Source organism: Pan paniscus, chromosome 18, assembly GCF_029289425.2.
Source record: "Pan paniscus chromosome 18, NHGRI_mPanPan1-v2.0_pri, whole genome shotgun sequence".
NCBI classification, from domain to species: domain Eukaryota; kingdom Metazoa; phylum Chordata; class Mammalia; order Primates; family Hominidae; genus Pan; species Pan paniscus.
Window position 1 is genome coordinate 63,994,011 of NC_073267.2, and position 144,179 is coordinate 64,138,189.

Here is a 144,179-nt window from a genome sequence, read left to right on the forward strand (position 1 = left end):
AGGAAGCATAAACAGCCCTTCAGTGCTTAGGGTTGACCCAGCACAGTGAGACATCATGTCCAACCTGGAGCACCATGGCCAAGGACATGGTCAAGGTGAAGAGGTCTGCTTGCCCACAGCCGGCACAATGGGGATCCCAAAATTCCCACATGTCCACATAAAGAGATGAAGAAGTCATGGGAAACAGTGAGGCAGGAGTTAAGGTCATGCAACCCCAGAGAGTGGGCTTTATGAAAAGAGGCCATGGCAGAGACCAAGAGCCTTAGCAGTGGACTCAAGCCTGATGTCTCCCAGACCAGAAGGAGTGGTCCACACCAACAGGTGTCAATACCAGATGCACAATCACCACGCACCAGGATGTAGGACCCCTCAGCAAGGTCCCAGAGAACAACCGAAGGGTCATCAGTGTCTTCTCTTGGCTGCCATGAGGCTGTGTAACCTTCCTTTGTACTCAGGCACCATATTGGAAATGACTGGGAAGGAGAGATCATTGGAGAGTGAAGAAACAGCTCTGCAGGAACCTTGAATAGGTTTCATATTTACCCAGAAGAGACTATCTTAAACCAGAAGTCACGGCAATCAATGAGAATAGAAACCCTAGGGAAAGATGAAGTCAGTTATAGAAAATACATCAAGTGACATCTGTTAATACATCTGAGTTCTAGTGTGTACATTTTAATGACGCTATTTAAGGTCACAGAGGAGCATAAAATACTTGCAGTTTGCTGATCTTAAACAAAGCTCCAGGTGTGTATTTCCTAGTTTCCTATTGACCTGATGTAATAATAGTGACTTAACAAAGATCTATGGTATTCTGAGCAGAGAAGACTATATGGTTGCTGTTACTACTCTTTGTGCAGGTAGAAACATCAGATGAGATAAGGTCACTTGTCTTAAAACATCCGAATTAAGGTCCAAAGGGTTTTCTTCCTCTTATGGGGACCCCAGAGCCATGGGGAATGATTATTGGTGGGATTTTCCCAAATGATGCTTTCTCAAAGGAATCTTTCTTGTGCACTCTCTCCCTCCCATCTGTGCCTTGCATTAGGGATGTCAAAGGGAAGAAAAATCATGTCTGGATGAAAAGCAAGAAAGAAAGATGCTGGGGAAAGAGCTATTTTTAAATGAGCTTACTTTTAATGTAAACACATTTAAATCAGAGACAGGGAGGGCCAAAGAGTGGACCTGAAGCCCAGAAAACCCGATTTCAGAGGAGAAGATATTAAGATTACCATTTCTCTCTCTCCTTCACATTTCCACCAGCTCATCACCCCTCAGAGGCAAGCCACCAAGCACTCCGGGCCACAAATCAGAAGTGCCACAGAAGACAGACCCCAGGGAATTGTAATGCCATAGCAGGGCTGTGTTGGGGAGCAGCAGCTCTAATTAACCAGAGCTGGCTTGCAAAGGTGCCAGGGCTGACTGGCCACTCAGCCCAAAGAGACAGAGAGTGGCAGGAGGGTTATTTAGAATTGAGCAAAGCCCCCTTCAATCAGGCTTTCAACGTAATTAGGAAGCAGAAGAACAATTCATCAGTGGCCTAAGTGGATGTAGCACCAGCCTCGCCTGACAGTTTTTGCCTCTACTTTTATTTGCTCTTTCATTTCTGGACAAAGGGATTAAAGTTCTTTTCAAACTTTGTGATCGTGGCTCACAGTAAGAAATGCATTTTACATTGCAGTGTAGCATGCGCGCATACACACACACACACACACACACACACAGAAACAAAAGTTACACATTTGTACTGACCATTCTATGTGCAATGGACTCTGATACTTTCTATTCTTTTTAGAGATGGGGTCTCGCTTTGTCACCCGAACTGGAGTACAGTACCACGATTACAGCTCACCCCTGCCTGGAATTCCTGGACTCAAGCAATCCTCCTGCTTTAGCCTCTCAAGTGGTTGGAACTACAGACATGTGCCACGCCCAGCTAATTTTTTTATTTTTATTTATTTATTTATTTATTTATTTATTTTAGAGACAGGGTCTTGCCATTTTGCCCAGGCTGGTCTCGAACTCCTGGGCTCAAGCAATCCTCCCACTTCGGCCTCTCAAAGTGCTGGAATTATCTCAAAGGCACACGAGCCCCTGTGCCTGGCCAATACTTTCTTTTCTATACTATTTTATTCCATATTTTTAAATGCTGGTCATGGTCCCCTAAATTGAATTTGCCACCCACTAATGGACTGCAACTGAAAAATAGTGGTCTATAACTCTGTGAGCAGTACCTGCTTGTCTTGATATTTCATTTCTATCCAGAGAGTTTTCAGGTAGGCAATTTGTTTGGGATCTTACACTTTGATTATTTTGAGCCTCCTATATCTAAGATCCAAGACACATAGCTATTTTGTTGGACTATTGGGATTGAGTTATTGCTATTATTACTAGTAGTAGTGTTTCAGTTATAAATAGGCCCATGAGAGATTTCTGATTACAAAGTCAATGGGGATACAAAGACAGTTTCTTGTCAGCTGAATGGAACTCCTGGAATTTCTAAAGAGAAAGTTCTTTCTCTGGGTTCTTTAGAGAGTTCTGCCTGTCTGGAAATGCAATCATTACAAAAAGCTTGACATATCTTAGTAAAATTAGATCAGAGCTAGATATCACAACACTTGAGTCCTAGACTGGCTCTGATTACTTATTTGATCTCGAGCAAGGCCTTTATTCACTGTGATGGGCACTATTGGTTGCCTAATTCAGTATTAATGCCCACGCTTTCTTCTTTGTCATCTCCCGTGATACAGCTGGAAAGCAGATTACCCGCTCTCCCATCATCCTTTGCAGCCAGCGGTGGCCATGTGGCCCAGCTCTGACCAATGAGGTGTCAGCAGAAGTTTGAAAGGAAGAGGGTAGACAGGGAGAGCTTTTGGTTGCCTGATTAAGGTAAGGCTTAGCTGGGGCCAACTCTTCTCTTCATTCTTCCTGCTTTGAGAGGACATGATTCGGGGAGCTGCGGAAACCCTCTTACAAACCATGTGACACACATGGAGATGAAACCAGCCTAGAAGGGATGACACAGAAGAAAAATAGGGCCAAGGTTTCTGGCGGCATCACAGAGAACACAAGTATCAGCAACGGCCAGCCCTCAGATTTTTGGTTACTTGAGAAAAAGAAATGTCCGTTTTAGGCATTGTTGGTTGGATTTTCTGTTTCTTGGAGCCAAATGGCTTCCTAGGTAATATACCCTCTCTGGGCAATGTCCAATAAGGACACCATGTCATCAGTCCCCCTACTTTCCCCACAGAAATATTGTGAGGGTCAAAAATAGGGCTTCTCAGATTTGACACTTTTGACATTTGAGGCCATATAATCCTTTGCTGGAGGACCTTTCCTGTGCCCTGTAGGATGCTTAGCAGCTGCCCTGTCCTCTATACACCAGATGCCATGGGCAGCCATCCCCAGTTGTGACAACCAAACATGTCTTCAGACATTGCCAAATGTCCTCTGGGGGACAAAATTGTCTCCAGTTGAGACCCACTGGCCTCAAGTAATGATGAATATGACTGCACTTTAACACTTAAGATTTCCAGGAGAAGGGAAAGCATTATTGTCAAGTGTATGGTATTTCCGTTTAGATTTTTTTGGTTGTTAAAACTACACTTAAAAAAATACATTGTATAGCTCAGATAAAGGTTTTCTTGCTAAGTAAAGAAAAAGCAACAAAGTCTCCTGAAATCAAAGGAAAAATCCAGCAATATGTTGGACTTGACCCATTTCTCCCAGGAAGAGGAGTTGGTGGCTCTGGTATCTAATAGGGATGTTCTAGACAGACATTTTGGATACTGATTAAAAATGACTGCTGGGTGAGGTGACTCATGCCTGTAATCCCAGCACTTTGGGAGGCCAAGGCGGGCGGATCACCTGAGGTCAAGAGTTCAAGACCAGCCTGGCCAACATGGTGAAACGTGGTCTCTACTAAAAATACAAAATTAGTCCAGTGTGGTGGCACATGCCTATAATCCCAGCTACCTGGGAGACTGAGGCAGGAGGATTGCTTGAACCTGGGAGGTGGAGGTTGCAGTGAGCCAAGATCACGCCACTGCACTCCAGCCTGTGCGACAAAAAAAAAAAAAAAAAAAAGACATTGGAGTAAGGCTGTCTTTGCTTGCTCCAGAGTGACTGCAAGAGAAGAGTCTGGAAAACTTTTTCCTTCAGCAATGCTCTATCTGTTCAGTACCAGGCATGTTAAGACCAAGTGCATTATTAGCAAGTTATTGTAAAGGAGTTACCTTACGATGCCGCCAGATGTTTGGAAGGAAGAGGTTATCCTTGGGCAATGATTCTCCTTCTTTTGAACATAAAAATCTGAATGTCTTTTGAGGATCTCCTTAGCCCAAATTCTCCATCCATGTGATTTGGGAGGAACCATCCCCACTCTAGGTGCCAGGTATAAGATGTGACCCGGAGCCAAGACAGTTAGCACATCCCAGCATCTGGCCACAACATTTGGTTCACAGACACGTGACCCAATCTGAGCCACAGACCAGTTCTGACTTTTGGAAGAAGTACAGACGTGGGTGCAGGGCACATAAGCTAGGGTCACTGAAAGCCACTGTACCAATGAGCAGGTGCCCTGCCTGAAGACAGTAACAAAGAGGAAAGAAGAGGAGAGAGACCAGGCCCTGTAAACATCCTTAGATGTTGGTTTCAGCCTGAAGCTGGGGCTACCCAGGACTTCTTACTGCGTGAGCCAATAAATAAATTCTGGGGTTTTTGACTCTCACAAACAAAGCCACGCTTGGCTATTAAAAGACAGAATGGCCTCATTGAAGGTGGTCTGTCTTATAGAGTAGCCCTCCAGACAGGGAGGGAGGTGCTGATGTATTGGGATGATATATTTCACTTTATAATAAGAAACCTAGCAACATACTTAAAATATTGAAGAAAAAGAAGAAGAGGAGGAGGAGAAGAAAAACAGGAGGGGAGGAGGAGAGAGAAAGAAGAAGGAAGAGGAGGTGGAGAAGGGAGAAGGAGAAGGAGGAAAGAAAGAGGGAGGAGGAGAAGGAGGAGGAAAGAAGAATCCAAACAATAAAACAAATGGAAACAAACCCAGGAGTCTGTGTGCCTGTGAATCCCTCCTCTCCCGGCAGAATATATCAGAGAGATGTGGGAAACTTGACTCTACGAAGCCACACTCTGGAGCCGGACATTAATAAAGATGTCTTTGGGGGACTCAGAAACTCATAAAATAGAGTCTGGCTGAGCCCCGAGGTATGGGGTGGCAGCTTGCCCAGAACACTGTCAGGAGCCACTAAAGCTTCTGAAACTCCAGAAATATGGATTCTCTCTCTCTTTTTTTTCTCCCTCTCTCTCTCAGAGGAAAACTTGACCCACATAAATATTGTCTGATGACACATGTTGAGCTTGCTGGCAGAAGTTCCAGGCACTCCCACCTGCTGTATTTTTGCCACCATGACAAATGAAAAACAACAAGGCCAGGGCTAGGATGGCACCTGTTCCAGGGCACAGCAGCCTTGCTCCTTCTTGGAAGCCCTGAAGGTCTGCACAGGTCCAGACAATCATAGCTCAGGCCCATTTTCAGACACACTGGTTTCTCCTGGAGTGGACACACACGTGGACACAGCATGATCACATTAGGGTTTACTCTTGGTGTTGTACATTCTATGGGTTTGGACAGATGCAAATCTTCCTGATTCTATGGTTCCTTTGGCTCCTGAGAGGGTTGCATGTCCTCTTAAGTTGACACTGATTTTGTGACTTAGGCCAAAATCATTAAAAATGATATCACACAGACTAAGGGGGCATGTGGCTCTCTGGGCAGTGAGGCTGAAAAATGTCCTCTTTGTCCAAAGGAAAATGATTTGGGGGCAAACAAAACAAAACAAAATCATCTCACTCATGACAACTACATGCCAGAACACCTTTCTTTCATATCGACTCAGGCTCAAACATTCACTCTGAGACCCTCAGCAAGTGAACTGGCTTCTTGGCTATCCACTTCTTTATCAGAGAAAAGTGGCTGATAATCTCCCTCATCCCTCACGTATTGTGAGAAATGTGTGCCTGGCATAGAAACATACAATAGTTGCCGTCATCATAATCATCACTATTGTCGTTGTAGCCACAGAGCAAAGTTCTGGGTTCAGCCATTTGCCAACCTCACTGCAGAGCAGAGCTGAGAAGACAGCCCAGTGCCTTCTCGTGGTGCCTACTTCCTGAGGGCTGCCAAGCAAAATGAAATTTGGGTTGGTGCTAGTTGGAAATATATAAGAGTTTCTTCCAAATAATAACCCCAGGATTATAAGAGATTACTTATTTTTTGGTATCTGTCATCATACTTTCCACACAACAGGTGCTCAACTGAACTTAGCAATCAAAAATTGTTGATTGATTAGAAATTACCTGTGTGAACCACAGAGTCTCCCTTTGCTGGGAGTGGGCAGTGGTGGCATTTGAGTATTTCTCAGAGCCCCCAATTGTGAAGTGCTCATTCCCTTCTCCAACTAATGTCGGGCCACAGATGCCAAAACAGCCCCATCCAGAGCTCTGCTTCATAAATAATCGGTCAGACACAAATTTGACTTAATCAAGGAAGGCTATGTAAAGCAGATTAATGACATTTTGATGAACTTTTCAACTCAATTTGAAAAGCCATGCTACGTTAACCACCAATTCCAATTACCCTCCAGGAAAAACTCTGGAGAAAGTTGAGACCCCTCTAAAGTACAAAATGTACTTGTAGAGAGATGGTGATCTATACAACAGTCATCTTCTAAGATCCCTTCCACATGAATGGTCAAGGAAAAAAACAACAACTGAACCAACCAAACAAAATGAGTTCTCTTTCTTCAGGGGAATATTCCAACATTTTCAAACAAAAGATGGAATTTAGCACCATTTGATTTGTGTCTAAAAGGTACTTAAATGTGGGCAAATCAGGGCAAAGACTGAGGCAAATCCTTCTACTGGACATGCCTCAGTTTCCCCTCTTTAAAGGCACTAGTAGTGGAGTGGTTGCCTTTAAGGTCTCTCTCCTGGTATGGTAACAGGCACTGGGGGAGTGATTGGTTGACCAGCCTCCCCCTACTAAAGCCTAAAGCTCCCTGAGGAGAGGGACTTTTGACTATTTTGTTCACTGCTGTGAAACCATTGAGCAGGGATAGGATTTGACCTGATATATATATATATACACACACACACACACACACACACACATGTATATATATACACACACAGACATATATATATAGAGAGAGAGGGTCTAAACTCCAGGCTGGAGTGGCACAATCACTGCTCACTGCAGCCTTGAACTCCCGGGTTCAAGAGATTCTCCCGCTCCAGCCTCTTGTGTAGCTGGGACTTGTGTAGCTGGGACTACAGGCATGTGCCACCTCGCTGGGCTAATTTTTAAACTACTTATAGAGTTTTAAATATAGGGGTTTTAAACTATAGGGGTTTTGCTATGTTGCCCGGGCTGGTCTCAAACTCCTGGCGTCCAGCAATCCTCCCACCTTGACCTCCCAAAGTGCTGGGATTACAGGTGTGAGCCACCACATCCGGTCTAATTTGTATTTTTAAATGGTCTGTTTAAATAGTAAGTAAATTTGCTTTTAACTTCTAGCAAAAACAATGAAGGAATAATCAGGATCTTTTTTCTTTCTTTCTTTCCAATTTTGGCCCCAGGGGAAATGGTTAACAGAGTATTTCACTGTGTTTGTGGGTCCTGGTGACTTGTCTGGTTGAGATAATTCCGGTCACCCTTTGGCATCTCGACCTGTCCCAATTCATGTGGCAGAGCAAAGACAGGACTGGGCTTCAGCCTTTGGATGGTGGTGGTTGCATGGCACTGCCTCTGTCGTTGTGGTTGCTAAACTCAAGACCCAGTGTATGGGCTGCTGCAGAATCATCTAAAGTTGCCTTCCCCACAACCTGTGGCCCAAAATGAGCTTCAGTAGGTACAGGCAGGACCACAGGAAGAACACATTGCGTGTTTTTTATGACTACTTTTTTTTTTTTTTTGAGATGGAGTCTCCCTCTGTCGCCTTGGCTGGGGTGCAATGGTGTGATCCTGGTTCACTGCAACCTCCACCTCCCGGGTTCAAGCGATTCTCCTGCCACAGCCTTCTGAGTAGCTGGGTGTACAGGCATGCACCATCATGCCTGGTTAATTTTTTTTTTTTTTTTAAGTAGAGATGGGATTTTACATGTTGGTCAGACTGATCTCGAACTCCTGACCTCAGGTTATCTGCCCACCTCAGCCATCCAAAGTGCTGTAATGTTCAAAGTGCTGGGATTACAGGTGTGAGCCACTGTGCCTGGCCCAGATTACTTTTTTAGAGAAGTTTTAGGTTGACAGCAAAACTTAGAGGAAGGTACAGAGATTCTCTATATGTCCTTACCCCCACACGTGTGTAACCTTCCCCATCATCAACATGGTTCACCAGACTGGTACATTTGTTACAATGATGAACCCACGTGGACACAGCATGATCACCCAAAGTCTGTAGTTTATTTATGTGAGGGTTTACTCTTGGTGTTGTACATTCTATGGGTTTGGACAAACGCATAATGACAAGGTTCCACCATTATAGTATCACACAGAGTGGTTTCACAGCCCTAAAAATCCTCTGTTCCCCACTTATTCATCCCTCTCCTAAGGCCTATCCTTGGAAAGCACTGATCTTTTTACTGTCTCCATAGTTTTGCCTTTTCCAGAATGTCATAGAGTTGGACTGATACCATATGTAGGCTTTTCAGATTGGCTTCTTTCACTTAGCCATGTGCATTTCAGGTTTCTCCATGCAACCTTGACAGCTCATTCTTTATTAGTGCACCCTGCATTTTTTTTTACTCTGAAGAATTTTCTGAATTATGTTTCCCTTTCTGCCAAATTTTTTTTAAAGAAAATCTGTTTCTTTAAACTTTTTGCCAGCAAAGGTCACCCTGAAATATATCCAACACACTCCTGAATCTAAACCTTTGTGCCTAGAAATCCTCCCCCTGACTCCTCACACCATCCTCCACACTTGACCTGTTAAAGCAGAAGTTAACAAGTCAAATGTCTGCTGGTGCCGGATCAGAGCACAGTTGAATGAAGCACGCGTATTGTAAGACAGGACCCACTCCTTGCCTGAAGTTCCTCAATCCAAAAGGTTCTGGGCACTGCAGGTTTGCTGAAAATGATTTGTGGCAAAACCTGTTCTGATCTGATCTATTTGGCAGCAAAACCTGCCCAGAACAGATGAGAGTCTATTTAAAGCCTCTATTTATCCCCCTCAATGTGAGTATTTATACATTGTAGTATACAGATATTAGTGTGATTGATTAGGGGGGTACTGCCCTAGACCCACTTGGGGATAGAATATAATAGAATATGTGCACTGTATTACATCTCTAAAATATAAAAAATTGTGAATCTGAAGACATTGAACCCCGGAAGTTGGGATGAGGAATCAGGGACCTGCACAATAGGGAGTGGTGGGGACTGTGGAAAAGTGAATAGAATCCCTACAAAGTGCCAGGCAGCTAGGTGTCGATGCTCAGGAAGATGGGCCTGGTGTTGCCAGATCTTTTAATGCTTCCCAAAAGACAATAAAAACGCAGATATTGACATGCTGTCTCTTCCTGTTTTAAAAATACTGTGCAGACCACACAAAACCAGCCTGTTCATAGTTTCTTTGTCAGAATAACTCATTCTTGGCCTGAATCAAATGCTACCACTTTCAAAAGTGTTCCCACATTCCCCATTTGCTATGGATTGACTGTGACCCTCCCACCCCAAATATTCATAGGCTTCAGCCCTAACCTCCAATGTGACTATATTTGGAGACAGGATCTTTAAGGAGGTAATTAAGATTAAATGAGATCACAGGGGTGGGGCCGTAATCCAACTGGTGTCTTTTTTTTTTTTTTTTTTTTTTTTTTGAGACTGAGTCTTGCTCTGTTGCCCAGGCTGGAGTGCAGCGGCGTGATCTCAACTCACTGCAACTGCTGCCTCCCAGGTTCAAGAGATTATCCTGCCTCAGCCTCCCAAGTAGCTGGGATTACAGGCACTCACCACCACACCTGGTTAATTTTTGTATTTTTAGTAGAGACGGGGTTTTGCCATGTTGGCCAGGCTGGTATCAAACTCCTGACTTCAGGTGATCCACCCACCTCGGCTGCCCAAAGTGCTGGGCTTATAGGCATGAGCCACCGTGTCCAGCTGCAACTGGTGTCCTTCTAAGAGGAGACACTGGAGTGCACACTCTTTCTGTGCAAGCACACAGTGAAAAGCCATGTGTGGACACAGCTGAAAGCCAAAAAGAGAGGCCACATCAAAAAACCAACCCCAGTGGTACTTTGATTTTGGACTACCAGCCTCTAGAACTGTGAGAAAAGAAATCTTTATTGTTTAAGCCAACCAGTCTGTGGTATTTTGTTATGGCAACACAAGTGGGCTAATGTAGCATTCATCATTGATTTTCCCCTACCCCTATCCTAAGCAATAATGGCTTAATTTTATTCCATATTTACAGTATTATTATTCTTTTCTGTTGTTTTATCTATGGTTATTGGGTAATTCACATACAGCCCTTAGCACAATGCCTGGGGCATGGTAAGGCATCTCTAATCAGTACTTATTAATATTCTTACCAGTTTTTAATTATTATTTCTTTGAGACAGTTCTGTCACCCAGGCTGGAGTGTAGTGGCATGATCACAGCTCATCGCAGCCTTGACCTCCTGGGCTCAAGGGATCCTCCCACCTCAGTCTCCTGAGTAGCTGAGACCACAAGGGCATGCCACCACACTTGGCTAATTTTTATTTTTATTTCTATTTGTATTTTTGTAGAGACAAGGTCTCACTCTGTTGCCCAGGCTGGTCTTGAACTCCTGGCTCAAGCCATTCTCCTGCGTTGGCCTCCCAAAGTGCTGGGATTACAGGCATGAGCCACCGTGTCCAGCCTGTTGTCATTATTATTGTTATAATATTATCATTATATATTCTTCAGAACATAGACATGTCTTACCCATTTGTTATTTGATTATTTTTGGCAACAAACCCTTAGGCTCCAAAGTCACAGAAGGAGAATATCTCTTGTCTGGGGGTGTCTTGGAGGGAGGGGTCCACCCAGATCCAGAACTCTGGGCAAGTTCTTTGTGTCTTGGTTTCTCAGTTTTTCTAAAGGTAAATCATCCTGTTTCTTCTCTACTTCCCCCTACACCATCATCTACACCCATATACACAGACACATAGACACACACACACACACACACACACACACACACACACAGAAATGCCAGGTAATAATGTAATTAACCAAAAACACTGTTACAGAAAGAGATAAAGAACAGAGATGCAAGAAAAGAAATGGGACTGAAATTGGCTTTTGGTGCAAAGAAGGTCAATTATTGAGGAGGGTGGTGATTTCAGAGCATCTCAAGGGAAAACGCAGCCATCCCAAACCCAGGGTGGCTGGAACATCTGGACTGCATGTAGCCAAGTGGATGAGGGTTGATTCAGAGATCTCGAGTTCAAATCTCAGCATCTTGACCCTGGACCTCTGTGTCCTCAGCTATAAAATGAAAATAATCAGCCTACCTTCTTCACAGCGTAGGCATGAGGAATGAGTGGACACACTCAGTAAATAAATGAGTAAATATGGGTAAATAGAAAATGCTAGCTATTACTGTTAATGATAGCACACAATCTGTCACCTCTCGCTAAGTCATGGAACTGATCTTCAATTTATAATGTAATGTCTCAGTGTCTTCAACTTAAGGGCGGTCATGAGATTCAGCTCTATATGCAATTATAGTGCTATGTATATAAGAGAACACTGCTATTAAAGTGGTATTCTTGTTTGAAATATTTTTATAAATACAAATTTATGATATAACTTTGTTGAGGAGGAGAGAAGACTTTATAGGGGCTAATTGGACACATATCCTCAAGCAGGTCAGCCTGCCCAGCTCAAGGGGAAAAAGAAAGGAGGGCAGATTGTTTATTTATTTATTTATTAAGAGCAGATTGTTTTGAGAAGTCTTTTCGTGGCCAGGCGCAGTGGTTCATGCTTGTAATCTCAGCACTTTGGGAGGTGCAGGAGGATTGCCTGAGCCCAGGAATTCTAGAAGAGCCTAGGTAACACGGTGAAACTCCATCTCTACAAAAAATACAAAAATTAGCCAGGCATGGTGGTGCACACCTGTAGTCCCAGCTACTTGGGAGGCTGAGGTGGGAGGATTGCCAGGAGCCTAGGAGGCAGACATTGCAGTGAGCTGAGCTCTCGCCACTGCACTCCAGGCTGGGAGTGGACAAAGGGAGACCTTGTCTCAAAAAAAAAAAAAAGAGAGAGAAAGAAAACTCTTCTTGGGGTGATTTCCACTTCCCAGTGGTTAGTTAATGTGTCCACAGGCAGATTTTTCCCTGGAGGGCTTAGTAATTTCTTAGTGCCTACACATATTGCTGAATCCCACTCCTCATTTTTCTCATCTGTAGAATGGGGATATGAATAGTAGCTACTTCCTGGGATAGTTGTGAAAATTAAGTGAGCCCATATGTGGAAAAGGCTGAGAAGTGAGCACAAATGCCTGGCTCCTTTTGGCGCCACAGCAATGTTAGCTAGCATTCTGTTATCCTGCCTGGGGCAGAGGTTCCAGGAACTTGGCTGTCTTTGGGATCTTCGAAAACTCTGCAGCTGCTATTATGGGGACTCCAAGAGTTGATCCAGGCTGATTGGAAATAGTCTTGAGAATTGGTTATTTTCATTTTTTAAAAATTCGCCTTCACTGGCCTTTGCCAGCCTTACCAATACCACTGAAATCTGCCCGGTGATTATCATAGGATAAAAGCTTTTATCATGAAAAGTTTTGTTTGAGAAAGCACGAACTGTGCTTCTCACTGTCGGCTTCCCTGCACGCAGGGATTCTGTCCACACTCCTACAAAGGCTGAGATTATCTCTCTCTGTTAAGGGTTTAAAATCCTACAAGCCAGCCATGCAAGTGACCAGTATCAGATTATGATAACAAGATCATGTTCAGTTATAAAAACAAGTGTCTAAACTTTTCTCATGTCACTTTCTCCCGGGGTCCCTTCTGAGAGGGAAGCTCAGCTCATTTTGAAGGCAGCGCTTTGAACTGAATTCATGGGGTATTTGCATAAGAAGATTTGAGGTTGAAGAATGGCTGCTATTGCATCTGCCCATTAATATGCCTGCTAATTCAGCACATTGTAAGCCTATTGACAGCTCACAAAGGGCTCAAATTCAAGGACAGTTATCCTATGGCCATTGTGAGGGCTTCAATTCAAGGAATATGTTCGCTCGAGGAATACAGTTGTTACAATTAGATATTTTTCATGAAACATTATAAAGAACTAATGACAACTAGAAGCACAATACTGCAACAACCACCAAAAAACATTCGGAACTCCATGAGCTTGACTCTGGTTCTCTCTCTCTCCCTGTCACATAATCTCCCCCACACTTATTTTCCTAGATGCAGTCGGCGGGTGATGGATAGGGATCTCCAAATTCGAAAGCGCATTTATCTTGCTCCCTAAATTTAAATAAAAAGCAAAATGAAATAAACAGATCTCGGCAGAAGGGGAGAAACCCACATCGCCGGCATAAATAGTGGTTAATTTAATCCCGTTTATGAAAAACGTCACACTGTCACCTCCGAGGAATATACAAAGCAATATTCGAGAGCAGAGATGAATTATTTGAGGGGGAGAAAGCTTATCTCTTTTCAGAGGCGGAGAAAAGATGTTTATGTAGATCTAGGACAATTCAAAAACCAGGCAGAAAACGGTGCTCACGGTGGCCGTGTTCAGGCGGCTGGGGGCATTTTAAGTGAGAAAGTCGCCTCTCTCAGGAGGGAACTTGCAAAGGGCTGGGTCTGGAAGGCGGGCAGTTTAGCTGGGCTAGGGAGGCCGGCAGGAACTTTCTAAGAAACTCGGCTGAAATGCGGTTTCCAGCGGGGTGTTTGTGAGTGGCGTGCCCAGGGACGCCTGGGATTGGGGACATTGTCTCTGCATTGTGCTCAGCTCCCACTTGGCTGGCCATTGTCACAGGGGCCCATCAAGCCCCTGGCCTGAGCACCGGTTGTATTTTTCTCACTCTACATCCCTCAGAAAAGACATCAAAGACCAGAGAGATGTGCTTTTCGCTTTGTTTGGTGTCTGATTCTCAACATGTGGTTTCCCGGGCCAAACTTCGGCACCTTTTAACCTATTCTGTTCAGCTTAGGCCTGAGCTGTATTTGAGCATTAGGGAAACTATAGTAACCGATAATCTGCCTGTTGCTGAAAAGAAACTATGTATCTTGTCACACAAGAGCTGTGGGACGATCATCGTCCTAGACGAGACCCTTTAGGGGCTCCCAGCTTTCTTTCCTGGGGCTCAGCCTGTGCCACTGAAAAGGCGTCAAAACCCTTTGCCTTTCTGGCACTGAAGACCCGTGTTCATGTTCATTTATATTTAACAAATAAGGCATTGTCCTTTGCAACATACCAGCATTTGATTATGTATTACAAATGTTTTCATCAAGTCAGAAATGAGGCCTCTTAACAAAAGGTGGGGGGGAAACTTTGGTGCAGCCCAGGGGTGGAGCAGAGACTGAGATTTTCTCGGTGGGATTTTTGGGTTCTTCGGCAAGTAAGGCTGGACCTATTGTACACAGTACCAACTGAAATTTTTAAGAAGTGCCAGGGGACCCCAATGCCGGATAGTTGAAGATGTGATTTAAAGGACAAATCCAGACTGAGTGGCGTAGTGTGGGGTACCTGTTGAAAGTTCAGGCTCTGGAATCTCACTATGAGGGTGCAAATCCCACCTCTGGCTCTTTCTCGCTGTGCAACCCTGAGCAAGTCTCTTGGGGTCTCTGAACTTCCTGTTTCCTGGTCTTAAAAGAGGGATAATAACGGACCCTACATGGAAGGCCTGTTAGGAGGATTAGCTGAGCTAATCCCTGTGACAGCACAGGGCCTGGCACACAGCAAGAGCTCAACAAGGGCTGACTGCCAGTGTTATTTCATAGAGTACATTAATGAGTGCAGGAGCGGGGACAGGCAACACCATGGCCAGGATCCAAATGGGTAAATAATTGCAGTAACAGTTATTATTATCACATTACATCTTTATTGATACTTTGCTCTATTAAAGAAATTTGTGTTAATTGTCAAAATAACTAAAATGATGCAGAAATGTAGAGCCTAGTAAACGAAAGTTTATAGGATCTCACCCTTCTGAGCAGGCAGAAAATTGGAGTGGGGCAATTGATGCACACTGGGTGCAAAATTTTAGGAGACGTTGACTCTCAGAGTTTGCAAGTGAACCTTTTTGCCCTAGGTACCTTGCTTGCCTCAACTAGTCCCCGTTCAGCTTCAGAGATAAGCACTGGGAGAAGTTTCATCTGTTGGCTTGCAGAGGTTTTACATACCATATACCAATACTGCATTATTATTGGCAACATGAGCTCACACCATGTGGACTGTTAGAGAGCTCACCCTTTCACTTACCCAACAGATTCTGGGCATCTTTCCTTGCTAAAAGGATATAAGGCCTGCCCCCATCTTTGTGTTGTTTTTCCTTCTTAAAAAGAAAAAGAAGAGAAGAAGAGGAAGAAGAAGAAGAAAAAGAAGAGGAGGAGGAGGAAGAGGAAGAGGAAGAAGAAGAAGAGGAGGAGGAAGAGGAAGAAGAAGAAGAGGAGAAGGAGGAGGAAGAGGAAGAAGAAGAGGAGGAGGAGGAGGAAGAGGAAGAGGAAGAAGAAGAAGAGGAGGAGGAGGAAGAGGAAGAAGAAGAAGAGGAGGAGGAAGAGGAAGAAGAAGAAGAGGAGGAGGAGGAAGAGGAAGAAGAAGAAGGAGAAGAAGAAGAAGGAGGAGAAGAAGTCATCCTACCTCTTGTTTCTTTGTTTTGCAATTATGCAATACAGAAATGAGAGGTGACCATGGTTATTATTTGGTCTCTAGGCTGCCTGAAACTTTTTTCTTTTTTTCTTTTTTGAGACAGAGTTTTGATCTTGTTGCCCAGGCTGGAGTGCAATGGCACGATCTTGGCTCACTGCAACCTCTGCCTCCCGGGTTCAATAGATTCTCCTGCCTCAGTTTGCCGAGTAGCTGGGATTACAGGCATGCACCACCACGCCCAGCTAATTTTTGTATTTTTAGTAGAGATGGGGTTTCTCCATGTTGGTCAGGCTAGTCTCGAACTCCCAACCTCAGGTGATCCGCCCGCCTCGGCCTCCCAAAGTGCTGGGATTACAGGTGTGAGCCACCACGCCTGCCTGAACATTTTTTTTTTAATGCTTCTATGGAATGAATAATAGCTTACGTTTTCTTGGATGGCTATTATGAGCTTGTGCTAAGAATCTTACACTGTATTGACTTATTTAATCTTTATAACAATCATATGGGGCTAGTAGGCATCACTTCATCCCCATCTTACAGATAAGGAAACAGAAGTTAAGTAACTAGCCCATATCATTAAGTTATTAAGTGACAGAGTCCAGATGAGAACTTAGCCCACTTCCCAGAGCTCAAACATGAACACATGTGTGTGCGTACATATACACATACATTTTCAAACCAGCATCGTGCCCTGTCCATTGTTTTGGGACATCTTTCAGTTAGTTCAATGTAATATTTAAGCACTATCCTGTTGCCTGGAATGGGGAGAGACAGCAGTTTCATTTTAGTCTCACCCCACCCCACTCTCCCCACCTCAGTCTTTGTCTAAAGGTGGAATCCCACAGTCTCTGAGGCCCCAGGAATCATCCAGTCCAACCCAATGTGTTACAGATGGAGAGGCTGAGGCACAGAGAGGGAGGGCAATCTACTTGCCCAAGATCACTGAGCATATTAAGTGGCCGTTCTGGGATAAGAAAAGGCCCAGGGCTCCATCAGAGAAATGCAAATCAAAACCACAATGAGATACCATCTCACACCAGTTAGAATGGCAATCATTAAAAAGTCAGGAAACAACAGGTGCTGGAGAGGATGTGGAGAAATAGGAACACTTTTACACTGTTGGTGGGACTGGAAACTAGTTCAACCATTGTGGAAGTCAGTGTGGCGATTACTCAGGGATCTAGAACTAGAAATACCATTTGACCCAGCCATCCCATTACTGGGTATATACCCAAAGGACTATAAATCATGCTGCTATAAAGACACATGCACACATATGTTTATTGCGGCATTATTCACAATAGCAAAGACTTGGAACCAACCCAAATGTCCAACAATGATAGACTGGATTAAGAAAATGTGGCACATATACACCATGGAATACTATGCAGCCATAAAAAATGATGAGTTCATGTCCTTTGTAGGGACATGGATGAAATTGGAAATCATCATTCTCAGCAAACTATCGCAAGGACAAAAAACCACACACTGCATGTTCTCACTCATAGGTGGGAATTGAACAATGAGAACACATGGACACGGGAAGGGGAACATCACACTCTGGGGACTGTTGTGGGGTGGGGGGAGGGGGGAGGGATAGCATTAGGAGATATACCTAATGTTAAATGACGAGTCAGTGGGTGCAGCACACCAGCATGGCACATGTATACATATGTAACTAACCTGCACACTGTGCACATGTACCCTAAAACCTAAAGTATAATAATAATAAAAAAATAAAATAAATACATAAAAGTTATTACAATGGGGGGGGGGGGAAGAAAAGGCCCAGGGCTCTTTTGCCATGTGCAATTGTGTCCACCCATTTGTATGTTTAACAAGCACTTATTGAGCATCCACGGTATTCCAGGCACTGTGCTAAGCCCTGGTATACAAAGCCAATAAATCATGGGATCTACTCTAAAGAAGTTAGAGTCTCATTGAGGAGGTGGACACATAAATAAACAAGAATAGAGCACTCTGATAGGTTGATGTATTAACCAGTTTGGGCTGCCATAAAAAAATGCCATAGACTGGATACTTAGCAGAAATTTATTTCTCACGGTTCTGGAGACTGGCAAGTCCAAGGTCAAGGTGCCAGCTGATTGGTTTTCTGGTGAGGGCTCTCTTACTCTCTTACAGACTGCTGCCTTCTCACTGTCCTCATGTGGCCTTTTCTCCATGAACATGCATGGAGAGGGAGACTTTTTTCTCTCTCTCTTCCTTTACTTATAAGGCCACAAATTCTATTGAATTAGGACCCCACCTTCATGACCTCATTTAACTACCTCCTTAGAGGCCGTACCTCCAAATACAATCATATTAGGGGTTAGGGCTTCAACATACGTATTTTGCGGAGTATGATATTCAGTCCATAGCAAAATAAAAATCGTAATAATAATAATAGCTTGCATTTGATAATAACTTCTTATGTGCTAGGCATGATGCTAAGCACTTTGTATACATGATGTCATTCAACCTGCACAGCAACCAATGAGGTCAGAACTATAGTCATCCCCATTTTGCAGAGGAGTTCATTGAGCCCCCATAGAGAGATTAGGTAAATTGCCTAAAGACACACGGCGTAACTCCAGAAACCCCCACTGTTGGCCAGTCCTTGGGTAAGGGTGGAAAAGTTTCAAGAAGGAGGCGATTCCTGAGAGAAATTTTGAAAGACTGGTAGGAACAAGTGTCCTCAAGCTGAGGCCAGCCTGCATTCCTTCCCTTTGGACTGCAACTACAAAGCATGATGTTTATCCCCCCAACCCACCTTTGCCTTTAAAAAGTTCATAACTGCAGCCCCGTTGGGGGAAATGCTGCATTTGCAACAAAGTCCCTGGGCCCCAAACTTTAAGTTTGCCTGCATTAAGTGCTTTCCCAGTGGCCCGCCACCCCCTGGCAACTGGCCGCCTTCTGCTTTTGACAGCTTGGCATATTTGGTCATTTACCGGGTGCATGTGAAGATCAAATGGGTTAAGATTCTTCTCTTTAAACAGCAGGGAAAAGAACATCAAAAAGGTGTACATTTCATTTCCCCAGTTTTGATTAAGTCAAGCATGAAATGAAATGTAATACCCTCAAGTGGCCGGGGTTTATACCATTGAAGTCGTTACTTCTGCTTCAGGAGGTCCAATCAGCCCTGGGCAAGGGGAACAAGCTAACAGAGTTTTAGGGTGGCCAGATGGACGGAGTTTACCATGGTTGAAAAGGCAGCTTAGTGCTTGCCTCTTCAAGCCAACTGTGTGAAATCCTGGTGTGGGCCCTTCCCCTCCCGGCTCGCCCTCCCGCAGCGCCCGCCCCCTTGCCTCCCTCTCCGTCCATTCGGGGCCAGCGGCCCAGAGGCTGGAGCGGCCACCTCCTGGATGCCACACCATCCATGGCTGCTCTGCCTGTGATCCTCCTGCTGCAACAGGCCGCAGGGTGCCCCTGGAATGTCTGCTGGGACAGAGTTGGCCCAAGAAGGAATTGGAATTCTAGGCAAGATAAAAAGACTTGATTCTTGGATGACTCTTTCTAGAACTCATGAACAAATTATTATTGCATGGGAGGAGGGATGGGTACCCCTGTGTGCCTGGTCTGGTGCTAGGCCCTAAAAATGTAAACTTAGCTACCTGGCTTTATTTGGGCTAGCAAAATCCTATGAAGTCAGACTGGAGTGTTAAATAAAGATATAAAGGCTGCCCCCAGGGCTCACCAACTGACTCAAAGAATCAGAGAAACTCTTTGCAGGTAGAAGCCATTTTATCTATTGGCCCCAGGCCCACTTTTTGATGGCCCATGGAATGATTGTCCATCTGAAAACAAAATTACAGTATTGGGTTAAGAACATACAAAGAAAAACAACAAGATTAAATTTATGAAATGGTTAATTAAATATCTAAAGAGGTAGGACTGTGTCTGTGTTACAGGAAAGTGGTCTCAATCCAGACCCCAAGAGAGGGTTCTTGGATCTCCGGCAAGAAAGAATACAAGGCAAGTCTGCAGTGCAAAGTAAACGCAAGTTTATCAAGAAAGGAAAGTGGTGGGCTGGGTGCGGTGGCTCATGCCTGTAATCCCAGCACTTTGGGAGGCCGAGGCGGGCAGATCACGAGGTCAGGAGATCGAGACCATCCTGGCTAACACAGTGAAACCTGGTCTCTACTAAAATTCCAAAAATTAGCCTGGCGTGGTGGCGGGTGCCTGTAGTCCCAGCTACTCGGGAGGCTGAGGCAGGAGAATGGAGTGAACCCAGAGGCGGAGCTTGCAGTGAGCGGAGATTGTGCCACTGCACTCCAGCCTGGGAGACAGGGCGAGACTCTGTCTCCAAAAAAAAAAAAAAAAAAAGAAAGGAAGTGGTGAAAGAAAAGCTACTCCATAGACACAGTGGGATATTCCCTAAAGTAAGAGGAGGAACGCGTCCACCCTAGGTAAAATGCTCATATATAAACAGGATAAAAAAGATCATGGGGAGATGTGTTCTGCTACAAGCATTTGTGATAAAGAATTAATTTTCTTAATTACTATATTTTGCAAGAATCAACATCATTATCTTTAAAGCAAAATTAGGAATGCCTTTCTTCTCAAGATATCGAGATATTAGGACATTCCCAAGTCCGGGTCTGTTTAGTAAACATGATCAATTTGTTTTCTTAAGTGTAAACATCTAGAGGCTAGGAATACCTAACTTTCTGGAATGCAGCCCAGCAAGTACCAACCTCATTTTCTAGCCTTCACCCAAGATGGAGTCACTCTGGTTCGAATGCCTCTGACATCTGAACCCTAACCCTTGGCTGATGACATCTAAATAAGGAAGAATCAACCAGAAGAACAAAATGAATCATTTATTCTCACTAAAGCAGAACTGGAAATGACTGAAATATTCTTAAAATGGCCAGGTGCAGAGGCTCACACCTATAATCCCAGCACTTTGGGAGGCTGAGGCAGGAGGATCACTTGAGCCCAGAAGTTCAAGACCAGCCTAGGCAACATAGCAAGACCCTATCTCTACAAAAAATAAGAAATTAGCCGGGTGTGGTGACATATGCCTGTGGCGACATATGCCTGTAGTCCCAGCTACTTGGGAGGCTGAGGTGGGAGGATCACTTGAGCACAGGAGGTAGAGGCTGCAGTGAGCCATGATCATGCCACTAGACTCTAGCCTGGGCAATAGAATAAGGCTCTGTCTCAAAAAAAAAAAAAAAAAAAAAAAAAAAAAAAAAAAAAAAACCCACACACACAAACACACATACACATTCACCTTCTTAAAATGCTTATAGAAAAAATTTTGGAGTAAAGAAGGTTATATTTAATGTGAGATACGGAAGCATTTTATATATTTAATAGACTCTGAGAGGGAGCTCCCAGATTTAAAGTTTGGGGATCTGCTGGGATTTGAACACAACTCCACTAATTATCAGCAGGCCATTTCTGAGCAGGGTGCTGCAGTCCCAGGGCTGAAATAATCAACTAGGGTCTTTCTTAGGCTGGAACAGACCCATTTTCCAGAGGTGCCTTCGGGAGGTTCTACTCCATGCCCAGCTGAAATCTCCAGGCTCTCAACAGCTGGAGGAGAATAGCAGGGCTTTGGGAAGAACTTAATAGAATCCTTAATGCCGCTAACAATCCACTGCTATTGAACTGCATTAAGTAGATATTATGGAAAGACAAAGAGCTAAATAGCTCGACATCACCCTCATTCGGCATGCGGCCCCCGGCCGAGACCATTTTAAGGGCAGTGCCATTGTTGCTGCACTCCCCAGGTTAGCTTTAAATTGCAAATGATACCCTGAAAAGGAAAGAGAAGTGGTTTTCTTTTCTTCTGTCCTCGCTGTCTCCCTCTTTCTCTCTCACTCTGTCCCCACTCTCTCTCTCTCAAAATGGCCCTTGCAGAAAGAAAATCATTTTAGGCCATAAGAAAGTGAAAGGCATTGTTAACATGGCTCGGACCGTGGCAAATGAAATACATCATGAGCTCGGGAGCTGAAAGCTACACTCGAGCTGTTTTATTTTGATGCTTTGGAATGTGGTCCACATGAGAACATAAACAATGCCAAATCTGTATGAATTAATAGGCCGGGCTTGACATATTTCCCTTTGTTTGAGGCCAAACAGGCGGGAGTTGGGGGTGCGGGAGGAGGAGGAGAAGAAGGGAGAGGAGAATCTTATTTGATTAAAAAAAAATCCAATATTCTAGCTGATAGGAGGAGTGTGTGCCGCAACCCTTCTTAAGACGGGCCTTTCAGAATCAATGGCCAAGCAGCCGGCCACCACTTGAAGTTTCATCGCTAGCTATGATCAAAATGCTTTAAAAAAAAAAAGTCTCCATAGAATTGTTTGCAAACTGCAAAGTGCTTCAGCGACTGACATGAAAATGCTGGAAGCTGGAAACCTATTCCCAGGCAGAGGCCTTCTCTGTCACCTTGGTGGGTGAATAATTGTGCCTTTTGCATACGCCTTGTCATCAGCAGCAGGAATGAGGGGGCCCCAAGGACCGCCCTGGCAGCACGGGCGTTGCACCAGCAGAGTAAATTAAAACACGGATTAGAGCAAGTATGATTGGGGATGACAAGCGGGGCGGGTGTAGCCGCGGAATGAGCCGTGTTGCCCATATGGTCCTCGGGAAGCCCACGCAGCGCAGCTCTCTCCCCAGCCTGCTCCAGCTGCCTGTCTGAAGGGGGCACTTAGGAGGCCTCAAGCCATTTTCTGGAACTGGGAAAATTAGTTTCCCTTCTTTACGAGTTCAGAAATACCACCAGCTGCTACCAGGTACTTGGAGATTTCAGTGGATTCAGGCTCTCAGTGGAAGGAAGTGGGGGGTGGTTAGTGGGGTATTCTGATGTGCAGGGCTACCCCTTTGTGTTTACCTTGTTTGAATTCAGAGAAGAAACTTCCTGGGGGCCTCAGGCCACTGGAAGTTGAGTAAAGGTGGCACCCTGGCCAATCTCGCTGCCATGATGATGGGGAAAGAGCCAGGACTGCCTTGGCGACAACACTTAGTGATACTGGCTAACATTTATTAGGCACAGACCGTGTTCCTAAAAATGCTATAGTTGTATTTCCAGGGATCATGTGATGGTTTGAGCAGATAATACCCTGCCAAAGGCACTGGCTCAGGAGGGGCCAAATGGCACTAAAGTTGAATCCACATTCTGCTCACCAAGCCATTGCTCCTGTGCAGAGTAGTGTCCCCTGGGGAAGTGGTCCCTTTTCTACTTTCCACAAATGCATTATATAGACCAGCAGGGCCCCCATATTTATCACAGCCTTACTACAAAACTATCCTATGGATCTGACCATCAGCATCCCCATTTTACAGATGAGAAAACAGAGGCTCAGAGAAGGTCAACAATTTGCCTGAAGTCACACAGTTAAGAAGTGGGGAGCTAGGATTCCAGAGTCTTCTGAGTCCAGAGCCCACCCCTTTTAACCACTGTGTGGGAAGAAGGAGTGGGTGAGGCTAGGAGAACTGGATAGCTACCCCTTCCCCGGATGCCTTATCAGTACAGGGGCCTAGAAGCACAAAAGGATACGGTGACAGTCCCAGGAATCGTTCTGGGAGTTGAAAATCCCACAAGGAGACAAAGCAAGATAAACTCTCCAAGGGCAACTGATGGAGGGTCAGTTTCAGCAAAACCCATGCGTTTCTTCTCACCCTCAGTGGTTTTCCCCACAGCCCACAGCAAAGTCCTGCAGTTCCCCAATTGGCCTAAACACACACCAAAACCAGAACACATCTGAAACAAGTACAAGTAAACAGCATGCTAGTCTGCCCCTCCACTGAGAAGAAATTGCTACTCACATTCTCAGTGACAAGGGACCGTCTCAGGGCAGCTCACCCTCCAGTGTCTCCCGCTAAACTTATTGCCTGCAATACATTTTATCCTATGATGTTTCATGTGGACAAGACACAACTAGATTTCTTTCTATATGTCAAAAAGCATGAACCCGTATGTGAACTGAAGCACCAAAGAGTCTCAAGTTATACCTCATGGACTTGATTCCTCCATGATCCAAAACATGCAACAGGCCAACAAGAAAATTCCTCATAGGAAATTTGCTTTAAAGAGGACAAGGATGCTAAGGGTGGAAAATAGAGTATTTGACTTCAAAATACTCTAATGTCAGAATCTAGGAGGAAGACTCATCTCTCTCACCACTAGGATGTCTGATAAGGGTTTCACAGTGTTCAGAGATTAACTTCTGGTGTTCACTCCCATCTCCTCCTCTCACCAAAACCATCTCTGGCACATTCCCAATCTCTGTAAATGACAAGTTCTTCCTCCCAGTTGCTCAGGACTAAAACTGTAGAGCTATATTTGACTCTTCTCTTTCCCCCACACCACATCTCCAATCCGTCAGCAATTCATGGCAGTTCTCCCTTTGAAACTTAGCCACCCCCACTGCTACTGGTCCAAACCACCATTGTTTCTCACCTGGATTGTTGTAGTATCCTTCTAACTAGCTTCCTGGTTTCTGTCTGCTTCTACATCACATCCTGTAAAAGAATTCACTTCCTGGAGCCCTGCAATAGCCTCGTGTTACTCGGAGTAAAAGTCAGTGTATTCCCCATGACCTACAATTCCCCATGCACCGTCTGTTCCCTGGCCGCCTCCTTTATTTCCTCTCCCATCCTCTCCCTCTTGGATCACTGTGCTCCACCCATGGTGAACTCCACACAGTGCCTGACACACACCCAGCACGCTCCTGCCATGGGGCCTCCTTTGCACATTGCGGATGACACCTCTCCCTGGCTGTTCTTCCCTCAGATATCCACAGGATATCCATCATTTCCCATCTTCAGATCTCTTTTCAAATGGTACCTCATCAGAGAGATCTTCCCTGACCTCCTAAGGGAAGTAGCCATGCCAACCCCATATTTGTGTCACTTTCTCACCCCTACTGTTTTTTATTTTCTTCCTTAGCATTTATCACCTACACCTTGTCTGTTTCATACGCTCCTGTATCCTAGGACTTAAATCCACGTCCATGCTTCAAAAATACACGTGGAAGGAATGAATGTGCAATAACAGCTTGCTCTGGTTATCAGCATGGCTGTGATTCCCTCTCTCTCACTTTCTCCCTCCCTCCCTCCTCCTTTCCCTCTTTCCACAAAGACATCTTGAATGCCTCCTGGGCCTACACACCTGAGGGCCTTCTCTGACCCAATGCTGCCCAGCTTGAAATGGGGCCATTCTTCTGCTCACACAGCAGGCATTCAAGGTGCACATGCTCTTCAAGCCCTTAGCTCTTTCTTTTCTTTCTTTCATTCATTCATTCTTTTTTTCTTTTTTTTTTTGAGGCAGGGTCTTACTCTGTTGCCCAGGCTGGAGTGCAATGGTGCAATCATGGCTCACTGCAGTGTCCACCTCCCAGACCCAATCCATCCTCCCACCTCAGCCTCTGGAGTAGCTGGGACTACAGTTGTGCATCATCATGTCCGCCTTTTTCTTTTTTCAAATTTTTTTGTAGAGACAGGAGTCTCACTATGTTGCCCAGGCTGGTCTTGAACTCCTGGGCTCAAGAGATCCTCCTGTCTTAGCCTCCCTCTTCCAACCTACTTCTCCTTTTAGCCGCCTATCACGTTAGCCTTGTGAGTCATCTCTGAATCTGTCTGGATGTTCCCCTTTCTGATGGCCCAGGTATTTTTCTTGTTCTAAAACATACTTCTCTGTCCTTTCCCCAATCTCTCCCCTTCCTGCCCACTCCTTTCTATCTGGTGAATTTCCACTATGCTTAGGTTGATGCTGAATAAATCCCAGTTAGCCAGGGTCTGAATTCCATTCCCACACTGCTCTCTTCCCCCTCCCCCAACCAGCTGCAATTTCCAAAGCCTTTTCCAAAGCACATCATCCCATTGGTGATAGAGAAATGATGATCACCACCTTCCATTGAAGTCAAGGCACTTCATACTTCTACAAGCCTCCCCACCTGTGCAGGGTGCTCACTGCCTCAACCTGGGAATGCACTGCAAATTCATGGAGCTGGGAAAGGGCTGGTGGACACATGTGCGTGAGCTGTCCTCTGTGTACCCAAAGCGAAAGGTTCATGCGTGCAGCAACAGGCTGCTGGGGCAGGGTGGGGCAGGGCGGGGTGGGGCCATAACCCCTTCAAGGTGGAGATAAAGACCGGGAGTGTGGAGCCTGCTTTATGCCTGGCACACAGCAAGGGATCAATAAAGCTTTATCATTATGGTTGTTGTTATTCTCTGATTCTTGGGTTCCATATACACCAATTACAAACGTTGGCAAAAACGTGAACTGTGGGTGGCTACATTAAGCATGGTATTATTTCAATATAATCATGTGTTTTTTTTTAACTAAAAACATCCAAATGCTTACAACTCATATATCTTTAAAAACATTGTTCAACTCCTCCCCCGCCAAAAAAGCCATGACCACCAGATGTACATCTGATACTAGACCAGATCTTGTACTGCACGGGGGGAAATTCTATAAAGAACATTATTGGGTCAGTTGACAAAATGGAAACACAAATTATAGATTAGGTGGAATGCATCAAGGTTAATTTTACTAAAGTTAATGACTGTATTATGGCTGTGTAAGAGTATATCTCTGTTATTAGGAAATCCCCATGGAAGTATTCAGGGGTATGTAATTAATTTGACTTATGTAACTTACCACCAAATGGTTTAAGAAGCAAATTTGGGGTGTGTGTGTGTGTGACAGGCACAAATAATAAAGCAAAGCAATGGGATAAAATGTTAACAGCAGATAAATCTAGGTAAAGAGGACAGGGTGATCTTTGTACTATTCTTAACCTTTATAACTTTTCTGTAAATTTGAAGTTATTTCAAAACAGAAAGTGTAAAAAACCAAAATACTGCTTCTTGTTTAGAATTACAATTTTTGTGTTAATTTAAAAAGAGGAGTATAGGGAACGTGATCAAATTTGAAGAAAAAAATAGGAAATACATTCAACAACCTAAAACTAACAGAAATAGAATAATTCTGGCCTGTAACAAGCAAGGGTGTTCTGTTGTTTGTTTGATGGTAGCTTTTGTTTTGTTTTATTTTCGAGTATTTGCACGGCTCTCAAGATTCTCTCTGAAAAGTGAGATTTCATCTTAAAGTATCACAAAAGTTTGGAAGATTATTAAATGCAGCATGCTTGATAACTCTACATGCTTCTGAACAAGGAGGCTTCTTTGAAGTAGTTTAGCATTTCAGAGCATCACATGTTAATTGTATGCAAAGAAATAAAACACTTAAGCAAACTTCAATCTAAGGAGATTTGCATAAAGGATTAAGACTCATTGGCCCTCCAAAATACTCCTCCAACAGAAAATGGGTGCGCTGCGCTCTCAGATCCCCCCAATTTCTTTGTGCTCTCATTGAAGTCCGATTTAATCCTGCTTTCTTCATTCGCACCTTCTCTCTAAACCTCCCAGGCCTGTGCTTTGAGAGCCAGGAATCATTCTCCTCCCAAATTGAAGGGGGTTTTCCTTTCATTAATTTCTCTAAGAAGATTACCCCGTGCTTGTTTGTTGTTGTTGAAGCAACTAATTTCCCTAAAGCTCTTTGTTTTTTCAACTGGTTTACACTTTAATGCCCTTGATTGAATTTCAACAACAAGGGATCAACTTGACCAACAAACTCTCTTTAGGAAGAAAACAAAAAGCGAGAACTTAGTGCAAACTATTTTAACTGCAGGCCTGCTTTAAAAATATATATATTCAGCCATTTAGACAGTTTTCAAAGAGATGAGTCCTAATTAGCATATCATTCAGGCCTTGTTTCATTCCTAAAGTCAAGGTGACCCTCACTGAAACTGAATTCCTCTAATTACTATAGCTGAAGTCACGGGAAAAGTAACACCCCGCAACATTCTGTCAGTATTGCAGATTTTTAAAAAATTTGGCTTATGTTTTCGTTCCCTCTCTCTCTCTCTCATTTTTGTTTTTCCTTCTAATATTTCTTGTCTTAAAAGTCTGAGGATAAAACAGATGGCAGACCTTTCCCTAAGAACTTCGATATATCTATACATTTTGAACGTTATCAAAAATTTTAGTATGATCTTGTTTGGAAATTCCTTTTTTTACCAGGATAATTGTGTGGAAGTTAAGTGGTAACCTCCTTCATTCGGATTCACGGCCATTTTAAACACTTGCGCCAGTTAATTACCATAATTGGTTTGTTCAATTAGCAGGAGGCGAACTGGCGCTTTCACACAGGGATGCCTCTATTTACTTGGAGATACTGTCACTGTCATGCACCCCGAGGACACTGGCCTGACTTTTGAGGGCTGAGGTTTGGCTTCAAGTCTCTGGGGAGTTTCCCCTGCCTTAAGCACCTTGAAGATTGACCCTTGAACTTTCTAAGCTGAAAATGCTATTGATATTCTGTACTTTGTCAGAAGAAAGGAGGCTGGCAGCAGGGGTGGGGGACAGGCAGAGGGCCTGGCTGTGGTGCCCGGTGGGAGGGTGGAGCTCAGCGTGGCATCTCCTCTCAGATCGGGAGCCTCACCAAACGGAGAGGCAGAGCTCCTCTGGGCCACGTCCAAAAGCAGGATCTGGGAGGCCCCCACGCTGTTCTGTTGAAGGACTGTCAGCCCACATGTGATGATCTTCTTCCACTGGATGGCAAACTAATGGCCAAATAAATCCCAGGAGCAATTACTGAGTGCCTACTATGTGTAGAGTTAATCTACTAAATGGAGCATCCCCACTGGGAGAGGCTGTAAATAAGTGATTCAAATGGTTCAGGCACAAGACCCAGCATCAAAGCCCACAATGGGGAAGAATGGCAGAAAACATCACCAGAGAAGCCAGTGAAAAACATGCCATTCTTTCTCCTGTTAACTTTCATTTCATTGCAGGTAAAGGCCTGCTAAGATGATTGTAAAATGTTGTGAGCCCTTGTTTCTGGATGGTGATGAATGTTAGACCAGGTTCCTGTTTAAAATGCTAGAAATGAACAGAGGAGTGGATTACTTTAAAGCACCCCAACAAAAGGAATCCCACATTCCAAAGGTGAAATATCACAGATTCCAAATGGATGACGATTGGCTTACCATAAAATATTCCAAGGGGAAAACAGGAGTGTTCAGAAATCCAGATGGCTGAAATGTAAACTGTGGACAGAGCATCTTCTTAGGTGTCAACAACACAGGGTCTGAAAATACATATATTTTTAAAATGCCTTAAGATAAAGAGCTTCAAGGACCTTCTAGAATGATCTCAAACAATCTGAAATCTATCTGCAATGATTTGGGTTATTAAACACATTGAGAACCTCCAGTTGAGGTAGCTTTTTTCTCTTTGGGTGGGACCTAAATCACACACTCATTTTTTTTTTTAGTTGTGTTTTAACATTTTATTTGTTGTTATTATTTCTTAAAAGAAATCCACTGTTCTAATTTTGGCTGTAATGTGACTCATATGAAGGTTCAAGGTGAACAATCACCTACTGTATATAATCATATAATTTAATGAAAGCGAACACACTCAATCTTTTTCAAAATGTGCACTAGTGCCCAGCTATTGATCTTACATTTATCCAGGCATGTCTTCTTGTCCAAGTGTTTTAATAATCTAATTTTAAAATAGGATTCGTCTCTGAGAATATCTGAGTTTGAGCCCCATGCTTCCTGCAACCTATAGTAATGTTGGACTAATAAAATCCAGAGGTAAACTGGCATATGCTTGCTTTAATGAGGAAGTGAGAGAGACTGAGGAATTATGATTTGACAATTATAACTTTAGGAAGAGTCTCTGTGTACTGGAGCTGTAATAAATAATTAAAAGAAGTGTTGCAGTCCATTTTAATTAGATCTCAGTGCATTTTAAAATATGTATGGGGAGGCCTGTGTAAACCAGTGACTGCACTGTGTGTGAGAACCAGAAATGTCTCATTTGGCCAACAGAAGATACTGGTTCTAGGAATCCTACTATTTTTATCATTCAGTGCTGAATTACCAATTTCTAGAAGGGGATGGCCAAGGAAGGCAACATCCATCTTTACTCGTCTTCTCTAAGCTTCATCTCTCTTGTCAGCATCATGGCTGTCAGCTCCTTTCCCCCCTTCTATCTCAGCCAACATCAAAATGCGACTCTTTCTGGCATCATCATTGTTCTCAATTTGAGCAGACTCCATGTGAAAAGGAACGGCGAATAGGGCAGTGTTCGACATTACATCTTGAACCGGAATAAGCAAATAGGCAAGTTGAATCTTTGGGGTCAAGCTTTAAAGTCATGTTTCCGACCCAAGAAATCATTTTCGGTGACAGTTATGACAAATGCTGAACACAGGCCCTGTATAAATACATCTGTGATTGTTGCAACAAAAATACTTGGGGTCATTGTCTACCCTGGGGCACCCCCACCAAGACACCTACTGCTTGCCAAACACATGTCTCCCTGGAAAAAGATGGTGAAAAGGACAGGCATGTTGAGTTTAAGTTTCTAATATGATGCTTAAGAGCATCAGTGCACCCTGCTTAATAGGGCCGCTAATTAGTTTGTGACACTTTCAGGTTGTCCTAATATTGTTATCAGCAAAGGATAGTTGATGGCAAAAGTTCTCACACCCGACCACACATTGGAATAAGCTTTAAAAATAATTCTTTATAAATAAATAATTTTTTAATCTAAAAAATAAAAAATAATTTCCCTGCCCAGCCACATCCATGACCAATTAAATGAGAATTCCTGGGAATAGGACCCAGGCACCGGAGTATTTTTCAAACCCATCCTGAAGCCCCATTGACGTACCAGTGGATTTAGAGACATCTTGGCATAAGATGCTAGCAGAAACACTTTGAGTTTATAACTTCACATTTTGATGGCTACATTATAGTTCTCCAAAACCAAAATCATAATAATCAAAGATGTCAACATTTAATAGCCTGATTACACAAATACTGTTGGTGACCTGACGTATTTGCTCAAGAGCCTCTGGCTTCTCCAACAGAGTGCATCTGTGTTGCTTAGAATGGAAGCCCCCTCCCCTCCTTCCATCTATTGGATTTGCAGAGAGGGCCGCCCTTTATCTCATATTTAAAACACAAGCAATGTCTGAAATTCATTTTCAATTTATTTTCCAATCATATGAAAGGAAGGGGGAGAAAGATGATTCTATCGAATCTTCTCCTGGCTGGTAAAAGGTTGGTAAGGCTTGTTCTGGATGCGTGGCGGAGAGCTCCCGGGATAGTCTACGGGGAGCAGAGTTAATCGAATAAACTAATCTTCGCTGTGGAGATTAACTCTCAGTAGCTGCAGGAAACCGGGCAAGGGAGAATGCAAATAGCAGAGACCTCAAGGTGCTGGAGGAGTTAGGAATCTCCCCTCCCTCACTCTAATGCTGCCGCCGCCGCCGCACCCCGCCACCTCCCCCCCTCCCCACCTCCGCCGCCCACCCGCCCTCAGGTTTTAAATTTGGAAGATATTGTGGAAATGGACAAACGCGCCTTTGCCTGCTGACCAGAGCCCAGCCCCAGGCATGAAACTGAGAAAGTGAGCAGTTGCAAGGACCTGACGCTTTCCTGGGCTTTCCTGAAGGGCCAGGACTGAAGGGAGACGCGATCTTGTCCAGCTGAGGGGAGCTCACAGTGTGTGCGCGATGGAGGGAAATACTCCCTGGAGGTGAAGATGTGGTTCAAAGCTGCACCTGATGTGGCTTTAAGAGCAGTTCCTTTCAAACAGCCTTTGATTCCCTTTTGACAAGGGGGGCAGGCGGTGTTATGGGGGTGCAAGCAATTGTGTCAAAACACAGCTCCAAGAAGAAACATGCTCTCAGCTTTCTCGGTGATTTAGGAGAAAGCCTCAGCCTGGAGGGTGGGAGAGGGTGTCTATGAGGATTGTTTAGGTCTGGAGAGGGATTCCTGCCCCCTGGGAGGGCTGTCTCCCTGTTTGCTCAGTTCTTGGGGAATCAGTCTGAATGCTGGTCCCCTGGGATCTGCTGGCTCCTGCAACCCCCAACTCCGGGAGCGGGGGCTCCAAGCCCCTCACCCTGACAGCAGAGGCAGTGAGAAGTGACAGCAAGGTCCCTGGAGGGGCTGTCTAGGCTCTCTGGTGAGTTGACACCTCCCTCCCCTTAATGCTTAGTCAGTCAGAGCTAATTTTTATATTCTTCAAATAAAATTAAGGTAAGCACAAAGATGAGAACACCTCACATCTCTCAAATTGACCACTTCTCCCTACCTCTCCCAATGCCAGCCCAGCCTTGGCTCCTGATCTCTCATCTGAACACCTTCAAGGGGCTCAGCAGTGGGTGGCACTCCTGATTTCACTCTTGACCTCCTCCATCTATTCTCTACCAGCAGTCAGTGGAATCTTGTCGCAAGATGCAGATGAGGGTGTGTGCTTCTACTTAGCTCCTCTTGCTCTTAAGAGAATGCCTGGGGCCTTGAATAAATGCCTTGTGCTTGGGCAGTAGACAGATGGTTAGAAGGGGCACCTGTGGATGCCAGGCAGCTGGCTTCAAACTCCAGCTTTGCCAATGACTGGCTGTGTGACGTGGGCAGGTCCTAGCAACCCTCTCCTCTGCATCATCTATCAATTGGGAGGAAGATGCTCGAACTGACCATGTGGCTTGTTGAGAGGCCTGGGCGGCCGACCTCAGTGAGTGTGTGAGTGAGCAGCACTCAGCCCATCTTCTCTTGTTATCCTCTGGCGTCTTCTCCTGCTGCCTCCTCTAGCTTCCTGTTTTTCAGCTATGCCAAGTCTCTCTCCGCTCCTCCAGGCTCGCTCCTATGGCAGGGTCTTCGCACCCGCTGTTTCCTCCTCCATGCCTTGCCCCTTCCCCCAGTTACAGAAGGGACCGTGAAGTCCCCTTGGCTTCCCCATCAACAGCCCTGATTGATGCTTAAATAAGAACAGATTCTTCTCTGCCCCCAAATAAAGAGTGACTCTCTCCCTACCCAGAGTCTCTGAACCCACCATCTGTGGACTTGGCTAAACCTGTGCCAAGGATCATGGCAGGCTGACAGCAGGTAGTCTCTGGAGAGGAACCTGGGAAGTATCAACATCTCCAGAGGAGCAGGGCTCTCGGAGGGGGAAAGGGCCTCACGTGGAGGTGGCAGAAACACTTGCGGCCTTAGGATCCAACCCAGGACACCCACCTTTGGCTGTGTGAGTACTAACTTCTGCCCCCGGGGAATGCCTGTGTGTGCTGAGCCTTGGTCTGTGTGCTCCATATGCGGATGACCCTCATTTATACTCAGAAGAACTTTACAAAGAGGTATTATTATCTTTATTTATTTTTTTTATAGGCAGAGAACGAAAGGACTCAGCGAGTCTAAATGACTTGCCTAAAGTCACACAGCAGAGCTGGGACTTGAACCCAGGTGTTCCTGATGGAGCCCGTGATCTCTAACACTGCTCTGTATTCATACTTATGCTAGAAAATGGTCTTGCTATGATGGCCCACCCCTCGTGACTGAACTGGGAGACTCAGAATTAAAGGCAACATTTTGTCTTTTAATCACAGAAACTTTCAGTTCTCAGTGCCTCAGGGGAAAAAAAAAACCCAATGTTGTTTTCAAGTTTTCACTGCAGCTTCTCTTTTAAGTCTTAACTCAGATGATGGTTCTTCTAGAAAATTGTCTTGGGATCCCCCAGGGCAGGGCAAGCCTGTGTCATCCCTGTTTCCAGAGCATTTAAGCTGCCCCTCTTTGACCATGCTTCCCCCATTCCAATCTGGGACATAAACTCCCCACTACCCTGAGCCCCCTGATGGTAGGAACTGCTTTGTTTCAAACCTGTGTCTCCTGGTTCTCCCTCCTCTTATCACTGAAGTGCTGGGTACATGGAAAGTGCTTCATACATGCTTGAGACCCCAGATCAGGTTGTTGGGTAACCTTCTTCACATCTCCATAGCAAGCTCCCAGCTGCCAACCTAGTAAGTATGCCCTTCATAGCCACAAACTCAGATGTATGCAAATAAGCCATTATTCTCTATGTCTCAGCTAAACTTTGCTCTCCAGCACAGATTCTATCCAAGAACAGAAAACTTGATTCAGTAAACAGAGGTCACTCTTGTCTTGATTTTTTCCCCTGTAGTCCCTTTTGAGTAAATAATCCAGGCAAATTCAGGGTGTCCCCTTCCTCCTCTTCTCCCCTCCTTGCCAAGGTTGATTTAAGTTCTGGGGGCCAGGGGCAATCACTCAGGCATCCAGAAAAGGCCTCTGGTCCATCCTTATCAGTGGTTGTCCATGCTTGGTTCTTCCGTTGGCCATGGGTCATTGACAGCCAGGCCTGCTGTCTCCATGGAGATGAGCCTGTCTCACCATGGCCTGCACACGGAGATGTGGCAGCCATTTAAATGGTGCTGGCAATCCTGATCTCTCCAAGAATGTATGCTTGAGAGTGGGTAGGAGATAGGAGACAGAAATCTATTTTTTACCTAGTGGTTCTTTGTTTTTGCATATTTTCAAAAATATGACATGTATTTTTTTATATAGCTTTTCCTGTCAATGCAAAGCAACTGCTTCATCTGATGCTCAACCCAAATGTTCAATGAAGTTTTTAATATTCTTCGTGAATTGGAAACTTCTCTAAGCTTCCACTCTATTATTACCTGCCCCTGCTCAGCTTCTTCGCAATAAGGCTTTAGTCCCACTACTCTCTTGAAGTTTACAATATTGAGTACTTAGAGTGGGTCAGGCCCTGTGTGGGGTACTGAACATACAATCATTGGATTCTCAACAACCCTATGAAGAAAGTTCAAATCATTATCCCTCTAACTTACAGATGAGAATCACTGAGGGAGGTTACGTATTAGTATCCAAGGCCCACAGTTGGTAAGTGACTTAATAGAGGTTAACTATTACTTCTCAACAGTGAAGAGCATGCTGGCAGCTCAAACACAATGGGTCCAAAGCCTACACCAAAGTTCTCCAGAGCATCTCTTCTGCATAAAACAGTTATTTGAGTGGTGTATTAATCCATTCTCATGCTATTAATAAAGACATACCCGAGACTGCGTAATTTATAAAGGAAGGAGGTTTAATGGACTCACAGTTCCACACAGCTAGGGAGCCTACACAATCATGGCAGAAGGTGAAGGAGGAGCAAAGGCACATCTTACATGGTGGCAGGAAAGAGAGAGTGTGCAGGGGATCTGCCCTTTATAAAATCATCAGATCTCTTGAGACTTATTCACTATCACGAGAACAGCACAGGAAAACTTGCCCCCATGATTCAATTACTTCCTACTGGGTCCTCCCACAGTACATGGGGATTATGGGAGCTACAGTTTGAGATGAGATTTGAGTGGGGACACAGCCAAACCATATAAAGTGGCATCATGAACTTCCCACAGACTCAGATAGAAACAATGGTATCCTTTGTGGCTTTACCTGTATTTACTTCGAGTACAAGTCTCCATTCTATTTTCACTTCAACAAACCTGCTAACCAGCCCCCTGCCTGATTCATATTAGATCATCAGGAGATAGGAAAGTAGCTGGCACATAGTAGGGGTGCCCTAATTATCTATTGAACAGTTGCAGCACCCTGACCTCTCCATTCTATGTGCTGCTGCCTGATTAATTCTCCCAAAGCACAGTTCTGAGTATGACTCCTTTGCTGAAACCCCTTTGGTGGTCTTCATTGTCCCACAGAATGAATCCCTTGCCTTTCCCTCTGGCATTTCTTGAACCTGCAGTCCATCTTGAACCTATCGTTTCAGTCTCCTCACTCACTCTACTGCTGCACAAACCCAGCCTCCACTCATAGCCATTTCTTTAAGAGCCTCCAAACTGCCCCTTCTTGGCCAAGCTACTCCTACCGCCTGGAATTTTTGCCCTGCCTACCCCATTTTCCCTAAGGAAAGAGCCCTAAAATCTTCAAATACTGCCTCCTTGAGTCAGCTTTCCCTGATCTCCCTCTGGAGACCTGTGACATGCTGATGTCCTCTTCTGTGTTTCAGTAGTTAAGGGCTCCAGCACTGGTGTCCAAGAGTCCTGGGTGCAAGTCCTGGGTCTGCCTTCTTGGCTTTATAACATTAGTCAAGTCATTGAAGATATTTGGGAACAGAAAAATGAAGATAATTCTCATAGAATTACTTGGCAATTTAAGAGAGATAATGCTTTTGAAGGGCTTAGCACTGTGCTGGGTGCCTAATGGATGGCAACTTACTGATTACTCCTATTACTATTATCATCAGGATATCTTGTCTTCTCTCTCCCATTAGACCAGTGACTCTCAAATTTGACATCAGAATCCCGAGGGAGCTCTTAAAAATTAGACGCTCAGGATGTATGCTTGGGGATTCTGATTTAATTGGTCTGGGACAGGGCTCCTGCATTACTATTATTTATTTATTTATTTTATTATGGCAAAATATAATGTTTATCATATTAATCCTTTGTAAGTATAAAATTCAGTGGCATTAAACACACTGTTGTGCAACCATCACCATTATCTATACCCAAGACTTTCTCATTATCCCCAGCAAAAACTCTGTACCCATTAGATAATAACTCTCTCTTCCTTCTTTACCCGCCCCTTGGTAACCTCTATTCTACTTTCTGTCTCTATGAATTTGTCTATTCTAGGCACAGAGTATAAGTGGAATCATACAATATCTGTCCTTCTATTTCTGGTTTATTGCACTAAGCATAATGATTTCAGGGTACAACCATGTTGCAGTATATGTAAGAATTTCTTTATTTTTTATGGCTGAATAATATTCCATTGTATATATATACCACATTTTGTTTATCCATTCATCTGTTGACAGACAGTTGGATTGTTTCCCCTTTTGGTTATTGTGAATAATACTGCTATGAACATTGGTGTATAAATATTTTCTCCAGTTTCTGCTTTCAATTCTTTTGGGTATATACCTAGGAGTAGGACTGCTGGGTTATATGGTAGTTCTGCATTTAACCTTTTGAGAAATGATCAAACTGTTCTCCACAGCAGCAACACCATTTTACATTCTTACTAATAATGCATGAGGGTTCCAATTGTTCCACATCCTCATCAACACTTGTTATATTCTACAGGTCATTTCTTTTAAATTGTAGCTATATTTCATTGTGGTTTTGATTTGCATTTCCCTAATGACTAATGATGTTGATCAATTTTCTGTGTGCTTATTGTCCATTTGTGTATCTTCTTTAAAGAAAAGTGTATTCAAATTCTTCACCCATTTTTAGGTTGTGTTTACAATCTTGTTGAGTTGTAGCAGGTTTTTTTTTTTTGTATATTCTGGATATTAATCCCTTATCAGATATATCATTTGCAAATATTTTCTCCCATGCAGTAGGTTATGTTATTGTTTCCTTGATGGAATCCTTCAGTGCATAAAAGTTCTTAATTTTGATGAAGTCCAATTTATCTGTTTTTTATTTATTTTGTTGCCTGTGTTTTTGGTGTCATATTCATTAAGTCATCGCCAAATCCACTTCACTTTCTCCAGTGTTTTCCTCTAAAAGTATAGTTTTACCAATTAAGCTGAAGCCTTTGATTGTTTTGAGTTAATTTTTATGCCTTAAGTGGTGTAAGGGTCCAACTTCATTCTTCTGCATGGTGGATATCACTTCCCCAACATCATTTGTTGAAAAGACTGTTTTTTTCTCAATAATTGGTCTAGGTACCCTTGTCAAAAATTAATTGACCATATATGTGATGGTTTATTTCTTGGCTATTTATTTTTATTTTATTTTATTTTTTTTGAAACAGGGTTTTGCTCTGTCATCCAGGCTAGAGTACAGCCGTGTGATCATAGCTCACTGCATCTTCATCCTCCTCCACTCAAGTAATCCTCTTACTTCAGCCTCCTGAGTAGCTAGGACTACAAACATGCACCACCATGACTGGCTAATTTTTTTATTTTTATTTTTGTAGAAAGGAATCTTGCTAGGTTTCCCAGCCTGGTCTCAAACTCCTGGCCTCAAGCAATCCTCCTGCCTTGGCCCCCCAAAGTGCTAAAATTACAGGTTTGAGCCACCACACCTGGCTTTGTCTCTCTATTATATTCCACTGGTCTATATGGTTGTCCTTATGTCAGTACCATATTGTTTTTATTATTGTACCTTTGTAATATGTTTCAAAGTTGGATAGTCTGAGACTTCCAACTTTATTCTTTTTCAAGATTAAGTAGTTTGAGACCCCTTGCAGTCTCATATAAATTTAAAGATTGGCTTTTCCATTTCTGCAAAAAAGGTTATTGGAATTTTGATAGGGATTGCACTGAATATACAGATTGCATTACAGCAATGTTACATCTTTCTATCCATGAACAAGGGATGTCTTTTCATTTATTTAGATCTCTACCTTATTACAGCAATTTTTGTAGTTTTTGGTGTACAAGTCCTTTATCTTCTTGGTTAGATTTATTTCTAAGTTTTTTTTTTAGGTGTTAATGGAAATAAAATTGCTTTTCTAATTTTTTAAATTAGTATTTTTTAAAGCTCCCCAAAAGATGCTAATATGTAGTTAAGGTTGAAAACCACTGTCTTAGTCAAAGCTTCCTAAGGCAGAGGAAAGCTTATGTCTTTCTAACCTTCCTATTTCCTTCAGTGTCCGGCAAGATCCCTAGCACGGAATCACTGCTTAGTAACTCTTCTGATGTATGTGTGTATAGCTTCCTGCTTACAAAATACATTTTTAAACTTATTTGCTTTCAAATATGCTGCACTTGCAACCTGATACTCCTGGCTTCCCCCCACCCCTACCTGCCTTTTCCACATCTTCCCAATCAATTCCCAGAGAGAGGGCCTGTTTATCATTGACTCCTTTGTGAGAATGGACTTTGTGGTGAACACTGACTACAGGGCATCTCCTACTGGGATGTGACTGGGGACCTCTCACCTCCTGAAGGAAACAACAATACCTGATTTCAACCACATAGCATTGACTGGAAAATGACCTCTAGGTACCAGTAGTGGCAGACAGACCAAAAAGATGTAGCCAGACAGATGGGCAGGTCTGCCAGGGTAGGAGTCTGTTTTTAATTGAGAAGACCAGCACAGACACCTCATGGAGTCCACATAAGCACCCCCTGTCATCAGCTGATCATTCCTTCCTTCATATTTATTATACGTGCCCATTAGGACTGGTACCCAAGGGGCTTCCAGCCCCAGACATACACTCAAGGACAAGTAGCTTCCCACTCAGGGTTTCTGGTCAGGAATTCACAACAATGAGGGCTCCAAGTTCACCAGCGTCAGTTGGCAATGCTCTCTGAGAAACTGAACAGATGGGCTCTAATTGCAGACCTGTTGTGGGGACATTGTTAACAAACACACAAGTAGCAGTATACAGGGCTTTTTGGAACCGAATGTGACTTGGCAGCTGGGGATGGCGGTCTAATTACTAACATCTGAGTTTCTTGTTTAATGAAGGGGAATGTGGAAAACGGCCGTGCTTGAAGCAGCTGGGATAGAGAAAGATGCCAAGGCAATGACTGCACAGTGCCTGCACACTCTGTTGGTGGCCAGGTGCCTCCGTATCATCCACAGACCCCTCTTCTTCTCCCTCTGGAATCTAGACATCACTTTTGGGAGAGGGGATGGAATTTTTGGGGTCCTTAGTTATCAATTGTAGACCACTAAAGAACAGCATGATTGGGACACATTGGTTCATCATATTCATTATTAAGTTCTTCTTCTTAAATAAAGTCAAATTGACACTCCAGAAAAATACCATGTTTAACCTGTGACTTCCTGTATCCCCTTACACCATGCTATTTAACCTTAAAATACACATATCTTGGTTTCACAGTTCATGGATTTCCAATAATGCTTGTTCAGACTTGTGTAGACTTGCTTTGTCCAAGTACTATTTTAAGCACTTTCCCTGATTAGCTCATTTAACTCTTTCCATAACACTAAGAGATGGATATTATTATTATTTCTGATTTACAGATGAGGAAACTGAGGCATGGAAAGATTAGGTAACCTGTTGGTGAGATGTTGTCCTCAGGTTAGTTTTAGCCTCAGGATGACTTGTCTGATGTTAATGATAATTGGCACTCAAAAAGGGGCTTCCTAAGTTCCAGGCACATTGTTTTACAAACTTGATCTCTCTTATTTAAGCCTCACAGTAACTTTATGAGGTAGATCTTGTAGAAACTAAGGTTTAAAAGAGTAAGTAGGGCCAGGCGTGGTGGCTCACGCCTGTAATCCCACCACTTTGGGAGGCTGAGGTGGGCGGATCACCTGAGGTCAGGAGTTCAAGACCAGCCTGGCTAACATGGTGAAACCTCTTCTCTATTAAAAATACAAAAAATTAGCTGGGTGTGGTGGCAGATGCCTGTAATCCCAGCTACTCAGGAGCCTGATGCGGGAGAATCGCATGAACCTGGGAGGCAGAGGTTGCGGTGAACCGAGATCGTGCCACTGCACTCCAGCCTGGGCAACAAGAGCGAAAATCCGACTGAAAAAAAAAAGAGTAACTTGACCTGGTCAATTATAAAGCTAGTGATGTGCTGAGCTGAGATTTCAATTCAAGATGCTTGTTCTGAGCTTCACTGGGCTGCCACTCTGTGATAAAAGCTCTGCAGTGGAACATTATAGAAACTGCAAGGATTCTTTTTTTGTTTTTTAGCTCATTGACTATCTGATCACAGAGTCCATTTAGGAGGGTCCATGGAAGAAGCTGCTCTTGAGTTTTAAGGCCAGGGAAAAGCAAATCATCACTGGAGGAATCAAATTGTTTTTACTGTATGGACATTGTAAAATTTGTAAAACCAACCTCTCTAACCAGGGTGCAGGTTCCCTAAGCGGATATGCAGGTATGTGTGGAGATTCTAAGTTTTTACCTTTTAGAGTTGTTGCAAAACCACCAGGTAAGCAGTATCTTCACATCCTCCCAGTGTCACTAGTCCTTTAAAAAAGCCATTCAGGCTCTGTTTGTAGGCTCCCCAGGAGTGTGCACATACATTTGAGAAGCACATTTGTAAAGAATCATGCTTCTCACTTTCCCACCTTACCTCAGTTACTAGGCTGCTCTGGAAGCATGGGGAGCAGGCATTTAGGACCTTGTGGCACACATTTTGTGTAAAACAGCCTTACACCAAGTTTCTCCTTATTTCCCATTTGATCTAGTTTCTATCTTCCTTACTAATATTTGTGGCAAATTATATTTTCTAAAATTGACAACGATATTTCTGGTCCCACAGGCACCTTCAAAACCTTGCTACTCTCTTCCCCTTGAACTAAGGTGGGTGTTTGTAGCTACCTTGACAAGTACAGTATGGTGGAAGTGATGCCATGTTACTAGCAAGGGTAGGTTATAAGACATGATACAGATTGGTTCCAGTTCCAGATAAGATGGAGTAAGCACACTTTTCCTTATGTCTCCCACTAAATGTAGCTATCAAACTTGGACACAATACAGGGGGCAGCTATTTGAGGACTCTGAGAAGTAAGAGTAGCAGGCAGATTCAAGAAGAGCAAAATGTAAAATATCACTGAACTGAGGGTGAGTTTATTTTTTCCCCTGGTTCTTCCACCACTTTGCCCTGGATACTGTTATGGAAGTATATGGCAGATTAGGGTAACTAGAGTCCCAGCTTCTTGGATGGAGAACTGAAAAGGGACTCCACAGTGTACTGGAAAATACTAGGGAGATAGAGAAGAGAGAAGAGTTCCAGAAAGCAACTCCATATAGTTGTTTGTGAATTCCTGGACTCACCTCCAAGCTGAATATGTGTGGATCTGATCCAAATTAATATACCAAAAATGTTGAGAGTTGTACTGACTTACAAACCACTGCCCAAGTGGCAGACTGGCCACTGGGTAATGTACATGAAGACCAGATTCAATATTATTGTGAAATCTTTAAAAACTGAACTGGAATTAAAACCCTAGTTCACAAAAGACATGTTGGAACTTACAGCCTGAACAGAGACAGATCAATTGCCTGCTAAAACGAAAATGTCAACCTTCTCCACAGGACTTACATAAAACCTAGTGTTTCATAATGTAATATTCAAACCTGTCCATGATAGTATCCAAAATTACTTGGCATATAAAGGGCCAGGAAAATCTCAACTTGCATGAGAACAGACAATCAACAAATGCAAACACTGAAATAACAAAGATGTTGAAACGATCTGACAAAGTAGCAATAATACAAATGCTCCAATAAGTAATTATGAATGTTCTTGAAATAAATGAAAATATAACAAAGCTCAGCAAAAAAAATAAAATAAAATAAAAAGTCAAATAGAAATTTTAGAATTAATAAATGTAGTAACTGAAATAAAAAGCTCACCAGATGGGCTCAAAAGTTTAATGAGATTACCTGGGAAAGAGTCAGTGAGGATGAAAGACATGAACCTACAAATTCAAGATGCTCTCAATCTCTAACAGGTAAACCCCCCAAAATCATAATTAAACTGATGAAAACTAGATCAAAGAAAAAAATCTTTAAATGGGACAGATTAAAATGATACATTACCTAGAGGGAACAAACAATTTGAATGGTTGCAAATTTCTTATCAGAAACCATGGAGGCCAGAGAAGAAATAAGGTGGCATTTTTAAAGTGTTAAAAGAAAAGAAATACCAACCCAGAATTCTATAATGAGTAAATATATTCTTCAGAAATAAGGAGGACATAAATAGATTTTTAGATGAAGGAAAAGTAGAAGAATTTATTGCCAGCAGTCCTGCTCTAAAATAATTATTAAAGAAAATGATAGCAGAAGGAAATCTGGAACATGAAAAATGAAGAACAACATAAATGGTAAATATCTGGGCTAATATAATAGACTACTATTCTCCTCTTAAGTTCTTTAAAATATGTTCAATGATTGAAAGCAAAAATTATAGCATTGTCTGGTGGAGTTTTCAATGCATATAGATATATCATATAAAACAATGATAACATAAAGGAAGGTAGGTAAAAGGACCTATAAAGTGATAAGGTTTCTTGCTACTTTCCACCTGAAGTGCCAAACTATAAATTCTATGTAGACTGTAAAAGTTAAGTATGAATATTATAATCTTTGTAGTAACAAATAAAGAGATACAGCAAAAAAAATAGAAAAAATGAGATACTAAATATACTTAAACAATGCAAAAGAGGGCAGAAAAAGTGAAAACAAAATGGAAAAAAATCCCAAATAACTAACACAAAAAACAAATAATAAAATGTTACACCTAAATTCAAACATATCAATAATTACATTAAGTGCACATGGTCTAAAGTCAACAATTACCCATTTATGTCTAGTGTTCCATTATTGGAAAGATAAGCATGTGGGAGTTATTTATATCCTACTGCTCAAGGCCATCATGAAGGTCTGATTTTTCAAATTCAAAAAATTACAACCTCATGCATAAATGGGTTAAAAGAGAGAATGTCAGAATGGATAAAAAGGTATGACCCAAGTACATGCTGTCTACAAGAAACTCACTTCAAAGATAATCATATAGGAAAGTTAAAAGTAAAAAGGTAGAACAGAATCTGTCATGCAAACATGAATGAAAAGAAAGCTGAAATGGCTATATTAATATCAGCAAAGTATACTCCAGAGATATAAAAATTACTAGAAATAAAGAGAGATATTAGATAATGATCAAAGGATCCATCACTAAGTAGATATAATGATCCAAAGTGTATATGCATGAGACAACACAGCTTCAGAATACATGAAACAAAACTATTAGAACTGAAAGAAGAAAAAGACAAATCCACAATTACAGTTGAAATTTTAACACTAATTTCTCGGGAATATCTCAGGAATATACAGTAGACAGCAAAACATAAAGGATATAGGTGAACTAAAGAACATCATCAATCACCTGGATCTAAATTTATAGATTATTCTACCCACCAATAACAGAATGTATATTGTTACAAGTTCACATGAAACATTTATCAAGATAAACTGTATTTTTGCTCATAAAACAAGTCTTACCAAATATAAAATAAATTAAAATATAAAATATGTTCTCAGACTGTAATAAAATTAAACTAGAAATTAGTAATAGAAAGACAATAGGAAAATATCTAAACAATCTGTAATTAAACAATAAAGTCCTAAGTAATCCATGAGTCAAAAAAAAGTCTCAAGGGAAATTAGAAAATATTTTAAACTGAGCAGAAGTGAAAAGACATTAATCAAAATTTGTAGGATGCAGAAAAAGCTGTGTTTAGGGATAAATTTATTTCATTAAATGATTATATTAGAAAAGAAGAAAGATCTTAAATCAAGAATCTAAGATTGTATTTTAAGAAACTAGAAAAAAAGAACAAAACAAAAACAAGCAGAAAAAGAAAATAATAAAGAACAGGAATCAATGAAACAGAAAACAGAAAACAGAAAAATGATAGAGAAAATCAATGAAACCAAAAGCTGATCCTTTGGAAATATCAAAAAATGTTAAAGTAGGCTAGGCAGAGTGGCTTACCCCTGTAATCCCAATACTTTGGAAGGTCAAGGGAGGAGTATCACTTAAGCCTAGAAGTTTGTGACCAGCCTGGGCAACATAGCGAGATTTTGGATTATGTCTGTATAAAAAATAAAAATAAAAAAAACATCCTGGTGTTGTGGTGTGCACCTGTAGACCTCACTACTCAAGAGGCTGAGGCTGGAGGATTGCTTGAGTCCAGGAGTTCAAGGTTACAGTGAGCACTTTAGCCTGGGCCTAAGATCTTGTCTTTAAAATAAAAAAAATTGTTAAATCAAGACTGACAAAAATAAAGAGAGTACACAAGTTATCACTATAAGAAATGAAAAAGAAGATACCACTAAAGCTCCCATAGATATTAAATTAATAGATGAAATACTATAAATAAATCTATACACATAAATTAAGCAACTTAAGTAAATATGGACTAATTCCTTGTAAACCACAAACTACCAAAAATCACACAAAATAGTACTATATAACTGAGTAGGTATATAACCATGAAAGAAATAAAATTCATAGCTAAAAACTTTTCGGGAAAAAAATCTCCAGGCCCAGAGAGTTTCACTGATAATTTTTACAAAATATTTAAAAAAGGTGTAACACTAATTATCCACAATTTCTTTCAAAATATAAAAGAACATTTCTTAACTAAATGTGGAAACCAGCATCACCTTGAATTACCCTGATAGAAAAAGCAGATGGATTACAAGAAAACTACAGACCAGTATCCCTCATGAACAAAAACAAAGATTCTTAACTAATCAGTATGTATATGTTAAAAGAATAGTATGCCATAACTAAGTGGGTTTTATTCAATGTATTTCACCATATTAACAGGCTAAAGAAGAAAAACCACATTATATCAATTGAAGTAGAAAAATCATTTGACAAAATTTAACATATATTTATGATGAAAGCTTTTGACAAACTAGAAAGAGAAAGACACTTTCTTAATCAGATAAAGGGCTTCTATAGAAAACCTACATCTAGCATAATATTTAATGGAGAAAAACTAAATGCCCCCTACCCCAAGATGGGGAACAAAGCAAGATGTCCACTCTAACTATTCCTATTCAACATCATACTGAAAGTCTTAGCTGATGGAATAAGGCAAGAAAAAGAAATGAAAGTCATAGATAGGGAATACAGACATAAAGCAATCTCTGTTTTCAAGCTATATAATTTTCTGCATAGAAAGCACCCCCACACCCACAAAATCTACAAAATCTCCTAGAACTAATGTAAATTTAGCAAGGTTATAGGATACGAGGTCAACACAAAAATAATTGTATTTTGATATTCAATTATCAAACAGACCTAACAACAGACAATTGCAAACTCAATTTTTAAAAAAATGTATAATATACTTTCTCTCTTCCACTCACAGATGCAATACTTAAGTATAAATCCCACAAATCATGTATAGGTTCCATATGCTGAAAACTACAAAATGCTGCTGAAGTAAATAAAAAAGAATTGTAAGAATTAGAAGATTCCATATGGGAAAGATGCCATTTCTCCCTAAACTTATCTTTAGAGATAAAATGATTCCAACCAAAATCCTATCAAAATTTTTATTAATATAGACAAGCTGATTCTAAAATGTATACAGAAAGCAAAAAAAACCCCTAGAATAGCTAAAACAGTTTTCAAATAAAAAAATGGTATTTAAGCAATCAGGCTGCTTGATTTTAAGTCTTGCTATAAACTTTCTGTAGTCAAGACAGTCTAGTATAGGCAATAGGATAAACACACAGATTAACAGAACACAATAGAAAGTTCAGAAATACACTCACACAAATATGGGTCTGTTAATTTTTTTATACATGTGAAAAAGTATTTTAATGGAAAAAGAACAGTTTTTCAACAATGGTGTTAGTACAATTGCACATCCATATGTGCAAAATGAACTTTTACCTAATCCTCACACCTTATTTAAAAAATTAACTCAAAATGGATCATAGACCTAAAATGTAAAGCATAAAACCACAAAACTTTTAAGAGGAAATTTTTGTAATGTGCAACAAGGCAAAGAATTTTTAGACACGACACCAAAAACATAATTCATAAAAGAAAAAAACTGATAAATGGAACTTCAAAATTAAAAACTTTCAATTTGCAAAAAGCACTGCCAAGAGAATAAAAAGACAACCTACAGACTGGGAGAAAATACCCACAAGTCATATACCTAACAAAGGACTTGTAGTCAGAACAGATAGACAACTCTTAAAACTCCTCAGTAAGAAAACATGTAATGCAATTAGTAAATGCGTAAAAGACGTGAACACACACTTCACCAAAGAGATATACAGATGGCAAATAAGAACATAAAAAGATGCTCATTACTAGCTACTAGGGGAATGCAAATTAAAATCATGATGAAATACTCCTAAGTTACTATTAAGTGGTTAAAATAAAAAATATTGACAAAACCAAGTGCTGACAAGGATATGGGGTAACTGAATCACTGATCCATTGCTAGTGAAAATGCAAAATGTTCCAGACACTCTGTAAAACAGATTCTTCTAAAGTTAAACATACACGTTTTCTATTTTTGTATATTTACCACAGGGAAATTAAAACTTACCTTTGCATTAAAACCTGTACACAAATGTTGAAAGCACTTCTATGCATAATTGCCAAAAGCTGAAAACAATGCAAATTTCCTTCAGTGGGTAAATGCATAAACCAACTGTGGTTTAGCCATACAATGGAATAGTACTCAACAAAATCAAGGGATGGACTATTGACACACATAGCAACTTGGATGAACTTCAAAGGCATCACTCTGAGTGAAAGAAGCCAGCCTTGTAAGTTCACATGGTGTATGATTTATTAATATAACATTCTCAAGGGGACAAAGCTGTAGTGATAGAAAACAAACCAGCGGACACTGGGGGTTATGAGTGGAGGAGGGTGTGACTATCAGGAGGTAGCAGGAGGAAGTTTTTGGGGTGAGGAAACTGTTCTGTGTCCTGATTGTGGTGATGCTTACATGAATTTATACCTGTGTTAAATTTCATAAAATGTACACTAAAAAGATCAGTTTTATTGTATGATTTTTTTTAAAAAAAAGAATATTCTGATTTTTTTTCTGCTGCAGCTTCTAACTGTCCATCTTTCTTTGGATATGCCCCTTTGGTGCCATGAACTCCCAGATGAGAACCCTCCTAGTCTTAAGCCACCTTGCTGGAGAGACTACCTGTAGAGGCTACTTACAGAGAGATACCGACTTAGAGAGGCCACTTAGAGAGAGGCTTCCCAGCTGTTCCAGTTCCCATGTGGTCCAGGGTTCCCAGCTCAGCGCTGGCCACGGGAGTGAGCCAGCCTTCAGATGATTCCAGCCTCCAATGTCTCTCTGCAACTGCATGAGATACCCTGCGTGAGGACCACCTGGCGGAGTCTCATCAACCCTTGGTACTGATAATAAAATGATCACTGACGTTTTAAGGCCTAAGGTGGTGTGTTATACATCATAGATAACTAGACAATTATTATTATTTTTAAAATCATTGTAAGAGAGATGGGTGCTAAGCAGCCACAAATTAATTTGAACTAGTGTATCAGTTATCTACTATAATATGTCACATAACAAACACACACAAAACCCAGTGGGTTAAACTTGAAAACATTTATTTAGCTCGTGGGTCTGCTGTTTGGATGGGTGGTTCTTCTAGGCTGGGCTGGGCTGGACTCACTCAAGTGTCTGTGGTCAGCATTCAAGTCACGTGACTGTCCGTTTCATGGATCTTGGCTGTGTTCCTCACCTTTTGGAGGTTGGCTGGCTATTGGCCCACCTAGGATGACTTCTCCTCTGCTTCTTGGGGGCAGTGGGCTAGCCTAGGCTGGTTCACTGCTGGTGGCACTGGCAGGGTCTGAGAACAGATGCATGTCAAGTTTTGTGAGGTCTAGGCTGGGAGTTGGCACCCTCATTTCTGCCGCAGTCTATTGGCCAAAGCCAGTTACAAATTTAGCCCAGGTTTCCAGCGTTGAAGTCCTAACCCCCTAGTACCTCAGAATGTGACTGTCTTTGGGGAAAGTCTCTTTAAAGAGGTGATTAATGTAAAATGAGGTCATTAGGGTGGGCCCTAATCCAATCCGACTGGTGTCCTTAGAAGAAGAGGAAATTAGGACACAGACTGGTACAGAAGGAAGAACACGTGAAGACACAGGGAAAAGACAGCCATCTACGATCCAAGGACAGAGGCCTCAGAAAAAAAACTCATCCCACCAACGCCTTGATCTTCTGGCCTCCAGAACTGCTGGACTCCAGGACTTCCAGCCTCCAGAACTGCAAGAAAAGAACTCAGCCTGTGGAACTTTGTTATGGCAGCCTGAGAAAATTAACACCCATTCGGATGAGGGAACAGACTCTACCGCTTTATGTAAAAAAACCGCAGTCCCATTGTGAACCATATGTGTTCAAGGAGGTGTAAAACATTGGGGCCATTTTTTTTTGCCATCAATTTGCCCTGCCTATAGAGGCTGGTGTGGAGAGGAGCTAACTCATGGGGCAGGGATAGGAATGGGTTGGAAATCAAGAAGCTTGGCTGGACTCCTAACTCTGCCTTCTCTGGGCCTCAGTTTCCTCATCTGTGCCATGAGAGTTCTCGACCAGGTCTTGCTGTGTTTCCTCCCAGCTCTGAGAGCCTAGGATCAAACCCCAAGCCAAGCTCTTCCCCACCTCTCCGACAAAGTCTAATTCCAGAGTGAGTCAGGAGAAGCGCTTCCCTGCTTGGCCCTGGACACATCCTAGGAATTTAGCCCGCAGCCTCACCAATAACTGCTACCCATTTGAGGACAGAGGCCACCTGCTAGGGCAGGTTTGTCTAACAGTGCCTGGCAGAGACAGAACAGCTCTGCACAAAAGCTCTGCTAAAAAGAAAAGGCAGCAACTGTATCCTTCATGTAGTCTCATGGACGACCCCTCAAGAGGGCCAGTTAATGAGCATGGATTTGGGGGAGCTTTGCCTGAGACCTGTAGAGAATTTGGCTGACAGTAAAGATAAGAAGGGAAAACGTAGATGGGTAAAAATTAATGAAAACCCAGCAAAAAAAAAGCTATTAAAGCAGGAGGAAACTGCTATGAAGGGGGGCTACCTGGTAAATCTGGAAGCACATTAACCAGGTGACCTGAATCGGCCAGGCCGCAGGCTGTGAGGACTCCCTCCACCAACATAGCGGGACCTATGATCCTGTGATACTGTTGATGCAGGAGACAAAGGGGCCACAACTTTTCAAAAGAGGTATGAATCAATGTCACAGCTACCTGGAAATAAATAAGTAATATATCCTTCCATAATAATAATAATGATAATAATGGGAAGATTTATTTATTTATAATTATTTATTTAATAAATAAATTGGGGATTTATTGAATAATCAGGATTTATTTATACATTTATAGAATTCTTTATAATATATATTTATAATTATAACATTTTTATAATTATGTAAATTATATAATTGTTTCTAATATTTATATAATTATATTTTTATAATTATTTATATTTATGTAATGTAAATAATTATATCTCTATAATTTAAATAATTTTTATAAATTTATATAAATTTATATAATTTATAATATCTATATAATTTGATTATTTATATTTATATAATTTAGTTATTTATATTCATATAATTTAAATAATTATATATATTTGTGGATTTGTTAATTTATTATTATTATTTGAGGTTTTAACATTTGCCAGACACTGATCTACCTATTTTAAGATTGTCAACTCACTGAATCCTCACAAAAGTCTTATGAGGTAAATACTGAAGTACCATTAGCACTATTTTTACAGGCAAGGCAAGAGAAGCACAGGAAGATTGTGTCTCAAGCCAATGAGTAATAGAACCGGACTTCAACACAGGCAGGCTATGTCAAAAGCCCAGGACTTTAGCTACTTTTGCCACACGGAATCTCCATATTTTCTGGAGCCTGTTAGGTGAGTGAAGGAAAAAGGACTCATTTTACAAATGGAAATATTGAGGCCCAGAAGGGGGCCTCCATGAATTGGATTTGCAAGTGTCTGTAATCCACTCACAGTGCTATATTCTATTCCATTTGAGTGCCTCATCCTGTCTGTTCACCTGGTGAACTCCTACTAATCTCTAAAATTCCACTCAGATGTCACCGGAGAATCTTCCATGCTCACCTCAGGAAAATCAGGTTCTTCCTTCTTTGGCTTCCACAAAACCCAGCATGTATCCTTAATAGAATGTTTTTCATATGCAATATTTTCTCTTTTATTTCCAGAATTTTTTAAAAAACCACGTAATGATCGCCAATATCCATGTTCCCAAGCACTAGAATTTATGTTTGTTAACATTTTGCTGTATAGACAAGTCATTTTCTAAGCAAAAAACCAAAATGTAACAAATGAAATTGAGATATTCTTTTTTAACAATACAAGAAATAAAACATTAAAGTTGAGGTATCATATCTGCAGTTCACTTCCCCCGCCACTGTCAGGAATTTGTTGTGCATTCTTCTGCTATATTTTAAAATTCATATCTATCTATTCACAAATGTGTTTGTGTGTGTGTGTACGTGTGTAAGGCAAGGACTGCATTTTATTCATCTCTCTGGATCTCAAATGTAGCAAAACACCTGGCACTTAGGTAATAATGATGATGAAGAAGATGATGGTATCGATATAGTTTGGATATTTGCTTCCACTCAAATTTCATGTTACAATGTAATCCCTAATGTTGGAGGTGGGGCCTAGTGGGAGGTTTTGAATCATGGGGGTAGATGTCTCATGAATGGCTTGGGCCATCTCCTGCGTGATAAATGAGCTCCTGCTCTGAGATGTGGTGGTTGAAAAGTGTGTGGCATCCCCCCTTTTTGCTCCTGCTTCCACCATGTGACTTGCCTGCTCCCTCTTTGCTGTCTGCCATGATTGTAAGTTTCCTTAGGCCTCCCCGGAAGCTAGACAGATGCCAGCACCATGCTTCCTGTAAACCCTGCAGAACTTTGAGTCAATTAAACCTCTTTTCTTTATAAATTACCCAGTCTCAGGTATTTCTTTATAGCAATGCAAGAATGACCTAATACAATGATGATGGCTAACATTTTCTAAACCTTTGTCATGTTGCAGAGCCAGTTCAAAGCTATTTTGTGTGTGTACTAACTAACATAGTTTTCTCAATGATTGTATGGGGAAGATGCTATTTTCAAGCCCATTTTATAAATTTAAGAAAACTGAGGCAAAGAGAAGTTAAAATAGGAAATATGAAAAAATTATTTAAACCAAGGCAGTCCGGCCCCAAAGCCTCCTGTGCCCGTGCACATGTATGTGAAATATAACCTACATCCAGAAAAGAACATAAAGCATAGATGTACAATTGAACAAAAACTTGATAACCACCACTGAAGACAAAAAAATAGGGCATTGCAAATACCCCAGGGACCCTCTGTTCTTCCTCCTTGATTATAATCCTCTCCTTGTACCACCCACAGGTTCTTTTTTTTTTTTTTTTTTTGAGACAGAGTCTTGCTCTGTTGCCCAGGCTGGAGTGCTGTGGTGCGATCTCTGCTCACTGCAAGCTCCGCCTCCCAGGTTCACGCCATTCTCCTGCCTCAGCCTCCCAAGTAGCTGGGACTACAGGCGCCTGCCACCACACCCAGCTAATTTTTTGTATTTTTAGTAGAGACGGGGTTTCACTGTGTTAGCCAGGATGGTCTCAATCTCCTGACCTCGTGATCCACCTGCCTCGGCCTCCCAAAGTGCTGGGATTACAGGCATAAGCCACTGTGCCCCACCACCACCCCACAGATTCTTAAACAGTAAAATTTGCTTTCTTTGATTTTGAGCTGTATGCATGAAATCATTTAGCACATATTATTTTGTGCCTTGCTGCTTTGGCTTAATGTTGGATTGTGATATGTTGTTGCATATTTAGTTTGCCATTGAGTGATATACCTTAATTTATTTACCCATTCTTCAGGCCATTTAGTTTGTTTCCAAATAGGGGCAATTATAAAAAAGATGTTGCCATGAACCTTCTTGCATATGTCTCCTGGTGTATGTTGCAGGTGTTTTTCTAAGATTCACACCTAGAAGAATTGCCAGGGCAGAAGGTATGTGTAACTTCACTTGGAATGGATAACATTAAATTGCTTTCTAAGAGCTGGAACTCTTAACCACACTCTCAAATGACCTTACCAAAAGTATGTGTTGGAGGAATAAATGGATATTTTAAAAAGTGAAATACCAAATACAAGGAGGGGACTGCATTAACTAGTATCAGAGGCTGGGAATCCAAGCATCTGTCTACTGAAATATGCATCTGCTGGTGGCACACATAGGCTCTGAACCTGGAAATAGCTGAAATCAGCTGCCCTGGAGGATCGTAAGGAACACATCCCGCCCGTCCAGTGCTCTTCCTGGATGGCACCTGCTGACAAAGCAGAGGGATGGATGTGAGCAGTGATTTGGACTTTATCTCCTGACTAGTTAGTTATATCCTGCCCATATCAGCACTGAGGAACGGTCACCGGGAGGCGGCATAGAACTCTCTACGCAGCCAGAGCTGTACTGGGTGGTCCTGCCTCAGTTTCCTTTTTGCTCTTCTGGGACCTTAGGGAACCTGGAATAGTTCCTGTTATCACTATTTTTACAGACAAGGCAAGAGAAGCATGGGGAGATTAAGTCTCCCTGTCAGATCCAGTGTCCTCTTGGGGACTGCTCCAGTACACACCCCATCCACCTTTATCCACAATATCCTCAAGTGGACATCACTGGGGTTCATCTGAATGACTGAGTTGCCTCTTCATTATTCCGCCCAAGATGTCAGCTAGGGCTGTTTACAAATCCAAGGATTCTCTCGCCAAATGTACAGTCTGTTCTCCAAGCTTTCATGTTATAACGAAATGAGTAACAAGCAAGACATCTTAATATCCTATTCTGCTAGAAAGTGAGATATTTCCCCTCCCTCGTTCTTAACAGATAAATGAATATCATCAAACATTCTGAAAAGATCTTTTATGAAAACATCTCACTTGCCAAAAAAAAAAGTTGTATTATAGAACTGGAGAAATTTGTTTCAACTTGTTAAAAGCCCTATTCTCAGCCATGAATTTGGTTCCCGTTTTTTTTTTCCCCCTTCAATTAATTTCACACTAATCCATTTCTTTATCAGGCGTTGGAGTGAATGCGTGCCGATCGAGTGATGAGGATGAGGGGGCAATGGAGGTGTTTGGCTCTGTAATTTCATCCTTGAATTTTGTGATTACTAACAGGACAACTTTTTTAATTTGCTCTTTTGTCTGGATTCCCTGGCTGACAATCTGCTCGGTGAGCTCGGCTTTTTAATCAATCACCTACATAATCAAATGTCACTGGCTATCTGCTCCGTGTAATTACTTTTGCAATTAAAAATCAACCTCAAGTTGCCTCATCTAATTAGAGGGATGGGCAGATTTTCATCTAGATTGATTTTTTAATAAATATTGACTTAAAATGCCATAATCTCATCATATTCTTTCATTTTCTTTGTACCAAAAATCAAACAAATGGAAGAATTAGCAAGCAGAAGGAATCGAGGGACTTCAAAAGCTTCTGCTGGTTCAGACACACAAAACTATGCTGTACAGAAGCCCAGCTTAGCTTGCCTAATAACAACACCCAATAGCTTCCACCTTTTATTGGAAAAAAGAACAAAGCAATTCAACTATTATATTTCACACCAACATTGTTGCAAGCCCACCATTCTAAGAGCTCCTAATTTCATTTATTGTACTGCCAAAGACAATCATTTCTATGAATGATGTTATTTCCTTTAAAACAATCCCACACATGCTACTAGAATTTTTTAGCATTATGGGAAAACATATAATGCTTAATGCTGGAACCACAACCACTGAGTTTTCTTAAACATATGAATGCCACTACAGCCAGATAATTTCCTTGTCTTTGCTGCCGTGTGTCTTTTATATATTGTAATTAAAACATTGTCAATAACACAGTTCGTTGCTTTTTGGTTGTAGTGACTGATGTTGAACATCGAAAATCCACAGTCTGGTAAGGGATTACCTACAGGAAAATGACACACTTTGCTTAGAGAACAATTGTCCCAAGGTGAAATGTAATGGTATCTTGTATGTCTGTTTATTTTTTTTTAATCAAAAAAACCTGTCAGTGACCCTGACAAAATTCTATTTAAACCTCAGCAGATTGGGGTGATGATGAAGAGGTAATAATGTTTCTAGCACCCCTGCTTTATTCTGGCACAAAGAAGATAAGTCTGTCTTCTTGTGCATTCACGGTACAAGGGAGAAATAGGGAATTGTCCACATCTGACTGCACAGTTCACTCTAAGAATAGAAAAAAAAAAGGGTTGACCAAGGAAAGCCAAACCTTTAGGTCTTATTGGTGTCAAAACAAACAGGGGAGTAAGGACAGACTCAAACAAAAGAGCCAAGGACAATAAGAAAGAGAGCAATGATTCCACCCCTGCTGCCCTCCATGAGGCAGAGAAGTTCTCTGCTAGGGGGATACTTCATCTGCAGTTTCAGCCTTACTACCAACTTGGTGTCCAAATTGTTTTTCCCAAAACGATATGCCATGACCTACTAGTCATATAAAACACTGCTCCAAAGATAAAGTCTTTGTGGTCAAAGTACTTTCAAAAATGTAACATTCTCTACCTCCTTGCTGGAGAGAAATGATACACATTATCCTAGCAAGTTTTGGAAAAGCCCTGCCACAACAAAGTCTGTTTGGCCCAGAATTTATCAAATGTATTTGTCCATAGATTATCCTATTTATTGATTTATTTGTTTGTTTACTGATTTATTTGGGGGTACCAAGTAGAACCATTCTCTTAGTACACACTTGGGGAAACACTGGTAGTCACACTACACAGAGATCTCATATTTCTGCACTATTGGCCCCTCTGGGGGACAAACCTTGTCTTCTGGAATGTGTCATTGATTATGCTTTCTAAGTGTAAAGTCCTGTCTAGTATGTCTGAGTATGCTTATATGGGTTGCCTATGACCTACAGCAGTGGTCCCCAACCTTTTTGGCACAAAGGACTGGTTTTATGGAAGACAATTTTTCCATAGAGTGGGGTGGGCAGAAGGCAGGGAATGAAGGCTTCAGGATGAAACTATTCCACCTCAGATCATCAGGCATTAGATTCTCATAAGGAGCATGCAACCTAGATCCCTTGCATGTGGAGTTCCCAATAGGGTTTGGACTCCTATGAGAATCTGATGCAGCTGCTGATCAGACAGGTGGTGGAGCTCACGTGGTAATCCTCACTCACCTGCTGTTCACCTCCTGCTGTGCGGCCCAGTTCCTAACAGACCACAGACTGGTAGTGGTTCACAGCCTGGGGACAGGGGACCCCTGACCTACAGGATATGAGGATGGCAGTGGGGATTCTGGGTTTGTAGTAACTAGGTGTTGTCTATGGTTCTTGCCGGAGGGAAATTCTGTAAGTATCTGCTCTGTCATCATAGAGCATAATGCAGGTTGAAAGAGTTTCATGGGTACTCCCTGCTGTGTGGAAGAAGGACAAAACTCTACCAAGAGTTTGAGGAATGAATAGAAAAAGGAAAGGAGAAGGGATGACAGTGATACTAGTTGACATTTATTGAACATTTACTATGTGGCAGGCACTGTGCTGAATGTTCTACCTGCCTTTTTCTTTTAACCATCATAATTGTGCTAGGGAGCAGGTACTGTTTGCAGTTTGCAGTATTATCATCATCCCCATTAAACAGATGAGAAAACTGAGGCTTCAAGCAGTGAAGTGATTATGAAAGGTCACAGAGTTGGGAATTAGGAGAGTTAAGTCCCACACCCATGTCTGAAAGACAACAAACACTTTGAGTTTTGAACCATTTCTTCTAAGAATAAGATGAGACAAGAGGTAGGAGCTGCTGACATGGGGGAGAGGGATTGTGCTGTTGTGGAAGAAATAAGCATTGGGGGCAGGTATATGACTTGTCTGTTGCCACAGCAATTCTATGTTATGACCCACTCCAAAACTCAGTGGCTTAAGCAATAAGCATGTCTTTAGCTCCTGAATCTGCAGTTTGACTATGGGATTCTGGTCGTGGCTGGCCTAACTCATGAGTCTGTGGTCAAGTGCGGTTTGTCAGGGGGGCTCTTGCTGATCTTGGTTGGCAGGTTTGGCTAGAGGACTCTGCTGATCTTGGCTGGCACTCTCCCATGCTTCAGGATCATGGCTGTTGGTCTAGGATAACCTTGGCTTGGACAACTGGAGCAACTCAGCTCTGTGCCATAAAACTCATCTTCCATCAGGTTGGCCTGAGTGTCTTCTTATGGAAAAGGCAGGGGGGCAAGAGAGGAAGTGGAAATGTATGAGCACATTTCACTTGCTGGATGTTTGCCAACATCTTGTTGACCAAAGCAAGTCACACAACCAAGCCCAGAATCAAAGGATGGGCACTGCCAAGTTACATAGCAAAGGGCATGAAGGTGAAGAATCTATCACAGCGGGAAGTGTTCTGATTGGTAAATCTAAGCCACAGTTTACCCGGACTCACCTCATCAGACCACTTGTGACACAGGATGGCTCATTTATGCCATACCAAGGACCTAGCCCTGTCCTTCTTCCTGGATAATCGTGAGGCAGGTCATCATGTACTAATGGGTGATAGACTCCTTCTTCCAGAAAGACTAGCCAGCAGCTGGAGCTTCCCCATTCAAGGATACTTCATACACCCCCTCTCAGAGAAAGCCAGACAGGAGGGTTCATGCACAAAGGGGCATCTTTGGAGGTGGTCTCAGGCTCTAGAAACCTGCTTTTCCCCTGGTCCTCTGTGTCACTGGCAGAGCCCTGAATCTGAGGTTCCATAATAGGCCTGCTCAGAAGCCAGAGTGAAGTGTTATCAACACACAAAGCCTAGGGCAAAAACTCAGATACCAGCAGGAGCACTGAATAAATGAAATTGAATTCTTTCAACACAGGTACCTTTTATTTATATAAAATACACAGAAATATTCTTTAATTCAACACAGAAATATGCTCTACTATTTTTCTTAAAAGGTGGTGCTCTCTTCATCTAGATTTTTTTCTCACTTTTGTTGCATTGTGATTACAGAGGTGTATTTTCTCTATGCTTAGAAAAAACACTAATCAGCAATGCAAACATAAGGATAAATGACCATTTTTAGTTGGCCCTGGTGTGGGGTATGTGGTAAGGAGTGGTGAAGATTGTGGAGAACTGAAAATCACTCAATGCATATCAACCACAAGTCTGCTTCTTAGCTCCAGCCACCTCTGGCTGGGTGGGAATGTAGGTGCCATCTGTCACAACTTTATTTTGAAAAGAAGCTAGAAATCTGGATTTTTGATGTAAGCTCTTAAATAGTGGCTCTCTGCTTAAGAAAGTAATATGCAGATGAGAGGAAGCACATCTGTGGACCAGATCCAGCCTATGGGCCATTGGTTTTCAATCTTTGGCCAAGGCTAATGACTGCATTGCACAGATGGGGAAACTGAGGCCCATAAATGGAAAGAGACTTGCTTGAGGTCACAAACAGTCCATTTCAGAGATGTAATTAGAGTCAAACTCATTCATATGCCTCAGGGTTTGACCACAACTACTTTCCTAGCCTCAGTTTCTGGTGGCTGTATCTCCTCAGTCACCCACGTATCCCACAAACTGGCCTCACCTGACTGACTTCTTACTGTTTGGTCAGACTGTTCTCTCTGCTGAAATGTCCTCCCAGGCTCAGGTCAAATGTCAGCAGCTCTTGGAGACCTCCCCCATTTCTTCAGGTGAAATTAGTCTCTCTTATGTATCGGGATTATAGCATTTCTTGCTCTGGGTTTTAATGTTTTAGTCATTTATTTGTTGATCCTAGTCTGAGCTTCTGGAAAGCAAGGACTCTGGGAATTTTATCTGAGGAATCCTAGAGCCTAGTTCAGTGTCTGACAGATAACAGGTGCTCAATAAGTGCTTGTGTAACAAATAGAGACATAAGCAAGAGGATAATGAACAGAGTATGTGAATGAAAAAAACCAGACTTTGTTCACCCAGCCTGCGTTCCTCACCACATACATTATCATCAGGATTTTTTGCAAAAGAAAAAAAAATGAGGTAGAAATATGAGGCCAGGCACAGTGGCTCACACCTGTAATCCCAGCAATTTGGGAGGCCGAGATGGGAGAATGGCTTGAGCCCAGGAGTTCGAGACCAGTCTGGAAAACACAGGGAGATCCTGTCTCTATAGATAATAAAAAGGATTAGCCGGGCATGGTGGTGTGTGCCTGTAGTCCCGGCTACTCAGGGGGCTGAGGTGGGAGGATTGCTTGAGCTTGGGAGTCTGAGGCTGCTGTGAGTAGCGACAGTGCCACTGCACTCCTGCTTGGAGGGGATAGAGTAAGACCCTGTCTCAAAAAAGAAAGAAGGAAAGAAGGAAAAAAAGAAGGGAGAAAGGAAGGAAGGAAGGGAGGGAGGGAGGGAGGATGGAAGGAAGGAAGGAAGGAAGGAAGGAAGGAAGGAAGGAAGGAAGGAAGGAAGGAAGGAGGGAAAGAAAATAGGAAAAGGTAGAGCAGAGAGGCTGGGACAACAACAGTCCTGGTGTCAAACACTGACTGTCATTTACAGACTGCATGATCCCTGCCTGATGACATATTTAACATTGAAGCCCAAGTATTCTTGTCTGTAAAATGGGTTCATAACAGCACCAACATCAAATGGGCCGCAAGGATCAGATGAGGTAATGCGCATAAGTCACTTAGCACAGTGCCTGGCAGATAGTAGGTATTCACTAAATGCTAGTTCATATTATTATTATTAGAAAGATAAACTAAATGGCTCTTTTCTCCTTCAGTAGTTCCCAGCCTCTTCTTCATCCCCCCCAAAGATAAACAAACAAAACAGCAACAGCAGACAGGTAGAATTCAGAAGCTAGCACAGCACTGTGATGGGAACCCAGGGTTTTGGGCTTCCAGCCCAGCCTTCTGCCATCTTATCTTTCTCCTCCCTACTCTGTTGCTTTGAAGTAAGACTCTCTGTAAAATCAGCATTTTCTTCAGCAAGCGGGGACATAGAGAAACGCAGCCATGGTTTGCTCAATGGAGCTTTTCCTGTCTCAGTAAACACGTCCCTGAGAGTACCTGAACCAACATGCAATATCAGTGCTGGCCTGAGGATTAGCAGGCAGAAGGGGCCGCAGGAGTGGGATCCCTTATATGTTTTCATCTCTCTCCTCTCCAGGAAAACAAACAGCTTCTGCAGACTCTCAATTGTCCATTATGGTAAAGTCTGTGATCATCGTAGGAAGCCAGCCAGCCCCTCAGCCATGTGCTTCTGGGATATGCTCTTACAAACCTACACCTATAATTTATGTCTCGGATCCAGTCAGAAAAAGAAACGTTCTCTTTCCAAATTCAATTACGGTCCTTATAATAATTAATAACAATAATAGTTGTTGCTGTTCTCATTTGAGTATTATATACTATAAGGCAACCCCCCAAGTTTAATTTATGACCAAATAAATGGGCTGATGGAGAGGAATGGCCCTGCCTTTTTCAGTATAATATTTTGTTGCATTTGCATTTGGAGGAGGATTTGTGGTGAGCTGGAGGATTAAATCCCATGAAATCATTATACAAATTTCAAAATGTCAAGTACTCTGATAGAGATTATGATTTTATCTTCTTATTTTGACAGGAAACCGTGTGTGGCCACCTCTGTCTTAGAACAAGTGATGAAGGGAGGCCAGGGGAGACCAAATAAAGATAGAGGAGCTTGCGAGTTTCCTGATCAGCTGTCTTTTCATTCTGCTCGCTTGTACGACAGAGCGTAATAGACATTTTCCTTTGCACAAAATAATAAGAGCAGTACTTATCGCGCGGTGCCTCCAGCCAGTGGCAAAAGGAAATTAGAAAAGTCCAATGAAGCTGAGAAGTAATTAATCATCATACAGTGGAGCCTGTCAAATCAGAAGGGTCCTTCCAGCTGATAATGCTCCCCAACTCAATTTAGACTGATAGAAATTAGAATTCTTTTTTTCCTCTGGCAAAAACAAAACGACAAGAGTTAGCACAAACGTGGCCAACTGTTGGCTTTCTTGACTGCCTGACCCATTTACAGCGATGTTTGCATCAAGTTTAACTCAAGCCAAAATTGAAGCAACATCATTTACTCCTCAAGGCAATGGGAAATCATCACTATGCTGTTTTAAGACTCCCCCTCCAACCACCACCGCCCTTTCTTCTCCCCTTTACCCACACGAATAGCCATGGCTGCATAAGAAAAATTAAAGGTTGGTTCTATTGATCAGGTTGGCTGCTCTCTCCATAGAGTTGTGGGAGGGCAGCATTTAACAAGGCCTGTAATGAGTCTGGACTCTTTGGAGATCAAGTGAAATAAATAAAATGGGTTCAATAGGAGCCACAGAGGGCTTTTGGCAGAGGGAAGTAGGATAACAAGCTGCTGTCAGATTTTTGAGTCTTGGGGCAGGCACCAGGGTGCAGGGAGGAGGGGAAGATGGCACCCCCTCAAGGAAAGACATCTGCTTGTTGGAACAGCCTATGTTGCTGATAGCATAGTTCAGTGCCTCCCTGCCCCTACTCACCACGACCTCCAATTTGGGTCTTGCCATGCTGTAAAGGCCAAGTTAATATTGCTATTGATTCCTCTAGGTACCCCTGAAGGTAGGGCCTCATACAGGCTAGGGCAGGGATCTTGAACTCAGACATGCACAGGGAGCAGGAAGGAAAGAAAATGAATGAAGCTGGCAGACAATGGGCAATAGGGAATGGTGGGGTCTGGGCTAGTTGGAGCTTGCATATCTTTCCTAAGGGGGGCAGCTTCTAGTCCATTCTTGGCAGTCATTGCTGGCGGGCAATTCATAAGGTATATTTCCAGGACTTCTGATTTGTCATGATAAGCCTCAAGTCCAGAATTCAGTGGAAAATCTCCATACTTTTATTTATTATTTATTTATTTATTGAGATGGGGCCTTGCTCTGTCAGCCAGGCTGGAAGGCAGTGGTGCAATCTCGGCTCACTGCAACCTCTGCCTCCCAGGTTCAAGCGATTCTCCTTCATCAGTCACCCTAGTAGCTGGAATCATAGGCACACGCCGCCATAGCCAGCTAATTTTTAGTAGAGACAGGGTTTCACCATGTTGGCCAGGCTGGTCAACCTGCTTCTGCCTCCCAAATCCCTGCTGGGATTATAGGCGTGAGTCACTGCACCTGGCCAAATCTCATAATGTTTAAATGTAGGCAACTAATTTTTTTTTCTGAGACAGGTTCTTACTCTGTCACCCAGACTAAAGTGCAATGGTGTGATCATGGCTCACTGCAGCCTCCTTATTCCTGGGCTCAAGTGATCCTCCTGCCTCAGCCTCCCATGTAGCTGGAATGACAGGCATGAGCCACTGTGTCCAGCCCTAAAGAAATATTTTGTAGTATGTGGGCATATCCATCATCGCCTACCATTTGTGGCTGGTCCCTAGAGAGGTGTGGGCCCTTAGCAGACAGTGTATTTCAAACAAGCCATTGGGTCCTAAAGACCAGTGTTTGAACTCTGGATCTACCCTAGTTAGTTGTGTAATCCAAAGCAAGGGACTTAACTCCTTGGTGTCTCAGCTTCCTCCTCTGTAGAAGGTAGGTAATATTTAGCATCTACCTTATAAGCTGGTTAAAAATGCAGAGTACTCACTGTAGTGCCTGGCATATGATAAGTATTCAACAAAGGCCACCGGTGAATTGAATCATCACACTGCATCAATCAAAGTGCATCTATTTAGACAATCTTGCCTGCCTGCCCTCTCTTTTTAGAACTCACACATCTATCTTTCTCAGCTCCTTACTGGGAACTTACTATTAAGACACCTAGCACCAGGCATGGTGGTTCATGCCTGTAATCCCAGAGCTTTGGGAGGCCAAGGCGGGAGGATCACTTGAGGTCAGTAGTTCGAGACCAGCCTGACCAACATGGTGAAACCCCATCTCCACTAAAAATACAAAATTAGCCAGGCGTGGTGGCAGGAGCCTATAATCCCAGCTACTTGGGGGGCTGAGGCAGGAGTATCACTTGAACCCAGAGACAGAGGTTGCAGTGAGCCGGGATCACACCATCGCAGTCCAGCCTGGGCAGCAAGAGCAAAACTCTGTCTCAAAAAAAAAAAAAAAAAAAAAAAAATACAACTAGGAACTTCCTTCCATGGGAGAGGCAGACTAGAAACTCATCAAGTTGTAAGAATTACAGAACTTCAGACTGCAATTATGCTGCTCAAAGCAAACACATTCTTACATAGAAAACGAAGTTGTCACCTCCCTCAAGCTAATATGGCTGCCCACTTAGTTGCCTGGTCCTGCTTATCATTTGACGGATGTGGGTACAAACGAAGTTAGGGGACAGGCTGGGTGTGGTGGCTCACACCTGTAGTCCCAGCACTTTGGGAGGCCAAGGCAGGTAGATAGCTTGAGCCCAGAAGTTTGAGACCAGCCTGGGAAACAAATCGAGACCTTGTCTCTACATATAATTTTAAAAATTAGCCCGGCATGGTGGCATAAGCCTGTGGTCCCAGCTACTTGAGGCATAAGGATCACCTAAGCCCAGGAGGTCGAGGCTGCAGTGAGCCATGATCGCTCCACTGCACTCCAGCCTGGACTAGAGTGAGACCCTGTCTCAATAAAATAAAAAATAAAAAAATAAGTGAAGGGAAAATCTGGGGGCTTGGAGGGAGGTAATCTCTTATAAGTGGTATTTCTCCATGGGCCTTGTATTCGAAAGGTCTCAGGGATTCCTACTTTTTTTTTTTTTTTTTTTACTTTCCCCATATCTGATAGCAGAGAAACAACCACAGCAGTGACACCTGTGCTGGCAGACAACCACAGCCATGTCTTCTACACAATGTCTTCTACTTTCGTTACCGTTAATCCTGACAACAAACACTGCATGGTTAAGTATTGTCATTTCTGTTTCACAGGTGAAGAAATGAAGACTCAGAGTGGTAGAATACCGTGCTGATGGCCACACAGCCAGAAGGCAGCAGAACTGGGTTTTATGTTGAAGACTCAGGTTACATCTGCTATTCAACATTGCAAAGCTCACCCTGGTTTCCCTTTCTCCTCTCTCTTGATGTTTTTCTTTGACTCTCTTGCTCATTCATTCACTCATTCATTCAACAAATGTTTATGGAGTGCCTACTATGTGCCTGATACCTCTTTAGGGTGTCTCAATGTCGTTTCCAGCAACAGTGACTGTGGGGCCTGAGAGAAGGAAAGACGGCGGCCAGTGCTTCCAGTTCCATTTGAGGCAATTCCTAGAGAAGAAAGGGCTCCAAAGAGTCTGGAGAGGGTGCTCTCTGTTCTGTACCCTGGCATCCTGGGGAAGCCACCTCTGCTGACACTGGCTCCCTGAGAAACAGGCAGGGGGCTTTCCTCTAGCACAACAGATGGTGAGGGGAAGCAGAGTCCCAAAACTGGCCTCAGGGGAAAGACAAAATCCATCCAAACTGTCCTGGGCCTGCTGGAACGCCCCATGGTGGGCTCAGAACAGGAAGGGAGGAAGACCTCAGGGGCCTATTTCCTGCCGGCCACAGCCAAGTGGTTGAGTAGTTGCATGGGTTCCGGTGCTCTTTCCCCAGGGATATGGCATGGCCAGGAGGCAGCTGCATTCCCTTTCAGTGAGGTGTCCCTGAGCACAAAAAGCTCCCATCTGCGAGCCTCTGCACTGGGCTTGATTTGACCAGCCTAATCACAGCATATCTCCACATTTGAAATATTGCAACCAGATAGGCTCTGCCATCCTTTGAATGCTGGGGGATTGAAGTGCAAAGGAGACACTGTGTCAGGCAGCACTGTCAGCCTGGCACCTGGGAGTGAAGCGTAGTAGCACCCACTGTCTTCTCTTCTTTGTCCTCAAGGGAATGAGGGCTGTCAGGCATAATGGTAGGAAATCCAGACTTCAGAGGGCCTTGTCCTGCTCGTGGAGGCATTTGTCCAAGGCCACACAGTGGAGAATAGCTCTTTCAGAGACCACTGGTATTCCAGCCAAACAACCCACAAAGCTTCCTGCATGTTAATAATCAAATAATAATAATAGTGCTGGCCAGGACTTAATGGGTACCACGTGCCAAGCTCTGCTCTAAGTCCTTTACATATATAATTCATTTAATCCTCACAACAAATTTGTGGGGTGGGTGCTATTATTATCTCCCTTTTTACTGATGAGAAAACTGAGGCACAGAGAGGTTATTTAGATGGCCTAGGGTCACACAGCTAGGAGCCACACCACCGGAATTCAAACCCCGCCATCTGGCTCTGTATCTGTGTTCTCTGGCACCATGCTGTACTCTTTCTTGATCCATGAACTTGAGATGTCTACATAAAAAATAGAGCCAATTGATTTTCTTTTTATTATCTGGAAATGGCAGAAGGAAAGAAGGGAAGCAGGGAAGGAAAGCAAGATAAAGGGAGGAGAAATTGAAAGAGGATAGAGGAAGAAAGAGGAGATGCAGAGAGCGAGAGAGAAATAATGAGGCGAGATGGAGGAACTGGCATGCCTGAAAGTGAACCACACTCCAGGCTGCTGCTGAAATCTACATTTTCTCCTAGTTTATTTACAGATTGGGTGTTAGAGCCTAATAAATGGGAGGATTTTTAAAAGGTCCTCAGGATAGCAGAGCCAAGCTAAGCAAACGGCTCGTGTACACAGCCCAGGTGAGATGAAAGGCCCCAGCCATCAGGCGACCACTCAAGGTTCTTTATCGGTCGGCTGGGCCTCTGCGGGTTTGAGTAAACCCAAGTAGGCGGTGCTGGCGGAAAGTTCAAAGTCATTTTTTCGAGCAGATAACGCAATCAAAAGTTTGTTTATCTGTTGAAATATTTAGGAGAACAAGATATCACTTTGACCTGCCTACACCTGCGACCTTTGTGAATGCAGTTAAGATGTGTTTTAAGCTTGTTTGTAGTCTTAATCTTTAATGGGCTTCTGCATTTTTCAAAGGGTAGAATTTGGCATTAAAAAAACAAAAAGAGAGAGAGAGAGATTTCTGTGCCATCAAGAGAGGTATGTTTGGTAACCTTAGCCGTTCCCACGCATTCTGGAAATCAAGAGAAAAAAGTGTATGGTCCGATCTCAACCTTGGAATGGAAGCAGTGTATCTCCTTCCCTCAATCCAAAGCACCAAGACGTGGAGCTGAAGCTATCACCTGACTCCCCAGGCACTGGCCCTGTGGCCAGAACTGCACTTGAAGATCTCCTTAGAAGGGATGGGGACTCCAGAAATGGAGCTTTAAGTTAATCAGTAATTTGTTTGTGTCCTGGAGCCCTGGGTGTTTGAAGCCACATAGCACTAATTTGCACAGTCCATGGTTGATCCTGTCGAAGAAAATTCATTTTGCAATATAAACAAGGATGAGAATTTGGGACACAGAAATACTTAAATAAAAATGGAATATCCTGAGTCCTACTTTTTCCCCCAACCAGGCTTTCCCTGAGCCCACTTATTTATGGTTTTTCCAACCCTACTGGGACTATAAGATGGAGATAATACTGTCCCCTTAACAGAGTTCTCAAGAGCTCTAAAGAGGACAGAGAATGTACATAAATGTCCACATGTTGTTTGGCATACAGAAGCAAAATGTGTGGTAGGTTTCCTACTCTTTCTCCTCCTTCTCCTCATCCTCATTGTCATCTTCATCAATATCACTATCATCTGTCATCCGAATGACTCATATGTGCCTCCAAAAATATCTTCTTCCAGCTTGATTGCGGGAAGGAGGATTCAATTCTTGCCTTTCAAGATTGGTAAAGAAATCTATGGCCTTCAGTTTTCGGGGGCAGGCTGGAGGCAGGGAAGGGAGCACCTAAGATCTGTCTACAGTTGGTTCTGTGGAGACCTCATCTGCCTGGGTGTAATTCCCCTACTAGAGGGATGAACTGAGGTCGGGGTAACCAATGGCCAACTGTCATCTCCCCAAGCCACAAAAGGGAGCCCAACTTTGACTTCACATTCCTGTGTTGGGTCTAGACCCAGAGTGGTATAAAAGTAATCCAGAAAGATGGGAAGGCTTGTTCAAGATGGCAGCCCCATTGAGCCTGCCATAGTCTTCCCATGTGTGATGACACCAGCAACTCAGTTCTGAGTCACAGGCTGCTGGCCACCCCCATCATCTGCATGGGTTACATTTCTTCGGATCTAACATGTTTGCTAGTATGTTTCCAGATCCTGATCTCTCGCCTATGAAATAAAAGTAATCACTGTTTTAACTACCTCACAAGATTGCTTCATGAAGTAGTCACAATCATAACTAACGTGAATGGAATCCTTTCTATGTGCCAGCCACTGTGATAAGCAGTATTACTTTGTGTGATTTCATTTCAACTTTGTTTATAAGCAAATCAATGCAAATTAAAACTGCTAGGAGATACCATAACATTCCCATCAACATTTGGGAGAGTGTGAAATTGCACAACCATTTTTGGAAAAGAGTTTGGCAATATCTAATCAAATAGAGAAGTGTCTAAGTGAATCAGCTACTCTTTCTCTATTACACACACTAAAAATCCTCTCATGTATGTGCCCCAGGAGATACATACTAGAATTTTCATAAAGCACTGATTGTGACAGCAAGAAAGTTGAAAAAAAATATAAATATTCATCATAAAATGGAATATTCTGTGGCAATGAAAATAACTACTTAGCACTACACATATCAACACAGATAAAGAAAGGCAGGGCTGGGTGTGGTGGCTCACACCTGTAATCCCAGCACTTTGGGAGGCCAAGGTGGGAGGACAGCTTGAGGCCAGCAGTTTGAGACCAGCCTGGGCAACATAGCAAGATCTCCTCTTTACAAAAAAGGGGGAAAAAAAAAGAAAAAAAGGAAAGGACAGAAGAGCATAGAAAACCTTGTGTAGGGAAATATAATAAGTAGCTAAAGTTTACGTTTAAGAAGAAATACCTGGGAATGGCAAGGCAGTCTTACTCTCTGAGGAAGGGGTTGGGGGGTGGAATTTGACAGAGAAGCATACATAGAAGGGGCCTCCTACTATATTTGTAATATTTTATTTCTTAAGGTGGGTGGTGACTACATGGGTGTTTATTATATGACTTTTTAGACCTCTTCGGGTGTTGTAAATATTTCCTAATTCATTGGTAAAAATAAATCAACTTTATTAAAATAAAATAAGCAAATGAAATTGAATCCAAACCTTGTGGAAGTCAGAACCCACTGGAAAACACCTCTGGTCCCCCCTGGGACAGGCCAGTGGGACAGGAAGTCCGCCGGCTCCAGTTCCAGCCATGGGCCTCCGCAGAAGCACCGTGCACACAGCCTCGCGCTGTGGCATGAATTCCAGGTGAAGGAAGGGTCAAGATGATGGGACAAGAGCAGACGGGGAGCACGAAGCCCCCGGATCAACCGAGGTCCCATCATGAGGTGGGAGAAATGATGGATTTATATATTTAATGAAAGGGTAACTCTGGAAGAGTAATAAAAATATGGTCAAGTAGGCAGGTATGTTTGGCGCTTTTTTTTTTTTTTTTTTTTTAAATCTACACTCTGGAGCTCTCACTCTGGTACAATTCTTTTGTTAGATCAGGTAATATTTTTGAAAAACAGCATTACAAAAGGTTAAATGTAGAACAGATGTAAGTTATAAAATACAAGCTGATCAAAGCTGAGATTTTGAGACAGATATGTTAGCAAATGATGATAAATCCGTCCCAGTAGGACTGTAAGAAGCAGACAAATGTAACTATGGGAGAGTGAAAGTCAAGGGTTGAAACTGGGGGAAGGGGAGAAAGAGTGAAAACAAATGTTGAAGTTAATTCTGGTGAACTCACGCAGAACATCAATGAATCTATGCCGAGATAGGACAGTCAGAACGGACACAATATGCTCCATTTTCCTGAAAAGAATCATCAGATTCCTGGGTTTTGAATAATCCAATTATGGATTCAGATCCCCAAATCTCAGGGATCTCTCTTTATACCAGTTTCTGACTCTAGATTTCAACCTTTTCAAGAGACAGAGCCTGGGTTCTGGCTTAAAGCTTTAAAAATCGGCTTTAGAGTTTGGGTGTCTAAACTTCTCATTAAAAAGCCAGATAATTTATAGTCATATCATTAAACCGCTTCCTCAGCCTACCGTGATAAACTTATCATTTTGTGGGGGGGAGATTTCAACAAAACATTATGAAGACTCCTTTCTTGGAAGGCGGCAGAGAAACAAAATTAAATAAATCAAGCCTCTCTGTGTCAATAAATGAAGCCCATGAGAAGTAAACTATTTACTGAGGCTTAAGTGAAACAGAAAACATTTAAAGATCAAGAAAAAAGGAGGTAATTGTTCAGCCTGTCAGCAGGGGACCGCTGTGATAATTTGATCTGAACTCTGCTAACAAATGACCGAGCCGTTCTTCCAACTTTAGTATCTGTTTATGCTCCTACAAATTGAAACCCCACAGCTCAGCTGCACAGAACAGGGCCCAGTACAATAGCACATTGGCCCGACGATTAGTTCAAGCTGGGGATGGATTAGCTGTCCATCCCAGGCCTCCAAACCCTCCAGAATATTTTGTCTTCCCTGCTGAGGTAAAAGGGTGCAGACATATGCAACTAATAAAGAAACAGGCTTCTATGGACTGGAGGTTGAGTGGAAGGAATGCAGAACAAAACTATAAAATAATAATAGACAAAGGGGCAGTGAGGACTGGGGAACTCAATACCTCCTCTGCTTACCCAGGCAGGACCGTAGCACCCACATCCCCGCAAGTTTTCAAAACGGAAGGGGCCTGGTGCATGTGTGATCTCCCAGCACATGGTTGTGGGCCTGGCGTGCCAACGTTCAGGGCTGACATGAGATCAAAAGCCTGATAAATGAGAGGAAAGGGAATGTTTGACCCACTAAACCATATTCTACAAGAATCTCGGGCTTTTAAAGTAATAAGAAGGGCTATAAATTACAATGTCTTGGGTATATTCTGATGCACATGAATGTTACTCACATGTAATGTTTTTAGAGAGATTCATGAGCAATTGAATGCTTAAGAATCCAGTCCCCTTTGACAATTCTGCATCTCCAGTCAGAGTCCACATTTGGGGAAAAGCAACTTATCATCATCTCTCTGGAGTTTCAGAAACTGAAAATCATAATTAGGTAAAAAAAATTCTTTAAATAAATAGGAGCAAATTCAAAGTGACACGAGACATCCATATAGTGCTTCCTTAGACCAATAATGTGTCATATTTAGAAAGGAAACCTCATGATTGAATGAAAGAAAAGATGAATAAATGATTGTAACAGGATAGCATAGGATTAGAAATACAGGCTATGAGTTTGAGGGCTTTCTCCCTCATCACAAGCTGTGTGATCAATTACTTCATTTAGCCTCTTCAAGTCTCAATTTCCTCATGTGTTAATAATAGTAATAGCCTCTGTGTCATACAGCTATTGAGAAGGAAAAGGAGGTTGTGTGCATAGGCACAGTGATTAGTACATTGCTAATTAAGGGTTCAGTAAACATTAGGTACGGTTCTGTTGATGTGGTTATTATAATTATCAACCAAAGACTGGATGAGTTTATAGATGGAAAGATGGAAAGGAAGTTTGGGTTAATCTACAAATAATAATAATAAGCTCTGCTGAGAGATCAGAATACATGTAAAAACAATGACTTAATACAAAGGAAGCCATCGCAAAATTTTCCTACTATTTGGATTGTTAAAACAACCCAGACTTCTGGTGTTTTCTAAATTTTCAAACCATTTGACCCAGCCTACTCTGAGGCAATGCTGACAAACCTTCCAGCAGAGGGCACTGGCCCCATTGAAAGATAGGGAGACCATTTTGAAAATGGCTGCCTTCGCTATCCCAAAGAAAACACTCACGCTAGCCACGAGGACAAAAACATTTATTTTTGTCTGGGCAAATTTGCCTTCAGACCAAAAGCTTCTCAAGATGGCAAATGTTCTGCCTGCTAGGATGTTGCCAGATAAAACAATTACTTACTAGAGTCAAAATAACTCCAAAAGCTATGCACTGAAGAAGGCAATGAACAATGAAAAGGGGTCAGGCGTGGTGGCTCACGCCTATAATTCCAACACTTTGGGAGGCTGAGGCCAGAGGGTGGCTTGAGTCCAGGAGTTCAAGGCTGTAGTGAGCTATGATTGCACCACTGCGCTTCAGCCTGGGTGTCAGAGCGAGACCCTGTCTCTAAATATATAAATTTAAAAGAATGAAAAGAATACTTCACCTCAGACCTCAGCCTTTCATCCTTCAGCTGGTGAGTAGTTCTCTACCAAGAGGGATTTTACTCCTCAGGGGACATTTGGCAATGTCTGGAGATATTTTTGATTGTCACAACTCGGGGTAGGGGTGGTGAGTGGTGGTTGCTACTGGCATTTGGTAGGTAGAGGCCATGGATACTGCTAAACAGTCAATAGGATGGGAAGATGTTTAAGACAGCCCCCACAACAAAAAAACTGTCCTGCCCAAAATGTCAATAACGACACAGTTGGTAAACCCTGATTTAGACAGAGGCACAATACTGATTTTCCGCTTGGCTCAGCTTGGCTGGGGTACACATTAATTCTAAAGATGTGATGCTGTTGAGTTGAAGTCTCAGCAAATTTAAAATACTACTACTACTAATAATAATGATGAACAAAAGTGGCTCTTGGCTGACTAAGCTTCAATTAGGAAGTAGAGAAAACAGGTGCTGAGAACACAACTTCAATTTCCTAGCCCTAAACTTCAGAGAAATCAGCAGAATCAGAAAATTGTCCATCTCTTGATATCTTCCCAAAGTGGAGAAAGCCAATGGTTAGAGACTGAATACTCGCAGCTGTATTTAGAATCCCTAAGGGATGCTGAACATGCTGGAATTAAGCAGAGGTGGTAGGTAAGTGGATTGAGGGAGACGGGAGCCCAGAACCTAGTCAGTCCAATTTGTTCTGTCATTTGGCCAAGTTAGGTAACTTCTCTGGGTCTCAGTTTCTCATCTGCAAATCAAGGCTACCTCCATCTGCCTTGCAAGGCTGTGGTGAGGATTAAGATAAACAGTGTATCTAAGTGATATTTGTAATTTCAGGAATGAAATCCATACCCTAAAATGGCCAGGATATTTTACATTAAGTTCTAAAGTTAACCAACATTGATTTGGCATTCCCTAGATACCAGGATTCAAACGGGTTACCTCACTGTAGCCTTCTGTTATTATCCCCATTTTACAGACATAGCAACTGAGGCTCAGCTGTTACATAGCTACTTAGCAGCAGAGGCAAGGTTTGAACCCTAAGTAGTCTAATGTTAGTCTACAGTTTCAACCACTACCTTACCCCACCTACCACATTTAGAGGTGAGGGCTGGAAGAAACATTAGAGATCATTTGGACAACCCTTCTAATTTCTCAGATGTATAACTGAGTCCCACAGGGACTAAGCAGTTTGCTTGTGATAAAGCTGGCATGGAAACTGGGGGTGGGGTGGGGTCCTGACTCCCATTTCTTCCAACAAAGAACGGCTTTGCATTTTTTTTTTTTTCAAAATCAGATACTATTTTCCCAGCACAGGGTAAACACAGGACAAATCACTTAGCATGTGTATCTTAATAACCCGACTTGACTGAGATGAATGAATTCACATTCAGTCATCATATAAGCCTATTAAATATTCTGGGAGGCTGCTGTATACATTTTAATGGATGTTGAAACACCTAGCGTGTGTTTATGGCTCTTTTAATCTTGCCAGTTTTACTAATATGATTAGTTCAGGGACCATTTCACATTGAGACTTAGGTGTCAAAACAGAACACAGAAGTTTCTAGAATGTTTGCTTTCTTGATTTTTGTTTTATTTTTTAGAATGGAATATTTGGATCTCACTTATGAGCTCAATAAGAAAAGAAAAACACAAATGACTGAAAGCAGGACTTCAGCAGCCCTGAGAAATCACGGATGGGAATCCACCTTTGTTTACTACGAAACACCCTGCTTCACGGTTTCTCATTGTGCTACCTTCCTTCGGGGGGACCCCAGGATTTCACAGGCTGATATCCCCAGCTACATCCAAGTTTCCAGACATGAGGATCCACAGGGCACAAAGTGAGGTGTCCCCAACCCTCCCTTTTTACAGTCCATGCCTGATATTTATCAGAACGTCCACAAGGCGATGGTGAACGGTGGCCAAATGAGAAGCTCAGTGTCTGGGAAAATGATTGAAAATGGCCAAGTGCCACAGTGAGAGTTGTTTGTTCTGGGAATGGAAGGAGGAAATTGTCAGAGGAAGTGAAATAGGAAATGAAGAGATCAAAGGGAGGAGGAAATAAGATTGAATTGAGCCCTTTTTGGATTCAACTTTGCACTCTTAACCCATGTGAGGCAAAAAGATTAGCCTTTAAACAGCTGGAGTTGGGGAGAAACACTTTCCAACGGGGTGCATCCTGGCGACTGTTAGCTCCCACATCCCACCCCACAAATGGACTGCAGCAGGGGAGCTGAGGGAAGCCAGATCCGTTTCCTACAGAAAATCCAGTGGTGAGTGCCCCCAGGCAATCCGCAAATGCTCATTTAACCCATAAAGCTCTAATATGTACAACCTGAGCTCAGACACTTGCCCCCAGAAAGAAGTGGGGCTCCTCTAGAACCACCCACTTTTGCAGCACTGATGGTGGGAAATGGGCCTTCCAAAAGGCAGAGTTTGTGATGGAAGAGTTAACAACTGGGATGAAGCTCCAGGGGGTGATGTGGTGATGAGCTAAGGGAACCAAGCCCTAAGAAAGATCCTTTGTCCAGGCTTGAATCTCTGGTCATCTGGGGGCCTGTCTCCTTCCAATCTTAGGGTTAGTACCTGTATTTTCCAATTGGGATTTTGTTCCCTCAGCCCATGGGGGGACAAGTCTTTCAATAATAAATAGTTATTGATCACCTAGAGGGAGCCAGATACTGTCCTAGATGCTAGGAATATGGAAGTAAACAAAACAGACAAATATCTCCACTCTCACAGAGCAGATATTCTAATGAGCAGCAGGCCAATCAAGTCAGATCAATAAGTTAAATATATGGAGTTTTTAATGGTGATGAGGATTAAGAAAACTAAACCAGGGAAGTGAGAAAGGGAGTGTTTTAGGAAGGAGGCCCAGAGAGGGGCCCTGAGGAGATGATATGTGAGCAGGCCCTGAGGGAGGTGAGTTAGGGAGCCTGGGGGAACATCTGGGAAGACGGCTTCCCTCCTACCATCCCCTGCTTGCAGTGCGCCCGCATCCACATGGTTTTCTAAGAGGTTTTACTTCTAGCAAACAGAGAGAACTTGTAAGACAAAAACAACAAAAACAAAAATAGGTTTTCTCCTGTCTTCCCAAAGGTCCACCGAGATATTAAAGATGGGACTTGGGTGTCCATCTCTAAAACACTAAAACCAGACCAATCTGCATTGTAGAGACTCCAACCAGTGAGTCTTCAATTCCAAGCACTTTGCCTGAGGGAGAGGTTGGGCAGTGGGCAGGGATGGAGATGGATGAGTGGGAACAGCCGCGGGCTTGGAGGATTGTCCATGGGGTTGGAGGTGGGGTCTGTCCTTGCTCCACTACCTCTGCGAGGCCTCTGCAGACCCTATTGGGTTGGCGAGATGGTGAGACTTGGGGCCTGGGGTAGGGAGGGGATTATTCCAAGTGGTGGAGAAATTCCAAAAGGCAGAGCTGGAGATAGGAGGGTGATTCCCAGGGCCACTATTTTGGGGGGACCTTACACATATAAAATCAAAGGAATGAGTCTCTGGGTCACCAATGTCTACTATCCCTGTTCTAGGGATTCAAACAGCTGCTTTTAGACACCCAGTTTTTACTCTACAGCCTTATACATTAACCAGGAGGAGATTTGTGACATCAACAAGCAATGCTAAGATAACACACACATGGGCACGCACACACACATGCTGGATCCGAGAGATCTGACAGTCACTACCAAAAACTGACAATTAGTTTGGTATCCAGCACGCAACTGGGGTCTGTAATTTCCAGGTCCAGAACTCTGCCATCTCTTGGGTTCTTGGCAACTGAATACCAGGTAAGGTTCAGACTTTGTCTGACACCCCCATTCCTTGTCTGAGGACAGCTTGCAACTTGACCTTTTTGATTATTTCTATTTCTCTCTGGAAATTCAAACAGATGTTGGCTCAGGTCTTGCACACTTGAAGAACTAGATCACGTTGTTCTCTCAGCCCACACACTTTACCAAGAACACTGTCCTTCCGGGGGCTGACTCCTCATGATGACTTCTGGCACTGAGCACCTGTTGCCAGAGCATCATCTCACCGCCTGGCACGTGTGGTCCCCATGCCCCATGGTTTCCAGACTCAGAAATGGAACCAGCCCCACCATGATTCTCAGTCCCACCCTACTCCCAGCACACACACGCGTACACACACACTCATCCTGTCTGTACCTAGTAGACTTTGCTGAAGGTTTGGAATGATAGAAGAGGAGGAATGGCTAGAGATTTGGATTACAGCTGTGCAGATGACTTTTCAATCGCCACGTTTTTTTGTTCTTTTGCTATAACCACTTACCATCTATGCTACTGATTACTTAATATGTTTCTTCAAAGAGACTCTCTACTTAAACAGTTTATTTTATAAGAAAACTTTATTATTATGATTGTAAATAGGAAACCTGGCATAAATAGAATATAAATAGACACACAAAAATAGTATTATTCATAGAATTAGCTAAGATGTATCCCTAAAACTTGCTCTTTTCTTGTTAAAAGGAAAGCTGGCAAGAATTAGCAAAGTATTAAAGGCATATGAGCACCGAACTTAGACTTTCTCTTGTCATTATGATCATAAGAAGGATCAAAAGAGTTCATTTCCTCATTAACTCATGAATTAGTGTTGTGCCCATGTGTCACCTAAAAATCACTTGAGTGCCACTGGAACTTTGGGAAATGCTAAACTAACCACTAATCAATAGTTATGCCCTTATATTTAATTTGCTCACTTTTTTTTCTCTAGACTGAAAGTCCCTCAAATGCAAACAATAGACTTGTATTTCTTAACAGTTTCACCCAAGAACCAGCAATTTTAGAGCTCATAATAGGCACTCAATAAATGTTTGTTGCCCTGGTCAAATCTAGCTGCATCTTAGGTTTAGAACTCTTGGCAGGCTGTGCTAATATATTTCTGGAGTTTTCTGGAGTATTATCATGCTCTTAAGAATCTCTGAATGACCCTGAATCAAACTGTTAGAAATATCAACTTCTTTCTAAGAATCCTAGAGAGATACTTTTGAAGGTATCATCTCAGTTTCCACTCAGTTCCCGGGGTGCTCAAACTGTACTATTTCTTTCTCTTTAAGAGTTCAGGGAGACAGATCAGCTCTGTGATACTGCCCTCACAAGACATGATCAGACAATCCAATTTTTTTCCTATGATGAAATTGATCCATAAAATGGCTCTCACACTCATGATGACAAATACTGAAATTTTGAATTAGCTCTTGAGCTCAATTTTCTTTTCCATGAGTATTTTATAGTGAGATCAACTTTCAGAGGAGAAGGTGCACAAAGACTCGTGAGTAACTTTGTCTCATTAACAACCTGGAGAAATCCCAAGCTTCTCTTCATTGTCCTTCCTGGTTTGTTTAGTGGCCTGAATGGATGGGTGGGGGTGGGGGAGGAAGAAAGAAAAATTGGTATTGAAAATTATACTTGAGAACATAAATCCTTTTTGTGAAGCAAAAGAAGAGCATGTTGATCTGTTCCAAAGATAGGTTTCTAGACTTCTTGGACTGTGAATCCTTTTTTAAAAAATTAGCCTCATATTTAACATGTAAAGACAATGCCATATATTGCTATAGTTAAGGCCTGAGTAGAATCTCAATGAATCCCCAACAGAAGTGATTTGTTAGCAGGCACTTCAGATCACCAGCGACAATTCATTTCTGTAGAATGATGTAAACTAATTATCTACAATGCGGAAGCAAAGACTGCGCCTGCATGATAAATTGCAGAATATTGCATTATAAAAAGAAATATTAATTCACATAACATAAAATTAAAATTGATGACAAACTTTTTCCTTTTTTAATTGTTTAATTTTTTAATTACTATTGTCTTGCAGCAGCAGACATCACATACCTCAAGAGGCACACAAATGTATTTGCCTGAAAGCACATTCTTTGCAGAAAAAAAATGTTTATTCAGAAAATGAGTGTTTATTAGTTCTTTTATTTCATGAAAATTTATTTTCTCTCCTGGGAAATAAATTTTAATGTGCTGTCTTTTTTTTTTTTGCAGTGGGAGGATTTTTTCCTAGCATACGAGTACATTTTTTATCAGAAAAATTCTTAAACTTTTAATAAAATGAAGGAAGCAAAACCATCAAGATAAACACAAAATTTTAAGAATTAACATTCTGGCTGGAGGGTTGCACTTTATACTTTCTCTCAACCACAAATTGTTATTTGCCACCATTTTCTCTCCTGAGCACTTAAGATAAACCCGAAAACCTGATGGAGAGATTCCTACCACTTAGTTCTCCTTATAGATGCAACAGGAAAATGCCTAAGTTATTTGTTTCTTTGCTGTTCCAAATGAAATTAAAAATATAGATCTTGCTAAGAATGCCAATCAAGCAGGTGGTTCTTAGGGCATTACATGATATGGTTTGGCTCTGTGTCCCCACCCAAATCTCCTGCTAAATTGTGATCCTGAGTGCTGGAGGTGGAGGCTAGTGCAAGGTGATTGGATCATGGGGGTGGTTTCTAATGGTTTAGCACCATGGGGGTGTTGTCTTGTGATAGAGTTCTAACGAGATCTGGTTGTCTGAAAGTGTGTAGCACCTACCTTTCTCTGTTTCTTCCTCCTGCTCCACCACGTAAAGAAGGCGCTTGCTTCCCCTTCACCCTTCTGCCATGATTGTAAGTTTCCTGAGACTTCCCCAACCACGCTTCCTGTACAGCCTGTGGAACTGTGAGCCAATTAAACCTTTTTTCTTCATAAATTACCCAGTCCCAAGTAGTTCTTTATAGAAGTGTGAGAATGAATTAATACATTACACTAAGATTGGATGGTGGGAGAGACCATTTAATCAATGGGGCATTTCAAAGGCACCATCTTATTAGTGGTTCTTCATTCAAGCTACCAACCAACTTATCCCCGATCACTCCACAGCTTTCACTTCAGTGGCACCTGGAAATTTGGAGGATTTGAGTATTTAAACCCACAGCTCTGAATGAGTGGCCATGGGCCATGTGACTCTGCTCCCTTCCCTTCACAGCCAAGGCTGACTGGCCCAGAGGTCCTGACCCAAAAGTAACAATTCTTTAGATAGCTGAGGACAAGTCTGGTACCAAGAGCTCTGCCTAAATCAAGGTGAGAGGGTCAATCAGAGTCCTCTCCTGGGAATATGAGCTGAGAGGCTGAGTTAGTTAGGGTTGTATAGATGGGCTGTGCTGTGTTGTAGACTGGTGGCCATGTTGAGTCAGATGGAAATCAAGAGGAGACAGACATAATCAGAACAAGAAAAAGCAGATATAATACATGGGGGTAGACCTTGAAGGAAATATGAAGAGTATTGACTCTTTAGCTTGTGACCATACTTGGCTCTATTGTTTTTGGATTCTAGACCTTAGCATCCTTGCAATAATACCCTCTTTTTATTTGCACTAGCTTGAGTGGGTTTCTGTGCCTTGCAAGCAAAATTGCCATGACCAGCATATCCTTTGAGGAAGCACATTGGCTGCTTCTCAATAGCCACCTCCTCTCACCTCTGGATCTTTACACGTCTTTTACACTCTGTCTGCCTGGAGCACCTTTCTTCTGCTTTCCTTTGCTGAATCAACAATTGCCTTTCCCTTATATCTTATGCAGAGACCCCCTCACCTCCCCAGAAGACTTTGCAACCCTCCACAAGTTGGGTGGTCTTCTCCTGTTCCCACAGTCTCTCTGCTGTTGTCTTCACCACTGTAAAGTAATCAACATCTTATATGTCTGACTTTGAGCTCTGCAAAGCAAATGGAAAGACCATAACTTTCCATCTCTTTATTCTAAGAAAACAGGACACCTTTTCTGTTGCAAGACGGAAAGCCTACAAATCAACAGATAATCTTGCAGATACGTTCTTTGACCTCGCATTCGAAATTCCTTCTCACCTATTTCTCACTACTGAGCCTCATATTCTATTCCATTCAATAAAACAAAGATCTCAAGAGCCTACTTGCAGGTACAAAAAAAAATAGAAAGAATGAAAGATCTAGTATTTGGTAGTAAAACAGAGTGACTATACTCAATAGTAATTTAATTGCACGTTTAAAATAACTCAAGGAGTATAATTGGATTGTTTGTAACACAAAGTATAAATGCTTGGGGTGACGGATACCCCATTTACCCTGATGTGATTATTATGCATTGCATGCCTGTATCAAAATAACCTATATACCCCATAAATATATACATCTACTACGTACTCACAAAAATTAAAAGTTAAAAATTTCAAAAAGAGCCTACTTACGATGCGAAAAACACATGGTTGCCGATCTAGATGTCTGCTGTTCTTGAATCTTACGCAGTAATTTCTTCACTTCAAGCCTTTGCTTGCAGAATTATTTCTATCATCAATGTCTCTCCTCATCCATCTCCAATTCTCAAAATCCTACGTCTCCCTCAGAACCCAGTGTGGGAACAAGCTCCTTCTCAAGGTCATCTCTGGTTTGCTTAATCGCCTCCTGTCTCCAGCAGAGAGGGGAATTGCCTTTCCAGGACCCCCTTGGCACTGTATGCCACCAGTCTTAAAACAGTCAGAACGGTCTGACCTGGATCCTGTCCCATGCCCCTCATTAAAATTATAATCTCCTCTAGGCCAGGAGCCCTGTCTTGTTCAGGGCACACCTACCTTACCCACTCCCCCATTAAATAAAGGATTTTTACCATTTAAAGTATCTTTGGGCTAGAAAAACCTTAATCTTCCAGGATATTTTCATCTTATCAGAGAGAAGCAAATGATAATAAAATAACATTGTGGGTTAAGGAAAAAAAGTCCCACATTAATGCCTTGGATGTTCTTCCTCGTACCTGTTCTTCATCCACAGATTAGAAGGATAAAGGCCACAGTTTACAAATGATATATCTTAGATCACTCAGTTTTTCAGCCTCCATGAGAAGTTTCAACTATGGTCACACTAGGTGTGATTAAGTGGACTGATCTGTCCTAGGAAATATTTCAGCAGCTATCAGACCAAAAAAGGTATTTTGATTTACTTAATTAACCAGGATATTGATTACTGAAGTATGGTACCTGCTGATCTATTGAAGTTTTATGGAAGTTAAGAAAAACTGGAGAGAAAAGATTTTTTTCCTTGCTCAGCTTTTTTATGTCTAAGCATTAGTACTTACTACTACTTATGCCTCAGAGACAGAATGGGCATCATCTCTGCAAAACAAAATAAAACAAAACAGCTCGGTATGGTGGTGCATGTTTATAGTCCCAGCTACTTGGGAGGCTGAGGCAGGAAGATCACCTGAGCCCAGGAGTTCAAGGCCAGTATGGAGAATGTGGTGAGACCCCCGTCTCTCAAAATAAAAAAAAAATTAAAAATAAAAAAGCCAGAACTACCATAACATATTACCATAAAACACTTGCTGAACACCTACTATGTGTCAGGTATTGTTCAAAGAGCTAGGATCCCTGAGAAGTAGGAACTGTCATGTCCCCACTTTGTAGATGAGTAAAATGAGGCACAGAAGGATAAATGACTTGTCCAATACCAGACAACTGGTATATGATGGAGCTGAGACTTGAATACCACCCGGCTGGGCCATTAAGCTGTTACTCTCAACTGTTGCGCTCTACTCTACAGAGTACATAGGGGATCAGGGTTGCCTGCAGGAGGGATTTTAATTTATACCTTCATCTGCTAATAACTAATCACTTGGCTTTGTATTATTGCAATGTAGGAATTTCAAAAGTGAATTTCCTTCATCTTATCTGTTCACTAATGAAATAAATCATGAAACAGAGCAGGTAGAGGATATTTGACTCATGGCACAAGTAGGGTAGGCTGTCAAAAGTCAATCCCTTTTCCTAAATCTCCATTTCACCCTTCTCTATATACTTTGGCAGGATCTCTCAAATTTCTGTGACTTCAGCCCCAGTGTTCTGTTATTTTCCATGTACCAACCCCGACTCCCCATGTACTCCCAACTCTTCTCTGACCTCTGAGGACTGCATCGTCCAGCTCTCCCTTGACTCTGGCTTCTGGCTAGGTTGTTGATAGAAGGCACCAGCAGGATGTTGGAAGGTGGAAGGAAAGAGAAGTCAGGGTATTATTTCCCTCTCCCTCCCGGCTTCCCAGTAGAGCGGCTATCTCCTGCCTCCAAAGTCCTAGTTCCCATTTGGTTCTGGGAAAACCATCCCTTCCCTCACTACTCGGCTGTAGGAGGCTAATGGCTTCTCACTGTTGCTAGTCCCTGGGTGCTGCCATTCCTGCTGGTTCTCCTAACCCCACCCACATCTGCATAACTCATCATCATTTTAACCTCTTTCCAGTTCAAACTCTTCAAGCATGCTGTTTTGCTTTATCCAATGATGACTTATTATTTACCAAATATTTTTTCCATCAATTAAATTATTTTATATTTAATTATTTACAGATATTCAATCCCTATTATAAATGGAACATCATGTTCATTTACCATAAATTGAATTACAACCATTAAAAAAAATAAACAGGGCAAACAGGTCAATATCAGTCAACTCTAGCTAGCTGTTATTGCCTGCTTCCTCAGGCTCTGAGCCTGAGTTCTGCCCTTTCTGGTAAAAATCAACATGAACAAGAGTGAAAAAGTTGTCAGAGACATCCTACCACCAACCTGAGACTTCCCAGCTGGTACAACCAGAAGGATCGAGAGAGGACTGTAACAGGAATAACTTTCTCTTGGTGTGAATCTACATTATTTGATACCCATCTGGAAGGTAATTTGTGTCTCAACTTTTGGGTAACACTGCCCCACAGCAACCAGTAGCAAGTAGCTATGGACTCAATTAATAGCCTCCAATTATGTCTTCGAGGTGAATCTCAAGGATCATAGAAGATACTAGATAATTCTAGAAGAGACTGGAAGATGATTCTAACGTAAGGAAGCATAGTATCCACTCATGTACTTGCACGAAACAATTAGTCCTCTCTTAACAACAACACTAACAACAACAAAGCCATATGCTTTTTGCTTCCAAGAGAAGTTGGTCTTTGCTAATACTCTTCGCAAGGCAAACTGAACGAACAGGAACAAGTGGTTCGGCCTCAGAGGGTGCAGTGTCAACATGCATGTGTGCAGAGGAGCATGTTCCCATGAGGCTCTAAGTATGCAAGGAAGTTAAACTTTACCAAAGCAAACATTTTAAGATATGCACATTATGATACTTCTTATTGGCTGATGAGAAGGATACAAACAACATCAACATGTTCCTCTTTCACAGTCTGATAACCATGAACTAATATTAATTCCACAATGTCAGCAGCAACAGTGTTCATCAGAGATACACGTTGCTAGTCCCAGCTTGGTTGAAAATACTAATTTAAAGCATGTCCAGGGCCTTTTTTTTTTTTGTTACATTTACCCAGCCCTGTTGTTCCTGCTGTGTTTTATTAGGCAAATATAAAATTAACAACACAGCAATAATTATTTCCTAAACTGGTTCCAACACAAATTTCCAATTTGAGGTCAGATGTATTGCCTAATAAAATTTTTACAGCTGCAGTCAAATCGTGGTAGTTAATTCCTGGAAAATACAATTCTTAATTCGCCAGAATTAGTTTTAAGTCTTGATTCATCCCATAAAGATGAGTGTGTATTACTGCAGTTTATACAAAATGTTCAAATAGTAATATCCAATATAATAGCTTGCATAATTTCAGCTAATTCAATGTTAGAGGTATTTGACCTACTTATACTTTCACTGAACCATACATCAGGGCTTTAAGATCATTGGGTCTGATCTTTCTAAATTGCCCTTTCCCGAACTGCGTAAGTATTGCTTAATGCCATGCAGCTAAACATGGAATCGTGTCAAAGAGGAAAGAATAATTAGAATATCCATGAAGTGGGGTTCTATTTATACTCCTATTGCTACCAGCCATTTGTTACTTTAAGACCCATGCCTTAATCACAGTCTCTGAGCCACTGCTCTGAACTGCAAAATTCACACACATGTACCTGCAGAATTCAAAACTCATTTCGTCTGCTCAGGGTTCCCAAAGGTACTTTTAAAACATTAAAATAGTAAATGCAGGAATAATACTAATAGCAAATATGTTCAGCACCCATTATGTACCAGACCCTATTTTAAGTGTTTTACATATGGTAACTTTTTAATCCTTGCAACTATCCCAGGAGGCAGGTTTTATTTTACTCATTTTACAGACAAGGAAACAGGGGCAGAGATGGTAAGGAACTTCCCACATACAACAAGGTCACATGGCAAGTGACAGAGCTGGAGTTCAAATCTCGGAAATCCGGCTCTAAAGTCCCTGCTTTTACTAATAGTATTATTACTTTATTTATTTATTACATAGAGACTGGGTCTCACTCTGTCACCCAGGCTGGAGTAAAGTGGTGCAATCACAGCTTACTGCAGCCTCAAACTCCTGGGCTCAAGCAATCCTCCCACCTCAGCTTCCCAAGTAGCTGGGACCACAGATGTGTGCTATCATGCCCAGCTAATTTTTAACAAATTTTGTGTAGAGATGGGGTCTCACTGTGTTGCCCAGGCTGAGCCCCTGTTTTTGACCATGCTACGATATTACGTAAAATAAAAAATCTTACCAAAAACAAATAAATTATCAGAGTTCACCATGTATGGTAAGGATTTTTTTCTTCTATGTGCTGAGGGCAACAGAAGAGAAATTAGACTCGTGAAATATTTAAAAATAACAAAAACAAATAAGAGAATAGTGCTTGAGGTTCTGCTTCATGGGTTGTCTCATGCAAATATATTTTTTTTCTAAGTGTCTAAATCATGCTTTGGCATCAGCAAGGATCTAGAAAATTCGCCAAGGATAAAACCTACAGACTTCTGGAAGAGGCCATCTTCTGCCAACCACATGCAGCCTGAGTTCTTAGTGAGAACCATGCAAGTTGGGTCATGCTTTCTTTGGCCTCTAGAAATAATTTGTTCCTGGACCAGAGTCTTGGCACCCGGTTGCAGGGTGGTGGAGAGAGCCAGACTTTTGTACCTTGATAGACCTGAGTTAATTCCTGTTTGGCCACTCCTTAACCATGTGCCCTAAAGCAGAGTACTTAGTGGGTTTTTGCCTTCATTTTCCACATTGTAAGTAGGGTTGTATCTTTTTATTTCTGTGTAGTCCATTCACCCTACTTTTAATGCTCTGATTTCTCTGGCAGTTAGAGTTCTTGAATTGCAAGCAACAGAAACCAAGTCTGGCAAACCCAAGGAAAATGAATTCATTGGAGAGACATGGAAGCCACATCGTGAAATGGAAAACCCCAGAACGAGCTGGAAAAGGGACAAGAATGAGAGCTGCTGGGAGTTGCAGCAAAGACAGAAAGAGACAAAGCACGCCAAGTCCACAGTGTTGTGAAAGCACTCAATAAAGATTCATTCTTCCCCCTTCTGTCTCAAGCTCCCTTTCACCAAATTCTTCATCCATTCCAACACATACTGTGCGCCTACTCTGTGCAAAGCACATTGAGCAGTATGAAGAATGTAAAAATGAATAACTCAGTCCCTGCCAAAAAGTCAGCCGTGCCCTCACCCAGGGTATTATTTTATGTTGTTGAGAAATACCCAAATGAATCATTCATCTCTGAAATAAATGGCTAATGTCAAAACATTTACTAATGCAGACAAAGCTGACTGAAATAAATGGTTGAATAACCCATTGTTTGGAAATCTACAAGAGTAATATATATTACAATCAGATAAATCAAAATTACAAAGGATTTTCTGCTGCTTTTCAAAATGCTTGCCAGAAGTCTGTCAAATGACAGTTGGAAGGATAATAAGTTTAACAAGTGGTTGCGGGTTACCTCCAGGGAACGAATCCAGGGAGTGGGGCTGAGGCAGGGGAGGGAGTGGCGGTCGGGGGGCAAGAAGGAAGGTCACTTCCCATTTTATAATTTCCTAAAGTGTGTGGATTTTAAAACTGAATTTATGTATTTATTTTATAATAATTAAGTAACTAGTTAAATAAAAATATATTCATTAGGGTATTTTTAAAGAAATAAAAAACCAGCTTGAGCTAGCGAAGGCAAAAGAGAGAATTTAGTGGCTTAGGATGTAGGCAGGGAGGGAGTGGAGGTGAAACCAGGGCCTGGACATTCTCTTTTTATCTCTCCATCTAGGTCACTAACTCTTGTCTCTGCATTGTTCATCCATTCGCTGTTGCCGTGAACTAGAACCTCCGCTAATGGCTGTTCCTGGCCTCACATCCTCACAGCTTTGTGACTGGAAAAGAAAACAGTTTTTCCCTCTAGTTCCAGTTGGCAAATCCCCAGGAGAGGACCCGACCGACCTGGCTAAAGGCTGTTGCCTACCTATAAACTAGGGTTGAGAGAGCGTCATTAGCTCAGCGTAGGTGAGGCGATGACTCGCCACTAATCAACACAGCAGGGAGCAGGAACAACGTGGCTCTCATTTGATCCACACGCAGAGAGGAAAAGGAGCTGGGTAGAGCCAATCTAGAATGGAGGGAGTTGCTAGGAGCTGGGTGGCTCTTCCATTGTGTCCCCCGCAGTCTCTTACCTGACTCATCTGTGGACCCTGGTCCTCATACATCTCACACCAACAGTCTTGGCTCAAAGAAGACCTCAGGAACCAGATCCTCAAGCTTGGGCAAGCCTTCTTATGAAAATGAAATAACTTGAGTGTCTGAGTCTTTTCCACTGAAGCATAAGCATTGAGTTATTAATTATTCTTGCTTTCCTTTTGAGGCAAATCCCATCAGATCAAGGACAGAACTATAAGCCCCTTGATTTCTTCTCATCTCTGCATTCCCAGCTCTTTGTATTTATACCATTAGTATTAACTGACCACTTACTATGTGCCAGGTGCTATTCTAGAGTCTGGGCATGCAGTAACAGGCAAAACATGCCTTACAGAGCATGTGTTCTAGTGGATGAGACAGCAATAAACATATATATATATACACACACACATATATACGCACACACACAGGCACACACACACAAACATCTTCAATCATTTCAGATTAGGATGTGGGCTATGAAGAGCCTTAAGGCGGGGTGTGGGGACAAAGAGTATTAGTGTGGAAGGAGGACATTTTAGAGATGTGGTCAAAGATGACTTCTTTGGAGAAGTGACGTTTGAACAGAGACCTGGGTGGAGTGGAGTGTTTTCCAGGAAGATTCAACAGTGTGGACAAAGGCCTAAGGTGAAAATGAACTTGACATGTTTGAGGAGCAGCAAGGTGGGCATCCCAGCCAGAGCAGAGGAAAAAGGGGGCAGATGGAGGGAATTGAGGAGGGAGAGGCTGCTGGCCCCCATCACATGCCGCCTTCCAGGCCACAGTGAAGACTTTTCATGTTATTCTAGGTGTGACGGGGCGCCTTGGAGTGTTTCAACCCGGAGAGTGACATGATCTGATTTATGTTTGTAAAGTGCCTGGCCAGTGGTAGGCTCTGCCTGGCCATTGGTAGGCTCTGAGTAAATATTTGCTAACAATTTAAAAAAAGAAAAAGAACTCAGATAAAAAAATATTTTAATAGGCTCCTTGGCAGGAGAGAGCCCATGCTCCCTGTTAATAATGAAAACAGACTGACATTTGTCCAGTGCTCTCTAGTTTACAAAGCTCTTTCACCCCGATGATCTCATCTGACCTCTCATTTGGAGGAAGATATATGACCGCACGACATCAAGGCTCATATGTGTCTCTACAGCTGTTAGAGAAGAGTCTGAGCTTAGGGCTCTGAAGATGCCACGGGCCTCCTCAGTGTGCTCTCCCAGATGGAGGCAGGGAGATTCTCACACTCTTCTCAGAACCATCCTGCAGGCTTAGTTTTGCCAGTCAGAGCCCCCGAGAAGACCAGATCAAGAGGAGATTATGTATGCTCTGGAAGATTTGCTTTTTTTCTCTCTTTTCTACTCAAACATGAGAGTTTCTTAGGTGGTTAAAAAAGAAAAATTATTTAACGTGCCCCTCAGGCCTGGGATTAAGGCCATTAGAAACCATGGCAGCAGGGGGCCCCTAAAGCACCCCTGATTTAAAGAGCTGGTGTCAAGGCCCTCAGTTACATCATGGGACCACCGTCCAGAGCAGGACTGGACAGCCACCACCCCCAGACTCATGGCGCCTCATGCCATGGCCTCAGAAATCACATCGTCCTCCTGGTCTCTCAGATTTAGTTAAAGTCATCTTTCCTGTGCTATGCCTCCACCCAAATGGGGAAGGCAGACTTTCACCCACTTTTTCCGGGGCCGACCAAAGAGAGAGAGGGAAGGAAGAGACGGGCTAGATTCCCCAGGTTCCCTCCCACTATTCTAACCTCTTCTCCAGGTAAGTCAGGGTGTCCGTCCCAGTTGTCTCACTGTCAATCCGTGACCTTGGGCAGAGGCAGAGGCAGCTGTCTGGTGGGGCAATAGCAGATTTAAAACTCAAGGGTTCCCGGTTCAAAGGTACTGGCAAAACATTGATCCTCTTCCAGCTCAACCCCCTTAATACAGTCCAGGGATTGGAGGCCCAGAGTTCAACAGTACTGGTCTTAGCGGCTGGCCTTTACCATTGAAATGCCATCTCTGCCACTTTAGATACAGTGCTTAAAACGTCCTTAGCCTCTGAGTATTTTTAAATATTTCTTTGTGCCACTTTCAAGCTACTTCTTACAAGAATCATAAAACAGGGCCCTTAGAATTTGTGGAATGAATGCAATTGCTAATGGGCTGCCGTATAATCATCAGCAAAATACATGTCTGCGTTCTGGACGCCAATATACAGTCATAATAGAAAGTAAATCTACATTTTCTGTTGTCAATCATGTTTATTAAATTGAAAAACAAGTATCCTCTCCCAGGCAGTCTGAAAAGTGGGAGGAAGATGAATTTATTCTATGTTGGAGGACTAGGCTAAAAATGTAATGAACAGATGCAATTATGCATTCTGATGCAAAGTGCTCCAAGCTGACAGGGAACTTAGAGTGGAGCTCCCAGGCCACAGGCTGCAAAATCTCTAACAACTTTATTCTTATACGCTGGCCTACGGTTCAATCTTGCTTCCTTTGAGTATCTTCTGCAAATAAAAGGCCCTATTCTTCAGCTTCCCCCAGCTTTATTCGGAATGAAAACACCACTTTGTGCCCACGTTGTGTTAAAATAACAGATTTGTGTTCGTTCCTGTAGGTTTCTGATGGGAGGAGGGAGGCGGCCTATCTTCACTGCGGATGGCGAGGTGCCTTTTGGAGGAGGAGGATGGAGAGAAAGGGTCTCCAACAGCGAACCTTTGTCCTGCAATGCAAATGAACCTCCGCAAAACAGGGCACAGACAATGCCAGCCTAGTCCTCTGCGCGAAGCGATCCATCTGCAGCTATTTTGTTAACCTGATGTTTCTTACATTCTTTCTCTCATACAAAATACTTGATGTTGACAGCTGTGAATTTTAAACAACCATTCTGTGTATGTTTTTCTAATTTTGTGTATTCAGATTGTTTCTCCATATTAGGGGGGTTGGAAGGCAAGTACTTTGCATTCCTTCATTTAGAGATTTCATGCTTTTCGAAAGTCGTGGCGGTTCTGATCGCTAAACAAAGTAGAAATGAAGTGTGCTCACCAGCAGCACTGGAATGACCGGGGAGTGCAGAAGCACTTTTGAAATAAAAAAGGTTGCACAAGATTACACGCCAAAGCGGACTGGAGGCAGGGCTCAGGAGTGACACATCACTCAGTCACACTCTGGTGGCCCCAGGAAGCTGCGTCTGCCCTCACTTACCTGTAAAATGGGGCTGCAACAACATTCTCACAAGGCAGAAAATAAAGATCTCATATATCCAGGTCCATCAACCCAGTTTTATTTCCCCTTTCCAGCTCTAGTTACATTGTTCTGGCAGCCAATCTTTCTTCTTAGGTAGCATGCAAAGGCATGGATTTGTTTTTAAGCATGAAGGAAAACAAAACGTGCTCTCAGACTGAGGCTAGCGTTGATAAGACACCACAATTGGGTGCATGGTTTTAAAACTGGTTTATTTATTTATTTATACCTTTGCCTCACTGATAGAAGGCAGTTCACCACCCAAACCACAAATGATAAAAACAAAAACTCTGGACAAGAAAAAAGGAAGCTGCAAATAGGGCAATTATAAGGCTCATTTTGTTTGCTACCATTGAGCTTTGAAATCTGACTCACAGCTTCCTGGCAGCAAGAGTGAAAAGGGGATGACGATTAATGACAAAGCCTCACTTCACTGGAGTATACAGTTCTTCAAAGGAGAGAAGAATTTTCCAGATGCTTCATTTTCAAATAAATTCTGCACTCAGGGCTCTTTATAAGGGGTCAATGAGAACAGAAGTTCACTGTCAACTGTGAGAGCAAACAGAGTTGCAAAATTGCCAGGGCCAGAGCAAAAAAGTGAAGCAAAGGGGCACCTGTCTAGTGCCCATTCCAGTTGTCTGGTGGTGGGCTCACAGAGTCTCATCTTGAGAAGGATTCAAGACCACATCTAAGCTGGGCAAAAAAGAGGCTACACTACGTTAGAGATGCCTGCCATAGGCAGAGGGCAGATGACGGCCCACACGTGTGCTGAATAACTCCTAACCTTGGCTAAATAAATACAGCACAAATGAGCAGGTTTCTGGTCTCCAACTTGATCCAAAGATAGAGCTCTAGGGGCCTAGTAGACTGGATGGCAATCAGGATTCTTAGATGTCCCTGAATAACACTTTTCTCAGCTGGGACTCTGAGAGGAGCTAGAAGGCTGATTGGAGTTTCTATCAATGCTTTGAAGGCAAAGCAAGCAGATGGTGGGCTTGACAGCCGAAACTGTAGAAGCCTGAGCTGCAACCCCACCCGATTCAGGGCTGTACCAGCTCCACACAGGCATGGACCAGATACTCTTTTTTTGTAATTTGTGAGATATTTTTTCCTATAGGATACACTTTAGGGAATTTCCTCTTTCTATATTTCACGTTTCTCTATTATTTGAACTTATAACACAAATCAGAGAAGAGTATACTTATTTTAAATATTTAGATATTAAAATATTTAATATTAAAATAATTTAGACATTATTTTAAATTAGTCTTCCCTTTTTTTCTTTCTCTTTTCCTTTTCTTTCTTTCTTTCTCTTTTTTCTTCTTTCTTTTCCTTTCTTTCTTTCTCTTCCCTTCCTTCCTTCCTTTCTCCCCTTCCTTCCTTCCTTCCTTCCTTCCCTCCCTCCCTCTCTCTCTCTTTTTCTTTCTTTCTTCCTTTCTTTCTTTCCTTCACTACAAGTATGCCAACAACCTGTAAGGACTATCTTTAGAGTGCAGTAAAGCAAAAATTTGATTAATAGGAACTCATCTAATGGTTTCATTCACTCTACCCTTGGAAAGGAACAGATAATAAGAAAAGAAGCTCAGAGTCTATGGTGGCCACAGATGTTTCACAGACCCTGAAAATTCACTCCATCTTACCCCGTCTTCAGGGTCTCTACTTGGACAGGACAACAGTCAACAGGGTATCCCGAAGGCCTGTCATCAAGAAAACAAGTTAAGAAACAACAACGACAAAACCATTCACTTCATCAATAATCAAGGCAGGAAATACAAAGTAATACCCTGGAACAAAAATGGTTCAAAAATGAAATGGGTTGTGCAGAAGGCAGGAAGTCCAGGTATCTTGGCTAGATCCAGAGGCACTGCCCTTTGTGCACCTAGACCTCAAATTCTCTTTTAGTTGCAAGACTCTGCCATCCTGAGAGTGTCTGAACACGTTTTTCAGAAGACTCTGTAACAACAGTGAATTTTTCAAAGCAGTTTTCTGGTGAGGCTTCAATTAACCAGAAAATCAGATTAATTGTGCATGAACTTCTATTTCTGGGACCAGTTTGACCCATGGAATATGCAAGTAAGACGTGTAAAAGTAAGACGTGTTAAAATGGGGCTCTCTGGTATTTGCTTTAGAGCATGGAAGAATGGCAAAACAAGACAGTGAGGGCTGGGGGCCAAAGAAAATGCTATATTTAGATGTGCAGGGCTTTGTTTGGCCCTGATACCATCGTAGACACAGTTAGTCGGGAACAAGGGGGCCATTCAATCAATCCACCTGACACGCTGTCGCCGGCCCGCGCGTTCCACAGGCACAGAGCTCAAAAACATCCTGAAAGAGGCTGTCGACTGAGAAGAGGTAACAGCTGCTCTGTGGCAATTAACCAGCAGTTTCTGTTGCTGAAGGAGATTATTTTGGATGGCGTAAAGAGATTCAAATAAAAATGTCAACGTGCCCATTATGGATGAAAGTTAGAAAAACTTAAGTGGCCCTGAATTAATCACTGTTTGACAGGAAGGCACGTAAACGAGTACTAAAAATCCCCCACAAATCTATTTTCCTGCCTTTTTGGTGATTGTGAAGAAGCTCACTGGGGGTGGGGAGGGCATTTCTTGGCTGCAACCTTAATTCATCTTGGAGTGAAGATTTAATGACAAAGTTACAAGCCCTTAAAGTAGCATTTATTGAGGGGCTAATGAGAGTTCCTAAGAACTCTGAAAAAAAAGAAAAGAAAAAGAAAAAATAGCAGCCACTAACACAAGAGGCCTTTGAAAATACCGAAGAGAGGGGAGTTCATTAGTCTTTTTTTTCTTCCCCTTTCTCAACAATGAATGTTTCTGCTGCCAAACCTTCAGGAATAGGGTTGGTTTCCTTTCAAGTAATTGATGCAGACTTTGCTTGTGCATCGGAGTCCAGACACTCTTTCCAACAAGAAGCAGGAAATCTCACCGTCAAAGGGAAACTGTGCATTCCTTCCTCTCTGGCTGGGTCGGGGCCTTGCAAACAGTGGATTTATGCTGCCCTTGCCAAAAACACCGCCGATTTCCACGCCCTCCCATGGCTAAGATAACGAATGCTGCCTTCGGCCTCTGAGAGCTGCACTTATTTAAAACTCCAGCTATGCTGTAACAAAACCGGCTGCTGTCACCCCAAATCGAGCAAATGAGCCCCTGTCCTACAGCATAAAGGCTAAGAGAGTTATTGAATGTCCCCTGCGGAGAAGGCCCCATTTGCCCCTGCCGTCCCTTAGCATTCCCCCTCACCCCTCTTCTCGGCCCTCTCGCCTCCACTCCTCCATTCCAGGAGCACAGGAAGGAATATCTGTGGCTGGTCTGTTCCGAAAGGATCGAGTTTTCTTAAGTCAGAATTTTTTTCTTTTAAAGAAAAAGCAGAAGTGGAAAGGAATGTTGTGAAGAAAATGGAAGCTGGCAAAGTGTTTTAACTTCAAATAATCTTCCGGTCAATGCTGCCGCCCAAACGTAATGCTCTTTTGTAAATGTAAATATAACTGAACAGTTATAGGAAGTGGAGAAGGAAGGAGAGGGGCTGTGAACCGCCAAATGTAAAACAGGTATCGTGACTTCTGGTCGCTCAAGACAGAGAGAAGCATTGCTTTTGGAGCTATTATCCCCAAGGAGTCTCAAAAATGATCTACAACATGTAATTAAACTGACATGCAGAAAACATGTGTATTTAGAAAATGCTCTCACTGTTGTTTATGCCTAACCAAAACATTCCATTTCTCTCAGGATACAAAAGGAAGGTTTTGCAATAAAAGTGCCTCCATTTGGAGAATACATTTATTAAAATGCTATTTTCCACATCCGCATTAATCTGAGATCTGGGAGATGATTCCTATTTGTACAATACCCTCCTGCTTGGGAAGGTTTATGCCTCGTGGCACAATATCAATGGTTTAGTAGCCAGATTGCCTAATTCTCAAAGAACTGTTTGCTTGACATCACCTAGGGAGGAACACAGACTAATTCACCCCTCATTGGGACACGTGCGTATTTCTGAGAACATCTCTTTGAACACAGTCACACCCTGAAGGCTGCACATCATACGTTTTAATTCCTAAGGGTGACAAAATTCAGCACAGCTTAAATGGATTTTTTTCAGCTGCATATAAATAGTCTTCAGTTCCAAGGGTGAAGCTAGGTGCCAACTGTTGGCTAAAATCACAAGGGAGAAAACACACCTTGCTGTCTTCAGGACTCATGCTGTTGGGACTGAGAATTCTAAGGGTGACTATAATAAGAAGAATATTAATAGTAACCATACATAATGTTATTATCATAGTAGCTTTCATCTATGTACCAAATAATGGGGGAATACTTTGTATTCATTTTCTCAGTTAAATCAGGCAACATCATTTCAAGACTGGTAGTATTAGCTTCACTGTAAAGATGAGAATTCAGGAGCTCAGAGAAGTTAATTAATGGCCCATGCTCACACAGTGAGTAGATGGAAGAAGTAGAATTCAAACCAGAACTGGCCTAAATACAAAGCTTTCTTTCGAATCACTACCCTAGTCTGTTCTTTCCACAGCTACCTGCGTGCACATATGGCTGACTTTGTAGCCATCCTTTCTTCCTTATAAACTCTGGTCTGCCCAACATATAACCCTGTGCTTCACAAGGGAGGCTGTGTAATCTAGTGATTAAGAGTGCATGGACCAGTGTTAGATTGCTTGGCTCTGAAACCTGATTCTATCACTTACCAGCTGGGTGATCTTGTGCAAATTTCCCAGCCTGTGTCTTTACCTCTAAAATGGGAATATCAAACATTCTTATATGATATGGTTGGTTGTTGTAAAAATAAAATGGGATAATGTACTTAAATGTAGCATAATTTCTGGCACATACTAATTACTCACTTGTGTTCGGAGAGAAGAAAAGAAAGAAAGAAAAAGGAAGGAAGGAGAAAGGATAAAGGAAAAGAATAGAAAGAGGGAGAAAAAAAGAAGGAAGAGAAAAAGAAAGGAAGAGAGAGGAGAAAAAAAAAAGAAAGGAAGGAAGAAGGAAGAAAAAACAAAAGAAGCAAACCAGAGGAAGGGGACACGTTCTCACAGCCACAGAGGGAAACCATTACCAACAGGGGATGCTGGAATACAGACAGCACCTCGAGGCTTCAGACAAGCCTAGTGGGCAGGACCCAGGGCCAGTCACACTATTTATTGGCTCTACTTCCTTGGTGTTGGCTCTATTCAAAGGCTGACTCATCCCAGCAGGCTCCCAAGACGATGCTTACAGTTTTCCAGCTTCCCAGGAAGTGAAACCTGCAGGAGAAGTGAAACCACCTTGCCCCAGCATTCTCAACTTTGATCAGGTCACATGCTCACTTCTCAGCCAATCTCCAAGGCTTGTGGAATGCCACATGCTGATTGGCTTTCTCCCATCACATGCTTCTCTTCCGGCTCAGGAAACAGAGTCCACTGTACCAGAAGCCCAGAGATGGAAAATGGAAGAAGAAATCACTTCCTAGAGGGAAATGGGGGTGCAATTACCAGGAAAAGAATAAATGCAGAAATGACAAGCTGATGTCTACCACAAGCAAAATTTGCCTGCCGAGTGCATAACCTCTTCTTGGCATTGCTTGTGTCAGTTGAGTTGGTGTGGTCAAGAACTAGTGTTCTAAGATCTGATGACTTTGGCTTGAGCCCTGGCTCCATTATTTACTAGCTGTATGACCCTTGGCAGGTTAACCCAGCTCTCTCTGCTTCAGTTTCTTCATTTGTAAATGTAGTTAATAATATTACTCTTCTCATGGTTTGCTAAGTATTATATATGTACATATAAAGCACATAACATGATAACAGTACATGCTAAGCCTCCCAAATTTTAGGCATTTAACATTCAAAAGATATTTGTTGAGCACCTACTACATGCCAACTATGTGTTAAGTACTTGGAATACACTGGTGAACCAAACAAAAGGATAACAACAAAATCCCCTGACTTTGTGGAGTTAACATTCTAGTGTAGAAAGACAAATAATAAAAAATAAACAAAATAAGAAAATATATGGTATGTTAAGTGAAAACAGTGTGGAAAAAAAAGTAAGTCAGTGTAGAGGGGATTAAAGTAGTGGTGGTAAGAAAGTACAGGGTAGTCAGGGTAGGACCCATTAAACTGGTGACATTAAAGCAAAGATTTGGAGGGGTCGAGTGCATTAGACAATAGGATATGTGGCGGGAGGGTGTTCCAAGCAGAAGGGCTAGGCAGTGCCAAGTCCCAAGGTGGGAACACACCTACAGTGTCCCAGGAGCAGCAAGGGACCAGTGTGGCTGGAAGGTTAGAGGTGACATCAGCAAGATAAGACAAGGCCAGGTCAGGAAGAATCTGGGAACCCCATGAAGACTTTGAATTTGACTCTGAGGGACATGGGAGGAGGGTTTACCTGAAATGACTTATTTTATGCAAGGACACTGTGTGTCAAAAAATAGAGTAACTCCTGATGATGATGATGACATATCCATTCACCTGTTAAAAAAGCAAATGCGTTGTAAAGCTTACTGTGAAATACACCCAGAGCAAATGCTACCGGTGTGCTGTTTGGTTCCTACCTGAAGGAGAAGATGCACCTGAGATGCTCCTGTGGCACATCTTCTTTTCCGCCAAAGCGACAAGACACCGAGATTTGCAGATTCTTGTCATTTCGTTTGCACTTGCTATTGTAAATGACCCCTTGGAAGAGGTCTCCTCTGTTCAAGCAAAACTTCTGTCAGGAACACCACTGGTCTCACGGAAACCATGGTTTTCTGAATCAAGAGCCACAATGAGAGCTTGTTGAAGATTTAAATGGCTTCTGATTTCGGCCCAATAATTCCATTTTAACGTAGGTATCTGGCAGTTTTGGCATTCAGCTTGTTTAGCATACCTTACAGCATCAGAAATTCTAAGAACTGCCAGGTGGAGCCTAACAAATAAGTCCCAGCAAGTAGATGAAGAGTGTCTATGGTGATTCTCAGGAGTGGATGGACTGTGTTTCAGAGGGTTGGGGCCAGATGGAAGGTGATTTATATGACAGGTTGTTTTAGGTAATTTAATGCAATCTGTTAGAAACTTCATGCTGCCTTGGTAAGGTTTGGACTTTCTTTGCAGAGATGAAGAGAGAAGTTTCCCTCTATTAAACACCTAGCTAGAAGCGTAGGACACAGTGACTGTAACCCTAGTTAGACTTGCAGGTAGTTCACTGTGCTGTAAGGATGAGAGATCCCAGGAGACCATTCAATGGAGAAAGATGCCTATTCAAGTGTTTAGTATCCCCAGTCTCTTAGAAGCCATTAAGAAATCTCATTTGCGAATTGTCTAAAACCTTTTGGGATCCACTGAAGCTTTCAGTTAGTATTCTCTGTAAGACTAATAATTTCCTATGTTTGTGTGTCTACCTTTCGGTCTTTTTAAAAAGCTTTTTATTAAAGTACACCATTTATATAGAAATGTGCACAAATAGCATTGTACAGGTAGACGAATTTCCACAAAGTGAACATCCTGGTGTAACCAATGCCTGGAACAAAGAGAACATTGCAGGTCACATGCTTTCCAATGGAAACCACTTTTTGGACTTCTTACACCAAAGAGTAGGTGGGGCTGAGTCTTTAAAACTCTATATAGGCCTGGTGCGGTGGCTCACACCTGCAATCCCAGCACCTTGGGAGGCCGAGGCGGGCAGATCACAAGGTCAAGAGTTCGAGACCAGCCTGACCAACATGGTGAAACCCCGTCTCTATTAAAAATACAAAAATTAGCTGGGCCTGGTGGTGTGTGCCTATAATCCCAGCTACTCAGGAGGCTGAGGCAGGAGAATCGCTTGAACCCAGGAGGCGGAGGTTGCAGTGAGCCGAGATCGTGCTATTGCACTCTAGCCTAGGCGACAGAGCAAGACTCTGTTAAAAAAAATAAAAAATAAAAAATAAAACTCTATATAAATGAAATGAAATGCTACTGTGTATCTTTTGTATCTGACTTTTTTCCTTCACTATTATGTTTGTGAAATTCATCCATATTGTTATCTGTAGCAATAGTTTATTTTTATTGCTATATTCCACTTTATGAATATACTACAATTTCTATGTCCAATTTACTAATGGATTTTTGAGTTGTTTCTAATTTTTTACCATTATAAATGAAGCTTCTATACATATGCTTGGAAAACAGATATTTATTCCTCTTGGATATATACCTAGGATGCAAATTGCTGGGTCATAGGTGATGCATGGGGTGAGTAGCTATCGCCAAACAGTTTTTCTAAGTGGTTCTACCAATTTTTCCATGAAAGTTCCACTTACTTCACATCCTTGACAACTTTGGCATTTTCAGTCTTCTTCACATTAGCCATCTGGTGGGTGTGAAGTGGTAACTCACTGTGACTTTAATTGTAAACTATTATCTTGAAAATCAACTATTAAGCATTTTTGGATTCCCGCTCTGTGCTAGGTACTACATTAGACATCTGAACATACTTTATTTCATTCTTATGAAAACTTTAGCAGGCTCTGAGGCTTTATCTGATTTAGTAAGATCACACATAGGATGACCAATTATCCCAATTTGACCAGGACACAGAACATTCAGTGCCATAACCAGGAGAGTGTCAGAAAACTAGGATGGTTCATCAGCTTACAGGTAGGAAATGCCAGAGCAAATAATTAAACAAAGATTTCCTCACTTTTAGTCTCTCATTCTCTCTCTCTCTCTTTTTTTTTTTTGAGATAGGTTCTCACTCTCACCTAAGCTGGAGTGCAGTGGCTTGATCATGGTTCACTGCAGCCTTGACATCCTGGGCTCAAGTGATCCTCCCGCCTCAGCCTCCCAAGTAGCTGGGACCACAGGCATGCAACACCTCGCCCAGCTAATTTGTAAAATGTTGTTTGTAGGGATGGGGTCTTGCCATGTTGGCCAGGCTGGCCTTGAACTGGGCTCAAGAGATCCTCCTGCTGCAGCCTCCCGAAGTGCTGGGATTACAGCCAAGTTTGAGGACCAGCACTCTTATCAATGTCATGCATCCTCATGTGGTATCTTCTCAGGATTTATTAGCAAGTTTGTGTTCACCTTTATTGCATAGTTTAAAGCATTTAAAGATTTAGATAGATCAAAGATGGCCGAATAGGAACAGCTCCAGTCTGCAGCTCCCAGTGAGTTCAATGCAGAAGGTGCGCTATTTCTGCATTCCCAACTGAGGTACCTGGTTCATCTCCCTGGTACTGGTTAGACAGTGGGTGCAGGCCACAGAGGGTGAGCAGAAGCAGGGTGGAATGTCATCTCACCTGGGAAGCACAAGGGATCAGGGAACTCTCTCCCCTAGCAAAGGGAAGCCATGAGGGACCATGCTGTAAGGGATGGTGCTGTCCAGCCCAGATACTACGCTTTTCCCACGGTCTTCATAACCTGCAGACCAGGAGATTCCCTTAGGTGCCTACACCACCAGGGCCCTAGGTTTCAAGCACAAAACTGGGCAGCCATTTGGGCAGACATCAAGCTAGCTGCAGGAGTTTTTTCCCATACCCCAGTGGTGCCTGGAATGCCAGTGAGACAGAATCATTCACTCCCCTGGAAAGGGGGCTGAAGACAGGGAGCCAAGTGGTCTTGCTCAGCAGATCCCATCCCCACAGAGCCCAGCAAGCTAAGATCCACTGGCTTGAAATTCTCGCTGCCAGCGCAGCAGTCTGAAGCTGACCTGAGATGCTCGAGCTTGGTGCGGGGAGGGGTGTCCACCATTACTGAGGCTTGGATAGGCAGTTTTCCCCTCACAGTGTAAACAAAGCCTCTGGGAAGTTAGAACTGGGGGGACCCCACTGCAGCATGGCAAAGCCACTGTAGTCAGACTGCCTCTCTAGATTCCTCCTCTCTGGGCAGGTCATCTCTGAAAGAGGCAGCAGCCCCAGTCAGGGGCTTATAGATAAAACTCCCATCTTCCTGGGACAGAGCACCTGGGGGAAGGGGAGGCTGTGGGCACAGCTTCAGCAGACATAAATGTTCGTGCCTGCTGGCTCTGAAGAGAGCAGCGGATCTCCCAGCACAGCACTCGAGCTCTCCTAAGGGACAGACTGCCTCCTCAAGTGGGTCCCTGACGCCTGTGCTTCCTGACCGGGAGACACCTCTCAGCCTGTGTCAACAGATACCTTATACAGGAGAGCTCCAGCTGGCATCTGGTGGGTGCCCCTCTGGGACAAAGCTTCCAGAGGAAGGAGCAGGCAGCAATCTTTGCTGTTCTGCAGCCTCCACTGGTGATACCCAGGCAAACAGGGTCTGGAGTGGACCTCCAGCAAACTCCAGCAGACCTGCAGGAGAGGAGCCTGACTGTTAGAAGGAAAACTAACAAACATAAAGCAATAACATTAACATCAACAAAAAGGATGTCCATGCAAAAACCCCATCCGAAGGTCACCAATATCAAAGATCAAAGTTAGATAAATCCACAAAGAAGAGGAAATACCAGTGCAAAAATGCTGAAAATTCCAAAAACCAGAATGCCTCTTCTCCTCAAAAGGATCACAACTACTTACCAGCAAGGGAACAAAACTGGATGGAGAATGTGTTTGAAAAATTGACAGAAGTAGACTTCAGAAAGTGGGTAATAACAAACTCCTCTGAGCTAAATGAGCATGTTCTAACCCAATGCAAGGAAGCTAAGAACCTTGATAACAGGTTACAGGAACTGCCAACTAGAATAACCAGTTTAGAGAAGAATATAAATGACCTGATGGAGCTGAAAAACACAGCACGAGAACTTCGTGAAGCATACACAAGTATCGATAGCCGAACTGATCAAGCAGAAGAAAAAATATCAGAGATTGAAGATCAGCTTAACGAAATAAAGCGTGAAGAGAAGATTAGAGAAGAAAGAATGAAAAGGAATGAACAAAGCCTCCAAGAAATACGGGACTATGTGAAAAGACCAAACCTACATTTGACTGGTGTACCTGAAAGTGACTGGGAGAATGGAACCAATTTGGAAAACACAATTCAGGATATTATCCAGGAGAACTTCCCCAACATAGCAAGACAGGCCAACATTCAAATTCAGGAAATTCGGAGAACATCACAAAGATACGTCTTGAGAAGAGCAAGACACATAATCATCAGATTCACCAAGGTTGAAATGAAGGAAAAAATATTAAGGGCAGCCAGAAAGAAAGGTCAGGTTACCCACAAAGGGAAGTCCATTAGGTTATCAGCAGATTTCTCTGCAGAGACCCTACAAGCCAGAAGAGAGTGGGGACCAATATTCAACATTCTTAAAGAAAAGAATTTTCAACCCAAAATTTCATATCCAGCCAAACTAAGCTTCATAAGTGAAGGAGAAATAAAATCCTTTACAGACAAGCAAACGCTGAGGGATTTTGTCACCACTAGGCCTGCCTTACAAGAGCTCCTGAAGGAAGCAGTGAATATGGAAAGGAAAAACCAGTACCAGCCACTGCAAAAACATACCAAAATGTAAAGACCATTGACACTATGAAGAAACCGCATCAACTAATGTGCCAAATAACCGCCTAGCATCGTAAAGACAGGATCAAAATCACACATAAAAATATTAACCTTCAATGTAAATGGGCTAAATGCCCTCATCAAAAGACACAGACTGGCAAATTGGATAGAGTCAAGACCCACCAGTGTGCTATATTCAGGAGACCCATCTCACATGCAAAGACACACGTAGGCTCAGAATAAAGGGATGGAGGAATATTTACCAAGCAAATGGAAAGCAAAAAGAAAGCAGGGGTTGCAATCCCAGTCTCTGATAAAACAGACTTTAAACAAAGATAAAAAAAAAAAGACAAAGAAGGGCATTACATAATGGTAAAGGCATCAATGCAACAAGAAGAGCTAACTATACTAAATATATATGCACCCAATACAGGAGCACCCAGATTCATAAGGCAAGTTCTTAGAGACCTACAAAGAGACTTAGACTCCCACACAATAATAGTGGGAGACTTTAACACTCCACTGTCAATATTAGACAGATCAACGAGACGGAAAGTTAACAAGGATATTCAGGACTTGAACTCAGCTCTGAACCAAGTGAACCTGATAGATGTCTACAGAACTCTCCACCCCAAATCAACAGAATATACATTCTTCTCAGCACCACATTGAACTTATTCTAAAATTGACCACATAACTGGAAATAAAACACTCCTCAGCAAATGCAAAAGAACAGAAATCATAACAAACAGTCTCTCAGGCCACAGTGCAATCAAATTAGAACTCAGAATTAAGAAACTCACTAAAAACTGCACAACTACATGGAAACTGAACAATCTGCTCCTGAATGACTACTGGGTAAATAACGAAATTAAGGCAGGAATAAGTAAGTTCTTTGAAACCAATGAGAACAAAGATACAATGTACCAGAATATCTGGGACACAGGTAAAGCAGTGTTTAGAAGGAAATTTATAGCACTAAGTGCCCACATGAGAAAGCGGGAAAGATCTAAAATCAACACCCTAACATCACAATTAAAAGAACTAGAGAAGCAAGAGCAAACAAATTCAAAAGCTAGCAGAAGACAAGAAACAACTAAGATCAGAGCAGAACTGAAGGAGATAGAGATACGAAAGACCCCTCAAAAAATCAATGAATCCAGGAAGTGTTTTTTTGAAAAGATTAACAAAATAGACCGCTAGCCAGACTAACAAAGAAAAGAGAGAAGAATCAAATAGACACAATAAGAAATGATAAAGGGGATATCACCACTGATCCCACAGAAATACAAACTACCATCACATAATACTATATACACCTCTACGCAAATAAACTAGAAAATCCAGAAGAAATGGATAAATTCCTGGACACATACACCCTCCCAAGACTAAACCAGGAAGAAGTTGAATCCCTGAATAGACCAATAACAAGTTCTGAAATTGAGGCAGTAATGAATAGGCTACCAACCAAAAAAAGCCCAGCACCAGATGGATTCACAGCTGTATTCTATCAGAGATACAAAGAGGAGCTGGTACAAAAACAAGAAATGGGCAAAGGATTCCCTATTTAATAAATTGTTCTGGATTTTCTAGTTTATTTTTGTAGAGGCGTATATAGTATTATGTGATGGTAGTTTGTATTTCTGTGGGATCAGTGGTGATATCCCCTTTATCATTTCTTATTGTGTCTATTTGATTCTTCTCTCTTTTCTTTGTTAGTCTGGCTAGCGGTCTATTTTGTTAATCTTTTCAAAAAAAACACCTCCTGGATTCATTGATTTTTTGAGGGGTCTTTCGTATCTCTATCTCCTTCAGTTCTGCTCTGATCTTAGTTGTTCCTTGTCTTCTGCTAGCTTTTGAATTTGTTTGCTCTTGCTTCTCTAGTTCTTTTAATTGTGATATTAGGGTGTTGATTTTAGATCTTTCCCGCTTTCTCATGTGGGCACTTAGTGCTATAAATTTCCTTCTAAACACTGCTTTACCTGTGTCCCAGATATTCTGGTACATTTTGTCTTTGTTCTCATTGGTTTCAAAGAACTTACTTATTCCTGCCTTAATTTCGTTATTTACCCAGTAGTCATTCAGGAGCAGATTGTTCAGTTTCCATGTAGTTGTGCAGTTTTTAGTGAGTTTCTTAATTCTGAGTTCTAATTTGATTGCACTGTGGCCTGAGAGACTGTTTGTTATGATTTCTGTTCTTTTGCATTTGCTGAGGAGTGTTTTATTTCCAGTTATGTGGTCAATTTTAGAATAAGTTCAATGTGGTGCTGAGAAGAATGTATATTCTGTTGATTTGGGGTGGAGAGTTCTGTAGACATCTGTTAGGTTCACTTGGTTCAGAGCTGAGTTCAAGTCCTGAATAACCTTGTTAACTTTCTGTCTCGTTGATCTGTCTAATACTGACAGTGGAGTGTTAAAGTCTCCCACTATTATTGTGTGGGAGTCTAAGTCTCTTTGTAGGTCTCTAAGAACTTGCCTTATGAATCTGGGTGCTCCTGTATTGGGTGCATATATATTTAGTATAGTTAGCTCTTCTTGTTGCATTGATGCCTTTACCATTATATCATGCTCTTCTTTGTCTTTTTTTTATCTTTATTTAAAGTCTGTTTTATCAGAGACTGGGATTGCAACCTCTGCTTTTTTTTTTTTTTTTTTTTTTTTTTGCTTTCCATTTGCTTGGTAAATATTCCTCCATCCCTTTATTTTGAGCCTACGTGTGTCTTTGCATGTGAGATGGGTCTCCTGAATATAGCACACCGATAGGTCTTGACTCTATCCAATTTGCCAGTCTGTGTCTTTTGATGGGAGCATTTAGCCCATTTACATTGAAGGTTAATATTTTTATGTGTGAATTTGATCCTGTCATTACGATGCTAGGTGGTTATTTGGCACATTAGTTGATGCGGTTTCTTCATAGTGTCAATGGTCTTTACATTTTGGATAAGAAAAAGAGGGACTCCTCCCTAACTCATTTTATGAGCCAGCATCAGCCTGATATGAAAACCTGGCAGAGACACAACTAAAAAAGAAAGTTTCAGGCCAATATCTCTGATGAACATCAATGCGAAAATCCTCAATAAAGTACTGGCAAACCAAATCCAGCAGCACATCAAAAAGCTTATTTACCACGATCAAGTTGGCTTCATCCCTGGGATGCAAGGCTTGTTCAACATAGGCAAATTAACAAATGCACTCCATCACATAAACAGATCCAATGACAAAAACCACATAATTATCTCAATACATGCAGAAAAAGCCTTCGATAAAATTCAACACCCTTCATGCTAAAAATGCTCAATAAACTAGGTATTGATGGAAAGTATCTCAAAATAATAAGAGCTATTTATGACAAACCCACAGCCAATATCATACTGAAGAGGCAAAAAGAACAAAGAAGCATTCCCTTTGAAAACTGGCACAAGACAAGGATGGCCTCTCTCACCACACCTATTCAACATAGTATTGGAAGTTTTGTCCAGGGCAGTCAGGCAAGAGAAATAAATAAAGAGCATTCAAATAGGAAGAGAGGAAGTCAAATTGTCTCTGTTTGCAGACGACATGATTGTATGTTTAGAAAATCTCATCGTCTGAGCCCAAAAACTCCTTAAGCCGATAGGCAACTTCAGCAAAGTCTCGGGATACAAAATCAATATGCAAAAATCACAAGCATTCCTATACACCAATAACAGATAAACAGACAGACAAATTATGAGTGAACTTCCATTCAGAGTTGCTACTAACAGAATAAAATACCTAGGAATACAACTTACAAGGGATGTGAAGGACCTCTTCAAGGAGAACTACAAACCACTGCTCAGGGAAATAACAGAGGACACAATCAAATGGAAAAACATTCGATGCTCATGGATAGGAAGAATCAATATCATGAAAATTGCCATACTGCCCAAAGTAATTTATAGATGCAATGCTTTTCCCATCAAGCTACCACTGACTTTTTTCACAGAGTTAGAAAAAATTACTTCAAATTCCATAAGGAACCAAAAAAGAGCCCATATAGGCAAGACAATCCTAAGCAAAAAGAACAAAGCTAGTGGCATCACACTACCTGACTTCAAACTATACTACAAGGCTACAGTAACCAAAACAGCATGGTACTGGTACCAAAACAGATATATAGACACATGGAACAGAACAGAGGCCTCAGAAATAACATCACACATCCACAACCATATGATGTTTGACAAACCTGACAAAAACAAGAAATGGGCAAAGGATTCCCTATTTAATAAATGGTGTAGGGAAAACTGGCTAGCCATATGCAGAAAACTGAAACTGGACCCCTTCCTTATACCTTATATGAAAATTAACTCAAGATGGATTAAAGACCAAAATGTAAGGCCTAAAACCATAAAAACCCTAGAAGAAAACCTAGGCAATACCATTCAGGACATAGGCATGGGCAAAGACTTTATGACTAAAACAACAAAAGCAATTGCAACAAAAGCCAAAATTGACAAATGGTATCTAATTAAACTAATGAACTTAGGCACAGCAAAAGAAACAATAATCAGAGTGAGCAGGCAACCTACAGAATGGGAGAAAATTTTTGCAATCTATCCATCTGACAAAGGTCTAATATCGAGAATCTGCAAGGAACTTAAATTTACAAAACAAAACAAAAAAAGACCCCATCAAAAAGTGAGTGAAGGATATGAACAGACACTTCTCAAAAGAAGACATTTATGTAGCCAATGAACATATGAATATAAGCTCATCATCACTGGTCACTAGAGAAATACAAATCAAAGCCACGAAGATGTCATAAGATACCATCTTATGCCAGTTAGAACGGGGATCATTAAAAAGTCAGGAAACAACACATGCTGGAGAGGATGTGAGAAATAGGAACGCTTTTACACTGTTGGTGGGAGTATAAATTAGTTCAACCATTGTGGCAGAGAGTGTGGCGATTCCTCAAGGATCTAGAACCAGAAATACCATTTGATCCAGCAATCCCATTACTGAGTATATAGTCAAAATATTATAAATCATTCTACTATAAAGACACATGCACACGTTTGTTTATTGCAGCACTATTCACAATAGCAAAGACTTGGAACCAACTCAAATGCCCATCAATGATAAACCAGATAAAGAAAATGTGGCACATATACACCATGGAATACTATGCAGACATAAAATGATGAGTTCATGTCCTTTGCAGGGACATGGATGAAGCTGAAAGACATCATTCTCAGCAAAGTAACACAGGAACAAAAACTAAACACCACATGTTCTCACTCAAAAGTGGGAGTCGAACAACGAGAACACATGGACACAGGGAGGGGAACATCACATACCAGGGCCTGTCAGGAGGTGGGGGGCAAGGGGAGGGATAGCATTAGGAGAAATGCCTAACATAGATGATGGGTTGATGGGTGCAGCAAACCACCATGGCACATGTATACCTATGTAACAAACCTGCATGTTCTGCACATGTATCCCAGAACTTAAAGTATTAAAAAAAATATTTAGATAGATTATGTTCTCTTTAGACAACACTCTCCCAGTCTGAAGCATCCAGCACTGGTCTTTGCTCTCTCCTCACCCTTGTGCCCTCTAAAATCAGCCTTCTCTGATGCCATTATATCTCTCTTGAGATGATACAGAAAGGGTCCTACATAGAAACAATGGCATATTCTAGACCTTCACACAATACAAATGATCATCTTGTCTGTTGCTAATGTATAAGCTCTTCCAAACCAGTGCCAGTTTTATACAGGTTTCACTGATCCTTTAGAAATTGCCAGTAAAGGTCCTGCTGCTTCCTGGGGCTGAAGGTTCTCAATACCACCACCTGGATACAAGCCACAGCCTGGGATGGCCTGCAGGAGCCTCCCCAGGTCTCCCTATGTACACTCTAGTGTACCCTTCCCCAGTCTCTTCTCCACACAGTGGCCAGAGTTACCCCTTAGGAACATAAATCAGATGATGTACTTCCCTGCTGAAAGCCTTCCAATGGCTACCATCTCACTATGAATAAAACTTTTTACCATGAATAAAGCCTTATATAATCTACCTCCAATCCCCTGTATGCCATGCTTCTTGCTCATTTTAATGCAGGATTTTTCTCGACTCCTTCGCTGGACTCATAGCAGGGGCATTCCATCTACTCAGTTCACCACACTCAGTCCCTTGCAGAAGGGAGCACATGAATGAGTGAGTGCGGGATCTGGCTGGCTGCTCCAGGTGCTGACATAAGAACAAGCTCCATGCAGGGTCCACTGGCAGACCAGGCATATCGCCTTGAGGGGAATGCACCAGTGCCCAGGTGAGGTTGCCCAGGACCCTGAAGTCCCAGTGCTCTTGTTAGAGTGCTCTTTTAGTTCCACTGTTGACAGAATGATGGACAGCAGTGTGTTAGCAGCTCAGTTGGCACCTTGTCTGGTCATGTGGGGTGGCTGCCTTTTCTGGTTACCTGTACTCAGTGGGTCCTGAGCTCTTGTTCAACATCCAAGAAGAATGAGGTCATGTGGATGATTGAAGGATGGTGAAGGCAGAGAATGTTATTGAGTGATGGAAACAGCTCTCAGCAGAGAGGGGAGCTGGAAAGGGGACAGGAAGGGCAGGTCATCTTACCCAAAGTCAGGCCATCTTCCCTTCTACTGACTGAGTCTGGGGTCTTTGTAGGCACGGGATGGGGATTGGTTTGTGAGTATGCAAAAAAGGTTAAAGCAAAGACACCATTCAAAGGTGGGCACAACAGCATAGAAAACCAATTAGGAAAGGGTAGGTATATGTTAAATAGGTAAGGGGTGGGGATCCATCAGAGGAAAGCATGCCAAACAGGAAGACAAGTTCTCAATTTGGTCCGAGGATTTAACTTGTAGCTTGGCTTTCAGGCTTTAAACTGTCTTCAGCTTGGAGGTGGGGTTTCACTGGGGACTCGCCCCATCTACCTAGGCATTTTGCTGCCTCCTGTCACTACCAATTTCACTGCAGTCCACATGGGCCTCCTTATTATTCCTCAACCATACCAGGCATGCCCCTGCCTCAGGACTTTGCACTGGCTTTTCCATCTTGTTGAAATGCTTTCCCTCCAGAAAGACAATAGTTCACACTTCTCTTCTTCCTGGCCTTTGCTCAGACAGCAACTTCTCAGAGGGTCATGCCCTGACCACTCTGTCAAAAATGGAAACATTACTTATTCCCTCTCCAGTCCCTTGTTTTATTTTTCTTCATTTTACCTTTGACATCATTTTATATATTTAGTTTGTTATCTATCTCCTTTACCAGTCCTGAGGCCAAAGACTTTGCCCCCTGACCCACAGGGTTCAGCACAGCATAGTAGATACTCAATAAATATTTGGTGGATGGCTAGATCACACTGCCCTTTCATAATGAAGAAATAGATCAGTGGTTCCTAAAATTGGGCTGTTCATGTACTGCCTTTATGATTTCTGCTATATCCATACACTCACCTGTGCTACAATTACTTAATTGCTTTCTTTAAATAGTCACGTTTTTATTTAAAAACAACAGCAATAACGAACTTACATATGGCAATAAATGGAAAAGAAGGTAAACGTTAAAAGTAAATAAAAAGCCAGGCATGCCTCTAATCCCAGCACTTTGGGAGGCCGAGGTGAGTGGATCACCTGAGGTCAGGAGTTCAAGACCAGCCTGGCCAACATGGTGAAACCCCATCTCTACTAAAAATACAAAATTAGCTGAGCATGGTGGTGCATACCTGTAGTGCCAGCCTTCAGGAGGCTGAGGTAGGAGAATCGCCTGAACCTGGGAGGTGAAGGTTGCAGTGAGCTGAGACTGTGGCATTGCACTCCAGCCTGGGTGATAAGAGTGAAACTCCATCTCAAAAAATTAAATAAATAAAATTTTAAAAAAATAAATAAAAAATGGTGGCTCATGCCTGTATTCCCAGCACTTTGGGAGACCAAGCTGGAAGGATTGCTTGGGCCCAGGAGTTTCAGACCAGCCTGGACAACAAAGTAAGACCCAATCCTTACAAAATATTTTTTAAAAAAATTAACTAGGCGTGGTGGTGCACAACTTTGGTCCCAGCTATTTGGGAGGCTAAGGCAGAAGGATCACTTGAGCCTGGGAATTTGAGGCTGCAGTGAGCCAAGATTGCACCACTGCACTCCAGCCTAAATAGCAGAGTGAGACTCTGTCTGTAAATAAACAAATAAAAAGCAAACAAAGCAATATTATTAAATTCAAGCTAGATTCTGTTGCCTAAGGAAGACTCCTAATCTTCGGCCACTGATCCTTGGTAATGAGGCAGGTTTGCAAGTGTTGGAGGGGTGTTGAGGACATACCAGCACCCAGATGAGACTTTCTCAGATGTAAGTAGAAGGATTGATGAGGCTAAAAAAGGGAGTCACGTTATCACTACAGCAGTCTCTATTGTTTAATGCCCCACTGCAAATCATTTTACCTACCCCCAGGGGCGTGCATTCTGCACTCAGAAGCAACAACACAGGTAATTCCTACTGACCCCAGGTTATATCCTGGTGTTTGAACCTCTTTTTATTAAAGTTTTATATTTACTTGCTTCATGTCGTTGCTCTGACTCTTTATTCTAAAAAGCAGGATAAAAAAGAAAACAGTGCAGCTATCTCACAATTCCAAGAGTTTAACACACTCTGAGTGCATCTTGTGGTTTAAGGAGAAAAAAAAAAAAGATATGAACCTATGTAACAGAAAGTCAGAACTCAGCCATACAGACATTCCCCAATACCCAGATACTTGACAGCACAGACAAAACACCCACATTATTGACCATTTCTTCTTTTCATCCTAGTGATCTAAGCTCACTTAGCTGAAACCCAATTAAAAGCAAGGTTAGGCTAACAGCAAGTGGGCCGCACTGGCTCAGGGGAACACTCACTCAGAGAGCCAGCAAATCTTTGCTTTGCAGACCACAATGATTCCACCATGGTTTAGCTTTTCAGCACATGCCCTGGTTTCCATGTAAGATGATAAGGCCTCTATGTTCTTTCACATGTGGACTAAAGACATCTGAATACTTAGATGAAGAAATCAGGTCCTAGTGATGGCAAAATATTTACACACTCATTTCAGCTTGTCCATGAAATCGGGGATCAGGAACATTTCCATCAGAGAGGGGAAAAAAAATCAAAGAGATCAGAGCTACGGTGACATTTCAGCAGTATTTATTTGGGTAGAAGAGGCTTTTCCTGCTTGCTACCCCCCCTTTTTTTTTTCCTTTGGATAATTTTGGGAAATCTCAAGTACCCAGTCCAAAAACAACCAGCATTGTATTAGGAAGTGAGCATGTGTGTGTGTATGGAGGGGGAGAATCCAACAGTCTGGTAGCCGTCTAAAAAGTGGAATCACATCAATTGTCTCAAGACACTTTTCCCCACACCTACAAATCTTCTCAGTCTGTGTCACATTATGATATGCTGTGATTATACAAAGGGATTTGGAATTTGACTCATTATTTGCCATTGTTTGCAAAGGCGGGTTTGTTCTATTTCAAAATAGCATTGTTTTGGAACAAATTCTCTCCTGTTTAAAATTTACAATATACAGTATTTTTTAAAGACTTACAAATGCTAAGAAGAAGATTCACAGAAGCATCTTTTAGGCTTTAGTAGGAGACATTATAGTCAAGCATTACTATAAGAATTTACTATTTGTTGACATCCACCGAGTGCATACTATGATCCAAGACTGCCCTGAGTACTTTATATATATGAGCATATTTATTTCCAAAGCCTAATAATAAATGTGTTATTATTCACCCTTTACAAATAGAAAACTGAGTCATGCAGTTAATAATTGGTGGAAGCAGGATTCAAAGCTAGACTCTGGTGCCCAAGCCTGTGACTTTCTGGGTTTTGGCCCTGGAAGTCCTAAGTCCTGGGCACCCACACTGGCAAACCATGACAGTTAGTCATCCTACCTGTAATACTAACCACTGTACTTGACCTCTTCCTGTAAACAACTTCTTAGACTTAGAATATATTCATATACTTGCAACCTCAAGTACTAACCTCACTGTCCAATTTGATAGGCATTTTCAACCAACAGCTATGATCAAAGACCAATGCCAGGTGCAGTAGAAATACAGAAACAAATAAAAATGTAAACCCCACTCTTAAGGCCACTCATAAGCAACCTAAGGGGAAGGAAATGTATGTTATTTCATCAAGAGACCATGCGATATCTTCTCGGAAGCATTGTAACTGTAAAAACACCAAATTTCTGTGTTAATGTGTGTATAACACAAATATTGATTTTCAACTGGCAGCACAATTATTTATTATGACAGCGTAACATCTTTTGTGAGAATGCTGTGGGCCTAGGGTGCTTGGAGCTGTTCATTCATGCAAAGAATTCTTGTCAAATATTTTAATGAGAAGAAAAGCATGGCAGTCAAGATGAAGATCCAAGGTGACCTTTAGCTATGCAACGCATTATAGATGACCTTGTAGTTTTTAAAGTTTTTTTGTGTGATGATGATGATGACGATGACGATAATTTCTTTACAGAATTACTCTCTAGGTGAAAGAGAGGAAGAGAAACAGATTCCAAGAGAATCTTACAGAAAGCATCTTTGTCTCAAAATTAACCCCTCAGTCTAGTGGATATTGGGTACCCAACATCCAAAGTCTTTTTTCTTCTTGGAAGAAATCCCCATTGACTCTGTCATGGTTGGAAATAGGGCTGGCCTCATACCGTCCTCTCCTCAATTCACAGAAGGCAGAGTGGAGGCTGAGCCTTGGCCAGCCTGATGTTCCCACCCGGGACTTTGCATCCCAAATGAACATCACAAAGATGGGGGCACAGAGGGAAACTATTCACAGTAGTGATGTTCGAACTCTGCAACAATGTCCTCCACAGAAGGTGTCATGAAAGATGGTGGAGGTGTCATCCCCACTGCTTGGGTTTCTGAATGTTTCTCCAGCTGGGTACTCTGTCCTCTCACCGAGCCAGTGCTGCTATTCAGCGGGTCTGCCTAGTGAGCCCATGCCAGTGACTAAAATGTTTAAGTACTTCTGTTCCCATCAGCAAATAGCCACTGTCCCTGGTTCTCAACTGTATCCACCACTGCCCTAGCTTGAGCCCCTCCGTTAGAATCTGTTCAGCTTTCCCCATCTTCCAGAAACCTAAAACATAACTCCCAGAATAGCAGGGGCCACCAGGAATCTGCTCCAGCTCCCTTCCAGCTGGACATGGCCAGGTCCTATGAGTTAGTAACCATGTTGAGTATAAATTCTATCCACTCTCATAAACGTTCAATAAATCCCCCTTTCTACTTAAGATAAAAGAGTCCACTTCTATGTTTGCAACCGAAAGCTCCGATGGATACATCCACTTAGACACATTTAATTTTATGCAGACTGCAGAGAAAAAAAGAAAATCTTTTTTTCTTTGACAGGTACAGAAAAATGAGTTATAGAAAGGCATCTTTGTGAGGGATGCATTAGGTGAGAATACTACATGTTGGCATTAAAGTGTTAAGAAATGGAATTAACTTGCTAAAACCTAACATGTATTTAATGCTTTATGGTATGCAAAGGTCTTTTACATACTGTATTCTCATTACAAAAAACTTTGTTATACATGCTCTATTTGAGTTACAGGTGACTGTGTAATATACTTTATATTAGCTCAATTTACAGTGAGAAGACAGATTCAGCAATGCTGAGTGACGCCAATCTCACAGCCATGATGGGATAGAGCAGAGGTTGCCAGCTGGGTCTCCTGATGTCAATTCCTTCCCTGTTTCCTCTCTACTTTGTTGCTTTTATAGGTGAACTGTTTTCTATGGTTGAAAAATACAGAAGGCCCCTGCCTGCCATGATCAGAAATCCCATCATTTCTCTTCTTTCTTTGGATTAAGGTGTACTCTTCAGAACATGTTTTTCAAGCTATGTTTAAATGACATGAGTCTGAAATATTTCATCAAGGATTACTTGTAAAAATTAGCTAGCTCTTACCTGAGAAAGCAGAACATTAAGGGTATGGGGGCCACAGGGCTTTTGCACATCCTATTTCTCTGTGTGAAAACTAAAATTGGTTCATGAACTCTGATACAGGTCAGTGAAATTCTATTGTTTTAATTGTCTTTCCCCACCTACCATCATCAGTAACACTGGCTCCAGAACTTGGTGGAAAGAGGTGGATTAAGGATCAGAGGAAAGTATCAGAGAGAGGGTATAGTTTGAAAATTCTCCCCTGATGATTTGGATAGAGAATCATTTCCTTCCTTTCCAACTGAGAAACTGTTAACTCTTCAATCTGTAGAATATACTTGCAGAAATTTTTGGCAATGTCTAAAAGTTAGTCTCCTTTAGTGAGCCAAATTAACCACAGTTATAGAAATTAATTTCATTTTGGCCAGGTATGGTGGCTCATGCCTGGAATCCCAGCACTTTTGGAGGCCAAGGCAAGTGAATCACTTGAAGTCAGGAGTTTGAGACCAGCCTGACCAACACAGCAAAACCCCATCTCTACTAAAAATACAAAAAATTAGCTGGGCGTGGCACACGCCTGTATTCCCAGCTACTACTTGAGAGGCTGAGGTGAGAGAATTGCTTGAACCCTAGAGGCAGAGGTTGCAGTGAGCCGAGATCATGCCACTGCACTCCAGCCCAGGTGACAGAGTCAGGCCCTGTATCAAAAAAAGAAGAAAGAGAGAAAGAGAGAGAGAGAGAGAAAGGAAGGAAGAAAGAAAGAAGGAAGAGAGAGAGAAGGAAAGAAAAAGACGGAAAGGAAAGAAGGAAGGAAGGAAGGAAGGAAAGAAAATTAACTTCATTTGATCAAGGTGGAGTGAGAGAGGGAGGAGGAGGCGAAGCAAATCACCTAACTTGAAGTAAACCAGATTAAGACCTACAGAGATCCCAAGCCATGAAAATATTATGATGTTCCTTTGACCTACCACATAGAGTTCACAAAATTATAAAACCATAAAACACAAAACTTACATGTATGCTGACATAAAAATAGTTCTTTGGAATAATTTCTTAATCCAAAATTCTAGCTCAGCTAATCAAAGCTGAAATTTTTATTGCATTTCTGTTTTTCTGGTGCCATAGCCACAGGTTTTGTTGGTTTCTTGAGATCTCTGGTACTCACCAGAAGTCAGAACCTTGTGTCCTGAGTTAACCTCAACATCCTTGAACAAAGGATTCACCGTGTCTATGTGCCTCTCACAATAAGATAGGACTGTGGCAGTGCTGGCCAAATGGCAAATGGCTTTACAATGTGGGTTGCTATTAAATCTGAAAGGTTGGTGAGAAGTAGATTGCAGAGGTGTATTCAATGCTCCTGAGAGCCTGAAAAAATTAATGACTCCAAAATATGGTAATGCCTATGGAGCAATAAGTGGGTGAAACTACAAGGGATTTTTATGATGTTTTGAAGAGGGGTTAATTGCAGCCTTGACATTTGCGAGTAAGGTTAGAAAAAAAGTCATTTTCAGTATCAAAACAGCAGGGATTCCATGAACCTCCAGCCAGAAGTTGGTAGGTAATAGCCACCAAAAGTTAGAGAAAGACATAGCTCCAGGAAACAGGAACCCAACCTAATACAGACTTCTAGGAAGGCAATCTAGAGGACAGCCAGTCTGGATTGAGCAGGAGAATGAGGTGGTATTGACGTCCAGAGGATAACTCCTAGAAGAATCCAAAATGGATAAGATGTGCTTAAAAATGCTGAGAGGAGAGTGACAGTTTTGATAGGGAGCCTTCAGGCGAATTACTGAACAATACACAGAAAACAAGGCTATTAGCAACTCCAGGGAAAACAAAAAGTTGTGCAAGAAGAAAATGTAATCATGCTATGGCTCAGCTGTGTGTAATATTGATATGATTTAAACACTGAATATTGAACTCAATACCAATTGTGACATAACACTATTGGGAGGAAGGTGGCAAGAAGTGGGCCCATGTGATGCAAGGCATGTGTGTGTTAGAGGCAGTAGTGGGGAAAATGCTTTAAGAGCCAGGGCCTCATATTCTACCGTAGAAGTTCACAGACAATAGCTAGATTTAAAAATCTAGGAAATGCTATACAAACATTTTGTTTAGAAACAAAGCAATAAGTGCCTAAAGGGATATCAGAAAGAAATGTGTCACTTCTAGAAAGCAGGGGCCGGGCATGGTGGCTCATGCCTGTAATGCCAGCACTTCCGGAGGCCAAGGCAGGTGGGTCACCTGAGGTCAGGAGTTTGAGACCAGCCTAGCCAACATAGTGAAACCTTGTCTCTACTAAAAATACAAAAATTAGCCAGGCATGGTATTGTGAGCCTGTAACCCCAGCTACTTGGGAGGCTGAGATAGGAGAATTGCTTAAACCTGGGAAACAGAGGTCGCAGTGAGCTGAGATTATGCCACTGCACTACAGCCTGGGGGACACAGTGAGACACTGTCTCAAAAAAAAAAAAAAAAAAAAAAAAGAGAGAGAGAGAGAGCAAGAATGGGGTGGGTTAGTAGAAAGCTGAGAGACAAGTGGAAATCTTTTAGAACTAGGCATATGTATAACTTTGGGGGGATATTTTTAAATTCAAAAGTAAAAGAGGGAGAATCTGGGCCAAGATAACAACCAGACAAGACAGTGGTAAGCAGTCTTCAACCACAAACAAGGAGGAATTAAAGGAGAGAGAGCAGCTGTGGGATTGAGGGCCGCCAGAGCTCTGTTTTGACTCTGTCTTTGCCTGGGAATTAATAGGTTGCAATGAACATCTCTACCTGAGAAAGGCCTGGCTGGTGTGCAGGTCAGCACTCCACAAACACTGACAACAGCTATAATGAAGCTGCCAATCCCAGGGGCACACAGGGGACACATCTGCCACAGGCCAGCCTTGTGGACCGTCAACTTTCCCAAATGCAGGTTGCTGGGCCCCAGGAAGCTGTCACTTGCTCTCCTGGCGTCTGCTTGCTGCTTACTGTGACTGCTCATTTTCATGAATTAGACCCCAGTATAGGTTTTCTTTTATTTTTTCTTCTTTTATAATGGAGAAGGTGCTACTCTGAGTTATGCCAAAATCCTAGGAGAGCTCACTTCTTAGTCTGGAAATACGTTCTTAATTCGGGATCTGGGGAGGAAGATCTTGGGAGTTCTATGAACCCCCTGAAAATTGGTGCAAAATTGTCTATGTATGCAGGCATGCATTTATGTTGCCAGGGCTCAGCACCTGGCTGTGCAAAGGGGTGGGGTTTGTGACTTGAAGCACTCGACTAAAACTACTGTCTACCAGGCCAGGATAAAGTGATGTCACCTTTTTAGGGCATCCCATGTATAGAGACTATGGGGAAAGGGGAAACATTTGGGGGATACCATAGACTTCTAGATGAGTCCTAGCATGGAAGTAGGTAGACATGTGGAGGCAGGAATGTCAGCTTAATGTAGCAGGAAAGGTGCAAGGTGTCATGGTCAGCCAGGAAAAAGGCAGAGGCTCAGAGCTCTTTTTTAGGGGTTACGGGGAGCCTGAGATTCATCAAACACAGGAGGCCAGTAGGGGCACAATGCAGGTATTTGTAGTGAAAGCTTCACAGCTAAGTAGAGTGATGGTTAAGAGCATTGCTATCTGAGCCACCGGACTTGGGTCCCATTTGTACCATACTAGCAGATTGACTCAGGCAAGTGACTTAACATATCTAAGCCTCAGTTTCCTCATCTGTTAAACGGGAATCATTTTACCTAATTGATAATTCTTCCCTGATGACTGTATAATGATGTTAAAACATTCGATGCTGGGTAAATGATTATTCAATAGATGGTAACTAGTATTCTTACTTTTAAAAAATGTGTAAATAAACATCACAAAATCTCACTTTTTATTTTACGGAGAATGTAATTTAACATGATATTTACAATTTTCACTCCAACAGTAACCCTACATACCTCATGATAATTACCTTTAAGTTTCTTTAGCCCAGTTGTTTTCAACTCTGGGAGGAGCTGGAATTTTGTCCCCCAGGGGACATTTGGCAATGTCTGGAGACATTTCTGGTTCTCACAACTGGAAGGGAGCTCCACTGTCACATAGCGGGCAGAGGCCAGCGATGCTGCTAAGCCGCCTGCAATGCACAGGATGGTTCCCCACAAGACAGACTTGTTCCACTCCAAATGCCAATAATTCCGAGGTGCAGAAAGCCTGCTAAAGCACGCTGCTAAATGTGAAACTTGCATAGGAAAAATATATTCTAAGGACCCTATTTAGGATTCCTTTGTTCTTGGAAAAGACAGTGGCCTGATTTTAGGAGCAGCATTTCCTGCTGCCCAGCCTGTCATTTCTATCACAATGGTAGTCAGTGAGGGTGAATTTAACATTGCCGTGACTGTGAACAGGAGGTAGCCCCATGCCCCTGAGTCCTCCAACAAAGGTGCAGAGAGAGCCACTATTGTCTAAGATTTTTCAAGAAACAGCAGAGTTTTATTAGCTATGATTTTGTCATGAATTTGAACTTTTGTTGAGAAATATATATATATATTTACGTATTAGTCCACTTTGTGTTGCTATAAATTAATATGAGACTCAGTAATTTATAAAGAAAAGAGGTTTATTTGGAGAGATAGGGTCTCTCTGTGTTGCCCAGGCTGGTCTCAAACTCCTAGACTCAAGCAATTCTCCTGCCTCAGCCTCCCACAGTACTAGGATTATAGGTATGAGCCATTGCACTCTGCCCAGAGGTCTTAAATAGATACTACAGTTCTGCAGTCTGTACAAGAACGGCCACCAGTATCTGCTCAACTTCTGGTGAGGCCTCAGGAAGCTTTTACTCATGGTGGAAGGCAAGTGAAGAGCAGGCATGTCACACGGTGAGAGAGGGAGCAAGAGAGATCCCAGGGGCTCTTAAACAACCAGCTCTCCTGTGAACTGGTAGAGCCCAAACTCACTCATTCTTGCAGGGAGGGCACCAAGCCATTCACAAAGGATCCAACCCCATGACCAGAATACCTCCCACTAGGCCCCACCTCCAGCATCGGGAATCACATTTCACCATGAGATTTGGAGAGGACAAACACCCAAACAATATCAATATATGCATGAATACATCTGTTGATATGTATCCATGTTTGTACATACATGTGTACAAATATACATATATGAGTACAAATATACATATATGTGTACATATATGTGAGTACAAATATACATATATGCGTACATACATGCATACAAATATACATATATACGTACATACATGTGTACAAATATACATATATACATACATACATGTGTACAAATATACATACATGCGTACATACATGTGTACAAATATACATACATGCGTACATACATGTGTACAAATATACATACATGTGTACATATATGTGTGCGAATATACATATGTGCGTACATATATGTGTACGAATATACATATGTGCGTACATATATGTGTACAAATATACATATGTGCGTACATATATGTGTACAAATATACATATGTGCGTACATATATGTGTACATATATACACATATATACACATATGTATATATGTGTATATATGTGTATATATGTACACATATATGTACACACACATAAATGTACATATTTTGGAAGCTCTATGCGTATATATACACACATATATGTACACACACATAAATGTACATATTTTGGAAGCTCTATGTGTATATATACACACATATATGTACACACACATAAATGTACATATTTTGGAAGCTTTATGTGTATATATACACACATATATGTACACACACATAAATGTACATATTTTGGAAGCTCCTGAAGTCATCCTGAATAGGCTCTAGTTTCTACTGAAGCAAATGCCCTCAGAGAAATTGCTTTATTGCACTTTTTGTGTGTGTTTTATTGTATTGAGCAAATTTGTTTTTTAGGAGGTAAATTAAATGTTCAGTTTCCTCTTTATATACATCAATGTATATATTCAGGACAATATTTCAGTGTTTGGGTTTTTAATAGAAGAAAAAAATGGGGCCTAGAAAAATCCTTAAGCCTTGACATTAATTAGGTAAATGAATGCTTAAGCTTATGTTGAAAGCGCAAGAGTGAAGTTTAGCAAGTGTTACTTTTTAATATTCAAAGAATCTTTCAGGCATCATTCTAAAATTAGGCTTGCTTTGATGGAGCTTGTGGACATCAGTAATAACCATTTTCATGTCATGGTTTATAAACTGTGGACCATCCTTGCAAATTACCATCTTGGAAGCCATTGCGCATGGACCACCCCCCTCAAAAAAGGGATCAGTTAAAGGGAGCTCAATTGGGTACGCAACAACACCCTGCTAGTTTCTGATTGGGCTTTAGAAGATGGAAAGGCTAAATTATAGAAATAATAACTTATGGACCACATTTTCCTTTCTCTTTTATTATAAATCCATATTCAGATATGTTAATATAAAGATGTACAATATTACAGAAAGGGCACCCAAAGTGACACGAGGCCTCCAATGGGTGAATGGTGGGTTTTTGTCCCGGCTCCAGGAGCCAGCCATCTTCCACACCCCTTCTCAGTCTTTTGTGTGTAAGTCTTTGCTAAAAGTCAAGTCTCAACTGATAAGGGCTTGGAGACATAATCATTTTCCATTGACAGCACTGTGCAACCAATTCACAAACATTTTCATATTAATATTGAGCAATTTCCCTACATTCTAATCCATCAAAGTAGGCTATTAATCCTTCCTGTACCATTCTCTATTCAAATGCTAACAGTTTTCTTCTCACAAGCTAAAACATTTGTCCGACAGCCCCTCACACAAAGACCCTGCATTGTTAGTGATGATGGATCAGAGTGTTAATATGAAGGATGCAATGTAAATTATATCATTGAAACTGTACATACATAGAGGGAAAAAAATCTTTTTAAAAGATCATTTGTATGCTAAAGATAATGAAAGTGATCCCATGGTACAGCAACCTTAATTTTCTTTCCTAAGAGATAAAAAAAGATTCTTTATGGTAGAGAATATGGAAATCCATCATGATTTATAATAGCATGAATGCCATCGTTTACTTCCTGAAAAAAAGATAATATACACTGTTTATTTTAAAGAACTTACTGAAATGATGCATAAGAAACCTTGTTAAAATATCTCTTAAGAATTGTGTACCTCCTGGTTACCAGGAGAACAATGTGGATAACAGGGCTCTGCTTGGGATAAAAGCAGATAAATATCTCCATTTGGGGATGGCAAGGAGGGACTGACAATTTATATTCATTATCGAAAGTCATTGAATGGTCTAGAAACTTGGGGGTTGAATACACTTAGGTCCTCTACACTGAGAGATGTGTTAAGGAATAGGCTGTAACCTGTAACTGTTAATATTAACACGAGTGATGTTTGCAATAATACCTGTGTTTCACAGCATTACAAATTTCCAAGGACAAAAGCTGACTATCTACATGGAGTCGTGACTTATGCTTCCAGAATACCTGGCAAGTCAGAGGTTTTTTTTTTTTTTTTTTTTTTTTGAGATGAGGTCTCACTCTGTTACCCAGACTGGAGTGCAGTGGCACAATCATGGTTCATTGCAACCTTGACCTCCCAGGCCCAAGTGATCCTCCCACCTCAGCCTCCTGAGTAGCTGGAACTACAAGTGTATGCCATCACACCTGGCTAATTTTTTTAATTGTTTGTAGAGAAAGGGTCTTGCTATGTTGCCCAGGGTGGTCTCCAACACCTGGACTCAAACAATTCTCCTGCTTTGGCCTCCCACAGTGCTAAGATTATAGGCATGAACCATTGCATGTGGCCCAGAGGTCTTAAATAGATACTAAAATAATTATTTTAATGCTTCATTCATTTATATTTATCTTCCACCTACAAGTTTGCTGGTCTTCATGGTTTTCTTTCTATGTAAACGGCTGCTCGAAGCCAGAAATCAAGAATTTATCTTTGATATCCACCTTTTCTGATCAGTTTCTACCCCTTCTCTGCAAAATATCTTCCATATTTGTTATTGCACTAGGCACCACAAACACCTTGGGCTGAGGCACCACCATCTTTCATGTGGACCCCAGCAAAGCTGGTCTCCCTTCCCACTCTGCTCCTTTCTTCTCAGTGCAGTCCCAGGGATATTGAAATACAAATTAAAATCAAGTCCCTTTCTTGCTTTAAAAAAAAGGAAATTTAAAAATTCACTGTTTTCCCTTTGTTCTCAGGATAATGCTTCAATGACTCCATGACTGGCAAAATCTTGCTAATTTGGCCTCTGCCTATCTCTTTGATCCCATCCCTACCACCTAAGATGAACAAGCTTTCAGTTCCTTCAGCCACCAAATGTCTTCCCTTCCAACAGCCCTTGTATTTGCTATTGTTTGCCTGGAAAACTTTTCTCTTGCTCTTTGCTTGGTTAAGTTGCGTATGTCTTCTTCGGACATCAGCTGGAACATCATCTCTTAAGAAAAGCTCCTGTGCCCACACCTCCTTGTACCACTCTATTCCACCTCAAATTCAAATCAAATCTCCAGGTACAATCTTCGATTTCCTTCATAGCACGTACTGTGACTTATAATAATGTATACACATGTGATTATCTGCTGAATATCTGTCTTCCACTAGATTGCATACTTCCCCAAAGGCACAGATCAGGTGGATTTTCTTTTCTTTGTGCCACCCACTGCCCAGCACAGTAGTAGTTGCACATAGTAGTTGCTCAATAAATAGTTGATGAAGAGAGGAAAAAGTAAACTTAATCTTCACCGGTCATTTTTCTAGCAGTTTAAAAAATAAATACCTGCATAAGACACAGTACCAAGAAATGATCTTTTTAAATTTGAGCACGATTTCAAAAAATAATGCAGCAGACAAATGTAAATCCCAGACCCCAGACTTGCTGCCTGATTGTATTTGATTTCCTTTAGAATTTAAATAGTTTTACATTTGAAACAGCAACTACAATGGTGGCTCTTCTTTCTGTTAAACTCCATTAAACTCTATGATTGCTGTTTAAGGATTAAAACTTGCCCCCAGGGATTAGGGACCCCTGTGCTGGGCTAAACTGGAGATTGAGTTTCTGAGTCCCTAATCCAGGGAATAACATCCACGGAGTTGCACGTTCTTCTGGCCATGAAGGAATCAGGCCTAATACCCAAGCAGGAGAGAAAGGAGAGGAGGAAAAGGGCAGAGGAGAGTGGTGGGAAGAGAAGGCCAGAGAACAAGTGACACAAGAGGAGTCCCAAAATGGGATGCTCCGTAGGCATGTTCAGATAATGCGTTATGCCCCAGGTCATTGCCTCCTCTACTAGCTTTCCAAAGCACTCCATGTGTCACAGAGAGAAAAGGACTCCTTTGCAGAACAGAATGAGGCTTGGAAATGTTCAGGAGTAGAAAGAAAACCTCGAATGGGGCCATGGCACCCTAGATCCTCAGCCTTCAGTGTGAGCTGAGTTCCTGCTTTGAGAGGGCTGCACCGGGCTTCCATGCACACAGCCCACTGGTCATCAAGCATTCTGCAAGCAGCTAAAGATTTGCCCTATATTTCTTCCAATGCTACATCCTGATACATCCCTTAAGACAACAGGGATCTACATGGTGGGACAAAAGTTCCCATTTGTCTGCACAGGGCACAAAGAGACTGTGATAGGAAGGTTCACCCTTATTTTAATTCTTAAGGAAAAGACCTGTTTGCATATGGTGTAAATGCCACCTCTGTTCCCTGCCGAAGATTTGCAGCAAACACCAATCACTGTAAAACAAGGTATGGGAAATCTGGTAGATTTGCTTTCCAGAATATCACTCTTTTGCTCATTGATTTAATCTTTGTTTTCCTCAAACAAGGTGACTCTCGAAGAAAATGTTACATAGTTGCAAGAAAACATGTGGTTTTTATTTTTCTTTTCCCATCAAGTATCTGAAAAGCTCCACTTTGGAAGTTAAAATAATATAGGATTAGTGGCTCAATGAGTGACTCAGAATGTTTCCTGTACCTGGTGGTTTACTCTGCAGGCTGGACTCAGTGAAGAAGTGGAGATGTTAGTGGGAAGATGTCCAGCCCAGCATCGTTTAGAATAACCAAACACTGGAAACAACCTACATGTCCATTGTTAGGGGAAAGCTTATGCGCATGATGGTAGAGCTCTGTGGTCATATATTATGAAGCCATTAAACAAAGCTTGGGGAAATGCCTTTGAGATAATGGCATGAAAATTGATAGATACAAAATTATTCATCTAGTATTACCTCAGTTATTGAAAAACACATGAAAATAAGATCCAAGTTTTCTTTAACTGGGAGACAGGATCATGAACATCCCCCTACCCCTGCACCACTGCTGTCTTCTTCTCCTTCTGCTTCTCCTCCTCTTCCCTCTTCCTCTTCCTCTTGTTGTTGTTGTTCTTCTTCTCCTTCTCCTCCTTCCCCTTCCCCTTCTTCCCCTTCCCTTTCTCCTCCTCCTTCTTCCTCTTCCTCTTCCCCCTCCTCCTCTTCCTTCTTCCTCTTCCTCTTCCCCCTCCCCCTTCCCTCCTCCTCCCTCCTGCTCCCTCCTCCTTCTCCTCCTCCTCCTCCTTCTTCTTCTTCTCCCTCTTCCTCTTCCTTTTTTCTCCTCCTCCCTCTCCTTCTCCTTCTACTCCTCCTTCTTCTCCTCCTCCCCCTTTTCTTCCTTTTTTTCCCTTTCCCTTCCCTTCCCTTCCCTTTCCTTCCCTTCCCTTCCCTTCCCTTCCCTCCCCTCCCCTCCCCTTCCCTTCTCTTCCTTTCCCTTCCTTCCTTTTTCTTTTTATTGAGAGAGGGTCTCACTCAGTTCCCCAGGCTGGAGTGCAGTGGCACAATTACAGCTCACTGCAGCCTCAACCTCAAGTGATCCTCCAACCTCAGTCTCCTGAGTAGCTGAGACTATAGGCATGAGCCACCACACCTGGCTAATTTTTAAATTTTTTTGTAAAGAGGAGGTTTCACTATGTTGCCCAGGCCGGTTTCAAACTCCTGGACTCAAGCAATCCTCCCATCTTGGCCTCCCAAAATGCTGGGATTACAGCTGTGAGCCACTGCGTCCAGCCACCCTGACTTTTTTTTTTTTTTACAGTTTCGTATTCTCTAGACTTTTTACAAGGAGAAATATATTGCTTCGGTAAACAGAAAAGAGATTCCTATCTATCTGTCTATCTATTTATCTATCGTTGATCTATCTTTTATCCATCTATTGATTATCTATCATCTATCCATCTGCCAAACTATCCATCTATCCATCATCCATCTATTATGTATCTATTATCTATCCATCTATCATCTATCCATCATCTCTCTATCATCCATCTATCTACTACCCATCTATTATCCACCTACCTACCTACCTATCTAACCTATTTATCTGTCCATGTTCTTTAGGCAAAAAAAGTGTTTTATGGCTAACACCACACGTTGAACTAGATTTAAAAAGACAACATCAGCCCCAGGCCTATCTCCCCTGCTACTTCCCCCATCTCATCACAGCCCTGTGCTCCAAAAGATAGGATTTCCAACCATTTTACCCACCATCCTAAATAGTCAGAAGGATACTCCTGAGAAAGCCAGATTTTCTCTGAGTGGCCATAGTGACTAGTGGGATCCAGGCCAGTTTAAACAGCAGATATTTCACCAAGCTTTCCGAAAAAACCGGATAGCCATTTTGGAAATGGGAGCAAAAGGTCAGCACTTTATCCTGAAGCTTTCGCCAAGGCCTTGTGCAGCTCCACTTTGCACAATTCACGCGAGAGTACTTCCTGCGAACACTCACTGGCTAAGGGCGCTCACATTGATGGTACTGTCCACACACAACCAGACAGCCTGGGGGAGCTTTTCTGTTCCTGGTGCTGAAAGCCAGTGGGTAGATAATTATTCAAGGTCAGACTTTTAGCGTTAGATGCCAGGAAAAAAGAAAAAAAAAGCAACCATTAAAGGTTAGCCAGTACTTTGCAAACACTTGTTTAAGGATTTCCTAATTACTCTAAGTGGTTCCTCCAGCCTTTGCACTTAAAAGGCTAGTGTTTTGTATGATGTCATCCTTTGCCCATTATCTCTGCAGTCAATTTGCAGTATTAGAAGAGGCAGCAAGAAAATATTTGCAAGCATCAACATTCTCAAGTCTTAAAAGATAATCCCCCTTTCAACTCCCTGTGTGCATATCAGCAGCACAGTTAGGTTTTCAGATTTCTCTAAACGGTAACACCACCAGCTGGATTGTACAAAAAACTTTTCTTCTGGGGAACTCAAAGAAATTTCTAAGTGGTATCACATCAATCACTGAGCAAGTCCTCAGAGGACTGGCCAGGGAAGTAGTTAGAGGGAAATTAGAAATGCAAATTATAACTCCCTTTAAAACAGCTCCCAGAGGTGGCTCTCACCTGAGTCCACCTGGTGTAAGATTTTAGTTTCAGAATAGCTGGAGAGGTTCAATAGGTTCTGACCCACTGGGCACTGCATGAGTTCATGAATTCTTTGCAATAACAGTATTATCATCATCATCTCCATATTGCAGATGGGGAAACTGAGGTAGAAAGAGGTTAAAAAACATACAGGGGTTGGGGGGGGCACTCAACTTATTAAGTGACAACCCTTGAGTTGGAACTTAATATGTTTTGGCTCTGTGTCCCCACCCAAATCTCATTTTAAATTGTACTCCCATAATTCCCATGTGTTGTGAAAGGGACCTGGTGGGAGATAATTGAATCATGGGGGTGATTTCCGCCATACTGTTCTCATGGTAGTGAATAAGTCTCACAAGATCTGATGGTTTTTATAAGAGGTTTCCGCTTTTGCTTCTCTCTCATTCTCTCTTGCCGCCACCATGAAAGAAGTGCCTTTCACCTTCCACCATGATTGTGAGGCCTCCCCAAGCCATGTGGAACTGTGAGTCCATCAAACCTCTTTCTCTTATAAATTGCCCAGTCTCAGGTATGTCTTTATCGACAGCATGAAAACAGACTAATACAGAACTCAACCACATCTATTTGTCTTTTAAGGTCCAGATTCTAAAGCACACATTTTTTTCTCCCTCTTGTAGACAGAAGATTGCTGGGATTTTGACAAATACTGTGTAAAGAAGCATTCCCTTATAAGTAGAAATCTTGCTCAAGTGGAATGCTTACAAGGTGAAGAATGCTTTAAGGCCAGACTCTGGTTTCAGGTCTTGGCTCCTCCCTTCACTTATTAGTTGGCTGACCCTGGACAAATTACTTAACTTCCCTGAACCTCTGCTTCTTTATCTGTACAATGGGAATTACAGTGGTTCTTATCTTGGAAGGTATAGTGGAGCTTGACTGAGATAATGCTCACCTAATTAATTATATAATTATATAGATATATAGATATTATACATATTACATAGATACATATCTATAGATACATGCAACATGAGGTGATAATTAATGAGATGCTTAGCATAGTGCCTGGACACAGTAAATGCTCAATAAATATCTGATTATTATTATTATTATTTGAGATGGAGTCTCACTGTGTCTCCCAGGCAGGAGTGCAGTGGTTCAATCTTGGCTCACTGCAACCTCTGCCTCTTGGGTTCAAGCGATTCTCCTGCCTCAGCCTCCTGAGAAACTGGGACTACAGGCATCTGCAATGCCTAGCTAATTTTTTTGTATTTTTAGTACAGACAGGTTTTCACCATGTTGGCCAGGCTGGTCTCAAACTCATGACCTCAGGTGATCTGCCTGCCTAGGCCTCCCAAAGTGCTGGGATTACAGGCGTGAGCCTCCACACCTGCGCTGAGTATTATTATTACTAGGATTTCTATTCTATATATTATATATTAGCATAATACACACATTTATTTATTTTATATTATACATACAAATATAATAAATATTAAAATTATATTTATATGTACAACAAATTATATACATAGTAGTTAACAAATTAGCAGAATTATTATTACCATTAGAAAATATCCAGCATGTGGAAAGAAAGCTACCATTATCTCTAAACTCACACTGTGCTCTTGGAGGACCCCTGCGCAATTAATCCTCAAACTCGCAGTTCTCGCAGAAGGCCTAGTGGGCAAACTCTATCAAGGGGATCTGCTTACCCAGAGCCTTCAGCTCCTCCAAGGTAGGAGAAAAATGTTCCCACATGGGTCTCCCTTCAGCCTGGTTCTCCCATTGCAATCATTGGCCAAGTACTTACTAAGCAAATCCTCAGTTGAGGAAGCGAGGAAGCTGCAGTTAATTTCATATGCAAACAGACAGCCTAGGGCTCAACATTAGTATCCTAATTTATGAAGAGAGAAATGAACTGCAGACTTGGCCAGCTGGTTTAGGTAAGAGGATAATAGAATACCAAGAAACACCAAGCAAAGTAGCTCAAATTGTAGAAAACGAAATGCAGCAATATTTAAAAGTAATTCAGCTCATTTTGAAGCTCCCAGACTTTCCAAAAACTCAGTAATAACTAAAGCACACAGTGTAATGAATAAAATGAAAATGTGACCTGGGATCTCACCATTTATTTAGAACTGAAAAACTGAAAATTGCTCTCTCAAACCAATAGGCCTAAAGTTATTTCTTCATTCACTTAAGCATTTTACATAAGGTAATTCTCTGATGATAAATCACATTGAAATTGATTTTGGTTTAAAGATGAAAAAAAGTATATTAAAATGTGAAAGCTAAAAGATTTGCAGATCTGAATTATTGGGGTGCTCATGCTAAGAATGGATGACAAATTGAAAAATAAGCGTGTACTCACTTTGAGAAAATGAATCTGGTCCTCAGAACCACCCATTATGCAAGAGAAAATAAACTGTCTCTCCTTTCATTAGGAAAACTCATTTGCATCAACATTTATACTTACATATGTAATAATGCATGGTCCCAGCCTGAATACAAGGTGGTAATTCAATCAAAAAGCTAGCTTGATATGCTATCATAAACAGCAAAAATGGAAACAGAACCTTGGGAATAAATCACCCTCTTACTATTCAGCTGGGACCATACTGGGCTATTTTACACTACATGCATTGGTGCAGTATTTCACAAATATAAAAAAACTTCATTTTCCTTTTATTTCCTGACATGTGGCTGTTTGAACTGGCAGCTTGTGAAACTCCAGCAGGTGCTGGGATTTATCCCAGTGGTGGAATCAGACAGCAAGCAGTGAAAACAATAAGGCAATTAACATTTTTTTAATTAAACCAATTTTAATCAAAATCTTAAAAACACTTGAAATTTTAATCCGAAGCATAAGGTTTGTACATGCACCACCATTTTGAGAAGAGAAATCCTACTGAAAATTAGCATCATTTTCAAAGCAGCAATATTTTCAGTGGTTAATTTCACATCCTCTCTTGGCTAATCATATAATTTAGAAAATGGGATATATGGCATTTTACAAGGCTTTACAAGATTATTTCTTAGATACTGTTGAGTAATCTTGGTGGCTTTGTATTTGCTGTTCCCTTTGCCCAGACTACTCCCCATGTCCTCACGTGGCGGGCTCATCTTTGTCATTCAGATGTCATTCCTCACTGGGTCTTCCCTGACTCGCTATCACTAAGCCTGCTCATCTTTCTATTACATCACTGTGGTTTTTAAAGATTTTTAATTACAGAAATGTTCAAGCATTTTTTTTAAATGAACAGAATAACACAATGTTCTGTTCTGAGGTCCTCAGCTTCAACATCTAGGAATATTTGACCGTTGTTCCAATCTTCCCTACCCACCACAGGTCATCCTGTTATTGCATCCGAAAATATTTCAACGTGTTTCCCTAAAATATAAGGACTTAAAAAAAAAAACTAACCATAATACCATTATCACAATGAAAAAAGTAACAGTTACTACCAGTATCATCTCATACCCAGTAAACTGTTCACATTTACTCAATTTATTTCAGTTGAGATCCAAACGAGGCCCATACTTTGCAATTTTCTATGCCACATGTCTCTTTTAACATTTGGGTGCATTCTCTCTCGCTGGCTCTTTCTTGTAAATTGCAATTTCTTGGGGGAGGGTTGTATTAGGGAAGCCAGGTCATCTGTTTTGTAGCGTCTCCCACAATCTGGATTTACTGACTACATCCTGTGGGTCATTTAACATGCCCCTCTGTCCCTTGCATAGCCTGTAAATTCATAGTTAGGTCTAGAGGCTTGATCAGATTCAAGTTCAATATGTTTTTCAAGGTTATTTCATCGATAGCATTGTATTCTTCCATTGGGAGGTATATATAATGTCTGTTGTCTCTCTTTTCATGATACTAGTCATTGATGATTATTGCCTACATCCATTGATTCATTTGTGGTTGCAAGATATTGATGTTCCAATTCCAACATTTCTTTCTAATTTCTTAGCTAGAACATTTCTAGAAAGAAAAAAGAAACTTTCCTTCACCAACTATCAGGGTACTCTGAGGTACAGGTCACACAAGAAGGGTAGCCAGTTTTGAAAATACTAAAGGGATTCCCTAGAATTCCCCAAAGGGGTCAATAATGTCTATTTGAATTTATTTATTTAGAGACAAGGTCTCGCTCTGTCACCCAAGCTGAAGTGCAGTGGCACAATCATAGCTCACTGCAACCTTGAGCTCTCGGTCTTAAGTGATCCTCTTGCCTCAGCCTCCACAGTAGATGAGGCTACAGGCATGTACCACCATGCCTGGCTAATTTTTAAATTTTTTTTATATGGATGGAGGTCTTGCTACATAGCCCAGTCTGGTCTTGAACTCCTGGGCTCAAGGGATCCTCCTACCTCAGCATCCCAAAGCTTTGGGATATTGGGATTACATGTGGGCATGAGCCACTGTGCCGGGCCTAATGATATCTATCTATCTATTTATCTATCATCTATCTTAGACTGGTGTGAACTTGTTTGTAAATACATTTCTACATTTCTTTAGGTAAAAATATGAGCTGAGTTAAAAAGAAAATATTAATTAAATAATAGACAGAGTGTGACTAAGATATGTCCAAACTTGGGACAGTCTGAGATAAGTGACAGGTTTGGAAATGCTGCCTTAGACAGCCATTCTCATCAGGGTGGGAGAAGGGGCAGAGAGAACCTTGATGCAGTCAGGTCAACAACACAAACACATCTAGCCAAAGAGCTCATCCACCAAAGAAAGGAGGTAGGCTTGGAACTTGGGAAACACACAGACAAGGAGACAGCACATTGCAGGTCCAGGAAAGGAGTCGATGGGCCATATCAGTTCTAGAATTCTGATGCCCTTGCAGATTCAGTCAGTGGTGGAGACAGGGGTGCTGGACTTTCACTATCTGATGACATCAGCTTTTGGGGCCAGACACACAGCCACATATCTCAGAGTCCTCCTCTTCCTTGAGATCTCCTCTAGGATGAGAATCCATCCACCAGTTGCCCGTTAATTCTGAAAGTCATTCCCGGGCTCTACTTCTTGCCAAGCACTGGGTTAGGTGTCAGAGGCACCGTAGTAAACCAGAATCCCACCATCCACCCAACACGGAAGCCTCGGAGTGTCACATGTTATGATGGGATGAGCCCAGGCGGGAGCCCAGAGCAAGGATACCCCCAACACCCAGGGAGGACAATTGGGATAGGCTTCTCCATGACATCCAAGGTGAATCTCCAAGGATGAGACTGAACTAGGTGTGATGTGATCATCAGGGCTCTTCACCAAGAATCTGTTTCTCTCCTCCCAGGTCCAAAGGAAGACTGCTCTTCTCCACCCTCTTTGAGGTTAGATGTGGCCATGTGACTTCCATTGGCCAATAAAATATGAGCAAAAGCAACACTGGTGAGCAATCTCCCATGCTCTTTCCCTCCACCACTGCAATTTGCAATGTCCCAAAGGAGCCTGGTCCTCAGGGACCATGTGGACTAGAGTCCCCCATCCAACCTGCACTGGACACAGAACATTAGAAAGAAATGAATTAATATTTATGGAGTTAAGCTGTTAAGATTTGGGAATGTTTGTTACTACAAGATAACCTAGCTTATCCTGACTGATACTGGTAGGCACAGGTGAGTGGATTGGTGATGGGAAGAATTCTCTGGAAAGGGCCGGAATCCAGCCCAGAGTTCCTCAACCTTGGCACTATTGACATTTTGGGGCCCGTAATTCTTTGTCATGGGGGAGCTGTCATATACATTGTAGGACTTTTGGTAGCATCCCTAGTCTCTAATCATTAGATCCAGTAGCACCCCCTCCCCATGTTTCAACAACCAAAAATGTCTCTAGGCATTGCCCAGTGTCTTCAGGTGGCAAAATCACCCCCAGTTGTGAAACACTGCTCTCAACAAAACATAGCAAGCTGAGCAAATGCAACTGAGTCAGGGTGGGGCCTGGAGAGCCGGGGATGAAGGCAGATGAGGCAGGAGGAGAGGGAGGGAGTAACTCATGGCCAGCTATTTAGTCTAGGGTCAGACATCGTCAAATGTGTGCTTTGGAAAGATCTTCCTGGCTGTTCTAGGATTTTTCTGAAGTTTACAGGCCTCTTGACAGTGGCCCTGAGCTTCATGAAGTGACATGTTAGGATTCTGCCTGACTCACAAGTCCTAGTTAGCATAAGCTAACATGAGTCTGGTCCAGAGAAGATCTACCACTGCTGGGTTAAAGACAAGGTTTTGGATGCTAATCTGGACTGTGGTGACTGCACCCATTTTATAGATGAGGAAATAAAGCCTCAGAGAACAAAAGTAACTTCTCAACACAGCATGGCTGGGAAATAGTCTAGGTGATAATGGGCACAAAACCCAAGACTTTTCAAACCCAGGGACTTCACTAGCCTCCAGTGAGTAGAAAAAAATGAATTTTAGATTAATAGAAGAAAGAACTTTCTAACACTGAGTCATCAGAAATGATATATTTATCATACTTTTACATAGGTTTACACATAGTAGACACTTTTCAAGGAGCTTATTAAATATTCACTTATCTAATCCTCAAAAAACCATGTTTGGCAGGGACTATTATTATGCCCCTTTAAAAAAATTTTTTTTTTGAGACAGGGTCTCATTCTATTGCCCAGGCTGGAGGGCAGTGGCACAATCTTGGCTCATGGTAACCTTGGCATCCCAGGCCCAAGCAATCCTCCCACCTCAGCCTCCCAAGTAGTTGGGACCACAGGCATGCACCACCATGCCCAACTAATTTTTGTATTTTTACTAGAGACGGGGTTGCACCATGTTGCCCAGACTGGTCTTGAACTCCTGGGCTCAAGTGATCCACTCACCGCAGTCTCCCAAAGTGCTGAGATTACAAGCATGAGCCACTGTGCCAGGTTGCTATTATACCCATTTTTTGGATGAATAAAATGAGACAGAAAGAGTTTAAGTAATTCACTCAAGATCACACAGTTTGTAAGCTGCAGAGCTGTGATTCAAACATGATTGGCTCATACTCTGAATCACTCTACCATGCTACCTCTTAGTACATACAGTTTGGCTTGTGAGGCATTGGGCTTCTAGCCACCAGAGTCAGGCAAATGTTGGCAATTTTGCTAGATGAGACAGGACATATGGTAACACAAAGCACAAGCTTGCTATATATAAGACCAAATGCTCAAAACACGGTGACCAACCCTCCAGGGGTGTCCAGCATGGACACATAAGAGGCCCCTGAAATCTCCCAAGGTCCCTTCCAACTGTTTTGCCATCAGCGTCCCCAAAAAGGGGCAAGTGCAGGTTTGCATGCCCAAGGTCTCATCTCACCAGGAGAAAGCCAACAGCATGAACACGCACCACAGCACAGCAATGAGAACAGCTTATTTCAGGCAGCACCTGGCATGCACCTGTCCTTGTTCTGAGCATGTTGCTCACATTAACCAATCAAATCTTTCTACAGCATATGGCTCAGGTACTATTATCAATCATGGTTCATAGATGAGAAAATAGAGGCTAAGAAAATTATGCAATGTGCCCAAGTTACTTCACAAGGAGGATCAGGAATTAGGTCTAATTTGTTATAAAATGATGCTGCAGCTACAGACTCAACTCCTAATCCTGAAACCACCCTTCTGGTTTAAAATACAACACAGACCAGAAGGTTATGGGTTCAAAAGAGCAACTTATTCTGGTGGAGAAAGTCAGGGACATTCAAGACAAGTGTGTCCATCTGTCAATGAGGCAGTGAGAGGCCACTTTGAGCCAGGCTCTGCACCAGGGTCATGGGGGCTGCAGCAACAAGGAGGCTCTGTGTCTGCTTTCGAGGAGTCAAAATCCAGAAAGGAAAAAAGGAGACATGGCAAAATCTCTCAGGGAGAAAGGAGAATGTAGTTGGTGCCATGAAAGAGTTCAATGGGGCTTTTCTAGAGTACAGCCACTTGGCATTTCAGAGATCCACTGTCAGTTGATTGCACTTTTCTTTTTCTAACTTTGCAAGTAGCAAAGAACAAGGTCAAAAGTCAACTCTACCAGTTGAGCTCTGAGTGGCCACAATAATGTATAGAGGCCTTGAGACCATGGAGAACAAGAAACACTCAGCTTATTTACTGTGTCTTCCCCCAAACACACACATGCATGCACATTGGTACGGATGCACGCACACTTCCATCTCAGGAAGAGGAATCAGTGGCACTCCCTCTCCCTCAGGAGTTCCACCAGCCCCTGTTTGAGTACCTATGGTGTGCCATGCACAGGGATTACATTTAAAAGTAGAGGCTTAAACTAGAGGCATGTCTGAGGTGCTGCGAGAGCTCAGGGAGAAGTGACTGAGCGTGTCTCTGCGGTGCATGCTCAGTGAAGGCAGGAATCTCTTGGGTGTGTTTGCCTTGCACATCTCCTCAGGGCCCAGCTATGTCTGCTGCATAGTCGGTCAACAGCAAGAGCCTTTCGAATGGCTAAAAGAAGGGATATGTGACCTTGGCCAAGGTCAGCCTCCTCCTCCTGTCATATGAGGGTCCTACAGCCACTCAGAGCCTTGTGGAAGGATGCAGGATGGAAGGCACAGGGCAGGCCTTGAGGAATGCAAGGCAAGCAGCCCATTGCTAGGAAAAGAATCGCTTTCTGAAAACTTAACATATTCACCAGAGTCTCTGTGACAATCGAGGAATAAACTCGATTTACATTTTTATTTGGAATTTTATTTGGAATTTTTGTCTTGGTTCCAGTAAGCAAGCCAAAGCTTCTTCCTTCTAGAACACCCACCTTGGGGTCTCACAAAGCGTCTCAGAGCTGGCCAAGGGCTCTGTCTGCTGCTCTGCCTGGCATGGGCCCCACGGCTGTGCCGCTTCCCTTAATTTGCTCACCTCTTCAGCAGATGCAATAAAAACCTTTCACTGGCTGACAACGAAAAGGCAGTGCTGCTCCAACTGCTGGATAATTCAGGAAGCCTCTTTCTCGTTTTAATTGGTTTCCTAATTGGACTGTTTATGGGTTGTGCAATAGCTTGGGATGAAAAGGCTGGGCGAACAATTATGTGCCTAGCATTTCTATCTGGCAGGAGTTAATAGTTTAATAACATGAAGGAGAAACCCCTAAAGTTCACTGGAATGCCATGGTTTTCGTGCTCAAAAAATATCTCGCTTGGAAACAATCCTCCAAGTCTGAACTGATGTCAAGCTGTGATCACCCAGCAGCAAGTTGGTGCTTCCCTGAGAGTCTTCGGGTTCCCTTTTGATTTAAGGGAACGTGAAGTACGGGGGCTCTCTGGGGCCTGCCAGGTTTTTAACTGCTCACTCGCTCACTGGCTGGAGATAAGGAGGTAAGGAGGACCCTTGATGGGCTGATTGATTCTCTGGAAAGAAGGTTTGTCTTCCCTGGCGGGATAGATGACTTCATTCTGGTAGATGAGGTCACTCGAGTCAAAGACATAAAGCGTCTGATATTCACATGAAAGCCTGTTTTCAAAGCAGCCCATGAAGAAAAGCACCCCCTTGCCGTTTGCCTACACTCCATCAGTAAAGTCCAGGCTGCACCAGAACCCTTCTTTCCATAGTAAAATTTATCCCAGAATCCAATTCGTGCCCCCAGAGCAGACTCTGAAGCCAAATTGGATGGTTCTAATTTACAAAAATTGGTGGGGGACCCAGCGGGGGGTGCGTTGTACAGAAAAATGTCCGGAACGACTTGGACATTTGGCTGAAATAAGCTGAGTGACTTTTCCCCAAAGGAAATCATATCCTAATTGTTGCCACATCGTTGCAACTGGGTCCTTGGTTATTTTAAACAAGCTCACTGGTCTCTTTCAGCTCTGAAAGTCCCTGGTATCAATTTTCTGGTAGAGAAACAGCAGACTTGGGAACTCGGCTTTCATCTAATCCTGTAGATTACAAGTAACTTTTTCATAATGCTACTGCACTGTGACGGCGTTATCTAAGGCAGCAACGCTAGGGGAGGTTTGGATTTGGGAACAGACAGAAACGTTGGAGTTTTTATTGCATGTTTTGTTTCAATAAAAGAATAAGATGAGCTCTGCCTATTACTGCAAATTAGAATTCTTTGCCCAAATAACAAAGTCCGTTTATGACTTGGGTCTTGGACTGATCTTATTTGTCTCCGTTTCATGTGCTTTATCTGGTTTAGCACTTGGAGCTTGATGGTGGATTTGAGCAATTAGCTAACTTCCTCAAGCCATGGTTTCCTTTACGTGAAATAGTACTGACTCCAAGAATGAATAAGGTAATCCCGTGTTTTGTAGAAACTGAGATGCCATCCATTGTAGGATGCTATATTATTTTGTCCCTCCAAAAGGAAAAAGCACTGACAATTAAACCATATCCCAAAGCTTTCTTATCATATGCTTTGTTGAAAAGTTTTTTAAAAAGATGCAAATAAGCATAGATTTTAGTTATCTATCATCCTTGGCCTGTTGTTCAGAATATTTGTTGGAAACATCTTTTTAAAGATTTCTTTAGTCATAGATTTTAATCATACATCACCCTTGGCATTCATAAAAAATGGAAATGAGATGTATTGGTTAAGGTCATAACCACTGCTTACCTAGAGGCAGTTGTAAGAAGCCCTCAATTGAAAGACACTGATATCTCTGATTTCAGAAATGTTCAAAAGGGAAGAGGTGTACATTAGAATAGAGGAAACGTACCAGCTTGGGACATAGTAAATACCCAATAAAAGATATCCGTTATAGAATTAATTATCATTCCTGAAAGGAATTGTAATGTGTGTAATTGCAAATTTTCTCTTTCTCCACTTTATATCCAATGGAGTTTCAATCTGTTTTGATGTCTGGGTTTCCCTGGTAAAAGGCAGCTCTTGCCAAGGCCTTACACTTGTCCTGGGTCTGACCACCTGGGGTCTCTGAATAGTTCCACCTAGGCGTCCCCCTTGACCTGGCTTAAGTCACAGGTTCATTTCTAAAGCAGGAGATTGGATGTGTTGTGGCCAGAACTGGGTCATGTGCCCACCTCTGGGTAGAGTTGGTCCACCTAAGCTACATGGCCTGGGAGTGGGGAAAGAGTGGTTTCCCGAAGAAAGATCAAGGTGATGTATTACGAAAAAGGAGAAATGGCTGTGGGGCAGTAAAAACCATGTTACTTGACTCAGTTCTCAGACAGCCACAGTTAGTTTAGCAGCTGCCTTGGGCCCAGACCAACTCAGGGATTCAGGAATCCCCTGACATCCTCAAGTCTCCACAAGGAGCTAAGCAAACTCAGAAGCAGCCTGGCAAACTATAAACAAATAACAAAATTTCTGTAAGCAGAAGCCACCTCTCCACACAGGAGTCAGAGGGCTCTTTCTGTAAGGAGCATTGCACCTCTTCTTGAATGCACATGTAAGAATGGTAGAAGGTATCTGCCAGACTCAGCAAGATCACCCAACGTGCTTGTATTTCCTCTTGCATGTTGCTGGCTACTACAAAAGTGCAGTCAAATACATCTGAAACACTTTCATCAAGGTTAAGAATTCTCAGAAAGGACAGCAGCCATCAATTGAAGAGTATCAGTGAGAAAAATTGCCAGCTACTCATTCATTAACCATTAATTCTAACTTCATCCCTTCAACAACCTCTCAAGAATTATGCTAGCTTTAGATTTTTCTAGGTTTGAAGCATCTAATTTGCAGAGAATGTGTTCCAATATTATCAAGTCTTCTGCAGCCACATTTCCCAAAATGTGGATGTAAATTATTAAGTGTGATGTGAAAAAAAATAATTCCACCATCAAATAAGTTGGAAAAATACTGTGATTATTGTTGCAGGACTTCTCAGAGCCTTTAATGACAATTTTATTACCTAGTAGTTATTGAATTCCTAACACATCTAAGTGTCCTTCATGAAATATTTTAGTTTATTCTCTCAACATTAACATCTCTATGAGGTAAGGATTCAGAACGTGATTGCTCTCCTATAGTTAAGAAAAATGAGGCACATGTGTTTCGTGACTTGAACAAGGGTGTGGCCAGAATTCAAATCAATGCTAACCCCAGAGCTCGCATTTTTAAAACCCTACACCACACTGGCTCCATTCAAGTGTTGATATGAGCCTCTGAGACTGAAATTAAAACAAGCAGATTTCGTTCAACTTATTTAACACAAAACCTTCTTTTGTAGGATCTCACGAACTTCAGCTTGCACACATCCCGTGTTGGAAGATGCCAGCCTAAAACAATTGTCCATTTTTCCAAGCCCCTCTGAACCGATATGTATGGAATATAAACACCTAGCACATTCTAGATGCTATATTTGAGGGTGAGGATAGGACAAGATTCCTCCCTTAGGGAAACTCGTTGTCTAGAAGACAAGATGATAGATAGACTCTTTGGTGCTGTGATGGACATGCAAATAATGGACTGTGGACAAACCAACTCCACTTGGGGGCACCCTAGAATATCTCCAAGAGGACATGCAGCCAGGTGCAGTGGCTCCACACCTGTAATCCCAGCACTTTGGGAGGTCAAGGTAGGATGATCACTTGAGCCCAGGAGTTTGAGACTAGCCGGGGCAACATAGCAAGACCTTGTCTCTACCCCATATTTTAAAACTAGCTAGCTGTGCTGGTGCACATCTGTAGTCTCAGCTACTAGGGAAGCTGAGGTGGGAGGATTGCTTGAGCCCAGGAGGTTGAGGCTGCAGTGAGCCATGGTCGTACTACAGCACTTCAGCCTGGGCAACAGAGTGAGATCCTATCTCTATCTCTCTAAAAAAAGGATAGGTTTGAAGTGTGGGCCTTAAAGGATGAATAGAGCCTGCCAAGCACACGCAAAAAAGGGGCAGAGATATTGCAAGCAGAGGAGGCAGCATGGTTACCTATACCTCCCCCCAGGAGTAATGTTCCAGAAATAATTAAATGGCATGAGGTGGCCATAGATTTGCTCGTGAACTTTGCTCCCAAACTTTCTATAACCAAGAAAATGACATTACAGGAGATGCTATGAACACCTGTCTTTGTGAGAAAGAAGTTTTGCCAAAAACCTACTGTCCTTGGGTGGTTTCAAAAGATGCTGATGGAGTTTTGCAGGGTCTTGGACACCACACAGAAGCAGATCTCACAACCAACAGGGTAAGCTTGCTCCCCACAATGACCCTATGTGGCAGTTTTTAAAAAGGTTTGCAAATTATTTGGCCTTCCTCCTTCCAAAAGGTGGAGTCTAATTTCTCTCTCCTTGAATGTAGGTCAGACTTAGTGACTTATATTACTTTTCTTTTTTGAGACAGAGTCTTGCTTTGTTGCCTAGGTTGGAATGCAGCGGCACCATTATGGCTCACTGCAGCCTCGACTCCCGGGCTCAAACAATTCTCCCACCACAGCCTCTCAAGTAGCTGGGACTGTAGGTGTGCACCAGCATGCCTGGCTAAATGTTTATTTTTATTTTTGCAGAGACAGGGTCTCACTATGTTGCCCAGGCTGATCTCTAAGTCTTGGGCTCAAATAATCCTCCCACTTCAGTCTCCCAAAGTGTTGGGATTACAGCCATGAGCCATGGCATCGGGCCATGACTTACTTTTAATGAATGGAATATGACAAAAGGGATTCTCTGACTTCCGAGGTTAAGTCATAAAAAGAATACAGCTTCTGCCTAGTGTTCAGTGCTATCTGTTTCTGTTTATCTTTCTTCCTCTCCATTACCCCCATCCCTACCTCTCTCTGAACACTCACTTTTGGAACCCAGCCACCATGTTGTGAGGAAGCCCAGGCTCCCTGGAGAAACCACTTGGAAATATTTCAGCAGATGGCCGCAGCTGAGGTCTCAGCCAATGAAGTCACATGTGGAGTTCGTTATTTGTGTACATAACTTATCCAGATTTAGCTAGACATCCTTGGTAGGTATGGTGGTCAGAGAGAAGGGAATCATCCCCCTACCTTAAAAAAAATAAAAGCCTATTTGTGTATTTCTCTTTTTCTGTATACTCCATGGAAAGAGGAACCACAGTAAAAATGCAGAGAAGAACAGCACAATTTATATGGGGGCTTTGGGGCTTCAGAGGGCTCAGGTCCTGGAGGTTATAAGAGTCTGCCTTACAGAGATTTAAAAACATTTTTAGCAGTACCATGTTAACTCCACTGTCTATAAGGCACCCATGCTCAAAACACAGTAATATTCAGAGTATTCAAGAGACTTGGAGATTTCCATGGCTCTACCAGGCACTCATCTGCTCTGTTCAACCTTCTAAATGGGTGAGAAGCTTCTATTTACTCAAGACCAGCCACTTCCCTCAAGGAATAATGACAAGGTATCTCCAGTCTGCGCTGGAGAAACCCCAAAGATTTCATCTGACAATTCAGAGGCTGCTGCACACCATGCCAGGTGCTAAGTAAGATCTGGACCCAGAAGGGGAAGAGGGAAGCCATCCACCCGGCACTTAATGAACTTCCAACCAGGCCATCTTCCCGCCCACTATGGGGTAAATGCTGCCTGAAGGCCTCTACCTGGGAGGGGCACTGCAAAGCTGTCAGTTTTCAATCATAGGTTGGAAGACTCTTTCCTGGTTTTTCTCATTGGTAAAAGGCAATTGGGTGTACCCATTCTTCAGTGCTTCAACAGCCAGGGTTGAAAATTAAAAGGTTTTCTTTTTGACTATCAGTTAAAGAAAAAAATGGAGTTAACTGGAAAAGGCCTAAAGCATTCTGAGTTGTTTGTTGTCCTTATAATTGGGGTGGTGGGTGGGTCTCCTGCCTCCAGGCTCTGTGGAGCTACAGCTGTGTCCAGTGGTGGAGATGGGCTGTAAATAAGTAGCCATTGAAATAGTTAATCACTGCAGCAATAAATGTTACAGAGAAGTAAAGGGGATTTTGAGGGTATCTGATGGGAGTGGGGGATTCCATGTTCCCTTCTATTGCTATTTCAACCTTGCCTGAGTGGGTGCAAAAGACTCCTTGTGAGACGGCTTGCTTGGAGGGAGGAAGGTTGCAGCCAGCTCCTTTTCTTATAACCAGCATCCATATCATTACCCACGGGGCGCCCTCAGCAGGTGCATGAATGCACTCCCCCACCCCCACCACAGTCCACACAAATAAAATCCTAAGAATGGCCAATATATTCTGCAGAAAGTCACAATAGCCCACAAGAAGTAATGCATAAACTCATAACTTCCAGCCCAGGCTATTTAGCATCCCATTAAAATATTCAAAATATAAATCAAAATTCATGGGAATAAGTAATATTCAATTTAGAATTTATGGCATTTTAAAATAGGATGATTTCCTCAAATGTGCAATAAATTTGGTTTTGTGGAATTGCACTCGTCACCTTATCGTGACGGTTGCTTTATCTACACAGCCCACCAAAGCGGAGTCACTTTATAGAATCTAAATTCACAAATCAACTGTCGTCTTCACTTCACTGATTCACTGCTGATGGGCCTTTCACAAGGTAAAAAAAAAAAAAAATCCCTTCCAAGTTGACAAGAGTAATAAATGAGGAGGTTAGCGCTGCCCATCCATCCGGCTGGCCCGCTGACCTGCCTGTAGTGATACATGGCAGAATAAACTCATAAACCAGCCGCATCTTTTGACCTCTGCAGAGTAAATGGAAACAGAAGAGCATTTATGATGATCACGGTGTTTAAGGATTATGGTCTGACCAGAGAATTTTACAAAGCCAAAGGAACACCTTGAAAATAAGAACCCAGACCAGATAACTGAGTCAAAAATCCTGAAATTTCAGAGAGGTTTTCTCTTTATCCATTTTTACTGCCCCTGTGATCCTGTTGTTTAATAAGGTGAGTGAGTGCCAGTGTAGGACACATAACTGGGAAGGGGCACCTTTGAGTCTGCAGAGAAAACACCGTTGAAACACTAGGAGGAAGGAGGAAATGAAGTTTACCAAATCAAAGGTTATGCTTATGCTGCAGATGTTCTCAGAGCCGCCCATGTACAGCTTTTGTGAATGTCAAGTTCTAGCCCCAAATAAGGTAAGGAAAACCCTTACTTTGGCCAGTGCAAGAAATGACTATAATTAACAAATTCACAGCCATGAAGAGTTTTCTTAAAAATGTAAAACTATCTTTTATTAAAAAAATGACTTCATTAACTTAAGTGTGGCCTATGCTTTGCAACATGCTTTTTGTAGTTTTTTTTTTTTAAGGTACAGCCAGGTGCAGTGGATCATGCCTGTACTCCCAGCACTTTGGGAGGCTGAGGCAGGTGGATCACCTGAGGTCAGGAGTTTGAGACAAACTGGCGAACATGGTGAAACCCTGTCTCTACTAAAAATACAAAAATTAGCCTGGCATGGTGGCGTGCACCTGTAGTCCCAGCTACTTGGGAGGCTGAGGCAGGAGAATCGCTTGAACGTGGGATGTCGAGGTTGCAGTGAGCCAGGATCACGCCATTGCACTCCAGCCTGGGTGACAGAGCAAGACTCCATCTCAAAATAAATAAATAAATAAATAAATAAATAAATAAATAAATAAATAATGTGCAGTTCTCAGAATGGAAAAGCAGTTTGCACTTCCTAATTGATGATATTCAAAGCAAAATACAACGATTAACTATGTTTGAAAGAGAAGCAAGAAACAAATTTAGTGGCATCTTAGCCATGACACATGCAAGCACGTAGATTTCAATTTTCTGAACTCAACTCTGGGACAGAAAGAATACCTAAGAACTCAAAATACTAACATGATTTTGAATATCAACCGGTATCCAGAAATGAATTTCTGCTTTTAGAAATCCTCAACAGTAGTGACATATTTAAGCAAAGGCTAATTCTGACCTCATATTCAAAGTTTTTACCCAGATGCTCTTTCGGGAAGATAAATGTTTTAAGGAACTATTTTAAATAATAAAAAATAATACAACGTAATTATAGAAAAGTTGGAAGAAGAAAAAGATCAGATTATCTGCAATAAAGTCACCCTAATTCAACTATTTTTATGTGTTCACTTTTACATATGTGCTCTTGCACATGTATAATTTTATATATTTTTTATTTCATGTTTTATTTTACTGTTTTTTCATGCTAATTTTAATTTAAATGACTATATAATTATCTATCACATGGATACATTGTAATTTAGCTTATAATTTTTTAACGTTTAGGCAGCTTCCAAATTTTCTTTTCTTTTTTTTTGAGACAGAGTCTCGCTCTGTTGCCCAGGCTGGAGTGCAGTGGCATGGTGTCAGCTCACTGCAACCTCCGCTTCCTGGGTTCAAGTGATTCTCCTGTCTCAACCTCCCAAGTAGCTGGGATTACAGGCAACTGCCACCATGCCTGGCTAATATTTATATTTTTAATAGAGAAGGAGTTTCACCATGTTGGCCAGGCTGGTCTTGAACTCCTGACCTCAGGTGATCCACCTCCCTCTGCCTCCCAAAGTGCTGGGATTACAGGCGTGAGCCACTGCGCCTGGTCTAAATTTTTAAATTATAAATAATAATCTCATTAATGACTTCATATTTATGAAAAATATACTCATTGACATATACTCATTGACATATAAAATTTAAAAGACTAGTTAAATTGCAAATTAAATACCACTGAGGCGAGCACTAGTGAACCATAAGAGAGATCTGAGAAAGTTACTCAGAATAGAGTGACTCTGACTCTATCCTCTGAATCTGTCTTTCATGGGATCTATTTTTCTATGTCTCCACACTCCATTCTGAGTAACTGTCTCAGCTCACTCTTACGGCTCACTAGTGTTTTTCACAGATGAATATAGGAAGAATTTCACAGATGAATATAGGAAAAATGGGGGAGAACATCATAACTAAAGTATAGATGGAGGCTGAGAATTTCCTAGAATTGAAGAGTCATGAGTCCTTAAATAAAAGAAGCACATTAAATATTGAGAATAAATTGAAGAAATCCATATTCCTACATATGGTAATGAAAGTACAGAATACCAAAGACAGAGGAAAAATCCTGAAAGCAAAATCTTAGAAAAAAGAACTGCAATTAAAATGAAAATAGGCTTGCCTGAAGCAATCAAGGCTAGTAAACAACAGAATAATATCTTCAAGTTTTGAAGGAAACTAATATTCAAAATATACACAGTTAATTACTTAAAAGAGGATCAAATAAAAGTTGTTCAATAAAGGTAGAGTTTGCCACTCAAAGAACCCTGCTACTAAGGGATAGCTTGGGGAAAGAAAATCTATAAGTAGATCTCAAGAAGTTTGGGGAGCAAAATTGGTAAACTACATAGAGACCATATTCCACGACCATAATACAACTAAGTTATAAAAAGCCAATCTTTGCATGTATTTGGAGATTAAACAACAATAAAAACAGCCAAAACCTTCTACATAGCCATGAGTCAGGAAATAAAATATAGTAAAAATAATGAAATATTTAGAACTGAATGACAAAAGATTAGTTTTTGAAGCTTGTACTACAAAGGCAAAATGATAGTAAGTGAAATAACTGTAGCACTGAACTTACATATTATAGAAGAATTATCAAGCTAATTATCCAACTCAAGAATTTAGGAAATGAGCAAGTCTAAAGATGGCAGGAGGAAAGATATAATAACAGAAATTAATAAAATGGGAAACAAAATAGTTTGATCAGCAAAATTAAAAGCTGTCTCTTTGAACAAATGAACAGACAAAACTCTAGCAAGATTCGTTAAGAAAATAAGAGAGAAGGTCCAATGAACAATATTATCAAAAAGGAAACACAATCATGAATGCAATAGAACTTTTAAAAATAATAAGAGAAAGGCATGAACAGCTTTATATGAATAAATGTAAAAACTCAGACGGAATGGAAAATTTGTAGAAACATGTAATAATCAAAATTGAGTCAGGAAGAAATAGAAAACTTATATAGTACATTAAATGAATATGATCGGTAGTCACAAACCATTTTCCAGAAACACAAGGCTCAGATGACTTGTTAGGTGAGTGTTATCATCAAAGAACTGATAACCCCAGTTATATACAATCTATATTCCAGAACAGAAAAAGATGGTTTTCCAACTGACATCAAAACAAGACAAGGACGCTATTTAAAAGTAAAACCATGGAAATATCCTACTCGTGAATTTAGGTTTAATTTTCAGTGGAATTTTATTTCTCCATTTATTATGATTATGCTTGTTTTTTTAATCTGTTAGTGTGGTGAATTACATTAATGCCTTCAGAATAATAAGTGCAGAAAGAAATGCAGAAAGAAAATAATAAATGCAGAAAGAAAATTCCAGTTCAACTCAATTCTTATTCATGACAAAAGCAATTGCAAACAGCAAATAGAAGGGATTTTCTCACCTTGATAAACCATATGTACCAAAAACTCATAGCAAACACCATATGTTATAGTAAAACTTGAGGGGTATTACATTCAAAGTCAGTAATAAGACACAAGTGATCTCTATTTCCATTTTTATTCATCATTGTTCTGGTGGTTCTAGAAAGTGTAATAAAATAAATCAAATAGGAAAGTAAAATAATTTTAAAGGCAGAAATAACATCACATTACTCGTGTGCATTATTAATATAATTGTCTACATAGAAAATCCTAAAGAACTCTTATAATAAACTATAAGAAAGTACAAAAAGAGCAATATAAAAGCAGTGAGATGTCTATAGAACTATCAAAAATGTAATTTTAAAAAACCTCATTTGTAATAGCAACATAAATTTCTAAGTACCCAGAATTAAATATATCCCAACATGTATAAGTCCTTTACAATGAAAATTATAAAATTTTATAGAAGATCATAAAATAATGTCTAAATAAATTCAAAATGTTTTTGGAAGGAAGGTTCAATATCGTAAATGTAGCAATCACTCTTAAATAAATCTATAAATTCAATACAATTCCAAGAAAAATTCTAACAGCTCTTTCTCAGAAGGTGACAAGCTGATCCTAAAATTTATATGGTATAACAAGAGTTGAAAAACATTCAGGTGAGCACTCAATAAACTTTTAGGTACTGTCATCATTTCCGTCACCACCACCATCATCATCATCATCATCATCATTTTGACAAAGAACTTCATGTCTCTCTAGTGATACTGAATTTCTGCTGTGATTTTCTTCTGAATAAATGCAACTTGGAAAATGTAATTGCCATTTCATCAGTTACTGGAAAGAAGTGTCCCATGACTTGGCTTTGCCAGCACAAAGACATGTATTTACTAGAAACATCTAGTAGTTGTTGACTTCCAAGGCTCTGTGAGGCCCTTACAAATGACACTTTCTTACTCACAAAGGATGCCTCACCTGACAAGGTAATGCCAGGAGACAAAAAGACACCATTTGAGTTTGAATTGAGAACAGGGGTCTCTTTGGAATGAAGCCACACACATAGAGCAAGCATGATCTTGCTATTTTCTCGGGAATTCATACTGTCCCATGATTTCTGTATTTGTGACATTTGGTACTCCGCATGTTTTTCCACATGGAAATACTTTTCTAAGGATGAAGGCTGGAGTATTTCACTCAGTTA